This window comes from Callithrix jacchus, chromosome 2 (assembly GCF_049354715.1).
Source record: "Callithrix jacchus isolate 240 chromosome 2, calJac240_pri, whole genome shotgun sequence".
NCBI lineage: Eukaryota > Metazoa > Chordata > Mammalia > Primates > Cebidae > Callithrix > Callithrix jacchus.
In genome coordinates, this window is record NC_133503.1 from 88,348,677 (window position 1) to 88,492,855 (window position 144,179).

The 144,179-nt window shown below is 36.0% G+C and overlaps 1 pseudogene across 1 annotated transcript; it reads right to left on the reverse strand.

Moving 5' to 3' along the window:
* Nucleotides 1–23,965: 23,965 nt before the first annotated feature.
* On the reverse strand, nt 23,966–85,276 carry LOC128931428 (uncharacterized; annotated as a pseudogene). The gene is made up of 6 exons (XR_013532724.1): nt 85,223–85,276; nt 84,534–85,123; nt 78,550–78,679; nt 78,035–78,111; nt 49,778–49,818; nt 23,966–27,787 (listed from the first exon to the last, which is right to left on the reverse strand). The product of XR_013532724.1 is annotated as an uncharacterized LOC128931428 (transcript).
* Nucleotides 85,277–144,179: the final 58,903 nt, after the last annotated feature.

Here is a 144,179-nt window from a genome sequence, read left to right on the forward strand (position 1 = left end):
TTTGCTTGTCATTTCTTATATACGAATGAAATTCAAGGATATCTTCTTCAGTTAACATTTTTGAGAGTGTTTCGCTGTTGTTGTTGTTTTTGTACTTTAACTGAAGAATGACAACTACTTTCCTTGTTTTAGGTCCATTTGACTTTCCAAATGAAGTCAACACTATCTATCCTCAAACATGGAAGACTATAAAACCTTTCTTCTGTGCTATCATCAAAAGACTCTCTTCACATAATTCTTCCCATTACTGTTAACACCAACTGAGTTATTAGACCTTTTATTTTTTGCAATGTGACGTAATGATTTTATTTTAGAATCAGCAGGTATCTTCTAGGACTCAGGATGAACTACACAATCCATTTCTGAAGGTTTTGATGGAGAATCCAGAAAGTCCACTGCTTCAGGTCCATGTTTCATCTTGTCCATTTTTTCTTTGGAATGATTTATGGGTTTCCTTGCCAATATTTTAGCTTTTGTTTTAACCTGTTGCTCATTTCTTATTTATTGATCAATTGAGATGGGGTCTCACCCTGTCACCAGGCTAAAGTGCAGTGGTGTGACCTCAGTTTAGCTCACTGCAGCCTCTGCCTCACAGGTTCAGGAGATCCTCTCACCTTAGCCTCCCAAACAGCTGGGACTACCAGGGTGTGCCACAACACCTGGATATTTTTTGTATTTTTAGTAGAGATGGGGTTTTGCCATGTTGCCCAAACTGGTCTCAAACTCCTGAGCTGAAGTGATCTACCAGCCTCAGCCTCCTTAAGTGCTGGGATTACAGGAGTGAGCCACCAAACCCATCTTTTGCTCATCTCTGTGTAGATGATCTCAAATTTACATCTCTAGCATTCTCACAGCTCTAGTTCCTCTTTAAACTTCAGTTTAAGTGAGCAAGCACCACCACAATGTCAATATGAAAAACAAAACAAAATATATAAAGAAAGAAAACATGAGAGTTTTGTCCTTAGTAAGAAAAGACTGTTCAGGGAACTCTTGCAATAGGTAGGAACAGGATCTCTGACCAGAGATTTACAAGTGTCTTAAAGGTCAGACAGCAAGATCTTTCCTTTCCTAAGAAGGCGAAAGCGGCCGGGCGCGGTGGTTCATGCCTGTAATCCCAGCACTTTGGGAGGCCGAGGCGGGTGGATCACGAAGTCAACAGATAGAGACCATCCTGGTCAACATGGTGAAACCCATTCTCTACTAAAAATACAAAAAAATTAGCTGGTCATGGTGGCGTGTGCCTGTAATCCCAGCTACTCAGGAGGCTGAGGCAGGAAAATTGCCTGAACCCAGGAGGCGGAGGTTGCAGTGAGCCGAGATCGCGCCATTGCACTCCAGCCTGGGTAACAAGAGTGAAACTCTGTCTCAAAAAAAAAAAAAAAAAAAAAAGAAGAAGGCGAAGCAACACTAGAAGGAACTGGTGTTGGGGAATGGGATGAGTAGATGATACAGTCACACAGTTGAACAGGAAATGTTTTTCTTCACGGTTCTGATTCTCTGAAAGGTCAAAAGAAACAATTGTTTCACTTTGCAGTGCTTCTGCAATCGAAGAGCAAGTCAAAGTTCAGAGGAAAGGAGAAAAGCTTAACTAAATTTTGTTTAGTAATATCAGTGGGCAGTGTATTCAGATTGGTCAGAAAGAACAAAACAGTGTTGGCTATCATTTCTTAGTAAAAGAATGGGGATTTAGTATGTCTACGTCTGGTCTGGTCACAGAAAAAGGAGCCATCCATTAAAGCTTTTGAAGTCTGACGGAGAAGGGTGGTTCTTTACAATAAAGCGTTTGATAGTACACAGCCACATAGGAGATTTCTTATCACTGTTTTCCAGGAGCACAGGGACCAGGCAAAGTCTGGCATTCCCCAGATAAATACTAACTTCTATTTTACCTCATGAAACGTTATTTTACCTCAAGAAAATATTACATCTTTCTAACTTATTTCTTCTAATCTGTAATATGCCTAAGAATGTAGTAGCTCTGTGGCCAGCATCCACTGAAAGACTCTTTGAAGGGATAACCCACTCTCAACAGATGCAAGGAAAGTACCACACACATTTGAGGCAAATGGTTGGCCTTCCTCTCTCTTGGCACCTTTCTTGCCAATCATTGAAACATCTGAAATGACCCTCGACTTGGGAGGGCTATTATAAACTTTCCAGAAGACAATTCTAAACCATCTTTTTACAGTCTTTATCTCACTTTACCATGCATCATTTAGCATCCTCATACTGCACTCTACTTTCCCTTTTCTGGCCCCACTCTGCCTTCTGGAATGTTCCATTAGCACCAACACCTTCTGTGTCTTCAACTGTTTTTCAGTGTTTCATTTTCATCACTTTGATGTGAAAAGGGATGCTGCTTCCCCTGTGGTCTCGCAAGTGGAATTTGCTTTTTCTCTTCTACTCAGCATTTCTCCACATTGAAAGGTTAAGTCTATCCACTGCTGTGCAGATATGTCCAAATTATTACTACACCAATCTCTTGTGAAAACTCTCCTCCTTTTCATTGTTATCAATGATCACACTCTTGAATGTTTACCCTAAAAGTGTTCATCTTCTAATAGCATCCATGGTATCTTCACTGTCTACCCGGATATAACCTTAAACAGAGAGTATCTCGGATATATAAATGATTCATCCTCTACCACATTTATCCAATTGTTCACCAAGTCTTTATTTTTTTCTATAATGTTCTTATAATTAATGAATTTTTGAATAGGTACCCTATTTACATGGTGTAAATATCAAAATAATATTTAAAAGTATTCCCTGAAAAGTTTTGTTCTCATCGATGTCAAAGCTACTATATTCTTCCAACCTCCTTTGAAATAGCCATATTAATTAGTTTTGGATATTAATGTTTCTTATACAAAAGCAATAAGGGAAAATAGTTAAATACCATTCTAGTTGCCTTCTCTTTCCTTCACATGAATTAACATACTGTCGACACCATTTTTAACTTTCATTTTTAACTTAGCAATGATGCCGACAATCTCTCTAGAATAATATATAGAAATCTTTTTCCTTTTAAAAAAATTGTTGGTTATACATTATAGTTTATTTAACAAGTTCCCTATTGCTGGATCATTGTTTTGTTTCTTACTTTTGTATTACAAGCAATGGCTAATTGAATAAACTTAGATCTATGCTATTTCTTATACGTTTGGTTTTATCTGTAAAATGGATTCCCATAATGGGATTGCAGTTAAAGGGGTAAATATATCTATAACTTTGCAGTTAATGTCATATTCCCTTCCTAGGGTTATAACATACTGCACACATATCAGTAAGTTATGTAGTGCTGCTCCTCTTAGCTTTCTCTACAACATATTGATAAATTGTAATCTGATGGATGTGAAAATGACATTTCAATGTAGCTTTCATTTGCACATCTTCTAAATGAAGTTAAACGTCTTCCAATATATGTCTTCTTCTTTATTTTCCTTTCAAATGTCAAACTATATGCCTTTTGCCCTTTTTTGTACTGAATTATTTATCATTTTTCATATAAATTCCTAGAAGCTTCTAATATAAAAGAGGAGTTGTTATTTTTCTCTGATATGGTTATTCTTTTTCTTGGTTTGTCTTATGTGTTTTGAACTTGCTTATATAACTTTCTCTTTTTACTCTACAGATGTTCTTGTATACATGTGCTCAAATGTAACACTACTTTATTTTATGGCTGCCAGGTTTTGGATATTAGTAAGAATCAACTTCTACATTCTAAGGTTTCACAGACAATTTTCTTCTAGTACTTTGATATATAGACATTTTACATGTAAACCTTAGGTGCTATTGAATAAAATAAATTGCCACTCCGTTATTACAATATAGTCTTTTAAAATGTCCATCATGCTAATGACTGAAATTTCACATTTACATTAAATTGTCATGTGTTTATTTCAGAATTTTCTATTTTGTCTGTTTGTTTTTATGTCTTCACATGTGCCAGAGTTACAAGGTCTTAATAATTAAGGCTTGTTTGCCTCTTTTAATATGTAGAGAACCTAATATCTTCTCACTGCTCTTAAGTTTTAGGGTTTTTCTGACTAGTGTTTTTTTTATTCTATAAAAACCTTAAAATCAGCTTGAACAGACAGGACAAAAATGAAAGAATGCTATTTTATCATATTTACATAATGCTTAGAAATTTACTGACAGATAATTTATTTTTTTTGTATTAAATCTATATATCCAAAAACACTGAAAGCAGTTTCATTTTTCAAGTCTCCTTTTGGCTTCCCCAGAAGCATTTTAATTTTTCTCATATAGGTTTTACATGTTTCTTGTTAAGTTTAGTTGTAGATATTTTATTTTACTTTTTTTTAAATGAGATCTCTTTCAATGTATTTTTTTCAGCTAGATGCTTTTATATATGAAGATTGTTGGTTTATATAAGTTAATTTTATAGTTATCTTAACTCACACTTCTTATTCCTTTAATATATTTATCATGTCTAATTTCATTGGTTAATACCACAAGTAAAATGATAATAGTAATAGTGATAGTGGTTATAGAGGGAATGTCCCTAGTTCTTCTCTACTAAATAAACTGTTAGCTTTTAAGTAAAGACATACATTTTATCTTGTCATCAGTTTGAATTTTATGTAATTATTTTGAAATCAAGAATCAATGTTAAATCGTATCATTTGCTTCCTCAGTTTCAATTGAGAAAATCATATGAGGTTGATCTTTGGATTTAATATGGTGAATTATACTACCATTTAATATGGTGAATTATGGTTTTGTATTAACTTCTTAATATTGAATATTTAGTGTGTTTCTGAAATTAATCCAACTCAGTCATGTTGTATTACCTTTAAAATGGTAGATTTCCTTGACTTTCTTAGTTTATAGATCTGTTTTTAAGCTGCATTAATTCTGTACTTCTTATTTGTTATCAACTACATTATTTTTCATGACCAATATTTGCAGACAGTACATTTAATATCTTATATTTCTTAATTAGTGTTTACAGTATTTCTTCTGTCCTGTCCAAAAAATCTACTTGTACTGATAAATATTGTTCACTTTATTTTATTGTACTCTCTTTCTCGTCTAATAATTGTGCCAGAACATCTTTTCATGTTTCTCTCTGAGCCAACTTTTTCCCGAGGCATTGGCCCCATTAGCATAGCGGTGTAAATCTTTGTAGAGAAGTCAATGTCCAAATCCTAGTTTGCAAAGTTTAGAAGATAAAAATCAGGTGGCTTCTCAAGGCAGAAAGTCCTGGCACTTCATTTTTTATGTGATAATCACCACTTCCTGTTGTGTGATATTATTATGAGATATCTTGGATAATCACTGTTTCCTGTTGTGTTATATTGTTGTTCACTCCTGACCTCACCTGGGATATCCTGGAATAATCCTGATGTTACTCCACAACTCCTGGACACCTCAAAATATATGGTACATTTTCTGCTTTCAGGAAGTAAATACTGTGGCACTAATCTACAAAAAAGTCAGTGGTGAGAGACCAGGGAATACCTTAAAACTTCTTATTTACAAATATAAGGCTTTGCTCTGTTACGCTCTTAGATGCTGTTTTATCAAACACACTACTACCCAGCCACCTTTTATTTCTCACCCCTTGTATTTTCTGTTTCTGTAATAATTTAACAAAGCCATGAGCCTCGTTAGGGCTTCTGCATTATGTTCATGATGGAAGTTGTACAAGAAAAAAAACGTAGATCCACACTAATTTATCATATTTGGAGGGAACAAGTTTCAATGTCATTTTCTGTTAATAGTTCCTTCCTCTGTTAGACTGATACAATGTACAGGCTGAAAACTGAGGCAAATAGGTAATATCCTTAGCATATAAATTTAAGCACCAATGCAATGTTTGAAATAAAAGACTTTAATTTTAGTTTAATAATATTTAATACGTTTAATGAGGTTAAATAAAATACCAAGGCTAGAACTATCCCATCCTAGGAGGCCTGGCCACACACATAACAGTTGTAACTAAACTCAAGTGGCCCCTAAAGAGATGGCTGAATAACCGTCTTTTCTGTAAACCCAGAGGAAAAGTGAATGAAATGAGTTTATATTGCTACTGTTGCATCTGCTAAAACTGTCTGAAAGTGCTTTTCCTCCCCAAGAGGAAGGATCCTGTTTCCTTGTTGAGTCATAAGCTTTTAGAACACCAATTCTCACTTTCTCTCCTTTTCTAGTTGTTCTGTCTTCCATGATACGTTGAGAACCTGTAGCTCTAAAGGTGCCTACTTGACTATAAACTACCTACTTCTTCTCCCACCTTAGCAACAATAAAGCATTTAGACTTTATCCATAATTTACAAATCTATATAATATAGCTCCACTTATTTAAGAAGAAAAATATCCATTTCTAGTTTCATCTCTACAATGGGAAAGTTAGTTTATAATCAAACTAGTAGAAAATTTATTGGGAATTTGTGTTTTCCTATAAGCTGGAGTTTGATAGCTGGTGTTACCAACAGCTGTCAGTTGGGGCCTTTTGCTGGATGACACAGGTTTTACTCTTTCCACTGAGATTTTAAATCTTTTGCACCAGGGCTCTTCTTACACACTGGTGGTGGAGTATCAGATAATATAATCCCCCTCAAACTCAGGGTAGAGCTCTTAGGACAAAAACAAAACTTTTTCTGAAAAGGATCATCCCAATTATTCAAGTCCCACTCAATTTCCAGGTCATATAGAGAAAGGCAAAGAGTAAAAACTTTGATGAATTCCTATCATGTGTAATTCACAGATGAATTTGAGTACTTCACTTAGACCTCAATACGCCTGCCCCTTCTAATTTAAATGTCTGTGTTCCAATTCAGCTTTTTCTTCAGTGGTTGTTGTTCTTGGTTGCACACTACAATCACCTGAAAGCCTTTAAAAATACTGTGCCTCGTCCTGTCCCACCTCACTACCCTTGCCCGCACATCTATAAGGACTTATTGAATTGATCTAGAATGCGGCCTGAACGCTGTGAGTTTAAAAAGCTCCTCAGATGATTCTAATATATGTCATAGGGTGACTAATACTTCATTTAGAAATTTTCTTCCAACCTAGTGAGACCAGATGTCAGTTCCTTCCCAGAGATCAGGACTGGCTGCATAATGTATGGTACACAGTACAAAATAAACATACAGAGTAACTTGTTTCAGAATTGTTAAGCATTTCAAGACTGCAACAGCAGAATATTAAACCAAGAATGGAACCCTTCTAAACATGAAACACTATGCACAAGTGGCAGGCCAAATAAACTAGCCCTGCCTGACATGTACTGGTAATTGTTAAGGGTTTGTAGTCTTGTGGATTATTCTTTTCTGCCATAAGTTTCTGTCCTCCTATTCAGTCTCTTTAGCCCACTCACCAGTTTTTTTGTTTTTGTTTTTGTTTTGTTTTGTTTTGTTTTTGAGGCAGAGTCTCCCTCTTTCACAAGGCTGGAGTAAAGAGGCAAGATCTTGGCTCACTGCAATCTCCACTCACAGGTTCAAGCGATTCTCTTGCCTTGGGTTCCTGAGTAGCTGGGATTACAGGTGCATGCCACCGCACCCAGCTAATTTTTGATTTTTTTTTTTTTAGTAGAGACGGGGGTTTCACCATGTTGGCCAGGATGGTCTCAATCTTCTGACCTCATGATCTGCTCGCCTTGGCCTCCCAAAGTGCTGAGATTACAGGCGTGAGCCGTCACGCCCATCCTCAGAATTCTTAAGATTTCATTATATTGTCATCACTCACCACCTCTGCTATGATGGGTAAAGGTGGTGTTACCTGAGTCATAGCAGAATCTTCTCTTTCCTTGGCTTCCTTTTCCAAAAGTGTCATTGTCCTCTTTTTCTTACTTTATTGTTGCTGAAAAATATTTATAATTGATTTTGAAAAGTGTGTTTTAAACTTTATTTTAATAGGTGTTGGGGAAAAGAGATTCTTAGATCTGGCTTTACTACATTTTTACCCACTATACAGTTTACAATTTTGATTTTCTCTATTTTAATATAATTTGTTGTATTTAAGTAATGAAATAATTTTAAAATTAAAATTAGCCAAAACGAAGAGAATTAGAAAGATCCTAAAGCCCCCATTGTACAAGAAATGCGTGTTCTTAAAACAAATCTCCCATTTTGGGATAAAGAAAAATGAAGTCTAACGTAACTACCAGATAATTAATTCAGCAGGACTTTCTGAACTTATTTTCTTACAGTCATTTATTCCCATTTCCATTATAGTTTCTTCTCTCTATCAGCTCTTCCAGAAACTTTCATAAAGGACACCATAAGATTCACCTCTGGAAAGAGATTTAAGAATTATAGAAACATAGTCCCTAATAATCATCATGTCCTTCAAGATGAATTCAGTTTTGACTTTTGGGCCAGGATTGCAACCAAATATCTGAACCCTGCACTTCTTTCCCTTAGAAAAGATGGAGCTGTCAGCACCTCTGGCAGGCCTCTGTATCTAATACTCAGCTGACCTTGTGGCGTGCAGTGGATTTACTGCACACGGTGAGTGGGGAAGGAGCCAACATCACTGTGAAATAGTGCCGTGTCAAATAAAGTGGGAGAAATGCTGCTCAGTCAGGCTCTCAGGAAGACTTTAATCCTCACAAGACCAGGGCTGAAGTTTATATAAGAAGCAGATGTGAAATCTCCTCTGAGCATTTAGCTGACAGCAATTCAACAAGAACAAACTGGAAAAGAAAATTATGTTCACTAATGTGTGATGTCTAATAGTGAGCCTAACAGGTTAATATGGTTCTAGTTGGTCTAGGACAATCCCCAGTTAAAATCCCTAGTTAAAAAGAGACAAAAAGTACTTTGTTCCTCTCTTTTTAACACGTTCTTTCAATTCTTTGAAGATAAGTTCCAGTCCAAATGCTTAAGTGTTTTCCCTTCTGACATCAATGCTATATCCTTTTCCAAATGTTTTCTACAAATTATTGATCTACAATTTAAAATACATACCTACTGTATTCTGTTCTGTTGATAGGCAACTCATTTTATATGTTAGAATAATGATATAAAATGCACACAGATGCTTTAATATATGCATGTTTTGTCACACCAACTGAAATGTCTGCTGCTATGACCAGCACCACTGGGCGAGCTGTATACAGTCATTTTGGTCTTAATAATTTTGAATGCATTGCTAGGAACCAATTATTTAAGATTTAGTACAACTGGGTATTGTTGTATATATTATAAGGCAGAATTATTTTGTCAATTCTGAATGAAGCATTATTTTAAATAAATATAATCCTTGTAAACTTGGAATAAACTTAGTAGAACTATAATAACATGTTTTACCTAGATTTGAAGGTTTTTTTAATGATACAAAAAAGGTAAAAAGTAGAGGGATAGATGGAAATAGAAATGAGAAACACAGAAAAGTGTGATACTGTGTGAAGAAAATGGAAACATCCTCTTCAGCATGGGTTCCCAACCCCCGGGCCATGGGCCAGTACCAGTCTGTGGCCTGTTAGGAACCAGGTTGCACAGCAGGAGGTGAGCAGTGGGCAAGCAAGTGAAGCTTCATCTGTATCTACACCTGCTCCCCATCGCTTGCACTACCCCCTGAGCTCCATCTCCTGCCAGATCAGTGGCGGCATTAGACTCTCATAGGAGTATGAACCCTTTTGTGAACTGTGTGTCTAAGGGATCAAGGTTATGTGCTCCTTAAGAGAATCTAATGCCTGATGATCTGTCACTGTCTCACATCACCCACAGAGGGGACCATTTAGTTGCAGGAAAACAAGCTCAGGGTTCCCACTGATTCTACATTATGTTGAGTTGTCCAATTATTTCATGATTTATTACAATGAAATAATAATAGAAATAAAATGCACAATAAATGTAATGAGCTGGAATCATCCTAAAACCATCGCCCACCCCAGTCTGTGGAAAGTTGTCTTTCACAAAACTGATCCCTGTGACAAAAAGGCTGAAGAACGCTGTTCTTCAACTTCTGTACCAAGCATATATTGTCCAAACCTCAGAGGTTACTTTTTCCCCTAAGGGTGTAGACACATGTTTTAAATGTCTATTCAAAAACATTCCCATAGGAAAATGTTTCTTGTAAAAATCTGGCAGATCTTTGGGTGGAAATTTAACATGAACCAAAAAACTGCCCAATTAAAATACTTTTACCAAGCCACAAACTGATTTTGTGGTAAAATATGATTCCATGGGGTAAAAGTCAAAACCAGGAGATAATCCAATTTCATTCCTAGTTTTAGCAGGATAACAAATTTAGTGGCCTGAGTTCTAACTTCTAAAAAATAAAATATCTGGTGTTGCAATTCTCATCTCAGATAAAATAGACTTTGAACCAACAAAGATCAAAAGAGACAAAGAAGGACATTACATAATGGTAAAAGGATCAATGCAACAAGAAGAGCTAACGATCCTAAATATATATGCACCCAATACAGGAACACCCAGATACATAAAGCAAGTTCTTAATGACTTACAAAGAGACTTAGACTCCTAAACAATAATAGTGGGAGACTTTAACACCCCATTGTCAATATTAGACAGATCAATGAGACAGAAAATTAACAAGGATATCCAGGACTTGAACTCAGACCAGGACCAAGCAAACCTACAGAACTCTCCACCCCAAATCCACAGAATATACATTCTTCTCAGAACCACATCACACCTCCTCTAAAATTGACCACATAATTGGAAGTAAATCACTCCTCAGCAAATGCAAAAGAATGGAAATCTTAACAAACAGTCTCGCAGACCACAGTGCAATCAAGTTAGAACTCAGAATTGAGAAACTAACTCAGAACTACACAGCTTCATGGAAACTGAACAACTGGCTCTTGAACATTGACTGGATAAACAATGAAATGAAGGCAGAAATAAAGATGTTATTTGAAACCAACAAGAACAAAGACACAACATACCAGAATCTCTGGGACATATTTAAAGCAGTGTCTAGAGAAAAATATACACCAATAAATGCCCACATCAGAAGCAAGGAAAGATCTAAAATCAACACCCTATCATCAAAATTGAAAGAGCTGGAGGAGCAAGACCAAAAAAATTCAAACCTAGCAGAAGACAAGAAATAACTAAGATCAGTGCAGAACTGAAGGAGACAGAGACACAAAAAACTCTTCAAAAAAAAATCAATAAATCCAGGAGCTGGTTTTTTGAAAAGATAACAAAATGGACAGACCACTAGCCAGATTAATAAAAGAAAAGAGAGAATAATCAAATAGATGTAATAAAAAATGATAAAGGGGATATCACCATAGATTCCACAGAAATATAAACCATCATCAGAGACTATTACAAACATCTCTATGCACATAAACTAGTAAACCTGGAAGAAATGGATAAATTCCTGGACACTTGCATCCTCCCAAGCCTAAACCAGGAAGAAGCCAAAACTGTGAATACACCAATAACAAGGTCTGAAGGTGAGTCAGCAATTAAGAGCATATCACCCAAAAAAAGCCCAGGCACAGATGGGTTCACAGATGAATTCTACCAGACACACAAAGAGGAGCTGGTACCATTCCTTCTGAAACTATTCCAAACAATCCAAAAAGACAGAATCCTTCCTAAATCATTTTATGAGACCAACATCATCCTGACACCAAAACCAGGCAGAGACTCAACAAGGAAAGAAAACTTCAGGCCAATATCCATGATGAACATAGATGCAAAAATCTTCAATAAAGTACTGGCAAACCAATTGCAACAGCACATCAAAAAGCTTATCCACCATGATCGAGTAGGCTTCATCCTGGGGATGCAAGGCTGGTTCAACATAGGCAAGTCTATAAACATAATTCACCACATAAACAGAACCAAAGACAAAAACCACATGATTATCTCAATTGATGCAAAGAAGGCTTTGGACAAAATTCAACAGCCCTTTATGCTAAAAACCCTCAATAAACTAGGTATTGATGGAACGTATCTCAAAATAATAAAAGCTATTTACAACAAACCAACTGCCAAGATCATACTGAATGGGCAAAAACTGGAAGCATTCCCTTTGAAATCTGGCACTAGACAAGGATGCCCTCTCTCACCACTCCTATTCAATATAGTATTGGAAGTTCTAGCCAGAGCAATCAGGCAAGAAAAAGAAATAAAGGGTATTCAAATAGGAAAGGAAGAAGTAAAATTGTCTCTATTTGCAGATGACATGATTGTATATTTAGAAGACCCCATCGTCTCAGCCCAAAATCTCCTGAAGCTGATAAGCAACTTTAGCAAAGTCTCAGGATATAAAATCAATGTGCAAAAATCACAAGCATTCGTCTACACCAATAACAGACTTAAAGAAAGCCAAATCAACAATGAACTGCCATTCACAACAGCAACAAAGAGAATAAAATATGTGGGAATACAACTAACAAAGAATGTAAAGTACCTCTTCAAGGAGAACTACAAACCACTGCTCAATGAAATAAGAGAAGACACAGAGATGGAGAAACATTCCACATTCATGGTTAGGAAGAATCAATATCATGAAAATGGCCATACTGCCCAAAGTAATTTACAGATTCAATGCTATCCCCATCAAGCTACCAATGACCTTCTTCACAGAACTGGAAAAATCCACCTTAAACTTCATATGAAACCAAAAGAGCCCACAGAGCCAAGTCAATTCTAAGCAAAAAAAAAAAAAAAAAAAAAAAAACAAAGCAGGAGGCATCACACTACTGGACTTCAAACTATACTACAAGGCTACAGTAATAAAAACAACATGGTACTGGTAGCAAAACAGAGATATAGACCAATGGAACAGAACAGAGGCCTTGGAGGCAACACCACACATCTATAGCCATTCGATCTTTGACAAACCTAACAAAAACAAGCAATGGGGAAAGGATTCCCTGTTTAATAAATGGTGTTGGGAAAACTGGCTAGCTATGTGCAGAGAGCAGAAACTGGACCCCTTCCTGAAATATTACACTAAAATTAACTCCAGATGGATTAAAAACTTAAACATAAGACCTAACACCATAAAAACCCTAGAAGAAAACCTAGGCAAAACCATTCAGGACATAGGAGTAGGCAAGGACTTCATGACCAAAACACCAAAAGCATTGGCAACAAAAGCCAAAATAGAAAAATGGGCCCTAATCAAACTCCACAGCTTCTGCACAGCAAAAGAAACAATCATTAGAGTGAACTGGCAACCAACAGAATGGGAAAAAATTTTTGCAATCTACCCATCTGACAAAGATCTGATATCCAGAATCTACAAAGAACTAAAGCAGATTTACAAGAAAAAAAACAAACAAGCCCATTCAAAAGTGGGCAAAGGAAATGAACAGACACTTTACGAAAGAAGACATATGTGAGGCCAACAAACATATGAAAAAATGCTCATCATCACGGGTTATTAGAGAAATGCAAATCAAAACTGCATTTAGATACCACCTCACACCAGTTAGAATGGCGATCATTAAAAAATCTGGAGACAACAGATGCTGGAGAGGATGTGGAGAAATAGGAACACTTTTACGCTGTTGGTGAGAGTGTACATTCGTTCAACTATGTGGAAGACAGTGCAGCGATTCCTCAAGGACCTAGACATAGAAATTCCATTTGACCCAGCAATCCCATTACTGGGTATATATCCAAAGGAGTATAAATTATTCTACTATAAGGACACATGCAAATGAATCTTCATTGCAGCACTGTTTACAAGAGCAAAGATGTGAAACCAGCCCAAATTGATGATAGACTGGACAGGGAAAATGTGGCACATATACACCATGGAATACTATGCAGCTATCAAAAACGATGAGTTTGTGTCCTTTGTTGGCACATGGATGAACCTGGAAACCATCATTCTCAGCAAACTGACACAAGAACAGAAAATCAAACACCGTATGTTCTCACTCATAGGTGGGTGTTGAACAATGAGAACACATGGACACAGGGAGGGGTGGATCACACACTGGGGTCTGTAGGGGGGAAATAGGGGAGGGACAGTGGGGGATGGGGAGTTGGGAAGAGATAGCATGGGGAGAAATGCCAGACATGGGTGATGGGGAGGAAGGCAGCACATCACACTGCCATGTGTGTACCTATGCAACAATCTTGCATGTTCTTCACATGTACCCCAAAACCTAAAATGCAATTAAAAAAAGAAATAAAATAAAATATCCCAGTTTAGGACAAAGAACAGCAAATTCTAATATTTCCCCCTATATGATTTATAATTTTTGAATCACTTCTACCATGAATTTAAACATAATATTAACATTTCTAATTAGCTTCTCTTACTTTTATAAATGTATGCCCTTCCCTTTAGTTCATTCAAATGGCTTTGTCTTCCTATTATCCCCAGAAGCAAGCATATATTAGGTATCAATTATCAAATGAAATATATCACTTGGCTCCCTGTGTCATCATTCATCTCCTTTGCACCTCCATTCTCAACTAAATTCTCAGGCATAACCCATCAAATCTAGTTCTCTTCCTCTACCTTGTAAGAAAAAGCCTTACAATTTATTACTTGTTCATTTTTTTAATCAAAAAATTACTCTTCACTTATAATTCAAGTTTGCTTTGTATTCCAATCAATTCCTTCTTGCTTTTACTAACTTAACTGAAATTTCATGGCAGTATTCCATAGGGCAGTTCTGGAGTATTGAGAGCAAAGGATATCAGCACTATGCAAAGCACAGTAGAGTAACAAAAGACCACCGCCATTTGTAATTAAAAGAAAAAAATCAGACCTAGCTCATTGGCTTGCTCCTGTAGTCTAGTCCCAGGTACTTGAGAGGCTGAGGTGGGAGTATCCTTTGATCCAGGAATTCCAGTCCAGTCTGGGCAATATAGTGAGTCCCCATCTTAAAAAAATAAAACTAAAAATATTCTGAATCTAAGGCAGTGCTACTGAATTGCGATGGGTCAAAGATTCTGGAATAAATGCTAAATTAGCAGATACACAAACACATTCAAATGATATATTATGCAAACCACTTTAAGGAACAACAATTTTATTTGTGAAAAAAATGACTTCAATAACATATTCCAAAGAGAGTGCTTCATTACAACCATAAAAAGTAATTTTTAGAAAATGTTGGCTGCATTCGTTTTGATTTAAAATATTATTCAAGCATTTTACTTCATCTTCCCCACTGAGTTTTTCTTAAGGCTACCCATATCATAATGTGTTCACCCATACTGGTTTGCCAGAAGACAAAACATAAGAACTTATATTATGTTTTATGACCAAAAAGCTCCAGGACTCTGAAGCACTGCTCCTGGGAGGCATACAATTCTTGTTTCTGTGGTTAAAAGGAAGCATGTGCTGTTTTCCTGTATACAAAGCAGTGAAATCCAAGATCTAGTTAACTTTCTCTAGGACATTTCAACTGACTCCTCCAAAACCAGGTATCTGGAACACACAAAATAATCCTAAGTGTGGTGAGTGAAATCCATCACTTTATTCTTTTTTTGTGGAAATTAGTATTTGTTACTTAATTGACAATTTTTTAATCATAAAAAATGTGCAGCAGGAAGCAGATGAAGCACTGACAGAAAGCAGCAGAAACCTCTAGGAAAGGTGCATAAATAAATTTGGCGAAAAGGCAGAAGCAATCCAATCGTCCATGAACAGATAAATGGATAAACAAAATGTGCTATATGCACATACTGGAATATTATTCAACATTAAAAATCAGATTCTTACACATACTACAACATGAAGGAACATTAAGGAGAATATGTATGTGAAATAAGCCATAAGTGAAATAAGCCAGTCAGAAGACGAAAAATACTGCATCATTTCTTTTCTACTAGGAAACTTAAAGTAGTCAGATTCATAGAGACAAAGAAAAATTTTGGTTTCCAGGGGCTGAGGGGCAATCCAATGGGGAGTTATTGTTTAGTAGGTGTAGAGTTTCAGATTTACAAAATGTAAAGGGTACTGTGGACAAATGATGGTTATGGCAGCAAAGCAATAGGAACATGTCACTGAGCTGCACTTTTCAAAATGGTCAAGACGTTAAATTTTATGTTATGTGTATTTTATCACATTGTTTAAAAAATGAAGAGAGCCAAAATAAATATAAAAATAAATATGATAAGCCCCCTAAATTGCATCGTTGGACTTAAGATTGATCTTTGGCATCACAGAAAGCTGGGATTGAATTTGTTTTGCCACTAACTGATTCTATGTTCTTGGACTCTTGAGGACTAACCAGGAAGGGAATATGTATATGTTTACTATTGTTATTCTGACTTATAAATGGGAAAATATTAAGCCATTTATCTTGCCAGCTAAATTTCATAACATAAATTGATTATACTGTGATCTATTAGGTGATTGGGAGACAAGATTTTCTTTAGGCAGATTGTTCCTGCTCTGATTCAAATTGGATCAATCATTTCAAGCCAAAAACTAACTGTGGAGGCAACACGGCTGCTGTATTTGAGGTGTCTGCTTTTTAGTTATTCTAACAATGGGCAATAAACAAAGGGGTCAAGTAAGAAACCTATGATTGAGTTCTGATGGCAAAAATAATCACACTACTCTTGAATTAAAATTAGATTAAACCAATGATAGATTTTCTCAGAAATATTTAGGTTTTATAGATATATACACACACTTATACATCTATATATGTATAAATAACTATACAAATACCTTTGTTATTCAATTTTTTGCAAGAGATAGAAATAAAGTTTTTATTACTGTGAGCCATGACCTCTATGCCTCTTAAGGTTTATTTTCATGAGAAAAATAGATAACATGACATCTTAGAAATACGATGATGAGAAATATTATTAGATCTGTTACTTGAAGACAATATCTAGCACAGAGCTCAGCAAATAGAAGCCTCAATATCTGTTTCTCTCCTTCCACATTTCTCTCCAGTGTATACAGTATATTAATAGGAAAAAGAATAAAACTCAGAAAATAAGATATAAATTTTCTGAGGAGGCATTTGAAGGCAAATGGGAAATACAGAACAATAGTTTACCTAAACCTCTCTGATTAACTATGAAAGATCAGTTTTCTCATATGAGACATTTCTGAAAAGGCCTGGTTTATATGGTAATCTATGCCACATAACCACGAGAATTTTATCTGAACTATATATCAAATTTATATCTAGTTAATTATCAAATAAATTGAATATTTAAGTCCAAAATAGTCTGACTAAAATATAATTGATACTATATGAGATGACTGTAACCCATTTATTCTCAGAAGCTAAAATTGCCTTACAGAAATAAATTGCCACAGTCATTCTCTCAACATCCTGTCAGGGAAGAAATTAATTTTTTTTAAAAGTGAGTACCAGGACTACGGTAGGTGAGAGAGGCTACTGGGCCGTAAAAATCCAGGAGGCCCTTGTTGTTAGGGTCCTGCAAGTGAAAGTCTCTTTGGCTTCTGCATCTGAGGTACCACACCCTAGTCCTGGCCATGAAAGAGAGGTTTGGAGATAAAAGTTTATTCTATATGAGGTGAAGCCAAAAGGTAACCAAAAAGAATACAAAATTAAATTATCCACTTTAATTCAGCCTATTTACATTGATATGCTACTGGCCAAATACCTGTATGTCCATTCACATGTAAAAGATGATGGTTTCTAGGAAATACGATTGACTTGAGGTTTTGGTCCCAGAAATTTTAAGCTTTCTAGCTTAGTATCTTAAATACATTAGCACAAAGTAAGACAAGATATAAGTGGAAATGCAAACTTTTAAATTATAGTAAATTCGCTATTAAAAACAAACAAACACACAAAAAACACTGCAAGAACCCTAACAGGAAGCACGTGAATGCCGGCCCTGGGATCATAGTTTTTACACGCTCACATGGTTTCCACCACGTAAGACTCTGTAGATGTGCTTAAATGTGAATAAAAGTTCATTTCTAAGAGCCAAGTGCAGGGGCGGAACAGACCAGAGCACAAATGGCGAATCTGTCAATACACTTTGTGTAACCTTTTGCAAAATCTCATAAATTATCTGGGCATCACCTTCTTCAGTTCTAGTTAATCTAAACAAATAGTCCCTGAGGTTTATTCTGACTTGAAAACTCTTTGATCTCTTGACTATTCCTGTCACTTTGTGATTAATAAAACCACTTTTTCTTAGACTCTCAGTTGAGGAAAATATTGGGTTGAGCTTACCGAAGACGTACCCATGGGTTTAGCTATGGACCTCCAGAAGACATGGCAATGCCACTATCTAGCAATTTAGTTCAAATATACGATATTTTTACAATAGTCTTTAGAAAATGAAACTAAGTATTTTGAAAATAAAACTAGTATTTTGTTCTTGCTTTATTAATTCTTTCCTCATATGATAGAATTACTAGAGCATAGTTCACATTGATTTTAAAATCATTATATATTGTTTTCCCTCTTGTCATTTAGAATATCAAAGTGCCCATTAACTGGAATAAATAGCAAAGATATTGCTAAATGTATAGAGAAAAGTGCTCTTTCTCTATGAAAGAGAACAGCTTTTCCAAATGTAGAGTTCTAGTTTTAAAATACTGTAGTCTCAGCACCACTTAACCTTTGTTCATACGGCCACAGTAAATGCTGCTTAAATTAGGAAGGTGTTCTACTACAACTGAAAGCCACATATTCAGTTAGCCAATTCTGTACGTTAAGCCACCTCACTCTGGTGGTTTTAGTCAAGTCACTGACTATTAAGAAATGTTCATTACTGCCAATAAAACAATTTGCCCTGATTTAAAAATATCCTGAAGTTTTATGGTCTTCAATAAAGTATTAAATTACAGTATTTTGTAAGAGTTTATAAAAGGGAAAAATACTGGCAAAACAGAAATACCATGCCTTCATAATAGTAATATTTAAAATTAAATAATATTGCTGGATGTAGAATGATGAGAGATATGATCAAGTTACTGGTATAGCAACTGTTCCATAGCCACCAGTCATGAAGGTTCATTTGTGTCTAGACAATGGCTTGAACATTCAATTCAATAAGTGGCATGAATCCTTTATGGCTCACTATTGTGGACAACCCAGTTCAGAGTTTTTGATGAAGCATCCAAAATTAACTAACACAAGAGCAGACAAACTATGGCCTGTAAACCAGACTCAGCCCACTTCTTGTTTTTATAAATACAGTTTTACTGGAACACAGCTATGCCCATTTGTTTACTATTGCCTATGGTTTGTTTCTTACTGTAATAGTGAGATTAAGTTGTTGCAACAGAGACCTTATGGCCTGAAAACTTGAAAATATTAACTATCTAGCCCTTTGCAGAAAGTTTGCCAAAACCGATATAACACATTAATTCAGGCTACTTTAGTTGCGTTCTATGTACATTGCAAGAGTTATTTGAGCTCAGTTTTGTAAAGGATCCTTCCTAAGTCAATAGGAATATCCCATTTCTCTTCTGTTTCATAAATTAGTTTGCTTTTAAAATTAGGATTTTAATGTATTTTAACTACACATAGCATGATTATGAACTTAATAAAAAGAAAAAGGAATGTTTAAGTAAAGAACAGATACAGTATTTATTTGTTCTCAGGTACCTAACTTAACAGTGAGGGAGATATCCACCTAAACCTACACAAACTTGATTTTACAGTTACAGACCATGTTAATGTACATTCATTTTCTCTTCACAATGGCAAGAGATAGACAAATTAAATATTCTCTTTAGAACACTAAAGATGATGCTTAGATAGGTTTAAAAGACTTACAAATATAATATGACTAATTTGTGGAATTAGATATTACATATTTTTCTTTTAGTCAACTTTATTAATTAAACTTTCTCTATAAGCGATATGAAAATATCTGCAGTAAGTTATCCGTACACCATTACAAATGTTTCTTTTTATCAAACTTTCTTATTGAAAAAACTCCGGCCTTCAAGAGTGTTTTCAGTAACTTATGTAGGAAAAGAACAATAATATTGTCCCTAACTAGACCAGTGTTCATCTCCATTAAGTGCATACTAAGGAAAGCATTGCTTTAATAATACTTTCTAGACCTACTCCACTCAACTAGAAAGACTAAAAATGTATTCAAAATCAAGACGGAAGTGCCAAAAATCTTTTCTTCTGCAGAGTAGGAACTAGGGCAACATAAGTAGGCACACACCTTGGCTGTAAAATTTAAGGGAATGACAAAAATCTTGGTAATTAAGATACATCATATTTTAGGATAATATTTTTAGAAATCAAAACCAATGCAAAAATCCATAAGAAACAAAATATCAAAATTTAAATTAAAGATGGATCACTAACAGTGCCCTATAAAGCTGTATTAGACCATGAGCCACAAGAAAAAAAAAAGAAAAATCAGTAATATTTATCCTTTTTTGAATTAATTTTGATTTTTGGTGTCCCCTTACATTTTACACCTAGAGGCAAGGGTGTCTCTCACCTCATTCTAGTCTCACCCTGTTCTTCATCCAGTTATCTAAAAGTTTGTAAAATGGTAAGTTGAAAGGCTCCTTTGTGAGTAGTTGAGAACTTTTGGCAATTTTGCTAACCAATAGCTCTACAGCAGATACTGATAATATCAATCCAAGAAAAGACATTCCCTCCTCCTGTTTTTCCTTTCTGTCCCATTTTCATCCTCTTTCTTTGTATCCCTTGACATTACTTTCATCAACACACAGAAACACAAACTGGGTCTTGCCTCTTATATTCAGGGATAAATGAGGGCCTTATCTTGGCTCTTAGACCTAGATGTTGGGCCATAGGCTATCAGGTCACCAAAATTTAAAAATGGGTCATTGTCCTAAGAACTGGGAAAGCTCAAGGGACGCAAGTAATTTATTATTAAACACAGACCCAATTCATTTTCCCCTTGAATCAACAAGCAGCAGCAGAACTAGGGAGTATTAATTTAAATGTCACCACCTACTGCAAATGTTTCACTTCACAAGCTGTCCAGGCTTATTCGTCCTTAGCTAATTCGTAGAGTACTGAGTGAAAAGACAAAGAGGGTTTGCAGACATTTCTTTTTTGGAGCATGGTAAAGCAATGCTAACCCAAAGGTCAACCAAGAAAGTCTTACATTTCCCTCAGCTTAATTTTGGGCAGATTTCATCCTAACTATAGACCCTGATTCCCCCAACCTTTTTTGGGGGAGGAGGTATATTTACTTTAGAAAACTTTTCACTGTAAATTATTTTTCTGCTCCTTTGAGACGTAAATCTTCTCCAAGTCTCTTAGCACATTTATAACCCAGAAATGTTATTCTTCAGGACCTGGGAACCTTCCCTTTGACATGTAATCATAAGGAAGATAGTGTCTGCTTCCAGATGTGGTCCATAAAGAAGATATGGACTGAATCATGTCCCCCCAAAATTTATTCATTGAAGCCCTAACCCCCATGTGACTGTGTTGGAGGTAACACAGTTCACCTTAGGAGGCGCTAATGGCTAAAGAGGTCAGAAGGTGGAAGTCCTAATCGAGTAGAACTAGTGTCCTTATAAAAGAGAAAGAGAAACCACAGATCCCTTTCTCTCTTACCATGTGAGGACCCAGCAAGAAGGTAGCTATTTGCAAGCCAGGAAGAGAGTCCTTACCAGAAACTGCTGGCACCTTCATCTTGGACTTCTCACTCTTCAAAACTGTGAGAAAGAAACTCGTGTTGTTTAAGCCACCCAGCCGTAATTTGTTACGGCAGCCCATGCAGACTGCAAAGAGTGCTCTCTCTTAGTGTCTCTTGAAACACAGAAGCCTAATTTTGTAAATGACAACTAGCAAACAACGATAACCTAATCACATTGACAAACTTCCATTCTAATCTCCTTCACTACTTTTCCATTAGGTCACCCTAGTTCTTAAAAATGCTACTGCTTTTTGTGTGAGCCAAGTTAAACTCAATCTCTCTCTTTCTCATTGCAATGTTCTTGAATACAGTCTTCCTTGCCTGCTTAATTCAGTCCAGTGCAATTTTTCTTTGACAGGTTTAATTAATAATTAGTAATCTATTTATCATCTGCAATCACCTTGTTATATGCATTTTTACACAAAAGCATGACTGTTTTAAATACATATGGAATTTTGTTAATGTTAAGCATACTCTGAACAAAGAGACCACCTAAACAAGCTTTGTGTGAGCAACAAGGCCGTTTATTGACCTGGGTGCCAGTGGGCTGAGTCTGAAAAGAGAGTCAACAGAGGGCAGTGAGATAGGAGTTAATTTTATAGGTTTATATGTTTGAGATAGGCAGTGGAAAGTTATAGAAGTTACAGTTTAGGGTGGTTTTTGCAAGCCTGGCGGGGGGGTAGGTATCGTCTGGGAGAGGGAGGGTGTCACAAGGTCCAGTGTCACAAGGTTGGGTTATCAGTTAAGGCAGGAAGAGTTGAGGCAGGAACAGTGGCAAAATGTTGCAAGGTCGGTCAATTGGGCTTTGCAGGAGCTAGCCATTCTTCTTTTTGTGGTTTTCCTGTTACTTCAGACTTTCTGGCTCTGGGAAGCCATCCAGAGGTGTACGTGTGGGTCACAAGAGTTGCCACGGCTCTACTAAAGTATGGTCTATGGTGCAGCCTGTTCAAAAACCCTTGCATTACTGTCTTCATACGTTAATAATATAAAGGAAAAAAGTAAAAAGTAGAAAAAGTGGGAGGGGGCAGTATATATGTTGGGGGCAATACAGAGGGATGATGGGCCACATTTCTCAGAGCTTCTTTGAGTGGGGCTGGGGGTAGCGTGGAAGCCTGAAAATGGAAAATAATTTATACCACTGAGAAATTTTGTAAGAATTGTGAGTTCATAAGTACTGAGCCAATACAACATAACTTGACTGCAATTACTTGTAGTATTTCTGTAAAGATAATTTTTTTTCCTAAACCAAGCACTGATTTTTGACCATTTTATTGACTTTCTCTCATTCATTTTTAATATTCTAGTTGTTTTTGCTATGTGATGATTGTAGGTAAACATAATCACTTAATTCAGTAAAACAGAATGTTTTCTGTTTTCCAGAAAAATGTGGGTTCAGTAAGTCATTGTATCCCCAAATATATTTACAGTAGGGTAATCAAAGTTTCAGTTTGTCCTCAATGAACCCTGTTTTAGAAAGTCCAGAGTCCCAGGAAGCTCTTAGTTTCAACTTTAATATATTTCTCTTCTTCCTTTGGTTTTCTCTAAGACCTAGCAATCCACCAGGTCATAGGAACACAGCCAACTGCTGATGGTCAATGTATTCTCTACAGGGCTGATGGAACTGAAAAAGAGAAAGATATTAAAGGAGTTGGGAGGGGAGGGGGGTGGATCAAAAGAAAAAGGAAGAAAGGAAAATAAAGAAAATCACTTTCTTATGCCTACTACCACATGAAAGAAATTAATTCTTGACATTTATTAATAATTGTTAAGTACATTTACACAGCAAGTGTGTCTGTTTTTATGCATGTATAAGAGTGCTACATTTAAATATATTTTCAAATTTACTTATCCCCCGTTAAATTCGAAGTTGCACCAGTATTATGTGAGTGATGCCGATGTATTTTAGATAAAAGATAAATGCCTCAAAGAAAAAGTGGCTCAATATATTCACTCTGTACAAAAGAAAAATGAAAGACAAGTTTAATAGTGGAACCAAAAGCTGAGAAACTTGCAAAGGTGAAAAGTGTTTGAGTTATTGCTTCTGTGAATACCCCTAACATTTTTATTAACTTCCAAATGCATAATAATGACATTTCAGGCAATTTACCATACTTAGAAACAGATTTTAAGACAGAAGTTATTCCCTGAGCCGAGTTCTACAGCTATCAGGATAATAAAAATTCCCTGTCCATGGCAGCATTCACAGCTGGCCCTATGTTCTTACATCTTCAACTTGACAGACCCAAGGACACAGACACAGATATAGTGAAATTCAAAATTCTTCAAATGGTATTGCAGTTAAAGTGTGTTTCTAGTTTATGAGTTATTTTCTTCTGCACATAATATGAAAAAACTATAAAAGTGCATTTTTATTCATAATCATATAGTTTTCTATTTTATAATTGTATTTATTTTATTCTGTCCATCGAACAAAATCTTTTAGATGTATGAATTAAAAATTAGTTAATACCATTTATTTAGCTGTGTATTACTCTTAAGGGAAACAATATTGCTTGATACTATTTGATATGGAGCTCAGTTTTAGAATACACATATTTTTCTAAATTACATTTTTTAAATTATCAGTAGCCACTAAAAATAAATATCATTTTATATAATTTATTTCATCAGATAAATTTATAAAAGCAATATATTTGTCCAGAATTAACTATACAGAAGTGTTTTCTTCATGTCTTAACAGACTCAGAGAAAGTAGCTTTCATCTATCTAGTTTTTTGATCTAGTTTCCCAATAATTCCATTCTGTGTATATCAGAAATTCTTAGATGACTGCTAATATTGTTTGCCTGTGTCTGCCTGCATCCAAATTTCATCTTGAATTGTAGCTCCTACAATTCCCACGCGTTGTGGGAGGGGCTCAGTGGAAAATAATTGAATCATGATTGAGTCTTTCCCGTGCCATTAGCATGAACTCATGAGATCTGATGGTTTTAGAAGTGGGAGTTTCCCTGCACAAACTCTCTATTTACCTGCTGCCATCCACATAAGACTTACTCCTCCTTGCCTTCCACCATGATTGTGAGGTCTCCCCAGCCAGGTGGAACTGTAAATCCATTAAACCTTTTTCCTGTGTAAATTACCTAGTGTTCGGTATGGTTTTATTAGCAGTGCTAAAATGAACTAATACAACTGCTGAACAGGCAAATGTTCTAACCCAATCCCTGGAAATTCTGATTCAGTGATGCTCAAGTACGCTTGTTGACTTTCAGTAAAACCATCTTATTTAATTAAACAGTTCTTGATAGGTCTGAATGACTTTATAAATGATGTAAAATAATACTTTTCTCCTAATTGGGAGGTGTAAAACAAATCCTATGAAGAAAAGGCTCTTAGATATAAAAGGGCATTAAAGGACAATATATCACCTGCCCTTTCACTATAGACCTCTGCAACTCATGAGTCTGTTTTTTTCACTTGTAGCTTTTCATGGAGTCTCACATGTTTCTAACTTTAGAATAAGAAATTAACTCTGAAAAGAATGAGGTAGTGAGGGAGGGATGACTCCCTCCTTCCTGTGTAGTAACAGCTAGATGGTGTTAAATAGCATATGTAAATTATACCGAGCAAAAAACACTCCTGATTATTAATTAGGAGTCCAGCCTTGTGCTGGGCATGAAAGGGCAAAAACAATGAATCTTATCTACACCTACACAGAGCATGAAATCCAATGAAATTCATACCCCAAAGTCTGTATTTCTACACATCACTGGGATCATACCTCTTTATAAAGTGACTTTCTTTCTAGGCAAACTTTAATATTTTTAGGGACATAATTTTCCGCCTTTTACTTTATTAGATAGATATGTGGGAAACTGGTCTAAAGTAGTAAAACATTTTCTACAGTCTGGTCCCCTCCATCAGTCTAACTATAGACCTAAATTACCAGAAGGAAGACCTTGCCTTCATTGACAAAAAAATGATGATACACAAAGGGAGAGGTCTCCTGTTAGCCCATCAAAGTAATCTGTATTTTTATTTACTAACAATCCTTTTATTCTCTCCACTCTAGAAGCTTATTTTAGTATGTGTACTAAATCTGCATATGAAAAAAATTTTAAAACCCCAAAAGATAAGTAAATAAAAGTTACTGAACAGCATGTTTGAAATTTATTATATTGAGCAAGGATAAGTAATAGTAGACATCATCTTTTTTTTCTTCCCTATCACTCTTTAATCTTCTATTTCTGTTAAGGTATTTGAATAGATTCGTAAAGTTAGTGGAATATCATTTTGCTGCTTTGCAGTGATGATAGCTTAGAAAAAAAAATTGCTATAAAGTTGAATGTGACAAAATTACAAAAACAATCAGAAACAAAACTAGATAGGATTTACTCAAATCATGTCCCGAAAATCAGATCACAGAAGTAAACACTCAGGAATGTCCTATAAATTTTGTGTTGATAATAAGGTGTGAAACCTGAATCGTTTGGGATTAATTTCAAATTCCAAAATAAAAGAATTATTTTAGAATTATTAATATAGTTTGGATATTTTTCCCCACCCAAATCTCATGTCAAATTGTAATCTCCAATCCTAGAGGTGGGGCTTTTTGGGAGATGGTTGGAATCATGGAGGTGGATCTCTCATGGCTTGGTGCTGTCTTCATTATAGTTCTCATGAAATTTAGTTATTTAAAAATGTTTGGCAACTCCCCCATCCCCACATTTGCTCTCTAGCTCTTTCTCCCTCCCTCTTTCTCTCTCTCTCTTTCTCTCTCTCTCTCTTTATCTCTCTCTCTGTCTTTCTCTCTTCTGTCTTTTGCTCCTGCTCTCATTATGTGAGGTGCCAGGTGCTGCTTTGCCTTCTGCCATGATTGTAAGCTTCCTGAGGCCTCATCAGAAGTTGAGCAGGTACCCAGTGCCTGCAGAACCATAAGCCAATTAAATCTCTATTTTTTTAAATAAATTACCCAGCTTCAGGTATTTCTTTATAACAATGCTAGAATGGTCTAATGGAGTTAGTCATCTTTTCTCTTTTTTTTCCCATTTAACCGGGAATAAAAAAAAAATTTTTTTTTTTGAGACAGAGTCTCACTTTGTCACCAGGTGCCAGGCTGGAGTGCAGTGACTTAAAAAATTTTTTTTGATGATTTGAGTTATAAAGTTGGACCCTCAGCTGTGAACCTAGAAAGAAAAAGCAGAAAACGAGAATCCCCATTTTTATCTTTATTATTGAATGTGAAGTTTTTTCCTAACTTTGAAGAGTAAAATGCATCATGAAGAAAACTGATGTCATAATGAAAATGAAAATGTATAATGTAAAAATTTAAGAATTTTGATGTAAAAATGTTGTAAATGCCTAAGCCTGTTATTGAACATAGATTCAGTTTAGGCACGTTATGGACATCTGATGAATACGAATAGGTTAATTCTGCATATTAGTTTTTAATCTAACATTTTTAGTGCCACTCCTGACAGAATTTATGAAGTTACTTTTTATGCTTCAAAATATGCAAAAAGAAACCTCCCAGTTGAGTATTACTATCTACAGAGAAGAATATACTTTTAAATTTTGTCATAAAGTACATGTATTTCAATAAAATTGAGTCCCTCTCCTCCCAATCCACTGTATTTTATCATACTATTTGGAAATAACCTCTTCTTGAAGAAGGTTGCTTTTATTCTCTGAATGAAATAAGTATTGAAATGAAGAAATCATTTTATACTATATTCAATTGGCAAATTATAAAATTCTAATAGAATAAAAATTCTAAAATGTTATTACTCTACTGCAATTATAATTGTTGAACAGATTTAAAGAAACCAGGGTTTAATTGCTTTAGCTAGGACTTTTATTTCCTTTCACTATCTACCATACAGAATAACGATAAAGTTTTGTCCTTTTTGTAAGCTCCTTTTAATTACATTTTGGTAATGTCTTTTAACAAAATAAAGAGTGAGGCAGTGGATTAATGCATCAAATTAGTACTTAATAATGGAAAGGTAAAAGTGTCTGCAAGTAAGAGAAAACTATTTGTGAGAATCTAAGCCTAATTGCCAGTTTAAGAGTTGGCTCAAGGTGGACAATGTTAATCTCTACTTACAGGTAGTATATGAGGTAGTAAACAAAATAAAACGAGCAAGAGCACAGCAATAAAAACAAAATTATTACAACAACAATGACAATATCCTGGATGTGTAACGGTCTGAAACAATGAAGTTCAGGTCATGGGAGTACCTTTTAATTAAATCTCACTTTGATCTTGGGCAGTCCATATCATTATGTCAGTTTAAGTTTCCTTGCCTGTGAAAAAAGGAGGTTGGGTCAATGGTCTCTAGGTAATCGTTCAGCTCTAACAATCTTCATATTCATCTAACAAATAATAATTTCAATAAGGCCTGAGGTCAGAGTAAACGTTTGTTAATTGAGTCTGATTAAATGCTTTCCAGTATTGCTGGAGAGAACAAATTGTCAGGGCTCAGCCATAACATACATAATAAAACATGGAACCAGAAGTAATTTTGATGAAATGGCAGCATAATATAACCAGCTTATGTATTTAAGGTGTGATTCAATGGAATCTGTACTAAAACAAATGAATGGAATTCTATTTATATTAATAAAATATAAAATATTTATGCTAGAAATTTCTTTGAGACCAATTATTTAATTTAATGAGAAGTAAACATGTCCAGCAGGGCAAAGAACTGTCTCAAGACATGCAGAGCTGATGACACAGTCACACATTATATTCTGACCTTTTGATTCCTAAAATAACGCTGCTTTTTTCTGCTCTATTGTGATAAATTTAATTTCTTATAAATAAGGAATGTGGGAAATTAAATGGCCCCAATTTTGTGCTCTCAATGTCTGAACTCAAAAGTATTATGCATAAGGTATACAATAAATTGCTTATTAACTATGCAAAACTAGAACTCTTTACGTAGTTCTATTATTTAAAATAAAGTAATTGGAGCATGTACTTTTTCTTTGTTCCCTCCTGAAGTTACAAAGAAAAGATAAATTTAAGAAGGAATAAACCTCCTCAAGGCCTTAGAAATAGAAATTCCATTTTACCCAGCAATCCCATTACTGGGTATATATCCAAAGGACTATAAATCGTTCTACTATAAGGACACATGCACACGAATGTTCATTGCAGCACTGTTTACAATAGCAAAGACCTGGAATCAACCCAAATGCCCACTGATGATAGACTGGATTGGGAAAATGTGGCACATATACACTGTGGAATATTATGCAGCAATCAGAAATGATGAGTTCGTGTCCTTTGTAGGAACATGGATGAATCAGGAGAACATCATTCTCAGCAAACTGACACAAGAACAGAAAATGAAATACCGCATATTCTCACTTATAGGCGGGTGATGAAAAATGAGAACACATGGACACAGGGAAGGGAGTACTAAACACTGGGGTCTATTGGGGGGAAAAGGGGAGGGCCAGTGGGGGTGGGGGAGCTGGGGAGGGATAGCCTGGGGAGAAATGCCAAATGTGGGTGAAGGGGAGAAAGGAAGCAAAACACACTGCCATGTGTGTACCTATGCAACTATCTTGCATGTTCTGCACATATACCCCAAAACCTAAAATGCAATAAAAAATTTTAAAAAAGAAAGAATAAACCAACAAAGAATACAAAAGAATAGGAAAGATAATTATATAAATGAAATTTGGAAGCTAAAAATGTATATGTTTATGAGTATTAGATGACTTAGATGTAGAAAGCTAGACAATTGCCCATTGAAGAATTCTAGAAGTAAACTAATCAATACCAAAGAATAGCAGAAAAAATTAAGGAACTGGAGGGAACAGAACTTTCTGAAGTTGGGTTACTGACTCTTTTTCCAATTTTATATAGCCAAGAAGACAACTTTTCTCCAATCAGGAGTGAGCCAGAATTTTCCTCTCTACAAAGATTGAACTACATAGATGCAGTATTAAGATACATATGGCCCCTGCTGAGAATGTGGAATCCAGTCTCCCAATTAAAAAGGGGGAAAAAAAAGGAAATGCTTTCTATTAATCCATAAAATGCAACATTCTTCTTCTACTTGGTTTGATCACATTGGCAGTCACAGTTGGAAGTCTCAGGACTTACTACTGTAGTGGATAAATCCTTTCTGAAGGAGGCCCCAGAAAGAAACCAAAAGACGGCCAGCTGCAGTGGCTGAAACATGTAATCCCAGCACTTTGGAGGCTGAGTCAGGTGAATCACAAGATCAGGAGTTTGAGACCAGCCTGGTCAACATGGTGAAACCCCATCTCTACTAAAAAAATACAAAAATTTGCCAGGTGCGATAGCACATGCCTGTAATCCTAGCTATTCAGGAGTCTGAGGCAGGAGAATTGCTTCAATCCAGGAGGCAGAGGTTGCAATGAGCTGCGATTGTACCTCTACACTCTAGCCTTAGCAACAGAGCAAGACTCTGTCTCAGAAAAAAAAAAAGAAAAGCAAAATAAACCAAAAGACACCCAGAGTTGAGTATTTGTCAATAAAAATATGTCTAGCCTTAATAACCTACAATTAAGCCCACAACCTAAAAGCTACAAATATGCACAAAAACTTCCAGTCAGATATTTTAGTGCCTATGTATTTTTCTAATAGAAAAACAGAGACTAAACTAATGTGAGTTGGGGACTAGGAAAAGCAATAATTACAAGAAATATATTAGTTATTTAAAAGCTTCAGAATAATAAGGGGACATATTACATCAATGAAGTTAAGTTGTATAGAAAGCTACAAAAAATAACACCAGATTATGAAAAAGAACTTGTTAAAATTAAATATCAGATGGCAAAACTACAATGTAATGAAAATGTGAAAGCTAAAGTTGATAAAATATATAACTTTTTTTGACACTAATGAACTTCTCTGTGTCCGATGCTACAGGTAGAGTAGTAAGGTAGAGAGACAAAATTTTCTCACAAACAATTTTTTACTCCAGTGGGAAAGACAATCATGATAAATAATAAAATAGTATACTAGTAGTGTTATGGGCTGAAGAAAAATAAATAAAGAGGAAGAGAAATATAAAATTTGGGGAGAGAATTGAAGTTGTATATGAGGTAGCCAGGAAAAGCCTCAATGTGACTTTTGAGAAAAAGACCTGCAGGAAGTAAGGTAAGCAGCTATATTGATAACTGAGGGGAAAATGTCTCTCACAGAGATGCTTGGCCTGTTCCAAGAACACCAAGGGCCCAGAGTCTTGGAATTGAGAAAACCAAGGGAGATAAGAGGAGAAGAAAATTAAGTCAGGGAAGTTAGGATAGCAAGATTGTATAAGATCTTGTAAGTCAAGGCAGAGTGGACCTCGAGCAGAGAAGTGATTTGAGACTGTCAGAAGTTAGAAATGAAGAAAAACATCACATATAACTGTAGACAATATTGAAAGACACAATAAGGAAATAAACACTGTGCAAAATATAATTAGAATAGCAATAAAAATAAAACAGAAATAAACAGTAAAAGTATTACAGTAAATGTTAGAGGAAAGGGGTATAGAAGATCCAACATATATAAATTTAGAGCACCTTCCTTAAAAGAAAATCAAAACAATGTCGTGTCTAGCTATATACCTTTCTAGGAAAAAAAAGTTAACTTTCAAGAAATAAAAAAGGATAAAAAAGATTTGATCATAAATATGAAAAGTATACTATGTGTGAGATAAAACTGATTCAGAATATTTCACACCAAAACCTATTCTTGTAAAAAGTTATGAAAACTAGCAATAAAGAAGTTTTCGGGTCACCTGGCAAAAACTCGATTCTTGTAAAAGTGGAAACAGTAGACTGCCTCAGATTTCTGTAGAGTAACATTCAATACCAACAGAATACTCAAGGAAAAAAGATGTCAACGAGTTTATTTTCAGCTGTCTGTCCTTCAATTATAAAGAGTTTTGATTAAAGCAGTCATTTTCATGAGTCTTTCTCACAATAGCTGGTAAAGAATATGCCTTCATCAATCAAGAGTGACTGGAAAACCACTGCAAAATCATTGGCTCTGGTTTATTTACAAATAGAACGAAGTCTAAAACGAATGCAGATACTAGAATTATACAGCAGCATACAAATACTATATACATTAACAACATATATGGTTAGAAGCAACAATTTGAAAAGAAAATAATAAAAAATTATTTGATTTGAAGTATTTGTCACTAGGCATAGTGGCTCACACCTGCAGTTTCAGCACTTTGGGATGCAGAGGCAGGAAGATCGGTTCAGATCAGGAGTTCAAGGCTAGCTTGGACAATCTTAGTGAGACCTATTTCTACAAAAAATTCAAAAGTTAGCTTGGTGTGCTGGCACATGTCTTTATTCCCAGCTACTTAAGAGGCTGAGGTGGGAGGATCCCTTGAGCCCAGGAGGTTGAGGCCGCTGTGAACCATGATTACACTACTGCTCTCCAACCTGGGTGACAGAGAGAGACCCTGTCCATAATAAAAAGGGGTAAGTTTGTTGATTAACTCTTGTTAATGTACGATAAGCAACTATAGTATTCAAGAGTCAAAACATATCATTTATTACCAAAACAAGATAAAGATTTATCTACATACTCAACAATAGCAAGGAAACCATTATGAAATATATTACTATGTAGTATTTGATGGTAAAGAACAGGAGAGCTAAAGAGTGGAAGAAGATACTTTCTCATTTTAATATTTCTCATTGTAGAGCAATAATAGATCTTGATAAATATTGTTTAAAGAAACAGGACATTTCCATTGAAAGTGAAAATGAAATATTTAAGACTGCTACCCACACATAAATCATCCAGGATCATAAACTGAACGAGTAAAAAATGGCAATACTGGTTAATTAGCAAGTCTGAAGGAACAATTAGAGCAGCCTCACACCCAATGTGTCAGAGCACACTACTACTACATTAATATGCTAAAGTATCAATTCCACCTGGCCTGTGTATTCAGGGAGGGCTTGGAACAGCCAGACCCCTAAGAGAGTCATAGCCAACCAACAGTGATTGGCCTCCTCTGTCTACCACAGTATTTTTTGAAATATAATAATTTTCCATATATCATAATGTAAAAAGTGCACTTTCCAACACAGCTCTACATGTACACATAAAAGAATTATTATATAACATTCTTTGGTCACTCTCTCATATATAATTTTGTAATGATGACAAAATTTAAAATAGTAGGTAGGCAAATAAATGCAGTTTCTGAGATTCACTCAACTGGATACGAAGTATATTCAAACATTTAGTTTAAACGTTGCCTTCATTTTTTCCCTTGTGAAAGCTGTTATAAAATTCAACCATTTTAAAACAAAAGAATGACATTTGATATTCAAAAACCAAAGTCAGAATGTTTTCTTTTCAAGGATAATATATTGAGCATTCAACATGAGATGTTTTACTTTCTGGACAATTTGACTTCATAGCCTTCAAACTGTTTTTCAAATGGACCAAATGATGTCATTACTGTGGCCATATGTACTTTAACCCTAGGTAACCCTTTAACACCAACAGGCTTCTGCTTAATAGTTTCAGACTGTAGTAGGGAAGACTGACCCCCAAGGACCAAGGGAGTCTTTTGTTAAATCCAAGAGCCACAGAGTAGATTCGATGATATAAACTATATTTATGGGAATCTCCTTAAAATCAAGTTTGACATTTCTTAACTTATTTTCCAGAAGATAGTTAAATTTTCAGAATACATATCATAGTTGTATTCATTTTTAATGAATAAAATTTATATTTTTATTACCTTTCTAAAAACATGTAATCAAATTTTTAAATATATTCATGAATTCAGAGTGAGAGAAAGAAAGAGATCCTATTATACTTTTTATTATGGGGACATTATATTAAAGAAAAAATGCTAAGAAGAGGGCTTATTATTTTTATATCTAATAATTTCAACTAACTGTTAAATCCATTTTCTTCCCTAGAATGTATGCATTTTTAAAACTCTTCATTTATTTCACAGTCATAAAATTTTAGAATTTATCTCTCCTTAATATGTTAGAAACTACAAAAACAGTTTAACTACTAATCTATTTTAGTTTAAAGGCTCATATAGGGATATTATAGATCACATGATGGAACCATATTACCTATAGTGTAGTATACAGTAGTGCTTAACAAATAAAAATTAGGCAGTGAGAAAAAAGTTAGAATTTTATTTTGTTTCATGAAGTATAATTTCAATGTTAATTAACAGAAAAGGGGGAGTAATTAAACTATGTCATATGGAAAGGCACAATTAAAAGTATAGTTTACAATTAATGGTGCAAAACCATTAGGATTCTACTCAGTGATCTTTCTTCTCTAACAAAACATGGGAAGAGACTGCTGTTGTATGGAACTTTAATCAAAGGCCCAAAGCTGAGAAACAGTGGGCACGGTTTATAGCCAGACCTTAGATCCACCCCTTCAGGCTAACAAAGAAGATGGTGAAACAGTTCTCATGAGTCTCAGCTGTGTCACCCATTTTCACGATTGTAAAACAAGGCTAGAGTTTTGTATGAGATTGCCTGATTGGCCTAGCTTTGGCCACATTTCACAATAGCATGCTGATGTGTTGTTAGGAGGTAAGTGGAATATTTGTTAACAGAAGAAACTGGAAAAGTGTGCTGGACAGAAAGACAAACCAGTAACTTTAATAGAAACTTGTATAAAGTCAGAATAGTGTCCAACTGCCTTAGGAGAGGACAGTTACCCACAATTCTTTCAACTATGAAGAGGGTTGATACAAGTGTGCAGGGTGAGGCCAAATCTATATAAAGGGTACCAATAACTTCATCTTGGAAAATCAGAGTGATATAAGGTAATATTTGAAGTGGGTGTTACATTCATTTCTTTGAAGACATGTAGCAACTGATTTTTACCTTCCATCTTGATTCAATGCATTGAAGTTCTCAATGAAAAAAGCACTTCTTTGAACAAAAGTATCCAAAATGTGTAATATACATGAAAAACTCTTGGCACATTAAATGGTTTATTAAGAAATTAACTAAAATGATTGTCAACACAACATGTGATAATCTCTGAGTGTGTTTAACCTCATTATCCTTTGTCTTTTGGGAGAAGTATTAACATCGTTGGCAATTTAATTTTAGCTTTCCAAGTAAAATTTTGCTTCAGAAACATCATTTGCCTTGGAAAACATAGCAATAAATAGGAATATATGAAAATTATCATTTTTTTTAATTTCAAACTACCCCAAATCAGACAACACGACATGGTCTTGGATACAAGTAGTTTGTTTGAGAGGTGATAAAGAAGCTCAGATAAGGAAGTGGAGAAAGATAGGGAAGCCTGAAAAGCCATATGTTTGATTAATTGTAGATTACTATTGTGAACAACTAGACACAGAATTGCCTCAGAATTGACCATGGAGGGAAAAAGATGTTGATCTTGAGTGGCTAAGGTTGTTAAGGATTTCCCTAGTCTAAATACCAGATACTTTTGGGCTGCTGTTGTCACAGGCCAAGCAGGCTTCTGCAGCAGTGGCAAAAGCAGATTCAATATAGACACTAGATGCTTGATGTGAAATCAGTATGTAGGGTAATTGTCCACTGAAGTTTCAAAGGAATTGAGAAGTAAACTGAATAGATATAAAATGAGAAATCATTAGTGTTTGCCACTGTTCACACCTCAAATAACCCAAATATTTTCATGTCCTATATTGAGTATACCTGGCTACTGATATTTCAAGCTACTAGCCAGCTAAAATATCTAAAAACAACAACAACAACAAAAACTAGAGAGTTCATGAAGCAAGCTAGAATCTTACTGCCCCAAGAGGTTCCAAGGCATTAACTGATACTAATCTAATCTCTTCTATCACCTATACTAGGTCTTTTAAAAAAATTAAAATTTATGTATACGTCTACTGATCTAAGTTGTTTATCCAGGGCAATGATCTAGGTTTAATCTCTGAGAAATATAAGCTCCTATTTATATTGGATTGCTGCGATTGCGTATTTACTGTTTTCACTGATTATGGAAATACCAAGATTCCCCACAGTGCTTTCCAGCCTCCAAACATATTCTGCCCTTTCTATAACACTTATTAGCAACACTGGATCCTCAAGTATTCATGATTATCAGTATTAATAACATCCAACAGTACAATAACTTCTTTCTTTCTGTGTTGTTCTACTTATATTTTTATGCTATTGAGGGCACTGCACTGTTTAATGACCATTGATTCCACACACTGTACCTCATATCAAAAATACTTTTGGGCATCTGCCCACAACTATAATCTGTATGTTAGTTTATTGGCTGAGTTTTAAGAGACAATTTCAATGTTTAATCAGACAGCAGCTTCCGGATGATGCAGTAGGACCAGAGGATTGTTTGTACACATACCAACTGTCACACACCCACCTCTTTTATTATAAAATCGATCCTCTTTTATTATAAAATTGCTCTTTGGGTCCAAGTAATGTTATAGTGGATCACATTTGTGGTAGACATGCCACTTGTACCCCTGCATTTTTCTTATTAGGAACCAAGTATAGTATTAAAGTACTTTCTACTATGTACATAGTAAATCCTGGAAGATGACTTCCAAACTTATATCACCAGTAACTTGACATTGTATCACTCTTTGATAAGTTATTTCAACACTTTAGTAGATGGGAAACTCTGGTAGCGGTTATTTCAACAATCTAGTAGCTTGAAACAACTTATCAAAGATAGATTTTATCTACTAGACTGCTGAAATAACCTATCAAAGATTCATTTTATCTGTATCTTTGGTAGGTTATTTCAACACTCCAGTAGCTGAGCGGTTCTGTATGTGATAGGAAAAATGTATGACACAATCATGAGTGCCCTGTTACACTTCCTTTGAGGGACTTTGGGTCTTCTGAGCTGTTGTGATAGATGATATTGCATGCTGGTGGACCAAACAACTGTTTGGATAATAATGCTGGCTAAAGCCCTGTGCGGAAGAAAAGTAAACCCAGGCTTATAATGTGTCTTTTCCTATTGAACAGATCTATGAACTTTCCAGAATGGAAGGGTCCCAATGGCTCAGCTTGTCATCAGTAGACAACTGGAATTCCTGGGGAATAAAGCCATGTTGGGATGTCAGCACTGTTGTCTATTGCTAATAGGTTGAACATATAGTGACAGCAGTCAGTAAATGAGCCCAGGTAAAAGGAAACTCCTAATGTTGGGCCTATGCATAAGTGCTGCCATGGCTACTTCAGTGAGCTTTAGGTCAGAAAACTGGCTCAGGTCTGGAAACTGGACAAGAATTGTGACATTTTGGTGGAAAGCTAGCTCTCAGCCTCCAGGATGTCCACATTTCTTTCAGTGGTACATACTGAACATGCAAATGAATGGCCTTTGTTGGTTGCTCATTTAGTTTTGCATCTAGGGATGACATGTTCTATTAACCATCTCCCTAATGCTCTGTGACCAAATTCCTCTAGCTACCACTTCTACTCTACTACTCTGTGACATCTGCAGGTTAAGTGCTGTCACTTGGCTTCTGTTATTTCAGAGTTTGGTCAGCTGTATAAATATTAATGAGCCTACTATCTATTCTCCTGGCCTTTACATAAATATCATCATCAGTTTTTCAGGCTTGCATAGTATATTCATACCAGCTTGCTCATTTATCTGAACCTTTTAATTATTTCCCCCAACAACCAACCATTCCTATTCTGCCATTTATGTATTACTTAGTATGAGCCGTCAGCTTTTCCATATTCCTAGAAGCCATTGTAGTTCTCATCATCCCCTAAGGTTCATGACAAGGTACTTATTACTATGCCTCAGTAGAATTCTCCTAAATAAACTCAGAAGGCAATCTTACTTATACTGCCATGGCTCTTGACAGTTCATGATGGTTATGTTTTACAGTTTCTATTACTATAGTTACTTTTCTCCCTTATCAGAGCCAGCACATTTCTTGGTGGATTAGGCTATAATTTAACCGTAGTTTACAGACTAGTGACCAGAACAGAAGATGGGGACCATCCTGAAATTAAAACATGACCTGAAGGAGGGAAGAATCTGCATCACCTTAAGACAGTGGGAGAATGGTAGCTCTTAACAGAGAAAGGTGTACCATTTCTGCAGGCTCAGAGAGCCCAGAGGTATCTGCGAATGCATGTTTTGTAGTGATGTTTACCAAGTGTTACCACTCTATGTGCCTGGGTCCCATTCCTTTCTGAACAGCCTCATGACCTTAGAAAGCATACTCTTCTTCTATTGAGAGTTTAATCTCCTTTGAAGATAGACTACTCTGAGAATTAAGACCAAGATCTGATACTCAGCATGCTCAGCTGTCTTGCTGCAGTGGATATTAACACCTTTGAATGCTATCAAAAAGGTCTTCTGGCTTTCATATTTTATTTGCAATTGAAAATTAATTACTCTCATTTTTTTCTAGGGAAAGAAACAACTTTCCAGAACATGAGTATGAGTATTTCCACAGACTGCTTTTGCTCCTTTAGAAAGTTTATTTCTACTAAATATCTCTTCTCAGAACAATTGTTTCCTTATTAGCATCACCACTTTATTACAGGAGGCACTGGACATTATGAATCGCATCTTCTTTGTTGTCCCACTGTCTTTATAATAAAATCCTGAACCTGATATTTAGCATGATCTTTTGTCCTGCTTCAGAAAATAGAAATTTTCTTAACTGTTATCATGGATGTCTTCTGGCTTTCACAGCAAACCATGAGTAGAGATCTTGTTTTGCTGATGCTATTAATATCTCTTTGTCAAAGTTTTAGGGCAGTTGGCAAAAGCCAACCAAAAGCATACTCTTTGTAATCACCATTACCCCTAAATTTGGTAGAGCTATTGCAAAATGCTATGGTCTGAATAGTTGTGTCCCATCATTCCTCCAGACTAATACGTTAACATCCTAAGCCCAAGGTAATGGTATTAGAAGGTAGAACCCTGAGAAATAATTACATTACGAGGACAGAGCCCTTGTGAACAGGATTAGTGGCCTCATACAAGAGGCCCCAGAGAGCTTGCTTGACCCTTCCAACATGTGAAGACACAGCAAGAAGCTGCTATGTATGAATCACAAAATAGGACCTTACCAGAATCTGCTGGTGTCTTGATCTTTAACTTCCCAGTCTCCAGAATTGTAAGGAAAAAAAAAATCTGTTGTTTATAAGCAACCCTGCTTGTGGCATTTTGTTACAGCAGCCCAAATAGACTAAGACATATAGTTGCTTCCTCCTCCACCCAAATCATGTCGGAGTCACTCCACATTGGGTGCCACTGTAGAGGTCACCACCTGTGGGGGACTCTCCTACAGACCCTGACTCAGTGACCAATGAATAAAGAACACTGGCACACAGATACTATGCTTTGCCAGTTTGGCTGAGTGTCCATGGCCACTTACAGACTCCCAGGAGAGTGGTGTAAACAGTTGTAATCACCAGCCCTCCTCAGCCAGTGATACTCACATTTATTTAGTAAAGTTTAATTGACAAAGGTTTGAGTCAATACCACTAGAGTGAGAAGATTAAAGGACAGGTTCTGATGCCCAAAGCAAACCTAGCTAGTTTGTTTACTCATTAGAGGGTAATCTCCCTGGTTGACCTCCCCCCTGAGAGGGCCATCTGGCTCAAAGGTTAGTTTTACAGGACCACATGAGTAAACAAGCCAGCTAGGTAAACTACTCATGTTCCTTTGCACTTGTACCCTAATCTCTCTGGCTCCTGCAAAGAGACTCTGGCTGCCTTCAGCCAAGAACTATAGGAAAAAAAAAAAAAAAACCTTTAGGCCTTCCAAAAGGGTTTGAGACTATATTCTATAACTTTCTCTAATGTTTTTCCTTTAATACTTTGCCACCACCCTGAGTAAATCCCCACAAAATCACACCCCAGTTTATCATATGTGAGTCTCCTGGCAAGAAAGATTCTGTCACATTGCAGTGGTTATTGTCATTCACCCGACTTACTATCAACCGGGGAATCTTTTCTTGCCATCTGATACGGTTTGGGTCTGTTTACCATCAAAATACAGTGTTGAATTGTAATCCCCAAATATTGGAGGTGGTGCCTGGTGTGAGGTGATTGGATCATAGAGTTTACTTCTCCTGGTTTAGCACCATGCCCCTTGGTGCTTTCATTGTGATAGTAAGTTCTCCTGAGATCTGGTTGTTTAAAAGTGTGTGGCACCTCCCTGATCTCTCCCTTCCTCCTGCTCTGGCCATGTGAGTATGAACTAATACACCATCCAAATGATGAGTCACTCAATTCCAGAATCTTGTTCCAAGATTTCTGCACACATTGCCATCACTAACCTCCACAGTATGGTGGAATGCTCTGAGACCCAGAAGTAGAAAGATTCCTGAGATTGATGCTGTCAGCATGTACGTGAACTGTCCACAGTGGTTACTTAGAGGTAAGCCTAGGTTGTATATGGTGGTCATCAAAGTGTCTGCTATAATCATTTAGCCATTCCCCTTAAAAGAATAATTCCAGAGAATTGCTAAAAAATGTTTTTCTTCTGCCTACTTACTGATTTTCTAAAGAGAATATCTAAAGATAAAATATCAGCTTGAATATATAGTCAATTCATTATTTACGCATGTCCATATTATCAATCCTAGCACCAAGGCAAGTCAACTGTGTTATCTGAGCCAGCCCAGAAACATGCAAATAAAGTATAAAATCATATTTGTTGTAGCTTTTAATCTGATTTAATCTAATGGAATTTTTAGATATACTTTATCCTAAAATTAATTTGGAAAAAGGTCTTATACACTAAAATCCCATTTACATATTTCAAACTATAGTGTCAAAGATGACATGCAATATCAACCTGATTGATTTTTTACACTTCTATTGGAAAATTGATAAAATTAAATATAGGAATAAAGTCTGAATAATGATATACAGGTGAGAGATAGTCTCAGTTGAAAACTGAAGAAGAAAAAAGTAAGCTGGTCCCTCTATTCTCAGCCATTAAGATAAAATCCATTCTTTTCTCAAAAACTTCACTTCCTTTTTCAATATTATAGAAAGAGTAGGGGACTTCTGCCAAGATGGCCAAATACGAACAGCTCTGGAATGCAGTTCCCAGTGAGAGCAACACAGAAGGCAAATGATCTGTGCATTTCCAACCAAGGCACCAGGTTCATCTCAATGGGATAGGTTAGACGGTGGGTGTATCCTAAGGAGGGCAAACCGAGGCAGGGTGGGGCACTGTCTCACCCGGTAGGTGCAATACATCAGAGGGTACTCCCTCCTACCCAAAAGAGGCCATCTGGGACATCTGGCAACTCCAGAACTCAGGTTCTGATGCTGCATTTCTCCTGTGGTCTTTGCAGCCCATAGACCAGGAGATCCCCACACGCTGACAGGCACCACAGGTGTCCAGAGCAAATCTGGGTGGCCAATTCAGCTGGTGCCATAAGTTCCCAGCACAAATCCAAGCAGCCATTTTGACTGGCACCTGGAGTGCCTGTGAGACAGAGTCACCCATACACCTGAGAGAAAGAGGGCTGAAGGTAGGGAGCCAGGTGATCTGTCTCCAGGGGTCCCACCCCCACAGAGACCAGTAAACTGAATCCAACTGGCTTGGGATTTTCCCAGCCAGCACAGCGGTTTAAGCTCAACACCGGACAGTAAAGCTCTGTGGGGGAAGAGGTGTCAGTCATTACCAAGGCAGCTTGAACCGAATCTGTGTTTAAAAAAAAAAAAAAAAAAGTTTACACAGGAGCTGAACGGAGCCTGCAGCAGCTCAATAACACCTCTGTAGGCAGACTGTGATTAGAATCCCTCCTTGCTGGGCAGGGCATCTCTGAAAAAAAGGCAGCAGCCTGTCAGGGACTTGTAAATAAAGGCACATCTTCCTGAGACAGAGCACCTGGGAAAAGGAGCAGTTGTGATTTCCACTGAAGCAGACTTAAATGTATCTGCCCAGCAGCTCTGATTCTGAAGGGAGCAACAGAGCTCACAGCACAGCACTGGAGCTCTGACAAGGGACAGACTGCCTCATAGAATGGCTCCCTGACCCCTGTATATCCAAAGAGTCACATCATACAGGAGACCTCTGGTTGACATCTGGCGGGTACCCTTCTGGGACAAAGCTACCAGAGGAAGAAACAGGCAGCAATCTTTGCTGTTCTGCAGCCCCGCAGGTGATTCCCAGGCAAGCAGGGTCTGGACTGGACCTCCATCACTCCTGCAGCAGAGAGGCCTGCTATAAGAAAAACTTAAAAAACAGAAGAAATAGCCTCAACATCAACAATAAAAATACCCACTCGGAGACCTCGTCCAAAAGTCACCAACTTCAAACACCAAAATTAGATAGATCCACAAAGATGGAAAGAAACCAGTGCAAAAGGGAAGAAAACACCAAAAACCAGAATGCCTCTCCCACTCAAAGGGATCACAACTCCTCACAAGCAAGGGAACAAAACTGGGTGGAGAATGAGTTGGATGAATTAACAGATGCAGGCTTCAGAAAGTGGGTAATAACAAACTTCTCTGAGCTAAAGGAACATGTTCTAACTCAATGCAAAGAAACTAAGAACCTTGAAAAAAGGTTAAATGAAATGCTAACTAGAATAACCAGCTTGGAGAAGAACATAAATGACTTGATGGAGCTGAAAAACTCAGCATGAGAACTTTGAGAAGCATACACCAGTTCCAGTTGCTGAATGATCAAGCAGAAGAATGGATATCAGAGATTGAAGATCAACTCAATGAAATAAAATGAGAAAGCATGATTAGAGGAAAAAGAGTGAAAAGAAATGAACAAAGCCTCCAAGAAACATGGGATTATGTGAAAAGACTTAATCGACTTTTGATCAGTATACCTGAATGTGACAGGGGAATGAAACCAAGCTGGAAAACACTCTTCAGGATATTATCCAGGAGAACTTCCCCAACCTAGCAAGGCAGGCCAACATTCAAATCCAGGAAATATGGAGAACACCAAAAAAATATTCCTCAAGAAGAGCAACTCCAAGGCACATAATCATTAGATTCACCAGGGTTGAAATGAAGAAAAAAGTGGTAAGGGCAGCCAGAGAGAAAGATCGAGTTACCCACAAAGGGAAACTCATCAGACGCACAGCAGATCTCTCAGCAGAAACTCTACAAACCAGAAGAGAGTGCCGGAGGTCAGGGGGGCAATATTCAACATCCTTAAAGAAAACAACTTTCAACCCAGAATTTCATATCCATCTAAACTAAGCTTCATAAGTGAAGGAGAAATATAAGTCTTTATGGACAAGCCATTGCTGAGAGATTACATAACCACTAGGCCTGCCTTACAATAGCTCATGAAGGAAGCACTAAACATGGAAAGGAACAACCAGTACCAGCCACTGCAAAAACATAACAAATGGTAAAGACCATCAAAACAATGAAGAAACTGCATCAACTAACAGCCAACACATCCAGCTAGCATCAAAAATGGCAGGATCAAATTCACACATAACAATATTAACTTTAAAGGTAAATGGGCTAACTGTGCCAATCAAAAGCCATAGAATGGCAAATTGGATAAAAAGTCAAGACCCATTGGTGTACTATATTCAGGAGACTCATCTCACATGTAAAGACACACATAGACTCAAAATAAAAGGATCGAGGAAGATTTACCAAGCAAATGAAGAGCAAAAAAAAAAAAAGCAGGGGTTGCAATGCTATTCTCTGATAAAACAGACTTTAAACCAACAAAGATCAAAAAAGACAAAGAAAGGCATTACATAATGGTAAAGGAATCCATGCAACAAGAAGAGCTACCAATCCTAAATATACCAGCACAGGAGCACCCAGATACATAAAGCAAAGTCTTAACAACCTACAAAGAGACCTAGACTCCCAAACCATAATAGTGGGAGACGTTAACACTCCACTGTAAATATTAGATAGATCAACAAGACAGAAAATTAACAAGGATATCCATGACTTGAACTCAGCTCTGGACCAAGCGGACCTAATAGACATCTACAGAACTCTCCATCTCAAATCCACAGAATACACATTCCTTTTAGTACCACATCATACCTACTCTAAAATTGAACACACATTTGGAAGTAAATTACTCCTCAAAAAATGCAAAAGAACAGAAATTATAACAAACAGTCTCTCAGACCACAGTGCAATCAAATGAGAACTCAGGATGAAGAAAGACATGCAAAACTACATGGAAACTGAAAAACCTGCTCCTGAATGTCTACCGGATAAATAATGAATGAAGGCAGAAATAAAGATATTCTTCAAAACCAATAAGAATGAAGACACAATGTACCAGAATCTCTGGGACACATTTAAAGCAGTGTCTAGAGTGAAATTTATAGCAATAAATGCTCACATGAGAAGCAAGGAAAGTTCTAAAATTGATACCCTAACATCAAAGTTAAAAGTACTAGAGGAGCAAGATCAAACAAATTCTAAAGCTAGCAGAAGACAAGAAATAACTAAGATCAGAGCAGAACTGAAGGAGATAGAGACACAAAAATCAACTCTTCAAAAAATCAATAAATCCAGGAGCTGGTGTTTTGAAAAGATAGACAATAGATGGACCACTAGCCAGACTAATAACAAAGAAAAGAGAGAAGAATCGTACAGATGCAATAAAAAATGATAAAGGGGATATCACTGCCAATTTCAGAGGAATACAAACTACCAGCAAAGACTACTACAAACAACTCTATGCACATAAACCAATAAATATAGAAGAAATGAATAGACTAATAGCAAGGTCTGAAGATGAGGCAGCAATTAATAGCCTACAACCAAAAAAAGTCCAGGCCCAGACGGATTCACAGTCAAATTCTACCAGACATATAAAGAGGAGCTAATACCATTCCTTCTGAAACTGTTCCAAACAATACAAAAAGAGGGAATACTACCTAACTCATTTTATGAGACCAACATCATCCTGATACCAAAACCAAGCAGAGACACAACTAAAAGAGAAAATTTCAGGCCAATATCCATGATGAATATCGATGCAAAAATCTTCAATAAAATACTGGCAAACTGAATGCAACAGCACATCAAAAGGATTATCTATCACGATCAAGTAGGCTTCATTCCGGGGATCAAGGGTGGTTCAACATATGCAAATCTATATATGTAATCCATTACATAAACAGAAACAAAGACAAAAACCACATGATTATCTCAACAGATGCAGAGAAGGCCTTTGACAAAATTCAACAGCCCTTTATGCTAAAAACTCTCAATAAATAGGTATTGATAGAATGTACCTCAAAATAACAAAAGCTATCTACAACAAACCCACAGCCAATATCATACCGAATGGGCAAAAACTGAAAGCATTACCTTTGAAAACCGGCAATAGACAAGGTTCCCTCTCTCACCATTCCTATTCAACATAGTATTAAAAGTTCTAACCACAGCAATCAGGCAAGAAAGGAAATAAAGTGTATTCAATTAGGAAAAGAGAAGTCAAATTGTCTCAATTTGCAGATGACACATTCAGATATTTAAAAGACCCCATCATCTCAGCACAAAAGCTCCTTAAGATGATAAGCAACTTCAGCAAAATCTCAGCATACAAAATCAATATGCAAAAATCACAAGCAATCCTATACACCAATAATAGACAGAGAGCCAAATCATCAGCAAACTCCCATTCACAACTGCTACAGAGAGAATAAAATACCTAGGAATACATCTAATAAAGGATATGAAGGACATTTTCAAGGAGAGCTACAAATCACTGCTCAAGGAAATAAGAGAGAATACAAACAGATGGAAAAACATTCCATGCCCATGGTTAGGAAGAATCAGTATCGTGAAAATGGCCATGCTGCCTAAAGTAATTTATTGAGTCAATGCTATCCCCATCAAGCTACCAATGACCTCCAAAAAACTAGAAAAAAAAAACCATTTTAAACTTCAATTGGAACAAAAAAGAGCCCTCATAACCAAGACAATCCTAAGCAAAAAGAACAAAGCTGTAGGCATCACTCTACATGACTTCCAACTATACTTTAAGGCTACAGTAATCAGCATAGTACTGGTACCAAACAGAGATATAGACCAAGGGAACAGAACAGAGGCTGCAGAAACAGCATGGTACTGGTACCAAAACAGAGATATAGACCAATGGAACAGAACAGAGGCCTCGGAAGTAATGCCATACACCTACAACCATCTGATCTTTGACAAACCTGACAAAAACAAGAAATGGAGAAAGGGTTTCCTGTTTAATAAATGGTGTTGGGGAAATTGGCTAACCACATGCAGAAAGCTGAAACTGGACCCATTCCTTACATCTTATACAAAAATTAACTCCAGATGGGTTAAAGATTTAAACATAAGTCCTGACATCATAAAAACCCTAAAAGAAAACATAGGTAATACCATTCAGGACATGGGCATAGGCAAGGACTTCATGACTAAAACACCAAAAGCAATGGCAACAAAAGCCAAAATAGACAAATGGGATCTAACTAAACTTGAGAGCTTCTGCATAGCAAAACAAACAATCATTAGAGTGAACCGGCAACCAACAGAATGGGAAAAAATTTTGCAATCTACCTATCTGACAAAGGGCTAACATCCAGAATCTACAAAGAACTAAAACAAATTTACAAGAAGAAAACAAACAATGCCATCAAAAAGTGGGTGAAGGATACGAACAGGCACTTTTCAAAAGAAGACGTTTATGCGGCCAACAAACATGAAAAAATGCTCACCATCACTGGTCATTAGAGAAATGCAGAGCAAAACCACATTGAGATACCATCTCACGCCAGTTAGAATGGCAAACATTAAAAAATCTGGAGACAACAGATTCTGGAGTGGATGTGAAGAAATAGGAATGCTTTTACACTGTTGGTGGGAGTGTAAATTAGTGGAATCATTGTGGAAGACAGTGTGTCGATTCCTCAAGGACCTAGAAATAGAAATTCCATTTGACCCAGCAATCCCATTATGGGTATATACCCAAAGGATTATAAATCTATTAAAGAGGCACATGCACACATATGTTAATTGCAGCACCATTTACAATAACAAAGACTTGGAACCAACCGAAATGCCCATCCAGGATAGACTGGATAAGAAAAATGTGGCACATATACACCATGGAATACTATCCAGCCATAAAAAAGGATGAGTTCATATCCTTTGCAGGGACATGGACAAATCTGGAAACTGTCATTCTCAGCAAACTGACACAGGAACAGAAAACCAAACACCACATGTTCTCACTCATAAGTGGGTGTTGAACAATGTGAACACATGGACACAGGGAGGGAAACATCACTCACTTGAATCTGTTGGTGTCTGGGGGACTAGGGGAGCGGTAGCAGGGTGTGGGGATGTGGGGGAGGAATAACATTAGGATAAATACCTAACATAGGTAAAGAGGGGATGGAGTAGCAAACCACCAAGGCGTGTATATAACTATGTAACAATCCTACCAGATCTGCACATGTATCCCAGAACTTAAAGTATAATAAAACAAAAGTAAATAAAAGAATTCTAAGATAAGTGAGTAACTTTTGTAGGAGGTTAATCCTCTCAGTGAGATATAAATATCATCTTTTCAAAAAGCATCTAATCTCAAATATTTATGTAAATTCTGATAGTTATTATAAACATTTCATCAAGAACAGGCATTTAAAAGTACATATCAATATTACACAATCAGATAATCATCTGGTAATGACAAATATTGAAAGTAATTATCAATATTCTCTATTACTGCCATTTTAGCCATATATTCTTTTATGATAAAATTGAGACATCTATACTTTCCCAACTGATATTTTAAAGTAAAGTTCTGTATTATCAGTAATAAAAAGTACATGCTTATATAGGCAATTTTTAAATAAAATAAGATGATTAAATTTATAATTCAGATTTTTCCATTATTTTTTTCATTAAAGAGCTTAGGAACTTATGTGAAAGGGAATCATACATAGTTAAAATCTAAACCGAAAAGGAAATTCACAAGAGCTCAGCAAAAGTAAAAACTCTGCTTCCTAAAAATATTACTTTCTGTCAACATTAGCATCACAAATGTATTACATCTTTGTCTGTATATCTTTGCATATTGTGTTTTTCTGATTTTCACAGAAACAGCACAAATTATTTCATACTAAGCTAATTGTTGTCTCACATTTGCTTTGCTTGTTTGTTGATTTTCCCATCAATTTTCCATCTGTCTAAAACAGCATTTTTTAATAAAACTTTAAACAGAAGATAAAGGAAACTCTTTTTGCATTTCTCAATAATTCTTCCTTTCCTAAGATTCAGTGAGATTCCACTCAAAAGGAAAAGAAAAATGACATTTGGATTCAAAGGAAAAGAAACAATTAGTAAAAGTTGACTCATGAATATCTTTGAAAAAATATTTAAATTTAGTGACAATTTATTAAGAACTGTGAAATATCCAGAAATGTACACATATAAATATTTACAACACAGACAAATACTACAAATGTCTATCCTTCAGTTGTTCCTATCTATAAGTAGTGGACCAAATAATTTTGGACCACTCCTTTCAGTTGTGTCCTCTATATGCCCAGTAATAAAATAATAGAGATAATGTGAATAATAATTATTGTTTATAACTATCATATAATTATATAGATAATTTATATATATGATTTTATGAAGTCATCATAACAAATCTATTACTTTTATTTATAAAAGAAAGCACTGAAACTCAGAAACAAGTATTAAGTAACTTTCCCAAACTCTGGAGTGTCTAACGTAATACTGCCTTCAGTCTCATATTTCTTTCTGCATCTCACTGATTTAACAGTTTCAACTCTCATGAATTTCATGAATCCATACACCTTTACTCTTTTTCTTTTCTTCATTTGAGATCACCCCGTACACCCACAGTTATCTTTACACGTGTATGGCAGCACCTGTAAAGATAACTGTGGGTGTACGGGGTGATCTCAAGTGAAATCATACAGTATAGATTTGTGGTACAGATTTGTACTTTGTAGCACAGACTTCCCGTTGGCCTACGGGCAAAGTGTATAAAACGCTGCTTGATATACTAGCATAAATCATTTCTCTTATTGCATTGGTTTTTCCATTTATAAAGATTAAATAAATTCACCTTTAGGATTTAGTCCTAGTACCATAATAAATTGTTAAATTTAGAGCAAAGGCAGAATATTTTAAAATTTTCCTTGCTAAAGCATTTGATATATTAGTGAACTCTACCCAAAGCTTCTTTGCCACTAAAGAAAGCATATATGCCATAATCTTTGGATTCAAAATTACCAGGTAGTGTTGGCCCCCAGAGGGTGCTAAATCTTATCTTTAAAAAATACCGTACTTTATTTGCTATTAACCAAATGCCAGAAAAGCCTATCAAAATTAAACTTAAAACAGAAATCATTTTAAAATTGGCCCAAAATTTCACTAGAAAATATAAAAGACTGACAAAAATACATGAAAACAAGCAAAGATATTAGTGTCCCTAAATTGTTTTCCAATTTCAAGTTAACACCTGTAAATAACATAAAAATTATTTGTAAACTGTTTTCTGAAACCTCTATAAATAAAATTCTAAGAAATAATTATCATTTTTTTGCCTGTAGCACTGTGATAAACATCACATTACATTTATGCAAATTATGCTGTGTTCTAGGGTTGGTGAAAACCCCTATCAAAAAAAATTTAGGATCAGAAAGTATGACTTTTATTTAAATAGATTAGTTCAGCCTGAATATTCCGTTTTTCCTTCTGAAATTTCATGAAAATTACCAGCTTTTCTGAAAAGTGAGATTTTTAGAGTTCACCTCCTGAAGACAGTAGTTGGGATGGCGATGATGATAAATAGATATAACAGTCATAGAAATATCACACGAATTCAGAGAAATGAACAGCAAATGCAAAAGTTTCCAAAATTAATTTCAGTAGTTCTTAGTGTGTTACATTTTTAACTATTAGTGCCTTGGCTTTCCATAAAACATTACCTAACATAAATACCCAACATTAACCACGTTAGTCTGATCGATTTTCTGTAAATTTAACACTACTCTAAAATATAAACTCTATCAATTTTTAAAGTCGTGTACATGGAGTTATCAGAAAGCAGCAGACAGTTTTATGCTTTTGAGCCACAAATGACCCTGTGATGTTGAGGCAGTATAAATTCTTGCACCTCATGGAACAAAATTTCAGACTCTAACAAAAACATCTTTTAAAAAGAAATTCTGCTGGATAGACTGAAAAGGCTCTAAATGATGTGGTTGCCTACACCTAAGATTTAATGTCAGCAAGTCAAAGGAGAAAAAGCAATTTTGTGCCAAGAAATAATCTAAGTCACTTGTTTTTGTAAGCACTTACCTACTACTGTTGACACAACCTGCTTCCAAAAATTGGGTAAGCTATAATAATCAGAGACAAGAATATTAGAGTATTTCAGCAATGTTGCTTTATTTTATCATCAATAATATCAGTAACTGGCTCTGGAATATATTATCATAATTAAATATAACTTTTTAAAATTTTATTATAATTTTTGACAATACGGATAAGTAAAAAATATAATCATATAAATCATTCAAGAATTTAAAATATGATCTTTATAAGATTATAAATGAAACAATAAAAATATATAATATATAATTAACCATAAGTATGATCTTTAAACATCTTCAAAGAGAAACAGATTTTTAATAAAAGTATTTTGTATTTTTATTAATGCTTTTGTTTTTTCTTTAACAGGGACGCTATAGAGAATATTTGTTCATTTGCTTTTACGGAAAATGTTAGACCTCATAGAATAATGTTCTATTATCTGCATAAGTCATTTGAAGAAAATTTGGTTACACGAAACCCTGGAGTACATGTCAAGTGTATTTGAATAAACTGTTATAGGACAAAATACATTCCATTGGAACACCAATTTTATTAAAAGATTTACAGAGGAAAAGTTAGTTAATGTTTGTTTTGAACAGCTTTTGAGAGATCCTTTAAGGTAAATAAAAATCTAGTGCTCTTCAGAGAAAAATTTAAAAATTAATGTAAAATTTTAAGTAGAAATACAAAAGTTCAAGGAAACTTTATTTTTGAGGCAGAGCACATGAAGAACATGAACCCACGAAGATGGCTCCTCTATTTAATATCAGAACTTGCTATTCAAGACCCATTTCTGCTTGGAAACATGCAATGCACAAACTCAGCTGCAATTAGAGCCTGAACATATCTGTGTAAAGCAACCAGTAGATTATAAACTCAAACCCACTAGCTAATGGGTCTGGGTTTTTCTTGCTGCTACTCCCCATCCCATAGTTTATAAGCAGTGATATACAAGAAAATGGCTAGCAACCAACTCTCTGTAGTTACATAAATCTACTGATATGAACACATACACAGGTACAAGTTTATCATAAATTTTACTGATTTAAAGAATACATGACATAAAATTTACCAATAAAAATAAAATATATAATACTATTGTCAATTTCATATGGCCAATTGATTCTCACATAATGTTTTAGTTAATGTTCACCAACCTCTTATATTTGCTACCAACATATACTTTAAATTGATGGCACTGTAGTTGCAGCATCAATGTCCGTCATATTTTTGTTTGCTTTAATGAGTAGGAAAAAGTAAAACAATAAAATTAAGACATGTTTCGAACTATACTCATTTGTCAATGGTGTGAATTAATTTTTTAATGAGAATAATGGCTTTCAAATATTAAAGAATATTTTCTTTTTTTTTGTACCATTCACAACGTAACAGCGATAGACACCATATATTTTGAAGTTCAATCAGCATTATTAACATTATCCCCTGTCAGCCAGACAAACACAAAATCACTCACTTCCCTATGTCAAGCTAAAAGCATGATGTCACTAAATGCAGAGTTGAAAAGAAATGTGAAGTAGCTCACCATTATCTGGTCTTCCCACCTTACAGATTGTTACAGCAAGTGTAAGGAAGCTCAAGATCATAGACAAGAGAAGATAAAAGCCTAAAATTAATAGGCAGTGAGTTTTGAATATTTATTTGTATTTTAAGATAATTTAATTATACACATATATAATTTTTAATAATTGCATCACAATGGCTTGCCACGTTTCTGAAAATTTAACAGCTCTCATCAGTAGACATAAATGAACTCCAGCACAGCACTGCTTATGAGCTTATGGTAAGCCCCAAGCACCTTAATAATCTCCTCCTAAGTTTCCATGGACTTTTCTGGTTTTAGCACTGAGTTTTATGTTCCAGGAAACTCTTTAGTCTTAGGCAAGCTAGGCTATTTGGTTACACTAATTCATGGACTCTCCAAAATATCTGTGTCACTGCCTACTTAATAATAGATCAGGAATCTTTCTCTGAACCTACAGACCTTGCCAATTCCTTTCCCCACAGGATCTTTGTCCCTCTGCCTCCAGCTATTGTCTAGGGTGCTAGAGTCTGTAAGATATCCTATTGCCATTGCTTCCATAACTACCAGACATTGAATAGCACCCATGTGCTATTTTTCATTTTGAAGTTGTAATTCAGGTCTAACCTATACTCATCATTCTTTTAGCTCATTGGGACCAAGCTAATGGCTTCATTAGGACATTTTTTCTCCTCCAGTTAATGAAGGCTCCCAATAATTACTTTAAAAAGTTGCCCTGAAAATTAAATAAGATTATGTTCCTACAAAGCCTAGTATAGCTGTTCAATAAATACTATTACAATAGTACTCTTATTATTAGTTCTACTTCCTTCTGAGACCAGCTATTTTCTTCCCATGATGACCCTTGCTAAGAGACCGACAATCTTTCAGCTACGTATATGAAAAGTTATTACATAGCCTGTCACCATCAAATATAACTTAAGAAAGGAGTTCTATGGCTGGCACTTTATACTGGAGCAATTAGTGTCAGCTAGTATCTTGTACCAACAATTCAACTGGTTCTGTATTTATTTTCCAGTCTGCCCTAAACATAGCGATTCTTAAAGTTCATCTCTTTGGGTTCATTTTATTTAAAGTGCTTTATCATTCAGACATTATTCAAACATAACTCATGTCTATATCCAGGAGGAGAAAGGGATTACTTTTTGCCAGAGTGACAAATACTTCTCACTTTGGTATTATTATGTTCACTAGAAATAAAATCTATAAAAAGAAGTGTAAAATGTGTATAGTGCGGGTTTCTTCAGTTTTCTTAGCAAGTTGTTCAAGGAACTAACAAGATATAAACTGAAAAAGAGGTCAATTCTCCACAGTATAGGTCAGCAAACTACGGCCAGCCCACACTCTACTTTTGTCAATAAAATTTTATTGGAACACAGCCATGACTATTCATTTACATATTGCCAAATAGTTTGTTTTGCACTACAAGGTCAAAGTTGAGTAAGTGTGAGAGAGACCACGTGGCTTGCAAAGCCTCACATATTTATTATATAGCTCTTTAAATTAAAAGTTTGACAATTTCCATTCCAGTGTCTAAATGAAGAACTACTTCTATAGTTTCACCTGGTCAGGGCAAGATGACTTTGGAAAGGGGGGAAAATAGTCTCCAGCTGTTCCTAGAATTTCAAATAAGAAAAAGAACATGTTCATACATTTTCCTCAAATAAAAGCTACAAAGTCTCCCACTGAGAATGCATTTACCTAGAGTGATTGGAGACCAGGACTAAGCCTATTGTTTGCTTTGACAGAATCTCCTAAAAGTTAGAGAGAGTTCAAAGAGCCTGCCCTGTTAGGTATTGAACTGTTTCTTATAACAAAGGCAGGAATTGTTTCTTTTTGCCATGTAGCTTTCAGAACATTACCATCATTTTTTGGAATGATATCTAAGTTATCTAATAGTGAAGGATTAACAAGCCCTATTGCCCCAGGCCAAGATTAAATTAGCCTTTTCATGAGAAATAGTTTTATCTTTTGTATACAGGACTAATCATGAGTGTATGTTAAGAAATTTTTAGTACAGGCTGGGGTTTAATAACAAAGTATAATAATATGTCAGTCAAAGAAAGGTGTAAATTATAAGTATGTTTTATTGTGTTTCATTGGAAAGTTATTGAAACCAGAACCACTTCCTTTTCAGTTCTAACTTTGCATTTCTTTAAAGGTTTTCATAAAATAAAGCCAAATCACTAATAATATTGAGTTTTGTGACATCTGCTCCAAATGATACAGCTGAAAATTTGATTAGACTATCTGGATCCTTATCCTTCAACAGTCTTCTAAGTCTCTTTAAACAAGATGCAACATTGTTGCCTGAAGCATTAGCAATAAAAAGCACTACATAGAATTGTGACGTTCATTCAATATTAGCATATGATGACTAATACTTTTTAAAGAATGTTATAAGTCTCCCTAGCTGAGAAGCTGTGTTTTAAGGACCTTCTGGTTTTTCTCTTCTTCCTGTTTAATGCTCTAATTTTTGCTTTATGTTTTGAACCAACAAATGCTTTCTTATTTTAATAAAATCTGCATCTTTCAAATGAATACATTGTTCTCAAGACTACTATTTCTGTCTAAAAGCTTTTAAAATTCTATTGCAAAAGTCAAGTCTGAGCTATTAATGTTTTTGCTCTGAGCAGCACCTTCTTTATTCCTGAATCGTGGCTACTGCTGGCTCTATATGCTCAGAAATCACATTACAGCAAGAAAATTTAAAAGCTTATTTGTCCCTTCAGGCATACGATTTCACTAAACATTATGTGACTCAGTATGTCTGCTCCAGGTACCCCAACCCTGTCTGACTCTTGCTCAGTCAAATCATATGGATGACTCTTCATGCATCAGTCACACTGGAAAATAATGCTAAAGTGAAGGAAGCTATAACCAAAGTTTTAGAGAATTCTAGTAAAGAGAGTTTAATTAATTTTGCTCCTACAGATCAAGACATTCTTTTTCTTGGTCTTTAGGAGAAAATAGAGCATTATTTGCCCTAAATAATAGGTATGATTTTAACACAGTATGAGCTGGACACAGTAAAGCAGACACAATGGCAGTACCATCCCCAGCCTTACTCTCAAACACTTTCAGAGAGTCATGGAGAAATCTAAAATAATTCCCTAGGGCTTTCCTACTGCAAAAGGTGGCTGATTATTGAGACTCAATAGATCACTCATCAGAGGGATGTGAACTCCAAAACTTTGCTCAGTTCAGGGCAATGCTGGTTCTGGTGTAAAGAAAATAAATAAAATTTTATGTCTGCATAGCTTAGATTGCAGTTGTAAATGTAAATCTGCTTTAGATTAAAACAAACAAACAAAAAAAGTAACCAAAATAAAATAAACTGCAAATCAATGGGTGTTACATGACAAAGGAATAACATGGGAAACATAGGTAATAGTACTCATGGGAGAAGATAACAAATGGTAGGCACTTCAGGGGAAGGTAATAACGATACTCAGAATAAAACTAGGCCTCAAAGAATGGTAGAATTAGGCTGGGAGTGGTGGCTCACGCCTGTAATCCCAACACTGGGAGGCTCAAGGTGGGTGGATCACCTGAGGTCGGGAGAGACCAGCCTGACCAACACGGAGAATCCCCATCTCTACTAAAAATACAAAATTAGCTGGGCGTGGTGGCACATGCCTGTAATCCCAGCCACTCAGGAGGCTAAGACAGGAGAATCACTGTAACCTGGGCAGAAAGAGTTCTGACAGCATTCTAAGGAAAGGGCATAAAGTTAAGACAGGAAGAGTTTGGCAGTGACTTTTGTGTAGCTGAATATAGAAGTGAAATGAACCCAGATCACAGAGTTTTGATGCTCAAACTGAAGCAATTGTTATCGTAAGCATTATATATTCATATATATATAGACATATATAAAATGATCTAGAGTAAGGAACTGACATTGACCAAGGAAAGCTCTAAGAATTTAGGAATAAATACCAAGTAGCCACAATAGAGTCTGTCAGGAGTAGAAATAGGAAAAAAAATGAAAACTAAAGAGACAATGGCAATAATCTAGACATGAAACAGTAAGTGCCCAAATCAGAAGGAATAACAGTGGTGGTGGTGGTCAGAATAGAAAGGAAGAATCGGTTATACTCTGTACTTAATTGCTCTACTTGATACGCAGTTCAAGTATAGGAATATCTCAACAATGTCTGAATTCTGGGCATGACTTACTGGGTGATTATTGGTCCAAGCCAAGCAAAAAGAATGTCAAAAGAGATGTTTTGAGACAAAAGATAATAAGTTTAGGTTTTGCCTTATTCAATTTGAAGAAAAGGCAGAACATATTAGAGAAAATGTCAAGTTGTCAAATATAGATAACATTGTAACTTCAGAAAAAAAAGAGACCATGTCCTGATCAAAATAGGGCCATTTATCCTATATCACCTAAGTGACAGAGGTCAACGGTGACCAGTATGATGGCTGTGATGGTAAAATTAAAATATAAAACCTGAAAATAGTGTGTTGAATGAAAGTGTAAGCCTCTTCTCTCAGTTACAATCTGAATCCATCTGCCTCCCATAAGCCTCTTCGGAAGAGGCTTAATGAATCCCCTAAGCCTCTTCTCTCAGTTACAATCTGAATCCATCTGCCTCTTCTTTTTTATATTGTTAAAATAATTATTTTAATTAATTGTTCACATTGTTACTAGGAAGAACATTCCTTTGCCTAGGTCTTAAAAGTATGCAATTTTACTGCTTACAAAGAAAAATTCAAGCAAGGTTTGATGACTACATATTGTATAACAATGTTCTGAAAAATTCATATTTGCCTTTTTTTTAAATTGTACATTAAAAACAATTTTCCCCCTTCCATTCCTTCTCCTCAGATGAGCCACAATTTTTTGTCTTGGACATCTGGGCTTCCCTAGAGCCTGGGAGAATTTTTGGTGTTCTGGAATGTCTTACAATGGTTTCAAAAATTTAGTCAGAAATGGAATAATTTAATCACAAAGAAAGAATCTGGACTTCAAAAGTAAGGTGAATACGTTTTTAGAAAGGTATATGATTTCACAAACCCAGATAATGGAGGGTACCTGTAAGTTACATCTACCGATAGATACCAGCAATCTGAACACTCTGTTCCTCACCTTTGGAAGCTACAGCCAAAAGAGATTAGCCTCACCTGGCAATGATTAAGTAGACATTAAGATCTATGGGACTGCCTGTCTTGGAAGAGATTAACCAGGCTTGAGCAATGAACAGCTCATCAGTGACCACTACAGATTGAACAATAGAAGTTTTTCCAAATTTCCTGCATTACCTAAGTCCAAAGTTTTTGTTAGGGAAGGAGCTCTGAAAAAAACACTAATATTTAGTTTTCTGTCTTCTGTCAAATGTGATGAGACAGATGTGAGTTAGGTTAAACTTAAGCCAGAAAAGTATCAAAAGTGTTGACAAAAAAGAATCGCTTCATTTACAATTGCACACCTAGCTCATGGTCTCTTTAAATAAAGATGGAAAAGTATGGGAGAAACAGCAGTATGTTTAGCATCTTCCTTTTTACAAAGATTTCAAGGCTTGATATTTAACTTTATATTCTATAAGAGGCTTTTTTCCTTAACAGATAAACAGGTTTTTATGCAAGAAAGTGTACATAAGCGCAATATAAAGTATGTAACTATAACATAAGTGTCTATGATAATACAAGCTTCTGAAACACATTATTCTAATGCCAATTTGCAGCTCCTAGTCATATTACACAATTACCAAAGCTACATCATTCTCACATTTTTATAAACTAATTTTAATCATAATATGCAATTCTGAAAGATAAAAAAAATGCACAGGTATACTAAAGAAGCCATATACATAGGGTTTTCCATGTAAACAAACTTGCACTGAAGCTCTGTAGAACCTACACTATCAAATTATGCTGAAGGCCTGTGGAACCTTGTATTTTCCTTTGATTTGGGTTCTTTCACTTACAACCCTATTAGAAAACATAAAAGAATTAAAAGCATTATAGGCTTCATCTACAGTATAAGAGGATATTCTTGTTAGATAAGAGTTTTTTTAATTCATTATTTCATAGGAAAACATTTTAATATTCAACACTTATTTTAAATATTAAATTTTTATTTACTTTTTTTAGTACCTTAAGTATGATCATATTATACTTCAAAAAACTACACATATATTACAAAAAATTGGCCAAACAAGTCAACTTACTAAGGAACTTGTGTTTTAATCATAGGTGAATTCTATTAGAAAACACTAGAAAAAAAATTTAATGTTAACTACTCAAATCCAAGACAGAATATATTAACGTATTTGTCTACCTATGTTTTAATTCTCTTTTTGTTTATTTGCAGTAAAGCAGGAAAAGTTTGGGAGATAATTTTTCTATATAATGCCCTACATTTCTTGTTTTTATTTTTATTCATAACATTTTGCTAATATAACTAGAAATCTTTCTCTTTGTTCTGTAGTATTGTCTTTATGTTGCCTATGCTGCATTGTATATGTAATAATTATATAATAGCATATAGCTACAAAGAATCCCCAAAGTAATTTTTTCATTAAAATTTGAATTTTCATATAGTTATTTCTGCTGCAATCCACAAAGTATACATACAAGGTGTGATGGTTAATACTGAATGTCAACTTGATTAGTTGGAAGGATGTAAAGTATTGATGCTGGGTATGTTTGTGAGGGTGTTGCCAAAGGAGATTATCATGTGAGTCAGTGGGCTGCGGAAGGCAGACCCATCCTTAGTCTGGGTGGGAACAATCTAATCAACTGCCAGAGAACATGAAGTGGGCAGAAAAACATGAAAAGGCAACACTGGCCTAGCCTCCCAGACTACATCACTATCCCACGCTGGATGTTTCCTGCCCTCAAACATCAGACTTCAAGTTCTTTGCTTTTGAGACTCAGACTGACTCTCCTTGCTCCTCAAGCTTACAGACAGCCTATTGTGAGACCTTATGATCATGTAAGTTAATACTTAATAAACAGCCAGGCGCAGTGGCTCACGCCTGTAATCCCAGCACTTTGGGAGGCCGAGGTGGATGGATCACGAGGTCAAGAGATTGAGACCATACTGGTCAACATGGTGAAACCCCGACTCAACTAAAAATACAAAAAATTAGCTGGGCATGGTGGTGCATGCCTGTAGTCCCAGCTACTCAGGAGGCTGAGGCGGGAGAGTTGCCTGAACCTAGGAGGCAGATGTTGCGTTGAGCCGAGATCACGCCATTGCACTCCAGCCTGGGTAACAAGAGTGAAACTCCGTCTCAAAAAAAAAAAATACTTAATAAACTCCCCTTTATATAATATATAAATCCTATTAGTTCTGTCCCTAGGGAATCCTGACTAATATACAAGGGATACCACTTATTGGTGGATAGAGGCAGTTATATTTTCAAAGAAATGTGAATAAAAAAGATTAGCATAACTAAACTGTGAAAGATGTGGGTAACCCCCCATATAGGCACCGAGGAATGAGAGCTAAGCAGAACCCTGGCACAGTTAGGGCTTAAGGAATATCTCACTTTATAGTGTTACCACTCAGCTATTTCCTTTTATATAATCCTTTATATAATCATATATTAGTTTATAGAATTAGGGTTTGACAAATCCCTTTATATAATCCTCTATATATAATCATATAATAGTTAATAGTATGAGTGCCTCAAGAATATTTCCCTACATATATACGTATAATTATATCTTAGTTCATATCGGAGGAATGCCTAGAGTGGACACAGTGCAGAGCATGAATTAAGGAATAAGCAGCTTATAATCAGAGGAATGCCTAAGAGCAGACACCGTGAAGAGCATAGTTTAAGGGAAAAACAGTTATGCCAGGACAAGAATCCATGGCCCAGGCGGAAGCGTTCAGTATCATAAAGATACCCGCTGTATGGCAGGCTTGGGGAGAGAGCCACTCCTCCTGATAAAGAAGTTGTAGGACCTTGCTCCAGTTCTTGTGGAAGGCTGCCCTCAGAACGGCAATCTACCTTGGTGACTGTGAACTTAATCAGCTCTTGCTACTGTACTGCTTGAAAAGCATCTTCTCATAGAACCCATTGGAAGCTGCCAGAAGATGGCAGTAACTCTGACAGCTCTGTCACTGCTATGTGACCTAAAGCATCCTCCTATAAATCTTCTTAGAAGTAGTTTGACCATAGATAGAAGTATTGCACACTGCGCACGACCCACCTTCAAACCACAGTGACCTAATGGGGGTGGACCCCTTACTGTGCACACCCCTTGCCTTTGTGGGAATGGGCCCCTTGCTGTGCACTGTCCACCTCCTGGCCTAGGTGACCTAATGGGGATGGACCCCATGTTTTATTGTTCACGACCCCATCACTATCCTTAAAGATGAGTTCACTCACTGCCCTGCCCCCTAACCTACACACAATAAATACTCATGCTTCTGGACATTCAGGGCCTCGCCTGACTCCGCTTATAGGTGGTGTGGCCCCCCAAGCCCAGCTGCATTTTTCTTGTACTTCTGTGTCCTGTCTCTTTATTTCTCGGATCCTGTGCCTCGGCACAGCATAAGGCTCACCCCACGACCCTGTGGGGCCATCAGCCCTACCTCGGGCTCCCAATGTGCCCTACAAAAGACACATATTGCATATTACAAACTTGACAAATGTGTATGTGATAATGGGAGTAGCATCAAAGAACCTCGAAAGAAAGATTATTCTATTACTTTTGAAGATTATCTGTGTCTGTTGTATTTTGTTGTAGTCGAAAAAAATTTCTAGTAAGACTATAGATTATGAATATTAGAATGACTGTGAGTTGTAAGACAGAGTGTGGGTCTCCTATTGCATTTTGGGCCCCTACTGCGTACCAGACAGATATCAAATGTTTCTTTCTAATGGCCAAATACAAATTTTTTTCCAAAGCGACTTTGCTTACTGGCAAAAAATCAAAAATATTTTGTACACATGGATTACTCTTCAAGAACAATATAAAATATGATAGATAAGTTATTTTGATTGTTATGATTTCAGTAATTCATAGCGTTTTTAATGTTATAATAACTGTATTATTTATAATAACTAGCATATATTTCTATTGTTAACTTTAAACCATGTTATTTGCATGTCAAAGGGCATTGCTCATTTCTCTTTTATCAGGCCTTCCTTCATTTCTTTCTTTTTTCTTTCATTTTTGAAATAAAAAAATCTATAATTCACATTATAGATTTCATAGCAATGCCTTTCTTTCTTATCAATTTATTTCATGATTATTTATTTTTTAGCAAACCATACAAAGTACATACAGTCATGTACTACATAACATTTCAGTCAGTGACAGATGATGTATCCAATGGTGGTTTCATAAGACCCACCATATTCAATAATGGAGCTAAAATATTCCCATAGCCTAGTGATGTCTTAGCTGTCATAATATTGTAGCACAATGCATTACTCACATGTTTGTGGTGATACTGGTGTAAAAACAAACCTATTGCACTGCCAGTTTTATAAAAGTATAGCACATACAATTACATACGGTACCTAATACTTGATAATGATAATAAATGACTACATTACTGGTTTATGTATTTACTCTACTATACTTTTTATCATTATTCTAGACTGTACCCCTTCTACTTAAAAAAAAGTTAATTGTAAAATAGCTTTAGGCAGATGATTTAGGAAGTATTCCAAAAGAATGCACTGTTATAGGAGATGACTGCACTACATTTATTATTGCTCCTGAAGACTTTCCAGTGGGACATGGATGTGGAAGAAAATAACATTGACGACCCTGACTCTGTGTAGACCAAGGCTAATGTGTTTTTGTGTCCTACTTTTTAATCAAAAATAAATTTAAGTAAAGTAAAAATTAAATTTTAAATTTTAAAAATATAAAAAGTTTAAACAATATAAATAAAAATACAATATTTTGTATAGCTGTACCATGTGTTTGTGTTTTAAGTTGTGTTAAAATAGTCAAAAAGTTTTTAAAAATTTAACATTTGTAAAGTAAAACAGCTACAGAAAGAAAAATTTTAAAGGTATAAAGTAAAAAAGTTACAATAAGCTAAGGTTATTTTACCATTGCAGAAAGAGAAATTATTTTGTAAATTTAATGTAGCCCGTGTGTACAGTTTGTATAAAGTCTACAGTAGTATACAGTAATATCCTAGGCCTTGACATCGACTCACCACTCACGCACTTACTCACCAAGAGCAACTTTCAGTCCTGCAGGCTCCATTGATGGTGTAAGTTCCTGTGTTAGTCTGTTTGCACACTGCAGTAAAGACATACCCCCGAGACTAGGCAATTTACAAAAGAAAAAGGTGTGATTCACTTACCATTCCACATGGCTGGGGAAGCCTAGCAATCATGGTGGAATGCAAGGAGGAGCAAGTCACATATTATGTGCAAGGCAGAAGGCAAAGACAGAGCTTGTGCAGGAAAACTCTGCCTTATAAAACAATCAGGGAGGAGGACTCAAGATGGCGCAGTGAGAATAACCCAGGATTGAAGCTGTCGGTGAATCCGCGGAGAGGTGAGTCACAGCTGCATTTCCAGACTGATCTTTGTTGCCCACAGAACAGGGAAATTCCCAAGTATAAAGGAGACACGGGACGCCAGGCAGAGGTACTGCCCGGCGAAGCTGGCAGCTGGGGTGGCGGCGGCCGGCCCTACCCAGAGCTCCCCACAGGGCGCGCTTGTCCGGGTTCCCTGTTGAACTGGCAACTTGAGACTTGAGAGGGCTGGACTTGAGACTGAACAGGACTTGGACAGTGGGCCAGACCAGGGGATTGCAGGAACACAGCGTTTGGGGTAGCCCAGTGGGACGGACAAAACCGTGATTCCAAACACTCCCCATGCAGACGGTCCCTGAGACGCTCTGTGGGGTAGGGGCGTCCACCATTACCGAGGCAACCCGCCCCTACTGAGATACATGCCCACTGCTGATGCAGCCTGCTGTTGCCGAGGCAACCCGCTACAACAGAGAGACTCTGCCGCAGGGCATAGCCTGTGGCTGAGACCGCAGCAGAAGAGCAGAGTCTGCAGCAACAGGGTGAACCACACAACAGCAGGGCGGAGCCTCGGAAGGAAAATAGTGACTAGACTGCCTCCTAGCTGGGCAGGACACCTCAACAGACATCCAAAAATAAAGCCCAAACCCCCCAAGACAGAGCATTTGAGAAAAAAAGGGTTTTTTTAATGAGCTCTGTTGCAGCAGAACCAAACATAGCAGCCTAACAGCCCTGAATGAACAACAGAGCTCACAGCTCAGCAATTGAGCTCCTATAAAGTACAGACTGTCTCCTCAAACAGCTCCCTGACCCCTCTATATCCAAAAGACTGACATTTGGCAAGCATCATCCTGGGACAAAGATAGCAGAAAAAGAAACTGGTAGCATCCCTCACTGTTCCACAGCTGCTATAGGTGCACCCCAGACAAGCAGGGCCTGGAGTGGACCTCAGCGGTCATACAGTGAAGGGGCTAGACTGGTAGAAGGAAAACCAAGTAACAGAAATACTTCATCACCAACAATCTGGGTGTCCACTCAGAGACCCAATCGAAAAGTCAGCAACTACGCAGACGACAAGTGGATAAATCCAGGAAGATGGGAAAAACCAGTGCAAAAAGAAGGAAAACACCCGAAACCAGAACACGTAGCCTCCTAGAAAGGACCAAAACTCTTCACCAGCAAGGGAACAAAGCTGGATGGAGAATGACTGCGATGAAATGACGGAATTAGACTTCAGAAGGTGGATAATGAGAAACTTTTGTGAGCTAAAAGAACATGTATTAAATCAATGCAAAGAAACTAAGGAACTTGAAAAAAGATTTGAGGAAATGATAACAAGAATGGATAACTTAGAGAGGAATATGAATGAATTAAAGGAGATGAAAAACACAATACGAGAACTTCACGGAGCATGAAAAAGTTTCAATAGCCGAATTGACCAAGCAGAAGAAAGAATATCTGAAGTCAAAGATCAACTCAATGAAATAAAACAAGAAATGAAGATTAGAGAAAAAAGCACAAAAAGGAATGAACAAAGTCTCCAAGAAATGTGGGACTATGTGAAAAGACCTAACCTACGTTTGATAGGTGTACCAGAAGGGGACGAACAGAATGAATCCAAGCTGGAAAATACTCTTCAGGACATCATCCAGGAAAATTTCCCCCACCTAGCAAGACAGGCCAACACTCAAATGCAGGAAATACAGAGAACATCACAAAGATATTCCACAAGAAGAGCAACCCCAAGGCACACCATGGTCAGATTCAACAAGGTTGAAATAAAGGAGAAAATACTAAGGGCAGCCAGAGAGAAAGGTCAGGTCACCCACAAAGGGAAGCCCATCAGACTCACAGCAGATCTCTCGGCAGAAACACTACAAGCCAGAAGAGAGTGGGGGCCAATATTCAACATTCTTAAAGAAAAGAACTTTCAACCCAGAATTTCATATCCAGCCAAACTGAGCTTCATAAGTGAAGAAAAAATAAAATCCTTTGTGAACAAGCAAGTACTCAGAGATTTTGTCACCACCAGGCCCGCTTTACAAGAGCTCCTAAAAGAGGCACTACACATATAAAGGAACAACCAGTACCAGCCATTCCAAAATCACACTAAATGCTAAAGAGCATCAACATAATGAAGAATCTACAACAACTAACGGGCAAAACAGCCACTTAGCATCAAAATGGCAGGATCAAATTCACACATAACAATATTAACCCTAAACATAAATGGACTAAATGCACCAATCAAAAGACACAGACTGGCAAATTGGATAAAAATCCAAAACCCATCAGTGTGCTGTACCCAGGAAACCCATCTCACATGCAAGGATACACAAAGGCTCAAAATAAAGGGATGAAGGAAGATTTACCAAGCAAATGGAGAGCAAAAAAAAGCAGGAGTTGCAATTCTCATCTCTGATAAAATAGACTTGAAAGCAACAAAGATCAAAAGAGACAAAGAAGGCCATTACATACTGGTAAAAGGATCGATACAACAAGAAGAGCTAACGATCCTAAACATATATGGACCCAATACAAGAGCACTCAGATACATAAGGCAAGTTCTTAATGACTTAAAAAGAGACTTAGACTCCCACACAATAATAGTGGGAGACTTTAACACTCCATTGTCAATATTTGACAGATCAACAAGACAGAAAATCAACAAGCATATCCAGGGCTTGAACTCAGACCTGGAGCAAGCAAACCTGATAGACATTTACAGAACTCTCCACCCCAAATCCACAGAATATACATTCTTCTCAGCACCACATCACACCTACTCTAAAATTGACCACATAATTGGAAGTAAAGCACTGCTCAGCAAATGCAAAACAACTGAAATCATAACAAACAGCCTCTCAGACCATAGTGCAATCAAGTTAGAACTCAGAATTCAGAAACCCACCCAGAACCGCACAGCTTCATGGAAACTGAACAACTGGCTCTTGAATGTTGACTGGGTAAACAACGAAATGAAGGCAGAAATAAAGAAGTTCTTCAAAACCAATGGGAACAAAGACACAACATGCCAGAATCTCTGGGACACATTTAAAGCAGTCTCTAGAGGAAAGTATATAGCAATAAGTGCCCATATGAGGAGAATGGAGAGATCAAAAATTGACACCCTATCTTCAAAATTGAAAGAGCTAGAGGAGAAAGATCAAAAAAACTCAAAACCCAGCAGAAGACAAGAAATAACTAAGATCAGAGCTGAACTGAAGGAGATTGAGACACGAAAAACCCTTCAAAAAAATCAATAAATCCAAGAGCTGGTTTTCTGAAAAGATCAACAAAATTGACAGACCACTAGCCAGATTGATTAAAAAGAAAAGATAGAACAACCAAATAGATGCAATAAAAAATGATAAAGGTGAAATCACCACAGATTCCACAGAAATTCAAACCATCATCAGAGAATATTACAAAAAACTCTATGCACATAAACTAGTAAACCTGGAAGAAATGGATAAATTACTGGACTCCTGTATCCTCCCAAGCCTAAACCAGGAGGAAGCTGAAACTATGAATAGACTAATAACAAGGTCAGAAGTCGAGGCAGCAATTAAGAGCCTACCACATAAAAAAAGCCCAGGTCCAGACGGGTTCACAGCCAAATTCTACCAGACACACAAAGAGGAGCTGGTACAATTCCTTCTAAAACTATTCAAAATAATCCAAAAAGAGGGAATCCTTCCCAAATCATTTTATGAGAACAACATCATCCTGATACCAAAACCCGGCAGAGACCCAACAAGAAAAGAAAACTTCAGGCCAATATCCATGATGAACATAGATGCAAATATCGTCAATAAAATATTGGCAAGCCGATTGCAATAGCAAATCAAAAAACTTATTCATCATGATCAAGTAGGATTCATCCTGGGGATGCAAGGCTGGTTCCACAAACGCAAGTCTATAAACGTAATTCACCACATAAACAGAACCAAAAACAAAAACCACATGATTATCTCAATTGACACAGAGAAGGCATTCGACAAAATTCAACAGCCCTTTATGCTAAAAACCCTCAATAAACTCGGTATCGATGGAACTTATCTCAAAGTAATAAAAGCTATTTATGACAAACCAACAGCCAATATCATACTGAATGGGCAAAAACTGGAAGCATTCCCTTTGAAATCCGGCACTAGACAAGGATGCCCTCTTTCACCACTCCTATTCAATATAGTACCGGAAGTTCTAGCCACAGCAATCAGGCAAGAAAAAGAAATAAAGGGTATTCAAATAGGAAAGGTGGAAGCCAAACTGTCTCTATTTGCAGACTACATGATAGTATACCTAGAAGACCCCATCGCCTCAGCCCAAAAACTCCTGAAACTGATAAGCAACTTCAGCAAAGTCTCAGGATATAAAATCAATGTCCAAAAATCACAAGCATTCGTCTACACCAATAACAGACTTAAAGAAAGCCAAATCAAGAACGAACTGCCATTCACAATTGCTACAAAAAGAATAAGATACCTTGGAATACAACTCACAAGGAATGTAAGGGACCTCTTCAAGGAGAACTACAAACCACTGCTCAACAAAATCAGAGAGGACACAAACAGATGGAGAAACATTCCATGTTCATGGTTAGGAAGAATTAATATCGTGAAAATGGCTATACTGCCCAAAGTAATTTACAGAATCAACGCTATCCCCATCAAGCTACCATTGACTTTCTTCACAGAACTGGAAAAAACCACCATGAACTTCATATGGAACCAAAAGAGAGCCCGCATAGCCAAGTCAATTCTAAGCAAAAAGAACACAGCGGGGGGCATCACACTACCGGATTTCAAACTATACTACAAGGCTACAGTAATCAAAACAGCATGGTACTGGCACCAAAACTGAGATATAGACCAATGTAACAAAACAGAGGCACCGGAGGCAACACAACACATATCTACAACCAATCTTTGATAAACCTGACAAAAACAAGCAATGGGGAAAGGATTCCCTGTTTAACAAATGGTGTTGGGAAAACTGGCTAGCCATGTGCAGAAAGCAGAAACTGGACCCCTTCCTGACACCATACACTAAGATTAACTCCAGATGGATTACAGACTTAAACATAAGACCTGGCACGATAAAAACCATAGAAGGAATCTAGGCAAAACTATCCAGGATATAGGAGTAGGCAAGGACTTCATGAACAAAACACCAAAAGCATTGGCAACAAAAGCCAAAATAGACAAATGGGACCTAATCAAACTCCACAGCTTCTGCATGGCAAAAGAAACAGTCACTAGAGTGAATCGGCAACCAAAAGAATGGGAAAAAATTTTTGCAGTTTACCCATCTGACAAAAGGGCTGATATCCAGAATTTACAAAGAACTCAAACAGATTTACAGGAAAAAAACAAACAAGCCCATTCAAAAGTGGGCAAAGGATATGAACAGACACTTTACGAAAGAAGACATATATGAGGCCAACAATCATATGAAAAAATGCTCATCGTCACTGGTCATCAGAGAGATGCAAATCAAAACCACATTGAGATACCATCTCACGCCAGTTAGAATGGCGATCATTAAAAAATCTGGAGACAACAGATGCTAGATAGGATGTGGAGAAAAAGGAACACTTCTACACTGTTGGTGGGAGTGTAAATAAGTTCAACCATTGTGGAAGACAGTGTGGCGATTCCTCAAGGCCTTAGAAATAGAAATTCCATTTGACCCAGCAATCCCATTACTGGGTATATATCCAAAAGACTATAAATCGCTCTACTATAAGGACACATGTACACGAATGTTCATTGCAGCACTGTTTACAATAGCAGAGATCTGGAATCAACCCAAATGCCCGTTGATGATAGACTGGATTGGGAAAATGTGGCACATATACACCATGGAATATTATGCAGCAATCAGAAATGATGAGTTTGTGTCATTTGTAGGGACATGGATGAATCTGGAGAACATCATCCTCAGCAAACTGACACAAGAACAGAAAATGAAACACCGCATATTCTCACTCATAGGCGGGTGATGAAAAATGAGAACACATGGACAGAGGGAGGGGAGTACTAAACACTGGGGTCTATTGGGGGGAAAAGGGGAGGGCCAGTGGGAGGGGGAGGTGGGTAGGGATAACCTGGGGAGAAATGCCAAATGTGGGTGAAGGGGAGAAAGGAAGCAAAACATGTGTGTACCTACGCAACTGTCTTGCATGCTCTGCTCATGTACCCCAAAACCTAAAATACAATAAAAAATTAATAAAAAAAAAACAATCAGGATGCCCTCTCTCACCACTCCTATTCAATATAGTATTGGAAGTTCTAGCCAGAGCAATCAGGCAAGAGAAAGAAATGAAGGGTATTCAATTAGGAAAAGAGAAGCCAAATTGGCTCTATTTGCAGATGACATGATTGTATATTTAGAAGACCCCATCGTCTCAGCCCAAAATCTCCTTAAACTGATAAGGAAGTTCAGCAAAGTCTCAGGATACAAAATCAACGTGCAGACATCACAAGCATTCCTATACACCAGTAACAGACAAACAGAGAGCCAAATCATGAGTGAACTCGCATTCACAATTACTGCAAAGAGAATAAAATACCTAGGAATACAACTAACAAAGGATGTAAAGAACCTCTTCAAGGAGAACTACAAACCACTGCTCAAGGAAATAAGAGAGGACGCAAACAGATGGAAAAACATCCCATGCTCATGGTTGGGAAGAATCAACACTGTGAAAATGGCCATACTGCCCAAAGTAATTTATAGATTAAATGCTACCCCATCAAGCTACCAATGACCTTCTTCACAGAACTGGAAGAAACCACTTCAAACTTCATATGGAATCCAAAGAGAGCCCACCTAGCCAAAACAATCCTAAGCAAAAAGAACAAAGCTGAAGGCATCATGCAGCCTGACTTCAAATGATACGAGAAGGCCACAGTAATCAAAACAGCATGGTACTGATACCAAAACAGAGACACAGAACAATGGAACAGAACAGAGGCCACAGAAGCAACACCACACATCTACAATCATCTGATCTTTGACAAACCTGACAAAAACAAGCAATGGAGAAAGGATTCCCTGTTTAATAAATGGTGTTGGGAAAACTGGATAGCCATGTGCAGAAAGCAGAAACTGGACCCCTTCCTGACACCTTACATTAAAATTAACACCAGATGGATTAAAGATCTAAACAAAAGACCTAACATCATAAAAAGAAACCCTAGAAGAAAACCTAGGCAAAACCATTCAGGATATAGGGATAGGCAAGGTGAAACACCAAAAGCAATGGCAACAAAAGCCAAAATAGACAAATAGGATCTAATAAACTCCAGAGCTTCTGTACAGCAAAGGAAACAATCATTAGAGTGAACCAGCAACCAACAGAATGGGAAAAATTTTTTGCAATCTACCCATCTGACAAAGGGCTGATATCCAGAATCTACAAAGACCTAAAACAGATTTACAAGAAAAAAACAAACCCGTTCAAAAGTGGGCAAAGTATATGAACAGAAACTTTACAAAAGACATCACTGAGGCCAACAAACACATGAAAAAATGCTCATCATCACTGGTCAGTAGAGAAATAAAAATCAAAACCACATTGAGATACCATCTCACACCAGTTAGAATGGCGATCATTAAAAAATCTGGAGACAGCAGATGCTGGAGAGGATGTGGAGAAATAGGAACACCTTTACACTGTTGGTGGGAGTGTAAATTAGTTCAACAATTGTGGAAGACAGTGTGGCGATTCCTCAAGGACCTAGAAATAGAAATACCATTTGACTCAGCAATCCCATTACTGGATATATACACAAAGAATTATAAATTGTTCTATTATAAAGACACATGCACATGTATGTTCATTGCAGCACTGTTTACAACAGCAGAAATCTGGAACCAACTCAAATGTCTATCATCGATAAACTGGACAAAGAAAATGTGGCATATATATACCATGGAATACTATGCAGCCATAAAAACAATGAGTTCGTGTCTTTCATAAGGACATGGATGAATCTGGAAACTATCATTCTCAGCAAACTGACACAAGAACAGAAAACCAAACACTGTATGTTACCACTCATAGGTGGGTGTTGAACAATGAGAGCACATGGACACAGGGAGGGGAGCATCATACCCTGCAGTCAGTAGGTGGGGGCTAGGGGAGGGACAGCAGGGGTGGGGAGGGTGGGGAGGGATAATGAGGGGAGAAATACCAGATATAGGTGATGAGGGGGGATGAAGGCAGCAAACCACCTTGCCATGTATGTACCTATGTAACAGTCCTGCATGATCTGCACATGTACCCCAAACCTAAAGTACAATTAAAAAAAATCAGATCTAGTGGGACTTACTATCACAAGAACAGCATCTATCTAGTGAGACTTACTATCACAAGAAAGACCTGCCCCCATGATTCAATTATGTTCCACAACATATGGGATTTCAAGATGAGATTTGGGTGGAGACACAGCCAAACCAGATCGGTACCCTGTACAGATGTTCCATTTTTAATCTTCTATCCTGTAGTTTTAGTGTACCCTTTGTATGTGTAGATATGTTTAGATAAATAAATACTTAGCATAGTGTTACAATTGCCTGTGGTACTCAGTGCATTAACATGCTGTATGGTTTTGTAGTTTAGGAGCAAAACATAGGTGTGTAGTAGGATATATCATCTAAGTTTGTGTAAGTACACAGTAAGACCACACTATCATGAAATCACCTAAACAATTTCTTAGAACGTATATCTATTGTTAAACTATGCATGACTGTAGTTGCAGTCACTGGGATTTGACCAGGTACAAAGTCAAAGTATTAATAATAAATTTTGCCAGATTGTAAAAACAGCAACAACTACAATTTTAAAATAACATACTTTAAAACATAATGTTTATTCTATGAGAGAGTTTTACTCAATGGTGGAGAAATAATTTTTTAAAGTTCCACCAATATGAACTCTTGATAGGCTCTCTCTTTCCATAATAATAAATTTAGTTTTTATTTTTATTTCTTTCCTGATCTCTCCATCCTGCATTTCCACATCTACAATTTCTCATCTTTATTTCATGCCTTCCCAAACCAGCACCTCCCCAACACACTCACATATACAGACCTGTACACACACTTCTTCAGTTATTTGTGTATTAGATTAAGATCATTCACAAACTCAAGTGTGTGAAAAAATTCATACTTATGTGTATTTTTTGTAACTATGCTCCCCAATTCCAGGGGCAGCACCTAACTTCTGGTAACTTTTATAACCTATCTTTGTGCCAGTCTTCCCTATTTCAGAGTCTTTTAAAACGTCACTGAAAATTTCTCATATTACTCTTTGAAATCTATAATTCTTCAAGTAATTTTATAAGAATTGTATTATATTGATGCGAATATAGGATATATACAGCAAAAAGAACATTTTCAATGTTACTATGAATTTTTATGCAAAAATTCTAAATAATGCATCAGCAAATTATATCTAGGAATGTAGAAAAATAATTACAGGGGATAGGTACAGCATAGCAATATAATGGATTTTTTAACTTTAGGCAGTCCTTTGGTGTCATTCATCAAACTGAGCCAAAAACAACAAAAAGACAAATTATCATCTTCATAGATGCACAAAACAATTTTGGTAAAAATTTAATGATGCGTAATTTTTTTAAAAAAATGAAGTCTTAGTGAAAAAGGAAGCAGCTTAATTAATGTAACTCAGTAAAGAACGTCTATCAAAAAAGATAACATCACATATAATGGTGAAATGTTAGAAGACATCTTTTTTTTTTTGAGACGGAGTTTCGCTCTTGTTACCCAGGCTGGAGTGCAATGGCGTGATCTTGGCTCACCGCAACCTCCACCTCCTGGGTTCAGGCAATTCTCCTGCCTCAGCCTCCTGAGTGGCTGGGATTACAGGCACACGCCACCATGCCCAGCTAATTTTTTGTATTTTTAGTAGAGATGGGGTTTCACCATATTGACCAGGATGGTCTCGATCCCTTGACCTCGTGATCCACCCGCCTCGGCCTCCCAAAGTGCTGGGATTACAGGCTTGAGCCACCGTGCCCGGCCTAGACATCTTTTAACAGTTAGGAGCAAGATATGGACGTCTGCATTATAATAATCATTTATGTCGTACTAGAAAACATAGGTAATACAAAAACACAGAGAAAGAGAGAAAAAGAGAAAGACAAGGAGAGAAGAATATTGAGAAGGATATTGATTTGAGGATTAGAATGGCAGAAACATACATGTCCTTGTTCACTAAATGTGAGATGTATTCATATAAAATCCAAGTGAATCTACTGACTAATTATTACAACTAGTAAGTGACTTTTGCTGTATAAGCATATGAAAGTTTATAGTATAAAATCAATCATTTTTAATAACCCAGTCAGAAACATTCAGAAAATAGAAGTTTTTAAGTTGATTATAATAGAAATAAAAGCTGTAGAGTAATGGAATAAGACAAACAAAAATCATCAAAGAATTCATTGAAAAATGTATAAACTTTTATGGGAGGACATCAATGAAGATTTAAAATGTAGGAATATACTATCTTAATGGATGGGAAAACTATCCAATAAAAATGAAAATATTCATAAAATAAATTCAATCAAATTCTAAATTGAGTTTTCCATGAAAATTTTAAAGCTAATTATCAAACTCATGTAACTAAAGGAGAAGAAGAAAGGAAAATACAACCTACCAGGTATCAAAATTCTTTGAAGTTTTATTTAAAGTTATAAGAAGCTTCATTTAAAGCATATGGTGAGAAAATTATAAACAAAATATACCAATAGGCACAGTAGACAGCCTAGAAAGAGATCTATTGATATTTAGAAGCTATGCACGTGAAAACTAGCATTACAAATCAGAAATGCAAGGAAAACTGGAAATAACAGAATTGAATTATTATTTTACTCTAATTGTGCTACATCTATATAACAAAATATATAAAAGGTGTGGACAAAAGGGAACTGACTAGTAACTTAAGCAAACAATGTTTTAACTGGTGCTGTAAGGCTAGAAACAAAAAGAACTTTCATAAGCACTATAGTCTAGGTGGTAAACTTTCTTTTACAGGAATAAAGAATAGCATTTCTAGAATTAATTTACTTCTATACTAGGGTTGATAAAACAAAGTGTGGGTATTTGTAATCTTGTTTCTCCTTATGTGAGAAAGATGCTACAAATAAGTAAGGGAGTGGAATGGAAGCTGGAATGACTCTGAGGTGCTGAATTAGAGTCAAAGATGTCAGATTGAATTCATGTTTATCATGAACTCATGTGAAAACATCACAGAAAGCTAAAGTGAGAGACTACTAAAAAATAATCTACTCATTACTCCTCAAAAGTGTCAACATCATGATAAACAAGGGAAAACTCAGAAACTGCCATGGATCTGAGGAGAATAGGCAGTTTATGCAACTAAATGAAACATGGTGTCCTCAACTGAATCTTAGAACACAAAAGGGACAGTAGCAGAAAAATTTGAAACTGAAATTAAGTCTGTGGTTTAACTAGCAGCATTGTACCAATGTTAATTTCTTAATTTTAATGAATATAGCATAATCATATAAACCACTAATATTAAGGGAAACCCAGTGAAGGGTTATACCAGAACTCTCTGTATTATCATTGCAAATAGTGTCTAAATTTAAAAATGGTTTCAAAATAAACGGTTTAACAAAACCTGATTTCAACTTTACTCAGTCTTCTCTCATTTTCATTAAAGATAAGAAAACTTGATAATAAGTAATATAAAAACTAATATTCTGTTTCAAAAGGCATTTTGAGTTGAAATCAAGCTTGTTTACATAAACCTTATTTTATACAAGACATTGTTATAGAAGCCAATTATCAGCAAACATATCTTCATTTATGAAAAATTATGTGCAGTATAATTTCCCAGTACCATCTAAACTTCCATCAAGTTAGAATTGTGTAACTTGACTGAAAATTAGGTGCATTCTGTGTTTTTAAGAGTTTTTTTTTAAAGACCGATCTCAGTATTTTAATTTTTTTGACTTACTGGCTAAAATATTTCCAAGGCTAACTAAAATATCTCTTTGTATAAAAGATATAAAAAGAAAACTCAAGTTATACTTGTCAGACCTTTGACAACTGCCTCTTTCTCCTGTTCATTAACATATTTCAGATGTCTATAAAAGAATATTTGACATGTATTTTTTTAAATAATCAAAACAAGAATTGCACATCTAATTCAGAACAATGCAGTCAAAAGTAACCCCTATTTGAATTCTCTGTGCATTCACACTCATACACACACACACAGGTTGTACATCTGTGTCTGTATGTATGAGTGTGTTGGGATTGTATAATAATAATGTGCATTTCATGAACATCCAGTGAATGAATACAGAAAAAAAATAATATTGAGATATTAATTGGCTCTTATCTTCTGTAACACATATAAATAAGAGCTGAACTTCATATTAGTTATTAATTTTCTGTGATTCAATCAGTATCCTCTTTTATTTCTTTCACAATATTTTAAATATTTATCATGTAATCCTATTTTCACAGTTTTTATTTTAATACAATTCCTATCTTTAGAATAGTTGTTTGCAAACTGTAGCTAGCATGCATTAAAATCACCTGGAGGGCTAGATAGGGAATAATTTGTTAGTCCCCACCTTCAGAGTTCCTGATTCACTCTGACTGGAACCTGAGAATTTGCATATCTAACAAATCCCCAGCTGATACTGTTGATGCAGCATAAGAAGTACACATTCTTATTGTATGTGTCAGATGTTTCTGCTACCTGTATTACAAGCAGGGGTATCAAGCTTATTTCTCCTTCTTTGAACAACAAATGTGGGAAGAATAAATTACTTATAAGCTGATACTTCGAAATAATATCTTAAATATAAGCACATAAAATGAAAATAGATTAGCAAACAAAGAACTGAAGTGTTTACAAAGATCATTTATATTCCAAGAATCCTAAACCAAATTAAATACCATTTGACTGCACAACTTCTTAATCTCTGAAACAACTCTACATTTTGTAAATCAATATATACTGAGAACAGTATAAAGAAGAGAGCTGCTGAAACTAAATGGGGTTCTTGTAAATTGTCCTCCCACTCCCCTGGTAAACAATGTGAAACATCTGCTATCCAACAATTTCACAAAAGACTTATCTTTCTGAGTGGCATATAAGGCAGCTTTGGTCTCAAGTAGCTTAACACAGAAAGCGTGTCATATGAAGGTTTGCGTTTACATTTATAAGCTGTAGGTATAACTGTATATTAATTAGTATCACATTCTGCAGTTATTTTTTCTTCATTTTTACTACCATTAATATCTAGTAGCATGAAACAGGCCATTACATCTCCAGAACAGTTGGAATTACATTAAAAGTATTCTTATGACTTTAACCTTTCACCCCCGATATTTCATTATCCAAAAAGTCATAGGCTTTTATTATAGGTTTTCTGATAATTTCTGATGTCAATTACCAAGCTCTGTATAGAAGTGTCCTCGTCTGATTAAATGAATGTGTTTTTACTCACCAGTTCCCTTGAAAAGCATCTATAATATTTAAAATTATTTGCAAATGACCAAGAACTTATAAGAAGATTCAAAAATATGATACTATTTCAGTTATGCATTGAGTTTTTCAAATACGTTTCTCTTAAATGTATTATAAATTAATAGCTATCATTTTAATTAGTTTCTTTGGTCCATTGTGCTAGTTGAATATTGATTTTTCAGACAATTATTCTTTTTTAATGTATTTAAAATTAGTTTATCATCTTAAAGTTAAATAAGCTTTCTCAAGAATGAAGTTTACTAAGTATCTAGGTCCAAATTCTTTCCATAGGCTGTCTTAAATCATTTTTATATCCTTCTTAGGGAACTTAAGAGGAAAGTATTATCATTCTTATTTTGTATGTGAGGAAAAAGTCTCAAAGAGATGCCATCTTTTGCCTGAAGTCATACAACTAATAAAAGTCAACAATATATTGAAGTCCAGTATGCCTTGATTATACTCATTGTACAAATAAATAAAAATAGGTTTGGGTAAGTGTTTTATTTTCTACCAAGTAGCAAAAATATAGTGATTAACTTAGAGTTGGAAGATCAAATTTATTTTACACATTCCCCCTGCCTGGAAGAAGTGTTACTTATATTCTCCAACCTTGAGCCTATCAAGAGAAATTAACACTGGAAAATAAGAGAGAAGAGCTGTGTTTTTTTTAACTTACCATTTTTTAATTGACAGATAAAACTATATATTTATTTTGTGCAACATAATACTTTGAAGTATATACAGCTTGTGAAGTGACTAAATCTAACAAATTAACATATATGTTAACTCATATATTTATATTATTGTAAAAAAAATTTAACATATATTCTCAGCATTTTTCAAGAATATTGTATATTAACTATAGTCACCATCCTGTACAACAGCTCTCTAAATTTATTCTACCTGTCTAACAAAAATTCTGTATCTTTTGACCAACAACTCCACAGCACTCCTCTCAATTATCCTAGCCTCTGGTAAACACCATTCTACTCTCCACCTCTGTGAGATCAACTTTTTAAGACTCCACGTATGAGTGAGACCATGAGGTATTTGTCTGTCTATGCTTGGGTTACTTCAGTTCACATTAATATTCTCCAGATTTATCTGTGTTGATGCAAGTGACAGGATTTCCTTATTTTATGGAAAAATAATATTTTTGTATACAATGTGATATACGTGTGTGTTTTGCTTATCCATTCATTTGTTAATGGATACTTAAGTTGATTCCATACCTTGGCTATTATGAATAATGCTGAAATAAATACAGGATTACAGGAATCTTTGGACATATTGATTTCCCTTGGATATATGCCCAATAGTAGAATAGCTGAATTATGTGGTAGTCATATTTTTATTTTTGGAGGAATCTCCATGTAGTTTTTCATAATGACTGTACTAATTTACTTTCCCACAACAGTACACAAGGGTTCATTCCCTTTTCTTCACATTCTCACCAATATTTGTCATGTTTCCTCTTTTACATTACCATTCTAACAGGTATGAAGGGATATCTCTTTGCCTTTCCCTGATGATTAGCATTTTTAATGTATCTATTGGCCATTTATATGTCATCTTCTGAGAAGTGTCAAAATTGATTGAGACTATAAACTATGAAACAATTAGAAAAAAACAGAGAAGATCCTCCATGACAATGGTCTGGGCAACGATTTTTTGGATATGACTCCAAAAGCACAGGCAACAAAAGCAAAAATAGATAAATGAGATTACAACAAACTGAAATGCACAAAAAAAAAAAAAAAAGAAAATCAGCAAAGCAAAGAAATAACCTACAGAATAGGAGGAAATATTTTACATCTCATAAGGTGTTCATATCAAAAGTATATAAAGAACTCAAGCAACTCATAGCAGGAAAAAAAACCTGATTAAAATCAAGACAGCTGTGTTTTATCTCTGGCCTTCTCTTCTGTTTACCTTATAATCTAAACTATATTTACATGTCTTTGTCTTTGTATTTAATGGTGCCTTATGGCATCTTACATCTCAAGTTATGCCTAACATTCAACTTATGAATATTCTGAACTTTGCTCAGAGAAAATGAAACCCTTAAGATAATTTGATTCTATGACTATTCCTAGTATATCTCAGTGTAATCGTATGATGATGTCAATTCCATTTCAACTAGTTTTCACTTGAGAATACGTGTAAATTTATAAAATCTTAAACCAATGCTTGGTAAAAATAGATGGGAAATAGTGATATAATGTTAATTTTGGTAATAAAATGTATAATTATGTTGAGAGCCTAAATTAAATTTTGAAGGGCCTTACATAACTTAAGAAAGTGACCTTGAAAAAAAACTGGTTAAAGGTAGATTTAGTTTGAATTTTTTCCTTTACTCCTACTCAAAAATCTTATTCAGGCTTTTATATTCTCCTACCTAAATTTATTAAAATTTTCCACCCTCATCTTTCTAATAGAAAAATAGCTATTTATTCAGCTGATAGATGTAACCTGGGTTTGACCCTGCTAATCTATATTCTCATGCAAAACAAAGAATAAATGAGACTTAATTTTTTCACTCTTTCTAGAAATGCTTGATTTTCCTAAGGTTCAAAATATGTTTTAATTAATGCTCTCCCTCCACTTACTCACAAGCCACTGGTGATTAAGTCATTATGGTATGATTTGTTAATTTGCTCTTCTTACCCAATGGACTTGAAATGCTGTTTCTAGAACTTTTATTTGATGTTTCCTTGCCAATTTTTTTTCTGGTGCTTGATGTCCTAAAATAAAGCAGGTTACACTAGAATAGTATGCTTTTGCTCCCAAGGCCTCCAGCTATCTGAGACAAACCAAAAATGATTGGATCATTTAGTTTTAAAATGCCTACCCACCTCTTCTAACATGTTCAGTCTGCCATCCCAGAGTCTATATAAAAGAAACTCTAATGAGTTAATTTGAGTCAATATTTTAGTTTCTTTTGCTTTCTAACAGTATTTCAAAAGAGGAAATGATTAAAATACATCTAGTCCTCATGTAAAAATAAACATCAAATTGCAGACAGCCTGAAGACTCAAATTATTCCTAACAATCAATGATGTCAGCATTAAACAGCTGATATCATCATTGATCAAGAATGAAGAGTTTCTTGGTGAATAGGAGCCCTGGGGGATAAAAAAAACAAAGAAAGAATAAAAGTATTTAGGAAAAACAGCATTTACCTATTTGCTTCTTTCACCATTCATCCCCTCTTCAAATGAGGTCACTTCCCACCTTCCTCTTGTTCTCATTTTCTATGCTTCATGCTTACAATTCTAAGGTAAGTTTTCTCAAGCAGGAAAGTAGGTTGAGCTGTCAGGGAGGGAAGGAAAACTTGCTAAAATGATTTGAGTCAACTAATGAGTGACAGGATGAGAAATGTCTAAGGAACTAGCTTTCCTTCCAGGCGTCATATATGCCCAGTTCTAATCCTTCCCACTATTGAGTTTTCTCCACTGTGCTCTAGCCAGGGAACTCTGAACCCTGGGAAAACAAACCCCAAAGCACATTAATTGACTGAAGGCTAATTTGCTTTTCTTATATCTACATGAAAAAAATACATGGTTTATATATGAATAAAAGCAAATACAATGGGTTTTTGTAGTACAAAATATTCTCACTGGTAATTCTTACTGTATTATAGTTATCTATTATTATAAAACCATACCAGAGAATTCAACCAACCCTTGTAGAAGGCCTATAGGAACTGAAGGGTCTTAAGACTGTGGGGTCTTATGAAAGACCTTATGGATGACTGGAAATGACTTTCCATGGTTCACAAATTATTATAGTCATTTAGAAGTAGACATCAAATCTTTAGAGCCATAGGAATGACTATAAAACACCTAACATGTTTCTTACCCTCAGGCAAACCAGAAATCCTGGCTCTAAAGATTGCTGGAATTCTATAAAGACATAAAATATGCATAATATTTTAGAGATAAGTTACCGATATATGCCTAAACTTTCCTGGTTGATGCCTAAATGTCTCCAGAATAAATCTACTCTGATGATTTAATGTTCTATAAAATTATGGGTTGTTAAATTTTATTTATACTTTAGCATGAATAACAAGTTATGGATTCATTCATGATAGTAGAGTCAAAGGAGAAGGAGGAAAAGGAGGACACTGAATGCCTAAGAGAGATTGAGAGAGGAATTACACTAAGATGAGTAAAGAACAATGAGTTTTCAGAGTTGTTCTTCCTAAGTTGATTAAGAGGAAGACCTAGGGAATGATTCTTATACTCCAATATTGTTTTATTTTGCAAGAAGTGAATGGTTGAACTTTTTTAAATAACTGATTAAAACTTTTTTAAAATAACTGATACTTTGAACTATTATATTTAGGATGGTAAGTGAAAAGACACTGTATTACAGTAAGTTCTTTTTTCTTCTCCCTGTAGTCTAGGGACAATTTTTCAAAACTATAAAATATTTAACTGTAAGATATAAATCCTATTTTATACTGAATTATATAATACAGAAATTAAAGACAGTGAGCACTGAACAACCTTTTTTTATTATGCTTTAAATTCTTGAATACACGTGCAGAATATACAGTTTGCTACATAGGTATGTGCCATGATGGCTTGCTCCACCCATCAACTTGTCATCTAGGTTTTAAGCCCCACATGCATTAGGCATTTGTCCTAATCCTACCTCCTCTTGTCCCCCAGCCCCTGACAGGCCCCAGTGTGTGATATTCCCCTCCCTGGGTCCATGTGTTCTTGTTGTCAGCTCCCACTTATGAGTGAGAACATGAACTCATTATTTTTTATGACTGCATAGTATTGCATGGTGTATATGTGCCACACTTTCTTTATCCGGTGTATTATTGATGGGCAGTTGGGTTGGTTCCAAGTCTTTTCTATTGTAAATAGTGCGGCCATAAATAACATATGCATGTGTCTTTATAATAGAATGATTTATAATCCTTTGGGTATATACCCAGTAATGGGATTGCTAGGTCAAATATATTTATGGTTCTAGATCCTTGAGGAATCGCACACTGTCTTCCACAATGGTTGAACTAATTTACACTTCCACCAGCAGTGTAAAAGCATTCCTATTACTCCACATCATCTCCAGCATCTGTTGTTTCTGACTTTTTAAAGATTGGCATTATAACTGGCATGAGATGGTATCTCGTTGTGGTTTTGATTTGCATTTCTCTAATGACCAGTGATGATGAGCTTTTTTTTTAATGTTTGTTGGCCACATACACAGCAATCCTAAATTCACTTCTCAGTAGAAGAGGCTTGTTTATTAAACAAGTTAGTTTTATATAATTTATATTTATTATATTACCAGAATAGCCAGCTAGTAAAAACTTTAAAAGTATTATTTTGCACTCTAAAAGAATTGCAGTCTAGTTTATAGCCTACTTGAAATTTGTAATTTTGAATGACTTTCACAGAAGATATAAAACTGAGAATTTTAAAATACTACTCACTAAGAAAAGCATGGCGTTTACTTGAAATTCTGAACAATTCACTGGTTATTTTGAAGTGTTTATGTTAAAATAAGTGAACTTTCAAACCAAAACTCTTTGCAGCTGTGAGACCAAATTTTATCTTACAGATATGCAATACAAAAGCAGGACTTCAGGAACCAAAGCACTGCCCTTCTTGAAGACACTGCTAATTTTGTATTAAAAATCACAGAGGTTATGCTTTTTCTTATATTGTATTTTGAATTTAATCTCAAAAGAATCTTGAATACTGTCTATCCAGATCCCTCCATCTTCTTTTTCTTTCATGTGAACTTTTCATGCATAATACATTTTAATACTAGGGCTGCAGAGAGATTTAGCAACAAAACATATGGGCATTAAATATACATGCCTGAAGTCAAACCAAACTCATGCATTGTGAAAGCCATTAAAATTATGTTGAATTGCTTTCCTTTCTAATCACAGTAGATTGGAAGAGTAGGAGAGGTGATGTCCACATGGTGAGGGACAGACTTCTCTATATAAAGAAGTATGTGCCGGCCCAAATTTTACAAGCATCATCAGTTTAGGTCAAACACTATGTTTTCCTTTTTATTTTTTATTTTTGGCTATTAATTATATTATCCGTATTTCATGACTACTGGGTGCTATAGGGAGGTAGAATTTTACCTTTACTCTTTTAAGGTTTTTTTTCTTTTTCTGGACCTGGAATTAAATTGACATAAGACAGAATAACAGGAGAAAGGCATGAAAATTTAGTTAATACAAGTTTCATATGGCACAGGAGCCTTCATAAGGAAATAAAGGCCCAAGGATGCAATTAGAATTGAATACTTATATATTGAATTTGGCAAAGAGTAGGAAGTTGTGAAAAAGTAACTAAATTATGTGGAAAGGCTAAAAGAAGATACACATTATTCTAACAAGGTCTGTACAGAATTCTCTGGGTTTCAAGTTTCTGTCCTTGATCCTAAGAATATTGCATTCCTTCTGCTACAGGGAGGACATCTTTCAGGCAGAAATGCCATCTCCTGTTGTTAAGAAAGAGAAGGAAGGTGAAAGTGATTTTACACCAGAATGGTAGCATATTTTGGGGTGGCATCATTTTAACTCCTTCACTGCTCTGCTTTTATAAAAAATCTGAAGTCATTCCTTTGGAGTTTCATAATGTCATTCATCTCGTTTTCTTAATATATCACCTCTCCCTCAATCTTCTGGAAAAGTCTGGATATATTTTTATAGATAAGCATTATTCAAAATGGCATTGCATAGCTGTTCTGTACAGATCAGTTTCTGAGGTCTGTGTTACACTGCATTCTACACTCCCCAATCACATTCCTGTATTAAAGATTCTTAGAACATCTACAAAAGAGAAACAAAGTCTTTTAATGTAAGTTTTTTCAAGTTTAATTACAAAACATTTTTTCATAACACATAAAATATTAGGAAAGACATAATGACAGAAAATACTATCTAATTCTAATCTCTTCTTAAAAATTTCCCTCTTACATGCAAAGTATTTAAAAGATATATTATTAACAAGAAGGTAGTATTCAGCACTCCTAATTTCAAACTTTTACACTGCTGGTGGGAGTCTAAATTAGTTCAACCATTGTAGAAGAGAATGTGGCGATTCCTCAAGGCCTTAGAAATAGAAATTCCATTTGACCCAGCAATCCCATTACTGGGTATATATCCAAAGGACTACAAATCTTTCTACTATAAGGACTGTTACATGCACATGAATGTTCATTGCAGCACTGTTTACAATAGCAAAGACCTGGAACCAGCCCAAATGCCCATCAATGTTAGACTGGACTGGGAAAATGTGGCACATATACACCATGGAATATTATGCAGCAATCAAAGATGATGAGTTCGTGTCCTTTGCAGGGACATGGATGAATCTGGAGAATGTCATTCTCAGCAAACTGACACAAGAACAGAAAATGAAATCCCGCATATTCTCACTCATAGCCGGGTGATGAAAAATGAGAACACATGGACACAGGGAGGGGAGTACTAAACACTGGGGTCTATTGGGGGGAATAGGGGAGGGACAGTGGAGGGGCGGGGAGCTGGGGAGGGATAGCCTGGGGAGAAATGCCAAATGTGGGTGAAGGGGAGGAAGGCAGCAAAACACACTGCCATGTGTGTTCCTATGCAACTATCTTACATGTTCTGCACATGTATCCCAAAACCTAAAATGCAATAAAAAAATTTTTAAAAACTGTATTTTTAAAAATTTTTTTCAAAGGGATTTTTCGTTTTATCTCCTTATTCCTGTCATTTAAAAAGGAAAAGAAAGCCATATAATGCTCTTCACTACAGATACGGACAAAATTTCTGTATTCACTAAAACCAACAAGCAGGAAATGGCCTTCATAACTGTACTCCAATATTGCTGGAGGATCAGGGTGGTGGGAAAGTCAGTTTAAAAACCAGTTGCGGTCAGGCTCAGTGGCTCACATCCATAATCTCAGCACTTTGGGAGGCCAAGGCTGGCAGATCACGATGTCAGGAGTTTGAAACCAGCCTGACCAAGATAGTGAAACAGCACCCCTACTAAAAATACAAAAATTAGCTGGGCGTGGTGGCACATGCCTGTAATCCCAGCTACTAAGAAGGCTGACGCAGGAGAATCACTTGAACCCAGGGGCAGAGGTTGCAGTGAGCTGAGATCACACCATTGCATTCCAGCCTGGGCAACAGAGCAAGACTACGTCTCAAAACAAAACAAACAAACAAAACAAAACAAAAAAGTTGCAATATACTGTACTATCAGAGAATGGGTGAAGCAATCGAGTCCTTTTTACCTATCTGACTCTTAATCATGACAGCTAAAAGAATGTACCAGAAAGAAAAACAAACAAACAAACAAAATGCTACCCAAATCTCCATCCAGTATATCTACCCTTTATGGAGAAAAGTACCTTTATAATGTTTTACAAAGAATCGTGGTCTCAAGTTTCCACTTTCAGTTTTAGTAAAAAAAAACTTTCAAAGAAAACATTCTAAACAAGACCCTCCTGTATACAAAGCTCTATTTCAATAACTAACACAACAATGATACCCTTGTTGGAACAATCCAGCCGCTTTGAAACTTTAGTATTTACTTACTAGATGAACAAGTTTCTCTACGGAGGTGCCTTTGACTTCAAGAGATGTGTTAGACAGCTCCAAGTTACATTTTAGAGACCCTTGTATTTTTAGACATTCTTTTTCATCTGTCAGAAAAACAGGTTGACGAGTCTGCATGAAAGATTGTAACTCACAAACCATGCATCACAAAACTAGCAAGGCAAATTTAAAGAACCAATGAAAGAATGGAAGCTAGTCTCGGAATCTTCAATTGGCTATGGTAATCTCAATTTATTCCATTAATTATCTTTTAGACCTCAAGATACACATGACCTAGGAATACTTTACATCAATGGACAAGACTTAAAAATAAAAACCAAGTTCAGCAAGTATTTTAGCACCTACTAAAAACTACACAACTCCCACAACGACACATTTAGCGTTTCTAAAGTTATAAGAAGCATGTTCGGAAACTTCACAGAATTTCCCAAGTTGTTTGGGTCAAAAACACATGTCTTCTCAAAAAATAAAAAAAAAAAAAAGGTAATGGGGAAGAGAAAAGGGGGGACGTTTTGGGGCAAGAAACGAAACTGGTCTGTTGCATGTTAAGTCAATTTCACGTTCACCTACTGGTCACCACGAAGCCAAGATGTTTTAAAAGGAACACATTCTGAGGTCTCCAGGGATGAGCTCTCGAAGCCGCTCAGCACGGGCGCCTGAGCCGGGGCTAAGATCCCGCGTCTCTGATTCTGTCCTCACTGAAAGAATCCGGGGGGCCAACAGGGGTTCCCCAGGGCAGCCTTCAGGGAAGACGAGGGAGAAGGACTGCCCAGGTCTCACGGGTGCTTCCCCTGCTAGGGCTGGCAGCGAGCCGTCAGGGCCCAGGGGCGCGCAAGGCACAGAATGTAGAGACCCAGAAGCTCGCAGAGCCGCCCGCCCTGGAGCCTGAGGCTGGGAGGACTCACCTTGCTGCGGTCCTCCTCCTGCTGCTGTAGAAACTCAGAACTGCGGCCATGGCAACGTGGGAACCAAGCAGGGGGCCGCCTGGCTGTACCAGAAAAGAAGAGGCTGGGCCTGGCTGCAGCAGCCTGGGCGCCTCTCAGAGGCGGCCTGCTCTCCGCCTCCGCCAGCCTCCCTGCCCAAAGGCAGCAGAAGGGCTCCAGACTCCGCCACCATCCCAGCTGCCCCGGGAGCAGGCGAGCAGAGCGCCACGTGCTTCCCTAGAGCGGCCCCCAATCCCGGATGTCGTCCATCTTGGAGCCAGGCAAAGACGCCATGCTGAGCCGACCCTTGCTCACCTGCATGAGGAGGCCGCATACCGCAGGGCTGCGAAGGTAACGTGAAGCCCCGGACACTCTCCCAGCACAGCGCATCTAGAGAAAGCTTAAAGCTGTATTTTAAATCCATTCATATTCAACAAGCATAGACTGACGTGACTCAAAACAAACAATAATCAGACAGATTCTTCTACCAGTGCATAGAAGTTGATGAACTTTTAATTCTTTACGATGTCTAGCAAGGTAACGAGACGTTTTGTTACTCACCTGAAGATATTCTGTATAAAAATAGAAGAAATTCTGTAAATGATAAACTACAATAAAAACTAATCAGTCAACTTTATTGGAATCTTTTAACCTTAATAGAAAATTTTAACAAATAAGCTATGTAATAGAGTATTTTAAAAATTAAAACTACATCTAAAATAGAGAAACTCTGACCCAAATAGATAAGTCCCTTAAAACGGTTTCTTTAAACACAAAGCTAGTTAAAAGACTGATATGAAGTGGCAGTTCTTCACCAAGAGGACACAGCATATTAAAGTTAAGTGGCTTTCATGCTAGAATCTTTTTTGCTTATGGATAAAACATTGTAGACACACACACACACACACTGCAGATATGTGGCCTCAGAATAGTCCCAAAACATTTTCTTTTTACAGTAAGAATACTCTGTTTCTGTTTTACACTGTATTTAGGTCTAGTTATGGAGTTCTCTTTAGATTTTTTTAAAGGTCCCTTTAAGTATCTTTCCATTCCTTTAACGTAAAAAGTACCTTTTAATCTCAGGATAATCAGGCCTCTTATTCCTTCTCCCCTGGATTCTCCTACTCCGCCTTCAGGTTTAGCGTAAGCATCACTTTTTTAGGACAATGTTCTTCAATGTCTAAAGTTAATTTTTGTACCTGTTCTATGCTTTCATAGCACACTTTTGTAATACTTACTGAAATTATAATTAAAGAATTACTCATGTAACTATATATATTATGACAGTCTCTGTATGTGAACTGTCCATAGTACATTTATTATTATGACCACTGGTTTCTAGGACATGTAGCACATAGTAGGGTGACCGATAATGTATTTTTGAATAAATAATAGGATGGAGTAATTATGGCATATTTTCATTGTAACCTAGGTGAATTTATTTTGAAAGATATTGCACTGTCATTTTTATACTTGATCACTTTGTTATTTTAATTTTATCAAAGTGTTCAGTAACTCCCTTGTTCTCTTCTCAGATAGATCTTACAAGTTAGATAACCTAGGCCCTCAGACTATTAGCATTCTTCTGTTTCATTTCCTTTCAAATAATTGCATGACTCCCTGTGTTCTTCATGAGAGAGAGCTATACAACTTCATTACACTTCCCTGTTTCATACAGCCTCGCTGTCAACTCTGGCAGGAGCGTATCTCTCCTTTTCATGAAGGCAGGACTCTCTCAGCTTTCAGTTATTTCCTCTTCTGGTTGATCTCTAACATTATTGTTGAAGAACTAACAAGTTTAGTGCAGAAAAGCTGAAACTGATTATTCCTTCCAGCTTAAAGATACTTGCCCTGTAAAGGATAAGGCCCCATATCAACAATTATTTGTATAAATATTTGTATAAACATAGAAAATATAGATGCACAAAAATTATAAAAAATATATAGCATTACTTATGTCTTTTAAAGAGAGAGAAACTTAAACATAAGTCAAACATAAGAAAATAATAATCCTTACAGTTCCTCAGATAATACTACTGAGAGATCCAGGTTATGAGGACTATTCACTTATATAACTTAGAGAAAGGCCTCTTTAAATCATGTTCCAACTCTAGTATCTATCAGTAGTTGAATAATGAATCAAAATGTGGTACCTGATCACAGTGGAATGTTATTCAGCAATAAAGAGAAATACCTCTAATGCATGTCACAACAAGGATTAACCTTGAAAACATTATGCTAAGTGAAATAAGACAAAAGAGGACAATTATTATGACTCCACTTTTATGAAATATTGAATGGAAAAATGTATAAGTAAACTAAAGGTTGCTAGAAGCAAAGATGAAGGGTCATTGGGGAGTTATTGCTTAATGATTACTATATATCTGTTTGAGATGATGAAAACGTTTTGAGATAGATAGTGATGATTGTTGCACAATATTATGAATATAATTAATGTCACCAGTTTGTACACTACAGAATAAAGTGTCAACTATTTTACCAAAATAAAATTTTCTGTCATATAAATTTCATGTAATGTATATATTTTTACCAAAATAAAATTTGACTAATATAATCAGTGAATATTTAAATTTTGTATTAAAATCATACATAAATAAAAGAAATTCTGCTGGGGCCAAAAACAGCAAAAAAAGAAAAAAAGACATAAGTTCATTCATTGTTCTTTTTTCCGGGGAAATTAATTGAATTGCATATCTTGAAACCACAAACTCATGGTTATACCTATAGTCTGAACAATGTATTAATCTTTAGGATCCCCTTAAAAATGTAAGTGCAAAGGTGAATATTTTGAATAAAGAAGTGCATCACAACAAATCGCAACTTGAAACAACTGACATATCACAAAGTATCTCAAAAATCTACATGTATACAATTTTTATTAATTGACTTTCTGATATACCTCTATGCTTTTCCTATTTCTTTTGCTCTTTTTTTCTTTGAAATTTTCTTCATATAATTGTGATTTTTAAACTATTTTCCACAGGAAGTATAAAAAGATGATTCAGTATTTTCTCTAGTAGTAAATCTGTACCAAAAAGTTTAGTTTTGTGATGAGTTATTTTCATGCCCCAGGCACCTCAATATCCCTTCAGGGAATCTTTACCTGCAGCCATTATGGCTTACTTTCACTCACCCTACTGACCCCACCTGCCCTGCGGGAGCAAATGTTTGTCCTAAGGATCATGCTCATATTCTAAGGGATTTAATACACATCTCAGGTAAAGTTCTGAGCTTTATTAGGTGATCTCTAGATGGAGTTTTCTGACACCATTTCCATACACACTTCAGTCTCACAAGTTTCAGTGACTCCCAAAATAATGAGATTTCATAAAAGCATTTGATGTTACAGCTCAAAGTGACCATGAAAAGCATCTAGTCCATGGCTTTTTAAACTCTACTCAGCTAAATACCACTATCACAATTTTGCCATTTCCGTATACCACTTTTGCAGTTATTTGCTTAGGATTTATTTTCTAATTGTTTACTTAGTCATGCACGTTAATCTGTCTTGACACAGTATATTCACAAAATCTCATGCTAGGCTTGAAACTTATATATAGTTTTTTTGATGTACATTAAGATACATTTATAGGCACAAAAGAAAAAATGATTGATGATATAGAAATAAGAAACTTCAATGATGAAAACTACATAGAAATCTTGTATTTTTAAAAGTAAGTAATTCTCATTTTTATTTAAGTGAAGTAGTAAAAGTGATGTTTTCTGTTTTCCTCTAAAAATTGTTTTTAACAAGAATGATATTGTTCATTAGATTATAGTAATTCTTAGTGCACTCAAAAGTCATTTTAATCAAGTGAAAAAAAGGAATAACATCGAGTAATAAAGAAAGCAGGTGAGGGAGCCAGGCCCAGGGTTAACGTTAATGGGGGACTGAATAAATGCCTTGTTTTGGCCACTCCCTCTGTTAAGCTATAAAAAAATTCCCTGTCATTTCTGCATGTAGAAACCATCATTTCACACTTTATGCACCATATAGTCTTCTGCACTTTGTTGTTTACCTTTTTCTCCCACACCCTGTAAACTCCTGGGAATACTGAATAGGCCTTACTGCCACAGACATTTCTATTGCTTGGTATCATGTTAAGTGTCTGGAAGGTATTTATTATTATCAAATAAATGGCCAGAAAGGTATGTATAAAAACAGACACCTGGAAAAAAATAATGTTTACTGTTAATATGGATAAATAATAAATAAACAGAATAGCAATCCTAAGATCAGACCACCCATACGAAGAACTGAATGAATACAGACTTAAGATGATAAAAAGACTAGAAGATTTTTTGTAAACTTCTGTGCTCTGACATGTCAGTAATCTCCCAGTTTTAAAAAAAAAACTCACAAAATGCATATAATTGGCTTAAACCAAGACACGACAAGCCAAACATACTTCTGATTCTTGACCCTAGGAAAAGATCCTTGTTGAAGACATAGAAAACATGGTCTTACCCTCCCATCTGCTACATTTTCTTTGCAATGTTATATTTTATGTCCAAAGAGACTTCTGCCAACATGATGAGACTTCCAGCTGGACAGCTAGTGTATTTCCTAAACATTATTTTAAATACAACTCCTTTTGTTTTAACACTTTGCCAAACTTGAAATATTTTTTATCAGGAAAACAGGCATCATCTCTACTACCATGATGTTTTTTGCCTAATGAGAGAGAGACAATAAATTTTTTAAAGCCATGCATAAATATAAATTTTGATAAATGCCAAGAAGAAAACACCCAAGATGCATTGAGAAAATATATGGGGAACTTAACTTAAATAAGGATAAACAAGAAAAGACTTCCCAAGGAATAGAAGATCAATTTCAGATCTGATAGAACAAGCCTTATAAAGACAGCGAGACAGGGAATTCTAGGCAGAAAAGTGTTTGAAAAGTCCCTGAGTTGAGAAAGTACTTGGATGGGCCTAAAAATGTACAAAAGACTAGGGAGACTAGTGTGTTTCAAATGTAACTGAGAAGGGTCTGAGATGAATTGGGAGAAGGAATTCAGGTCCAGATTGTCCAATGTACTAATGGCAGTAAGAAGTTTTGCATGTGTAATGCAAAGCATACTAATGGTTGTAGATATGCACAGCTATACAGGATAAGTAAGGTCTGGAGACTACGGTTAATAGTACTGTATTGTACATTTGAAATTTGCTAACAGTAGACCTTAAATGTTCTCATCACAAAAAGCAATGTGAGACAATGGATACATTCAGTAGCTTGGTGTTGGTAATCATTTCACAATGTAAACCTATATTAAAATATTTAGGCTGTATATCTTAAAATTATGTAATTTTTATTTGTCAATTATACCTCAACCAAGCTAGAAAAAATAAAAATGAAAATGAAAAAAAGACAAGATGCAAGAATGATAATAAAAATTATTTCAGCTGCTTGGTGAATAATAGATTAGAAGAGGTAATAGAAAAATTGGGAAATCCGTGGGGAATCTATCAAATTGCTCAGGAGATAGTTAATGAAATTTTACCTTAGGATAATGATGGTGAGCATGGATAGAAATGGAAGATTTAGAGACATTATTTGGGAAGCCAATATTAATAGTGAAGGATAAAATTTAAGATGATACCAAGTTTCTGGCTTGATTAACTACATGTGTGCTATTTACTAGAAAGGGTAAAAATGAAAGAGCAAGGGTTTGCAGAGGAAAACAAGTCGTTTAGTTTTGAACACATGAAGATTACAATGTTTGTAAAGCATCTACATTTTCCATGGCTAGTGGGCAGTTGGGGATATAATTCTTTTTTTTTTTTTTTTTTTTCTTTTATGATCATAGAATGTCTTTTCATTTATTTAGATCTTCTTTAATTTCTTTTTTTTTTTTAATTTTTATTGGATTTTAGGTTTTGGGGTACATGAGCAGAGCATGCAAGACAGTTGCGTAGGTACACACATGGCAGTGTGCTTTGCTTTTCTTCTCCCCTTCACCCACATTTGGCATTTCTCCCCAGGCTATCCCTCCCCACCTCCCCCTCCCACTGGCCCTCCCCTTTTCCCCCCAATAGACCCCAGTGTTTAGTACTCCCCTTTCTGTGTCCATGTGTTCTCATTTTTCATCACCCACCTATGAGTGAAAATATGCGGTGTTTCATTTTCTGTTCTTGTGTCAGTTTGCTGAGGATGATGTTCTCCTGATTCATCCATGTCCCTACAAACGACACAAACTCATCATTTCTGATTGCTGCATAATATTCCATGGTGTATATAATTCTTTAAAAGTTGCATATATAAGTCTCATAAATAAACGTGGATGATATAAATACAAATTACAATTAAATGTAGAATACAAATGACATAAATTTTAAATGAAATTGATTTGATCCAGAAGAAGGAATAATTTAATCATACAGGAAGGGTCAGTGACAGAGACAGAGGGTGAGAAGTCTCTAACAAGGCAATAAGAGATTGTTTTCTAGATTGGCTTTTTATAGGTGAGGGGTCGTCTTGTTTTTTTTTTTTTTTTTTTTTTTTGAGAAGGAAAACAGCAGCAAATTTGTTCAGAGAAAGAAAAATATGCAGTTTTGCTTCGAAAAAGTGAGGAAAGTCTCTTCCAAAGGTTCCATTATTTTTTCAGGTTTGAGAGACAAGATAAAATGTAAAATAGTCACTAAACAAGATGAATAAAGAAACCAGAAACTCTTCTTCAAGTTTTACAATCAAAAATTTCCCAAACCTCACAAATGGTTTGTATCAATCTCAAGGTTGAATCATCTTACACATGCTGCCTATTAGAAGTGGGGCAGTGAAAAACGAATGGTTACCAGGGAAAGAGGGCTTAATTTAAATGTCCCTATTTCACAAAACCCACTAAAATAAGCATTGCTTTAATATTTAAATAATCAGAAGGCGTTTTTCTTGTTCTAGTTTTCTTCTCTGTTGAAGGGTTTCTGCCAGAAGAATAAAAGAAATCACACAGAAGGGCCTCCTGTTCTCGGGATTTCTAACAGTCACTAAAATGCAGAGCATAATGTTGCAGTGACTTTCAAATTGGAGTATGCAATTTCTGGATCCTGCCCTCAGAGAATCTGATTATATGTTTGGAGTCACCTGCAATTTTAATTAGTTCCTCAAATGATTTTGAGGCATGAACTATACCTTGAGTGAAACAAAATAGGGATGAACCAAAATGGTAGCTATAGGGAGGTCAACACTTTATTTATGTGCATTGTCTTTAAGTTCAGAGATTATTATAATAGGAATTAAGAGCATCAGAAATCAGAAAAATATGTATGTAGTTTCTATATAAATTGGGACACATGAGTTTTGCAATTTTATGAAGGCAAATTAAAGACAAACACTACCGTTTTATGATTCTCTGTTTTGACACATCTGTCAAAACCTAAACTTGAATAGAGGTGAATTGACATTAATTTTATTTAATCAATATACTTTTAGACATAGAAATAAAATTAAAATTGATTTTACTACAATTAAAGCTACACAAGTGGCATTAAATTGATGTTGAGTAAGACAAAGCATATAACAAGAACATATTTCTAAAGATGCATTATAAAACTGTCAAAATATTCTGAAAATAAATCTTCACTTTATAACCACTTTTTAACTATTTCTTTCTTAAGGTAATACTTCTCTCTATACATGTTAAAATATTCTAAGTCAGATAACCAGATAAGATAATGCAGAATACAATAAAACAAGTTTAAATGCAGATTTCGTCAAGATTAAAAAACAGCAGTAGCCCAGCAAGCATTTACATTTTCAAATATATTTTTGAAATTGTCTTAAAAAATAAATGAACCTATACAAACAATAAAGGAGTAGTAGAAGATAGTATAAAGAAGAAAAAAATTTTTACATGATTTTTACATTTCTGAACTTTTTCTAGAATTATTAATGCTGGGAGAAACCCATTTTTAGTATTCCAATTTTTGTAATTAAACATTTCATTTTGTTTTAAATGAAATGTTTAAACATTTAAACATTATGTTTTGCTTTAATTTTAATGTAGAAACCAGTGTTGTCTTAGAAACCCAGAGCCTGTAGCCAGGATGCCTGAGTGATAATAAGCAAATGTGTTTCAGTTTTCTCATCTGTAAAATCAGATAATAGTGGTACATACCATAAGTCTTCTGAAACTGTGAAATGAATTAATATACAAAAAGCATATACACCAGGGTCTAGCACATGTTACATACTCTGTATTCACTCTTAGAAGCATATACATTTTATTTTAATACTTAATTTAAAGTTTTTCTGTTATTTTATCCAAATTACTCTGAAATTATTCTGGAAGCAGTTTATATGGCCAATAGCAGCTGAGGTTACGATGTGGCAGAGTGCAGACCAAAAAGATGCGTTTGGAAGTTTGCTGGAGATTTAAAGTTTTGTTTTTATGCATGTAGGCATCTAGGACATCAATGATATTGTGGAGATGCTACACCCATATTGGACTTACTTTCTTGAGATTTCTTGTAAGTGAGGAAAATACATAGCTATTTGCTTTAGGCTATTGCTTTCAGGTTGCTACATGCAGCCACAGAGCCTAATTGATACATCCAGTAAACTGCATTTTCTGAAGAAACAAAGTATCACCTGCATTTTGATCATCTAAAAACTAAAACTAGAAAGTCATTATCCAAATGCATTCAATAGCTAGAAAGCAAAAGCACAACATTCAGGTCCCTTGATTCTCTATTCTGTGCAATCATTCTGACTTTGCTCTGCTCTGGCTCCCTACTTCTACCGGTGAATATCTCATCCATCTCATTTCCCTTCTTTGCATCACTGTAAGTTTCCTCAAGGAAACCACATGTTAGTGCTTCTGGTTCTTATCTCTTAATCATAAATTTCCCTTTCTATTTCTTTGAAGGAAGAAATAATATTTCCTATGCATTTAAGCACCTGAGAAATGGGCTGAAATGAATGGTTTGTTTTAGAAATAAAGAAGCAAAGCTTTAAGAGTAGTATAGAGTTAGTGTCACAGAAATTCAGTTTCATATTAACGGTGACACTGACAACTAGCATTATTGAATTCTTGCTATGTACTGATGATGGGTGGCATCTGTCGAATGTTTGCTATACTCCATGTCCTATACATGAATTAATTTATTTAATCCATATTTATGAATTTCACAGTTATAATTTCTCTATGACAGAAGCAGATATTGAGGTCCTGTGGTCCTCAAATATATGTTGGTAGCCACTAGAATTAACTTCTCTCTTATTTCCATTGTCAAAGCATAATATCTTCCCTTAGTTTGGAGAAAAATGGATTACATGTAACTTTAGCTGTCAACACTTAAATATCTCTTTGTCTGTACTACTCAGTCTGATCACATTCTTCCCATCTAAAACTTGCTTTTTCTTCTAGCTTCCCCTTTCCAGACAGATATCACTTTGCAAAAAAATACTTTTGTGCGTGTCTATATTTCTTTTCTTTTTTTTTTTTTTTTTAAGTTCTGGGGTACATGTGCAGATCTTACAGGATCGTTGCATAGGTACACATATGCCATGGTGGTTTGCTGCCTCCATCCCCCTGTCACCTACATCAAGCATTTCTCTACAAATAGTTTCCTCACTTGGGCTTCTATCCTCATTTGGCAGAATTATTTCAAATTTCTAACGTGGGCCCCAGACTCTCATTTCTCTGACTTTACAAGCATTGTAACTTGCAACTGAAGAATTAAACTTATCTTTCCCAGATACCATAAGGTTTATCCAGCCCAATAATTCTTAACAGCTTGAAGGCACCACTACTACCCAAGTGTTTGAGAAGGATGCACTTGAACATCACCCACCATTAAGAAAGCCCAAATTGTTACAGATTATTTTAACATAGCAATGACTCTTAAAATATTCCCGAGGTTAGAGTGCAAAATATTGATGTGTTGAAAAGATATATTAAAACATTCTGGGAAAAAATTACTAGTAAAAAAATTAATTAAAAATATTAAGCATTATACTACAGTAGATGAAGTTAAACTGCAAAACTCTTGAATATAAGGATGACTGACTTTTATATTTTACTAAGTAAATTTTTTCTCTCTCTTCCACTCTGTTTTAGAAAGTTAATTATGCACCTCAAATCATAGCAAATGACAACCATTAGTCTCTCAATTCAATTATTTAGTGTATTTTAACTATTCTTCATGCATTCCTTTTTCTTCCAAAAGGGTGAATTATTCTACTATGTTTGATATGTATACATTTATTTCTATGCAGTCTTATAAAAGTGAATTGTGTTTGTTCTCATATTTTAGCTTACTAAAATGATACTGAGCTGTAGAGTTAGTTTTAATTTTTTTTTTTTTTTTTTTTTTTTGCTACATGCATGTTCATCTGACCTGTTCTCTAGGGTTTCTGAGTAGCACTTCACAGTGTACATCCACTACATCTACCTACGATCCTGAAGTCACAGATGTTTGGAGAGAATCCAACTTGCCAATATCATAAGCAACGCTGCAAAAATAACCAGTGCATGTTCTCTTGTGAACTTTTGTAAGAATGTCTTTGAGCTATATGTCCAGGATAGAAATTGCTAGTTCATTAGGCATATGAATATTTAGTTTTACTAAGTACTGCTTGGCTGCTTTCTAAAAGAAACCTGCAGCAATGAGGGCTCCTATAGTCCACATCCTGCCATACACTTGGCATTATCCGGGTTCTTAATATATCTAAAATGATATATAGTTATATAATTATTTCTCTAGCTACCAATGAATACGATAATATCTTCATAAGCTTTTTGACTTTTTAGACTTCTTTAGTGAAAGAAATGAAAGAATGAAGGAAGGAAGAAAGGAAAAAAGAAAGGAGGAAGGAAGGAGGGAGGGAGGAAGGAGGGAGGAAAGGAAGGAAGGAAGGAAGGAAGGAAGGAAGGAAGGAAGGAAGGAAGGAAGGAAGGAAGGAAGGAAAAAGAAACGTGCTACAGATTACTTGGGAATCTTGACCAAACGATAAAATATACATTCCTGCTCACTAGGTCGGGAGTGGTTCCCAGGATTTGACCTTTTTCACAGGTTCCCACATGATGACAACATTGGTCTGTGAATAACCCTTTAAGTGCAAGGGTTGAGATAAGACTGATCCTAACAATTTGTGAATCTTTATTCTTCCATTTGTGTTTCAGAGCAAGCTTATCATATTTCTCAAAATACCCAATTGAAATTTGTTTGGGTTGATTGAATTAATTTATGTAAAAATTAATTTAGGGATAATGGTTTTTTTCTGTGAACTCTGAAGAGAAATACACTAATTAAAAATAATTAATATTTGTATATTGTCAATCAATCAAAAGCAGTGCTGTCCCTCAACTTATTCAGATCATCTTCTATGTTTATTATTAAGTGTGGAATTTTTTCATACAATACTTGGTTAAAAATTAATTCACTGCGCTCTTCGTTAAGGTAAGTCCCAAATACATTGTAGTTACATGGGTATTTTAAGTGTTTTATTATCATTTACATTTGGTTATAATTGGTATAGAGAGAAATGCTATTTATTTTACACTATTCATTATTTTATCCATTAATTTTATAATTTCATTAAATTATCTCATTAATCCAAATAATTTATTCGTTGTGACCATTTTTGGTTGACTTTAGGTAAATGATCACTTAATCTAACTAAAATCTTTTATTTATCTTTCAATTGTTACACTTCTCTTTCTTCTTTCTTCAGAGCATTAATACTGACATCCCATAGAACCATTCCTAACAGGAAGAAGCAACATGAAGCAGACTTTTTTCCAACACAGCCTAGATATTTATGGCTTAAGTCTTTATAGTTGACTGAATTCAGAATACGGAGATAATTTTGCATAATCCTAAAAGTTATTTTTAGCAGATTTTAGCAGAATCATTTACCACATTTTTAGTAGATATAATGCAGCCAACACTTCTGTCTTTGGCTAGCACATTTTTTAAATATTCTAAAGCTCTCCAAACCTCACTATAAAACTATGCCTAAATATATAATTAATAACTGTGTTTGGAAGAAATATATTGTGGATGGAAACAGAATTTACATTCAATGGTAAGAAAAATACTTGATATTTTCTAACATTTTATCTATGATAAAAATCATTATATTGCCATCTAAAATGTAAATAATGATAAAAGTTTACTTTATTTATACTGTTTACCACGATTTTTTGTTTGTTTGTTTTTACTTTTTGATTTTCAGGCTCTTAATCAGGACTCTGAAATCTTAGAGTTTTCCAGTGGCATCTGATGTTTCTGTTGCCATTCTCAGCATCTCATCCCTCATTTCTTTTGCTGATAGGGCCTCAATTATTCCTTGATAAACTTCCCACACTCACCCTCATTTACTCCAATTGTGGATCTGTAACTCATACCTAAAGAGCAGAACATCCAGTGCCCACTAGTGATAGTGACTGGTTCAAGGATTAGCATATGGGTTGAGCCAGGTCGATGAGTCTCTAATCTGGGATTTTACTGCAAAAAGAAACTCTCTTTCCAAGGAGGATATTAAAAGTGTTAGAATTGAAAATCTAGAACTACAGATGGTCCTCTTGCTACTCCTAACACAGGAGAGCAGAGGTGCAGATTCCTGATGACACTATTTGTACATCTGGTTTCAACTTTGTTGGAAATGAGCGTAACCTTGGAGTTTCTCAGTTTCTTATTAAAATCAGCTTGACACGATTTTATATTTTTTCAAGTGGGAAAGTCGTATCTAATCATTGAATTCCAATGATTGTTTTTGAGGTTTATAAAAACTCTAGTTACTTGAAAATGCTCTGTGTGTATGTGACTGTGCGTAACAGTATTTTTTTTTTTTGAGACGGAGTTTCGCTCTTGTTACCCAGGCTGGAGTGCAATGGCACAATCTTGGCTCACCGCAGCCTCCGCCTCCTGGGTTCAGGCAATTCTCCTGCCTCAGCCTCCTGAGTAGCTGGGATTATAGGCACGCGCCACCATGCCCAGCTAATTTTTTGTATTTTTAGTAGAGACGGGGTTTCACCATGTTGACCAGGATGGTCTCGATCTCTTGACCTCGTGATCCACCCGCCTCGGCCTCCCAAGGAGCTGTGATTACAGGCGTGAGCCACTGCTTCCGGCCTCTGTAACAGTATTTCTTACACAGTTAAGATCTGCTTTGATGAATGGCATATTAGACTGCTGATTTCTGTTAATAGGATATATTTGAAGTTTCAAAGAAGATAACTCACAAAGTAAATAAAAATCACTTAGTCATTAACATTTTCAACACTTCATTGTTGAAAACACTCATTGTTAATCCATGAGTGTTTGCAGGAAGACAAAGATCAGGAAAGCTGTTTCTTAGCAGTCAATATCCATGGCTAAATAAAATTATTTTTACCAGAATTTCATTCACAAAATAAAAACTCTATCACAACTATACAAATAAACATGCATTATATAAACTTAATTTATTATCTGTAAATATATATAATTTTGTTTAAAGCATAAAAACTAATGTATTAAAAATAAACAAACATACGCATTAGCTCATAAAAGACTGTCTAATGTGAATGAGATCATTTTTAAAATTTTTATCTGGAAATAAGAAAATAATAAAATTATCGAAGATAGTGAATTGTTCCAATCACTTAAGAAGAACTTGACCCACATGGGGCATCCAATAAAACTTTTAGGATTTTACTCCTTGAAATTTCAACTAATTATTATACACACAATAATTAGATACCTGAGGAAGCAATAAATTGTTATAACACAACTACTGGAAATTAAAAGTGCAGAAGATGTGCTTTATTCTTTGAAAAGCTTAGGAACTTTTTTTTAATTGCATTTTTTTTTTCTAACAGAGACTGGGTTTAGCTTTGTTGGTATGGCTGGTCTCAAACTCCTGGCCTCTAGCAATCTTCTCAAGGTGCTGAGATTCCATTTATGAGCCATGGCACTCAGACCAGGAAGCTATTTCTTTATGTAAATATAGATATGTCTTTACAGCGGGACTTAAACTAATATTCATATGTGCATCATGAGGATCAAGTTTGTTGTTTGTTTTCAAGATAGTTACTCAAACATAAAGCTCATAGTCATTAAAACTGACAGATACAGGAGGAAGGTAAGAGGGAAGGTTCAAGGAGAATTTCCCCCTGGACTGCACACTGGGAGAATGAAGTGGAGCTTTGGGAAGTTCCCACTGTTTGCAAGGGGGAGGAGCCCCGCCTCTCCTGTTCCTGGGTGGTAATTTGGGATACAATCTGTGAAGCTGAAAACCTGCTAGCAGAACTCTGTCTCTTTGGCTTTGCTGAGAGTTATTTTTTCTTTTCCTCTTTGCCCAATTAATTTCATTGCCCCTTACCCTTCTAAGTGTCTACATGCCTAACTTCCTGGTCAAGAACCCAGATTTTTCTACAGCAAAACAATGTATTTCATGGTCTTTATAATACACTAAAACTAAAGTAGTTATATCATTTGTTATCCAAACTGTGCTAATTTTGAGAGTGAGATGGTTCTAATAATAATTGTGCTGAGATGAAAATGAAGCTGTCACAAACAAAGTATCCTAGCTACAAAATCCTATTCTAAAATACGTGATTATCCGAGCTAGTTCAAATTTCTTTCTTGCTTTTTTTTTTTCTGGAAAAACCAATGAATCTTTGAAACATTCTTTCAGAATAGGCTCAGGATGGCAGATCTCCCACTGATTGCTGATTGGAACACTGAACTGATTGAAAGGTCATGTTAGAGCTCGGCAGGAAGGCTTGCCATGATCCATGTTCATTGGAGGAGGCAATGGTACAGGTGTGAAGTATTTTTTGGCTTTAATGGAGAATATGTTTTTTGTTCCAAGTTTAGCACTTTTTCCTTCCTCCTACCTTATTTGTTTGTTGAAGAAAATGATAATAACAAAAATGTGCCAGTCAGCTGTCTACATGATCTACGTTATCATTTAGTCTTCAAAACAATTCTATGTGGTAGATTATTTCTATTGTTTCCATGTTAGCATTAAGAAAGCTGATACACTGAGAGCTTTAAAAACTTCCCAAGGTTACGTAGCCAATAACTGGCAGAGCTGGAACAAGACCTAGGCATTCTGGTTCCAGATACTTTTACTTAACCAGCATACTAGAATTCCTTTGGGAAGTACTAGAGATTCTTGGAATTTTGAATTACTAATGCCTATAAGAAATAAAAAAATCTGTTTTATATTACATGATTATGGTATATACATTCACTCCTTTAAAATTATTAAATTTCTATAATCAGAAAAAAAAGGCATGGAAATGTTGAAAGTCGGAGTTCATATAAGAGGAGTTTTTAAAAATCATACAAAATGTTTTATTGATATGCTTCAAAGAATCACTTTGTTCACTGTTTTACCAACAGAAACTAGAATGGCATATTTGGTGCTTAATAAATAAATAATGAATCAATGGATATTTATATACACACCTGTGATCTTTTTCTCTTTCTCTATTTCAATCATTTTCCATGAAATTCAAAGGAATTAAGGTTAGAAAAGAGCAAGGCCTTTCAGCAAGCCCTGGGTATAGTAGAATAGCGGAGAAAAATGCCATAATGGCTTCTGGAAAGAGCTCTGGGTTGAGATAAGGAGGAGTCAGTTCTTAACTAGACTCACCTCCAACTAGCAACCTGTTCTTACAATCTGACCTGAAAGTATGTAAAATGTCTCAGCACGGCTTATCTTTAAAATAAGATAATTAAGCCTAACATTCTAATGTCCCTTAAAGTTTTATATTTTAAGTCATGGCTTCTGTTCTCATACAGGTGGTCTATGCTGCCGCATATTAACAGGGAGACTGTGAAAGTGAGTGGTTAAAGTCTTAAAGGTTTTCCAGTTATTCTATTTCATTTAAATTCTTTCTTCAATCTAATTTCAAAACATTTGATCAATTTTTCCCCAATGTTTATAATGTTTCTTAATTATTTTGGGTGGAAAATATCTGATAATACTTTCCCAATATTTTGTTAACATATATCTGTGAAAGATATGCATTTGGCAGAAAATCATAAGAGATTTACAACCTAAAAGGATTGGTGCCTGAGTAACATTAGTGGCTACATATGCATTTTGGTAATTTAGAGAGGTTGGTCTAACTGATTATTATTCTCATGTTGTTTTATCTCAATTAGCAAACCATGTTCCAAGTCTGACAAAATTATTAGAATGAACAGATTTTCTCAACATGTCTAATACCTACTGAGAATAAACTGAAGACCCCAGGAAATCATTTCCAATTCACACTAGAGTTCCAATCTAATTTTATTTCATGGGCTCCGTTATCAAAATTAGAATGTTGCTTACCTGGGATTAGAGTAGGAAATTTGTACATCTCTATACTGTTTGACGTATTATAAAAAATACATAGTACTTTCGCAATTTAAAGATGAAATAAAGTAGAAAATATCTGACTAGAGGCATCGCCTCTTCCAGGAAGAACAGAAATAGTCAGTAGGTAATAAAACAACAAATGTAGCATCTAAGATTAACATCGGAATTCAGCAGAGAAACGGAAAATAAAAAAACAGCTGAGAAATGGAAGGAGTGGAAAGTGAGGCAGCTGGTTCAGCTGGGATCATCTGGGAGTCTGGAAAAGCTTCCCTTTACAGAGGAAAAAGGCAAGTGAGAGACATTCAGCAATGTACAGTCCCATTGTGGATTCCTGGAGCCCTAGCTATAGAAGAGCCCCTCATTTCTGTGAGCCCTAAGACGAGTATAAGGAGCAAGGGCATTGTTCTAGGGAGAAACATCTCATGCTGGATCCCACACACCACAGAGACCCAAGCAGTTGAAGCATGGTGCCATTTTGAGAGGCCAGTTCCCCAGCCTGCATTCTGCCTGAGGGCCCAAGACCTCCTGCATCTCTACACCCCTGGAACCCTGATGACATTTCCCCATGTCTACTCAGAGGGCTGCTGTACAACACCAATTAGACTCCCAGCAGTACAGCAGGGTCCCCAGCATTCTAACCTACACAATGTACTTTACATCAAGAAATGGGAATTGAAGCACAGAGAGGAGGCTGCCTCCAGGACAAAAGGAACCAAAACACGCACCTCACGAAGGCCCAAAGCTGCCTGCCTGGAGCTGCTACCACTGACAGTAATTCAGCCTTCACCAGCAGCAGGACCTCTGTGCACTTGCATATACCTGAGATCAGGCCTCCCCCAACCCACTCAGTGGTTGCCATAGCTGCCACCACAAAAGCACACTTTCTGGAGACCAGAGTATTACCATTTCCTGACCAACACAACCTGTGTTCATAAACACCACTGAAAAGCCTGAGGATAGGTCCACCTGGCATGGCACTGCTCCTCCTGTGATAATCCCCTGTGATAATCCCCAGGGGCCTGGGGATTATCACACCCTATACGTCATCACTGGCCTCTGTGCACTGGTCCTGGGGACCTGAGCATGAGCTCACCCAGCCTGCTGCCACCACTACTTCTGGGTCCTTAACCAGACTCACCTCCAACTAGCAATCCGATCTTACAATCTGACCTGAAAATATGTAAAATGTCTCAGCATCTCTTATCTTTAAAATGAGATAATTAAGCCTAACATTCTAATGTCCCATAAAATTGTATAATTTTAAGTCATGGCTCTGTTCTCATACAAGTGGTCTATTCAAATGTACCACCTAGGGGCCCGAGGACTGGCCCACTCAGCTTGTTGCAGCCAGAGAAAATATCACCCTATACTGTCTGCAAGCCCAGGGTTTTTTCCCATCACTGCTACTGCCATTGCCCATGCCACACATGCTGCCCAGGGACCTGAAAAGAAGACATGCCCACCTACTCAGTGCCTTTCTTTCACTGTTGACACCCAAGCAAGCCACTTGGAGGATCAAGAATCATCCTACCTGGACCCATTAACCCTTATGACACGGTACACTGCATAAGGGCCCAAAGACAGGCAAACTCAGCCTGCTGTTTCCACCACTGAGAACTGAGGGCTGGCACACCTGGGGTCTGCAAAGCCTCATCACAGCCCTCTCTAACAGCTCAAGCCTAGGCAACTAAGGAAATCACAGATACTACTGATATTGTTTACAGACAAAGAAATTATACAGAGACTATGCTACTGCACTCACCCAGAATTAAAACTGAAGTGCTCTAACCAATACCATAGATACACTTTCAGGAAAAATCATCCCCTATGAAAGCCATTCCAAAAATTGGAAGAAATGACTGTTACTAGTTGTGCACATATAAACATAAGTACATAAGAAATATAAAAAAGCAAGAAAATATGGCACCTTGAAAAGAACATAGTTCTCCAGCAACAGAGCCCAATGGGCAAAGAAATATAAAATACCACAAAAAGAATTGAAAATAATGATATTAAAGTCGTTCTGTGAGATACAAATTAAAACTACAAAGATCAGAAAAGCAATTCAAGGAATGAATGAGACATTCAGGAAAAAAAATGGATATCTTTAAAACGAACCAAATACAAATCTTAAAACTAAAGAATTCAAGGAATAAAACAAAATAAAATACAACCAAGGGCTTCAACCATAGATTAGACCAGGGAGAAGAAAGAATTTCAGGACTTGAAGACATGTCTTTTGAAATTGCCACAGATAAAAAGGATAAAATAATTTAAAAAATTAATAAAGCTTATGTGACATGAGATGCCGTCAAATGACTAAATACATGGATTATATGAATTTTGGATGTTTGAAAGTGTGAAGAGAAGCACAATGTCAGAGAAGACATATTTAAGAAAATAATGCCTGATAAACTCCCAAGCCCAACAACAGACTTAAACATGATGCAAATACAGAAAGCTCAGAAAGTCCTAACGAAATAAAGCTCAAAAAATAATTTTCATGGCACAGGTAGTCAAACTGGCAAAAGTCAAGAGAGGATTGTAAGAATGGCAAGAAAAAAAGCTCTACAAGAAATGCTTAAGGGAGTCCATATTAGAGTTCTCTGGAGAGACAGAACTAATAGGATATATGCATATATGAAAGGGAGTTTATTAAGGGGAATTGGTGCTCATGATTACAAGGTGAAGTCCCACGATAAGTTGTTTCCAAGCAGAGGAAGAAAAAATGCAGTAGTGTCTCAGTCTACGTCCAAAGCCTCAAAAGGAAGGAAGCTGACAGCGCTTCCTCAGCAAAACACTAGCACAGAAGAAAGATAATATACACTGTGATCAAGTGGAATATGTGCCAGAGATAAGTAAACCAAAAATCAAGTTTTAAGCCCCCCAACTGACTGAATGGACCCTTCTTCCTGGCCAAGGGTGTTCCAAAGTAAACCTGAAGAAATAGTTGCAGCCATGATGAAAGGGAGGGTCAGACATGCCTCATTATGCCCTCCTCCCTTCAGAACTCAAGCACGATTGACCAGCGTTAATATTAAAACAGAGATCTTTAAAGTGCCAAGCACAGTTTTTGTAGCAATAAGAAGCAAAAGTCCAACCAGACTGTAGTATAGCATCTCATAACAGGTAGCAAGCTCTGAAAGAAATCACAGTATTTTACTGCTAAATAGATTTCTTTGACATATTTTGAAAAGGCCCTGCAAGCTATCTCTTGTGGGGAAAATCTACACTCTGTAGAGAATCCGCTTCCATTTCCAGGTCTTTTTCTGATCCAGGAGAGATTACTTAAGAGTCTGGCACCTTTGGTGGTCTAATAAGAGATATTTACTATCTATTCTTGCTGAAGCCTGCCACCTGGAAGCTTCAACTGCATGGCAAGATCCATGACTTCTACCACCCCCCTTATCTTAACTACAGACATTGATTTCTGATGACTTCAACTCTTTGGACAGTGCTTAGCTCTTTTAACCAATTGCCAGGAAATCTTTGAATCCACCTATCACTCAGAAAGCCTCACTTTGAGTTGTCTCCTCTTCCTAAACGGAATCAATGTATACCTTACGTGTATTGATTGATGTCTATAACTTCTGCCCCCTAAAATGTATAAAATCAGGCTATAACTCAGCCACCTTGGGCACATGTTTTCAGGACCTCTAGAGATTGTACTTTAGACCTTAATTACTCATATTTTGCTTAGAATAAATCCCTGCAAATATTTTACAGAGTTTGACCAATAGATGCAAGGATAGTTCTATATATGCAAATCAATAAATATTATGTGTGACATCAACAGAATGAAGGGTAGCAAACAATTTTCTAAATAGATATAGGAAAATAATTTGATAAAATTCAACATATTTTTATGATTAAAAACTCTGAACACATTAGGAATAAAAAGAAGATACCTCAAAATAATAAAGGTTGGATATGACAAAAAAAAATAGCTAGCATCGTACTGAATGGAAAAACGCTGAGAGTCTGTGTTCTAAGAAGTGAAATAGTATAAGAATGCCCACTTTCACCACTCCTATTCAACATAACACTGGAGGTCATAACTGGAGCAATCAGGCAAGAGAAAGAAATAAAAGGCATCCAAATTGGAAAAGATGAAGTCAAATTGTATCTCTTCGCAGATGATACTATCTTATATTTGGAAAAGCCAAAAGACTTCACAAAAACAAACCATATAGATCAGAAAAACACATGTTTTAATGTTGGAGGATACAAAGTCAACATACAAAAATCAGTAGCCTTTCTATATGCCAATATCAAACTAGCTGTAAAAGCTAGCTGAAATCAAGAAAACAATCTTGTTTACAATAGCAACAAAAACATATACCTAGTAATAAATTGAATGAAGCAGAGGAAAGATTTTGACAATGAAAAACATAAAACACTGATGAAAGAAACTGAAGAGTATTAGTCCACTTTCCTGCTGCCAATAAAGACATACCTGAGACTTGGAAGTAAAAGAGGTTTAATTGGATTCATAGTTCCACATGGTTGAGGAAGCCTCAGAATCATGGCAGGAGATGAAAGACATTTCTCACATGGTGGTGGCAAGACAGAAATGAGGAAGAAGCAAAAGTGGAAACACCTGATAAACCCATCAGATCTTGTGAGAGTTACTCACTGGGAAAAACTGGCCTTCACGTTTCAACTACCTTCCGCTGGGTCCTTTGCACAGTATGTGGGAATACTTAAAGATAAAATTCAAGTTGATATTTGGGTGGGGACACAGCCAAACTATTATTCCACCCCTAGCCCCTGCAAACCTTATGTCCTCACATTTTGAAACCAATCATGCTTTCCCAACAGTCCCCCAAAGTCTTAACTCATTTCAGCACTACCCAGAAGTCCACAGTCCAAAGTCTTACCTGAGACAAAGCAAGTCCCTTCTGCCTATAAACTTGAAAAATCAAAAGCAACCTACTCACTTCCTAGATACAATGGGCCTGCCCCCATGAAACCACTTTTTCCTCCTGGGCCTCTTGGCCGGTGATGGGAGGGCTACCATGAAAGTCTCTGATTGCAGCCCTGTGCATTCTTATTATCTGCCTGTAGTTCTCATTATGTACCTGTAGACTGTATTAGATTCTGAATACTACCAACTTCCTCCAATGTTTGGCTATAATTCTCTAACTAAAAACCAAAACTGTCCTGTTCCTGAAATCCTGTATGCTGAAGCTTGTTAAGTTTTAAGGAACAAGTCTCATATCTGATATGCGGACCACACAAATTGTTTACCAAGTCAACTGCGATAGTTGATGATTTCACTCTGTAAATAGCTTTTTCTAAGATGCCAGAACAAGAATGTAAAGCATAAGGAAATTCTAACCACTCTTAATGCGTACCTTTTTCATTTGGCAGGATAATAATGTAAGAGAAATTTCACTATGAGTATCTTCTACTAGTAGTTTGACAGAATCTAACCTAAGGAATCTTTTCATATCCATTGTTTAAATGAGAAAATGCCTATGCAATTCCTAATACTACAGACTGAACAATTTCACTGTCTGTAGTATTAGTAATTGAAACAAAAGAAATTCACAGAGGAATTTCTCCCAGTACAGTCTATAGTATTAGCAATTGAAACAAAAGAAAATGGGCCACATGGTTACAATGGGCATCATCTAACTCCCTGTGGTTGTTTGATTTATTTGACTGGCTGTTTTGAAGTTTAGAATCATAGTTCAAAATCATTATGCAAGCTGGGAATGTTATATTACAATTATGTATATACGAACATTCCAATCGCAACACCAAATTTCCAAATAAATGTATTTTTCTATATTAAAAAAACACATGAAGTAAGATAGATTAAATGAAATCACATGGTTGCTTTTTAAGGTTATGACAAATTTGAGACTGCTAGATGCAAATTAATTGCTTATACAACAATTAATTGCTATTATCAACTGCTAGATGCAGTTAATTACTTCATACAACAAGCAAGAAAGTTGATGCTATGCATAGCTCCAATATATAGGGGCTTGAGTAGAAAATTTTCCTTGAAGTAGAAAGAGTATGTCAAAGGTTTATACATTTTTAGTTTTGAAAATTATTGCTAAATTTTCCTCCAAAAATATTATTACCATTTACATATCTAATATCAAGGAGTTATTTATTTTTTTACTAATATGAATCATCAATTTTTAAAATCAAAGTTCAATTACATTTGTTTTATTGTTGGTGAATTCGAGCGCTCCTTCCAGTGTCTATTGGACCTTAATAATCTATTGTTGTGGACCAATTTCAAAGGAGGAAACATAAAGCAGTGAAAATATGGGCAGACCTTGTTTGTTATCATTTTGTCCAGTCCTGGTATCATGATTTCACCTGCAAAATTGCATTTTTGCTAAGTGAATATGTAAACTGTCATAATTGATGCCATGAACTGTATTATTAAAATTCAGCATCTAAATAGTTCAGTGATTACAATTGACTGGGTATAGTTGAGACTTGATGAGAAAATACCTTAATGCAATATGAGTATTCCATATCAAAAGTGTAAGTTGCACTTTTAAAAAGAAACCCACAAAAAGAAAATATATTGACTCTCCTTTTTCTTTTGCCCTAAATGTTCTAAATCTGGAGTTCAGGTTCTGGTCTCACCTCTGAGGAGCAATATCACTATGGAAAAATTACTTAAGTATATGAGGCTAGGTCTTCTTGTTTGCAAAGCAGAGCTAATAATGGTTCCTATTTCAGAGGACTGAAATATTAATGGGAGGTAATGCTTGTAAAATGTTTATCACATTAAATATTCCCAATAAAACAATTCTATGAGTAAGGCTGAAAAAGCCAATTGATATCCATAGAAGGATTATAATAAACCACTTATATCCAAGACAAAATATATAATGAAAACTAGAATATGCTGAAATTGAAACCATATAATTTGAATTTAAATGAAAATAAAAGTTTAATGCTTCTTCAAGTAGTCTTTACTCATTCCAAGTCTTTTACAGCATCTGATTAGAAGAACAGATAAAACCAAGAAATCCTGTAGATGTTGTATTCCATTACATAATGAAGCATTACAGAGCAAGGGTGAATTAATTAGATTCAAAACAGAAAAAAATGGAAAAAATGGTGTAATTTTGTTTATACAATATAGATTTTATTTTAAATTGATTTTTTGCCCAAAACTTGAAAAAAACATTATTTTACCAGTAACAAACTCTTGTTAAATATTGATGTTATCTATAATGTGAATATGTTTGTTACTTTTTAAATGACCACTTTAATACTAACATAATTGGTTATTACGAAGAAAATCTTAACATAAAAATTAGTCTAAAGAGTTGAAAATAGAAAAAAAAAGTATGAAAAACATTTTAAATGAATTCTAATCACAAAATGAATGTAAAAGTATCCATCCTGAAAATGAAAACAAAGTCAAAATATAACTATAGCTAATTTATGGAAATAAAATTAATTGGCCCTAGGACTAGACGTCATGTCAAGTTTTTTTGTCATATTTTTTGGAGGTTACCATATCAAATAAAATTATACATTTTAAGAGGATCAGTGACAACTTTTAGAAAGTAAGTCATATTGCTAGATGTTTCTTTGCAATGGAAATCACAATTGACTCATTACAATATAATATTGTGTATCCAGGGGAAGAAAAACTATCTAAAAAGTACCGTGTATTTACTGTGTTTTAAAAAAGTTCACATATGTCTGTAATATTTATTTGTAATAACTATAACAACAGTCTTAAAATTGCTTATGAAAAATAACCTGAAAGAAAGTTATCAAGGTAACACAGCACATGAGTAGCAGAAGAAGCATTTAAATTCGCCTCTAAGATTAGGAGGCACTAGAATGTTTATGTATTACCTATGTGGGCCTTTACATCAGACACATTATGTGTAAGTTTACATTAAAATTTATTTTGATCCTAATTCATTAACTATTACTTTAGTGCTCTAGTTCTCAATCTGAGTTTTTCAGACTTTGGTTTTTTGTTTTTTTTTTTGAGACAGAGTTTCACTTTTGTTACCCAGGCTGGAGTGCAATGGTGCAATCTCGGCTCATCTCTACCTCCGCCTCCTGGGTTCAGGCAATTCTCCTGCCTCAGCCTCCCGAGTAGCTGGGATTGATTACAGGCGTGCGCCACCACACCCAGCTAATTTTTTTGTATTTTTAGTAGAGACGGGTTTTCACCATGTTGACCAGGATGGTCTCGATCTCTTGACCTCGTGATCCACCCGCCTCAGCCTCACAAGTGCTGGGATTACAGGCTTGAGCCACTGCACCCGGCCGTTTTTCAGACTTTTATGCAATATCCAGCCCATACAGACTGGATGATCTTCAAGTTCCCTCCTGAGAAGGGTGGTTGTAAAAATACGTATCAATCTGCATGGCTTCAGTGCTACCAATCGGAATTTAGAACAGATGCAAACAACTGGTTCCTATGAACAGACTATTGATGGATGAATATTAGTATTGCTCCCAGGCATTTTGGACCTAGGCTTTCCTATTGATTCCATACATACTTCTCTCAGACCTTCTGTTCACTCACCAGGATGTACTTCAGGCAACATACACAAATTTGGGAGAGAAAATGTGTGGGCAAATCAAGTAGAATCGGCAAATTTAAAATAGCTCCTTTAAAGAAAGATAGGCTGTTTTCTTGATTTGTATCCTTTATTTAGAAAATTCTTAACAGAGTAGGCACTTAATTGAGAAACAGAAATAAATTATGAGTTAACTAAAAATATCTAAATTGGAATTAGTAATTTGCCTCGTAAACAGAAATATGTTTATTTTCAATACACTGAAAATGGTTTCAATGAATCATTGAATACTATTGAATCACTGAATCATTGAATAAGTTTCAATGAACAAAGCTGGTATATTCAAAAAAAGACCAAACATTAACCTATTTTAAAATAAACACTGAAATTAGAGGTGAAGCTTTCAAAAAAACAAAAACTAAGTCTTACTTGAGTTAATGAAATTATGATTGTTATATCCTGAATATAGGAATAAAAAATGTCTTTAGTCTGATTGTGTTCTGTGCATTATGCCAGGTGGTTTTTACTTGCTATTTTTCTCCTAACAACTCTATGACACTCTAAGAAGGAAATTACCAATTCCCATTTTAAAGTTGAAGAGCCTTAAACCCAGAGAGTTTAAATAATTTTGCTAGGAATTTAAGTGGCAGAGTAACGGTGCACTTTCACTTGCCCTTGCACAGTAGAGTTTACAGGAGAAATGTGCCTACAGGAATTGTTCACATTCCAATGCAATGGGAAGAAAAAAGCAATTACTGGTGGAAGAGAGAACTTGTAGATATAATAATATCTAAAAGTGGTATCATATGGCTAAAAAAATGAGTCCCAAATGTTGTAAATACAACATATTCTCACCTACAAGCAAAATTCATGTTAAAGATACACATTTAATTGAACTTTTCTCCTTTAAGTTCCAAAGCTTCCCATTCATTTCCATCCCCACATTCTACTGCAATTGCTTGCACTCAAATCATTCCATTCTAAGGGTTGTAGTTTAATGGCACTTTATAATAAAATGACATTTATATATTATATATATATTATATATTATAATAAAATGGCACTTTATAATAAAATGACAATTATCAGAAACACTGTGTTTAGCGGAGCTGCATGTGTGTTTCTGATAATTGTAGTATCTGTGGGAAATCCTGTATTTTTCAGTGTGTAGGCAACCAAATAGGCAATGCTTCCTTCCCAAGAGCAAAATGGTCAAATCTCATAGATAACATTTTTCAACGTTTATTCCATTCCTCTTTTCAGACTTATTTCAAAGTCATGGATCTCCATTAATTTAAAATATTAACAAATTCTCAGGCAAAGCCCTTAAGCAAGAGCCTCCTTTGAAGATGGTGCCTCCAAACTCTATATAACGTGAGTCTGGTAAAAGGCCTTAAGAGATATTATATCTCATGAAATGCTTCTGGCATCATTTAGAGAGTAATGTTTCCAAGCTGTATTAATAATAGCCTATGCATTATGAAGGTAGGCAGCCTACTATTACAGTACTGTAACTGCCATGCCTGGGGCGTGTGCTTCCTAAAGAATGCTTTAATGCCAAGCAAAATAATGAGCCTAATTCTCACACATATCTGTTGCATATCTAAACAGTTTTTCTCTTGACTTTCTTAAAAGAAGGTAAAAAAAGAAAGGTAATTTGCACATTTTGTAAACTGAAATATTAGGAGAGTGCTTTTCAGCCTCTAACTTCAATTGCTTTGAAGTATTTGATGTTACTTGTCCAGTTTCCTTCTACCCTTCTGAAGGCTGGGAGACTGAGCCACATGTTGGCTCATGAATGAGTGCTTGGGTTTTGGCAATAAAGAGTCAGGAATAAGCAGTTACCACCTGAGAAGAACCTATATGTCAAGATCACTATGATGAACAGAGACTGACATCTGTGATAAAATAACTGAGCTTCAACTTTGGGCTAATTCAAAAAACTAAATAGCATAAATCAAAATCACAGAGTGAAGAGTATAAATATAGAAAGAACAAATTAAAGTAAAATAAATCAAGAATTAGTTAAGATTGATTCTGAGCAATTTCCCTAAACTTGGACTGAAAACAGTGTCAGGATTCCCAGATGACATTAGTTGGCCTAAAGGACCCTGTATGATTGAACAGCCTGTTCTTTAGCACGTGTTCCCAAACTTTCCTGTATTTCCTAGAGAAAAACTGAGATATGTGTAGAACTCTTAGAGTGACTGCCTTCCAGACAGTTTATCTTTCCACATTTTGAGATTGATTTTGGTGAACATGAAGTCCAATATGTTCTCTACTGTGTATTCTTATCCCCACCATGGGCTACTGGGGATGGATGTGGTGCAGTAGTGTGAAAATAAGAAACCATTAGTATTCCAACAGAGATGCCAAGGAACAGTAAAAAAGTTATAAAGGCCTAAGAAAGGGTGCCAGCAATTTGGTATGGTGTCTACGAAACATTGGCTTCTCCTCAGAGTAGCTAGTGCTCTGGATGGATAGGAACAACAGGGCTTGGACCCTCTGAATTGAGTTTTTATGTTTCTCCAAAGCCTCCTGATACTTTCAAGTCTACCACTGTGTAAAACCCAAGAAGCACATGTTAATCACACAGAATTTCCAAATCACACATCTATCATTTTCTCTCTTTTATACACACTTGTTCTGAAGAGAAGGCTTTAATAAACGATGGACATTGCTAAGCTAAGCTTAGACTTGTATACTCACAAGTTGTCAAAAATGGGCCCCACTCCTGATGCAATTTGGAGTGTGAATAACCTCTTACAGGCAATGGCTTCACAATTACTAAAATTATCCCGAATTATAAGAATTGTGCATTAGGATGGTTTTCATTAATGGAATTGAAAACCTTAACCAAGAAAAAAGAGAAGAGGCTGTGAGGATTCATGGAAGATAATACACAGATATATACAACGTATTTGGCACAGAAAAGTGTTCGCTGCATCAAAGGTCTTTCTTCTTTACCTACTTTTCAAAAATTCACCTCCTAATATATCTTCATTCCGTTCTTGTGAAAAAATAGCACACACTACCCTACTTACAATTACTTTCTTTGCTTTTACTATTAAAATGACTTTTTAAAACTTTTAATCCATATTTCTTCACCATTATCCATGGAGCTGGGCGCTAGACTTTTTTTCTATATCTCAGATCTAATCATGCTACTACTTTCTATGCACTTTAGAAAAAAAACCTAAATTCCTTATTATAATTTATGTAAATCATTATGCATTTTATTTATATAAATTATTGCCCTTTGGTATTGTGGAAACAATATGGCTATGGTTAACAAATTATTGAGCTATGGCAATCAATCAGTAAGTATTTGATAACATTTTCAACTGGATTTATTCCCAGTTTTCACACATTTTATTTTGGGTAATCTCTCTTTTAAAATCCCCTTATCCCTTGTATATTAAAACTGCATTAATCAGGATTCTCCATATACATATATGTATATGCATGCTAGAAACAGAAAGACCCAGAAATAATGTAATAATGTTTTACAGATTATTTGCGCATCCCTTAGCTCAGTCAAGTTGACACATGAAATTAACCTTCAAAAATGCTCAATGAAGAATTATCATTGTGGTGAAAATAAAAGAAATAAAATATATGAAGCACCCAGGACATGAGTGCCAGATTCTACCTTTAGATGTACATATATTCCTCTCTTCAGCTCTACCTCCTGTCATCACTCATTCAACTCAAGTTGAGAATTACTGCAGGTTTTCCAATTCCTGAAATAAAGATATTGGTGAGGCTGTCCAAGCCTATCTAGTCAATATCTGCATGATAATTGTCTTAGGGTATTGATAATGCTGTCCCTTCTCTCTAAAATATCCTAAATTACTTCATTATTTAGAAAGTGCTTGTATTTTATCTAACATAACTCTTCAACTGCTCCATTTAATAGCAGTATTTCTTTCTTTAAATTCTACAAAACTACTACTTCACTTTGTTATAATACTGATTTCATTACGAAGTAATTGCCTGTGCGGCTGCCACCCATCATTAGACTGTGTACCTTGGAGAAAAATACCCACTTAATTATTTCTATATTCCCCTAAAGCTAAACAGATTTTGGCTCACATGCTCAGACTCAGTAAGTACACAAATATGCCTAAGTTAATGAAAAAGTCCAAATTTGGAAAAAACCTTCAGAGTCTAACTGAGATAATAAAGTTTTAAACATTTAGTGACAAAGGTCTTTTGAGCTAAAATCTATGAGAAAAACATCAGATATACTTTATAAAATAATACAAAAGGAAATTAATCCTATGGAAATGGAGATCATCATATCAAAAGATATGGTAAATATATTGTTTGCTTACATTATCTAGATACTAATGAAGATTTTTTCTAAAAACCTCATAAAAATTTAGTATTATATAGTGCTAAAAAATATGAGATATGAGGCTTAAAACACTATGTTTTAAAATATTTATGTTTGTCACTTTCTAACAAGAAAGAGTTACTCTCTCTCTCTCGCTATTTTGGTGCCTCATGTCTGTATATTCACATTATGGTTAACAGGTCTCCTGTGAGAAAAGATAAGAGTAGAAGCAGAAGTCTAAGATTGGGAGTTACTGTCTGTACCGAGTCCCAGTTTAGAAAGAATAAGGAGAAAAAAACAAAAGTATTAGAAGTAGAAAATATCTTCTGAAGTGATAGACAGTATTATCCCTTCAAGTTTTGCTTCCACTTGTTCATCAAGTCTTCTTGGCGTTTGATAGTCATAAAATAAACTCTTAAAACACACACACACACACACACACAAACACACACGCTCACACTTCATTTGGCAGTGAAATGAATTCAGTGTTTGATTATATGAGGCTATTAATACAAAGAAATAAATGGTAAAAAAAGCACTTTGGGAATTCAGTTAAATGCATTCTTATTAAAAATTATATGAAGGATCTGACACAGAGAAACACAAAGGCCTCTTAAATCAATATATGATGAAGGATCTTCCAGATGTAAAGAAAAATTTAGCTCAAAGTCAGAAAGCATATTGCAAGTGCCCTAAGCATTATGCATCTAACAAAATACACACAGAGAGACTTCCAGGTTTTTAGATCACTAACTCCAAGAAGCCTGGGTAGTTTGTATTATAGTGTATATTGGGCTTTGAACAGCACCTCAAAGACTTTATGCAATATTTTCAATTCTAAAAATTAAGAGTAGCATTATAAAAAATAAAATATCCTAAAAGTCACACTTACAGAAGCACAAGCGCATGTACACGCGGGCACGCACACACACACACACCAATAAAACAAAAAAATACGTAAATTATAAGTTTTCTAATCTGATCCTTTTCAATCCCAGGAGTAACTGGATCAGTTCCATGATTGAATCAGAAGGGCAAAGTGGATTAATACACCATCCTGTGCTTTGAAATCACAATGTGATTTTGATTTTAATTAGAGCTCTCTGAGCAAATTACACAGTCTGCATTTTGATATTATTACTTTAGGAAGTGTTGCCTACATTAAGCACATGCTGACCTCTATAATCCAAACAATCTCAGTCATTAGATCTTCCTTATATACACTGTTTTGGATTGTTTTATCAACTAAGAAGTAGGGAGGAGCCTTTTAAAAACCTCCACTGAACTGTCTATTAACAGCATGTGTAGAACTATCTCTCTCAGACAACAGATTCTTTTTTTTTCTTTCTTTTGTTCTAGGAGATCCTTTTCTAATTGACATTTAATGATCAATTTTTCCTATATATCCCCTGTTCAGTAAATAAATCCATTAGCCATAGACATTTGCATTCGCATTTCTTGTGTGAACTTATCTCAATCACTTTTTTCAACCTCTTAGCATTTTGGAAAAGGTACAATTTCTTTGCTTCTTAATAGGTAGAAAGGCATGGACACAGGGAGGGGAGCACTATACACTGGCGTCTGTTGAGGGGAATAGGGGAGGGACAACAGGGGGTGAGGAGTCAGGAAGAGATAGCATGGGGAGAAATGCCAGATATAGGTGAAGGGAGGAAGGCAGCAAATCACACTGCCACGTGTGTACCCATGCAAGTATCTTGCATGTTCTTCACATGTACCCCAAAACCTAAAATGCAATAAATAAAAAAAAGAAAGGCCCAGGTACATCTGCACCTTCACACACACACAAAATGATTTAGATCATCCTCTGAAATATGTTTGTAAAACTGATAAGCCTTGAGGCCTGCATTCTGAAAAGCATGTAAACCCAGCTCTGTAATGCATACTGTGTATCTGTCCTTTATAAATGTACAAATTAAATTACCTTGGCCTATTTGACCTATTTGTAGAAAAGCATTATCTGTAAAAGTAAAAATGATAGGCAGCTCTATTTAAAAGAGGCAAGACCTCCTACCTCAATTAGACAATCTTACGAATTTTGGGTCTTGTGAGGGAACTGCTGTTCTATATATTAGTTAAATAATGAAGGATAACATACTTGTATTGCTGCAATATTCACTATAAGTAGTTGCTCATTGACACTCACTAAACTGTGCTGGAAGTCCTAAGACATTCTTGACTCTCTTGAATATTTGTGGAGATAAAAAATACTGAGGCAAACCTAGTATGCCATAGATGTCTGCCCAAACCCTATTTAAACCATGATTCTGGATGGTGGAGAGAACTGGGCTCACACAAGGACAGTTAAATACTTGGGATCCTTCATCTCAATTTAGCCTATTCTGAGATAGGGATTCCTGAAAATCTTCTGTGTCTTCTAATCTCTAATAGTAGTGTTTAACTAGAAAAATTGGTCCATAGTAGTTCCATAAGGATATATACAGACTTTTGGTCCAGCTATAAATAACTTTAAAGAGATGTCCCGAAATTCGCAGACATAGAATTGCAGGACTTTGATAATTCAGTAGTCTCCTGACATATCTTTACTTCTCTGCCAGATTGAAGAACTCACTGATATTAAGGATCTCAATTTGAATCAAGCAATATATGTTCCTGTAGAGGACTTCATGTGTTGAAACATAAGTAGGATGAAAAAGAAACCCTAGTGTGGGATCTTCTGTCAGTTTCACTATTAAGGTAGTGGGCCATGGTCAGGAAAGTGTTGAGGGCATTATGATTTCCTCATTCTTTAAACTGATAGAACCATTCCTATTATAGTCATTAGGCATTTCCAAATCTGCTGTCATTAGAACTCTGCTGGACTGGTTTACTGAGGAGTCTCAACCCTTTGCATAAACATAAAATGAAGCATGTTTTCCTTCTCTTCTTTCAACCTTGCCTTTGGAACATGTTGAAATTCATCCCCTATTCACCTATGAAATCCTATTTGAGCCCAACTCTTTCTAGTTATTTTTGCTTAATAGAATGTAGTGCAATCTGTTTAAAACTTCTCAATTCACATGCAAACAAAAGCTCTGCAACATTCATGCTCCACTGTATAGATACTTGCTTTTCTTGATGGTTGAGAAAAGGAAGAATTAAAAAGGGCAAAAGTCTCTACTTAGTTGCGGACCACTGCTCTTTGAAAGCTGCTTCCTCTTAGGCCATATCTTCTCTGCAGCCAGAAATCAATCATTTACTCTCTTGCAGGATGCACTATTGGCTTCTCTGGAATGCCCCAGGAGGCCTCAGATCTGTACAATTTCCTGACATGGGTTATCTGGACTCAGCTCTTCCTCTTCCATTTGTAGCTGGCCATATATAGCCCCTCACTGCTGGAGGTTGTTTGCTCAGTGAGCAGCCTTCTTGGGTGGGATACTGGTAATGTAACTAATCTGACTTATTTGTTATGATATTGACTACTCAGAGAATATGCTGCTCATATCCTTAACTCAGATAGCAGCTACGAAGTCTAATCTGCAGCCACACCCTCTGCCATCTCTCTTCATTCCCTTTCTTCAGCTCTACTTGAAGATGGGTCAAATCTAAGCACATTTTTAAAGGGGAATTGCATTCGAATTTCCTTTTCTTATAGCCCCTCCCCAAATGTTTACAACTATTTTTTCTAATGTTTTCTTTTTTCACTTGGCTTCAAAGAAGGGAAATACCCAACTCCCGTCTTCTTGATTGGAGGAAAATGTACTTTAGGAATAATCCTTGAGTAAATCTACAAGACTCAAGAAGCTTTCCTCAAGTCCTTTTCTCTGCAATTAAAGTTTTTTCGGTAAACTGTTAGAAGTGGTGGAGTAGTAATGAATTCCAGGATGGCCTTTCAACTGTCTTTAAGGACCTGCACAGAAGCCTTTAACCTTACGTTTTGACTGCGATGACCTCTTTAGAGTGAAGGACTTGTTTTCACATGTGGGTCCTAATAGCCAATTGTAGGTACCTGGAAGACTCTCCAAAACGCAGTTACTTAGGTCTTAAGTAGAAGGATGTCTCCACCCTCCTCTGTAGCCACACCCCATAATTAACCTCACCAGAGAGGAGTTCTGTCTCCGTCTTCACAGTAGCCAGGCAGTACAGAACAATCCCCAGTCCGATTTAAAATTAACATTTGTATCAAAGTAATGCATACATTTTAATTAAATTTAATTAAAATCACATTAACAACGGTTTCCAGCTTATTAAAATTTTTTGTGCTTTATTCCCCTGAGAGCAATAGCCACAAGAGTCATAATGACACAGAACACCAATCTTAGGTCTAGAGATCATGCAGTGAATCTTGGCACAGAGCCTCTGCTCGTAAAGCTGGTCATTTCGCTCTATTTTATTTTTTATACCTGCACATTACAAAGATCTGCTTGTAATGGATTGGAGTGATGACCCCTTCTCTCTGTTATGAAGAAAGGAATCTGGTTTAAATATCACCATTTATCTCAGATGGCTCAAACAGAGCCATTCAGTGCTTATGTGGTGGCACTTTATAATAAAAGCAATCATAGGAATGAATAAAAATTGTTCTTAACACAATAATGAGTTTTTTCAATAAGCAGAATCAAAAATATAAAAATAGAATTTGTGTTTTTCAAGTAATACAATTGTATCTTGTAAAAAGTAGGGAAAAGAACCATAAAAACTGCAAAGAGGAGACATCTTGAGAGGAAAGTGGTTGCACATTATACTGATGGAAATAGGGGCCTGGAGATAGAGCCTCCAACATATATCACCAGGTAAACCCCTTAGTCCAGCTTCCTCAGTCTCACAAAAGAGCCCTAGGATATTGCTGTTTCCATTTTGCAATAGCATACTAGGTTTCCTCTGCTTTTGTGTTTGTGAGAGTTACTTTTTTTTTTCTAACTGTCACCAAGAGAAACTTAGGGACAGCCTTAGCAAAGTCTGTGCTAAAGGAAGCCTAAGTCTTCAGGTCACAAGAAATAAAAGGGTCTCAATACTTCAAGAAATGGGGGAGTGGGGGGTGGGGTAGAGTTTCCTGAGGAGGAAGTTTTTGTTTTTGTTTTAGCATTTTTATTCTTTTTTAAAAAATTATGTTTTAATTGACTAAAAATTGTAAATATTCATCACATACAACATGCTGTTTTGAAATATGTGTACACTGTGAGATGACTACATTGAGCTAATTGACTTATCACCTCACATACTTGTCATTTCCTCTGGTCAGAACACCTAAATCTACTTTCTTAGCAATTTGCAAGAATAAAACATTGTTATTAACTATAGTCTTCATGTTGAACAATACATATCTAAATTTATTTTTCCTGTCTAAATAAAATTTTGTATGCTTTGACAAACATTTCCCCAACCTGGACAGCACTGGCTCAGTTCCATATAACACCATTTTACCTCTGCCTCCAGGGGTTCAACTTTTTTAGATTCCACACCTAAGTGAGATCATGTGGTATTTGTCTTTCTGTGCTGGGGTTATTCCACACAATATCTTCCAAGCTCATCCATGTTGCTGCAAAGATAAAAAGATTTTTGATGCTTCAAAGATGAGCATGAGAAGGATTTCAGAGAAACTGAAAAAAACAGATGACAAGAGACTGAGGTCATAGTGTGTGTTTGTGAGGGACATAATTGGTCACACTTTCCAAAGGCATATAAACGCTTGGTGTTCCTGCCACACCTCTGATCTTTTCTAAAGCACTTGGAGATGAGCTAATTATTTAGGTCCCAACTTGTAATTCTTCTTTGTGTGGCTTTGGGATGCTAGCTCAACTGTTCACCTAAAAACATCAACGAGACATACATGCAGCATCTTTCTGAGTTAGAGTCTATTCTCTCAGCAGAAGCTGAGGAAGAGAGTGTACTTGTCTCTAGTCACCAGGCAGGGACCTATCCTCACAAAGCTGAGGAACAGTAGCTATACTCCTCATCTGCATTCCCAGGTGTCAAACACAACAACAAACACTCCCCAAGTATGGGACACCACAGACCACTTGTCATTGTCTTCTTCTCATATCCTACCTGAGGGCATCCTATTCTGGGAATGAAAGGATGGGTCCTAACACCAACTCTCTGCAGTATTAACAAATAAACCATAGAAAAGACTTGGAAAAGGTTATGTGTTTTCTTTAAGTTACTAAATATAAAAAATAAAGCAACTAGGACACACTATTCAGCATGTAACTCACCTGACAAGGAGCAGAATTCTCTCAGCTTCTTTCATCTTTCCCTTCCTACTAGTTCTTTCCCCAGCATGCACAATGTTCATGTCTCTCCCACGGGACTTCTGGCTATGTTTGCCTAACTTGATTTTGCTTATACTCTGTGCTGTTTCTTTTAGGTTTCTTGAAATGACCATCCATATGCCTCATTCATTTCCTTTAATTGCTCTTCATTTGGTTTAAAACCCACTACATACAATCTGGAACCTTCACCTTTCCCGAGTTGCTCTTCTAGTTAATCAGAGACCTCAATAGTATCAAATCTGACAAATATTTTCTGAATTTCACCTTTGTACTGGATTTTGTCTATTATCAAAATTCTCTATGTCCTGAGCTTCCCAGATTTTTCCTAGTTTTTCTGGATAAAGGATGCCACTGTCCTTTGTGTTTGCTGTGTTCACACTGGGACCTCAAAGTTAGGTCCCTGTCCTGTGTTCTTTGTTCCATGATTGCAGCCATCTCAGAGTTTTCACTCCACCACATTTATGCTGATGACTCTTCTAATTCCTAATATTTCCATTCCCCCGATTCTGGACTAACTCATCTGAAATATCCAAAGAGACCACACATCAACTGAAGTTCAAATTTTTTATTGTTCAGACAAAAATCTTCCTTTCTTCAGTATTCATGTATGCTCTGGTTTACTTCCTAATCTTCAACAATGCCATGAATATTTTTAATGAATGGATTCATAATGTTTAATAAAAATCAGAAATAGCTTTGTCTTAATCATATGAACTAAAGTAATTTACACTTTTACCCCAAATAATCAAGTTAATTGAGTATACAACTCCAACAGTTAAAAACCAAACATCATTTACCATATTTCTTCTTCTTTGAAGCTTTTCATGGGTCTTTGTTTCTCTGCCACACTCTGAACCATAATCCATAGACAGCTTGAAATAAAAGTTATTATCTATGTGTCCTACCATATTTACTATATAAAAAGTGAAAAGCTGATCACACTGAAATATGTTTAGTTACATATGTGTAATTTTTTACATAATTTGAGCTACTTAAAGAAAAACTATACCTATATAGTTTTATTTCATCTATTTCTGGCATAGCTGACACTTAATATTAAGTATTTTTGACAAATAATAAAAGCCATTAGGTGTTTTCAATGTAGGATTTTCTTCTTGCTTTAATTTTCACCTATGCCTTTATTAGATGATGTTATACACCCTTTAAATATCTATTTAATTTTAATTAAATGATCATCTATGCTCATTATAGGGACAGGTAAATAGTAACTGCAGCTGCTAAAAGAAAACATCATAATTACTGTATCTCAGCAGTTTGGGACGCTAAGTTGGCCGGATCAATTGAGACCAGGAGTTTGAGGCCAGCCTAGCCAACATGGTGAAACCCCATCTCTACTAAAAATACAGAAAGTAGCCATGTGTGGTGGTGCATGTCTGTAGTCCCAGCTACTTGGGGGATGAGGTAGGAGAATTGCTTGAACCTGAGTGACAGAGGTTGCAGTGAACCAAGATTGCACCAGTCTGGGTGACAGAGCGAGACTCCTTCTCAAAAAACACACAAGAATAAAAAGAAAGAAAAGAAAAGGAAAAAGAAACACCACAATTAATGAGTGACAGTCTATAAAATTGAAGTAAATTTAGTACTATTCAATTTGAGACATATGGATGCAAATCTGAACGACATGGAGAGTTTTTTCAATTATACACCAAAGACTCAGATTCTTCCAGGAACTAGTTTTCATAGCCCTCCAGAAATCATTGCCAGAAGGGGGCTATGTTTTTGCTAATGGAATCACCTTTCAGCTGAATTAGAGTCAAAAATTATCAGAGGAAAAGGAAGTCGAAATCATAATGAAACACTATTTTTTCCGTCTTTAAAAAATGGAATGAAGCATATTAGCTGTTTTAGAGGAATGTTTCAAAAATGAATGGTCACTGAAAATGTTATTAAACCTACAATAATTTTCAGAGCATTTTTATTTAATAATTCAGTTTTGTGAATTTTGACTAGAATAAGACAACTTATAAAGAAATGCATCAGAAGATCTTTATTCAATTGGTCTTCTGGACATTGATCTAGGCAAAGAATTTATGGCTAATGCTTCAAAAGCACAAGCAACAAAAACCAAAAATAGATGAATGAGAGTTAATTAACCTAAAAAGCTTCTGTATAGCAAAAGACATTACCAACAGAGTGACAGACAATCTACAGAATGGGAAAAACTGTTTGTACACTATGGTTCAACAGGGAACTGACATCTAGAGTTTACAAGGAGCTCAGACAACTCAACAATAACATTAAAAGCAAATAAGGTGGACAAATAGTATTAATAGACATTATTTAAAAAAAGACATACAAGTGGCCAATAAGCATATAAAAAAATGCTCGACGTCACTATTCATCAAAGAAATGCAAGTTAAAACCACAATTAGATATCATTTACACAAGTCAGAATGGCTATTAAAAAAAAGACAAAAAAATAATAGATGTTGGCAAGGGTGTGGAGTAAAGGAAAGGCTTATACATCATTGGTAGGAATGTAAAGTAATTCAGCCTCTGTGGAAAACAGTATGAAGATCTGTGAAAGAAAGAACTAAAAATAGAACTTCCATTCAATCTAGCAATCCCCCTACTGGGTATCTACCCATCTACCTAAAGGAAAAGAAATCACTACATAAAAAACAGCTGCACTCATGTTTATTGCAGCACTATTCACAATAGCAAAGATATGAAATCAACTTAAGTGTCTATCAAAGTATAATTGGATTTAAAATGTGTCATTAGATAGATACATGTGGGGTGTGTGTGTGTGTGTATACACACACCTCATACACAATGGTAAGTGAGATAATTCAGAAACAGAAAGTAAAATGTTGCATATTCTCACTTATAAGCAGGAGCTAAATAATGTGTACACCTGGCCTAGCATGTGGGATAATAGACATTAAGGACTGAAAAGGGTGGGTAGGATAGGGATGAGAAATTACTTACAGGGTACAATGTATGTTGAGAGATGGATACATTAATAGCCCAGACTTAACCACTGTGCAATATATCTATGTAACAAAACTGCACTTGTAACTCTTAAATTTATGCCAAAAATCTTCTGTAGTTATTTCAAATCAAATTTCAGACCTTAAGAAGATTGCTGCCTAAATGATTTCTACGTTTAAATCTTCTAAAGAAAATCAAGTTAATTACATAACAATCTGAAAAGCTGGTCATTAATTTATGATTTCTATAATGAATATATAAAGCTGAAAGATAATTTACTGAGTAATGTGGCTTCAATGGTTTTACAGTCTGAAAAATTTTATTTATATAAAAGTTATATTTGTATAAAAACATTCTTACTTAGAGAATAAAAAGCCTCACTTGTTGTAGTCAACAACTTGAAAATTATTTTCTAAATGACTGAGTAACTTCACAATCTTAACTATAACTTTTTTTAAAGGATAGAAAAAATAAACTCCAGGAGCATCTGGAGTCTCTTGGACCAGTGACACCTAAATTCTAGGAGACAGTTGAACAAATGACACATAAATTGTTACACATACAAAAAGAGAGAAGAAAATAAAGAAAGTAAAGTCAATACTGTGTTTGGTAAATAAAGCTACAAGTCTATTATTCCAAAACCATATGTTTCACATGATTAAAGATATTTATATCCTCATAATTCACCTGCCAAAATCATGATTCACTGATCGAATCTATTTTCCAAAATTTGTTTCTCTGAATACATATAAGTCTAATTCCTTTGCATTTAAAACGTAAAAGCAATTCCTCCATAGATTTGACAACTTAAAAGATAAGTTAATGGTATAAAAGACATGGCTTTATAAAAATGCCTTTATATCTAATAAGATTCATCTTGAATATTCATATATTTCTATGTCAAACAGCTGAGTCTCTGAATTTTAGGGTGATTCACTTTACAAAACAAAGACTTAAAAAGTATTTGCTACAACTCAAATAAAAAATGTGCCACATATAATCAGATTATTAATCTGTATTCCATTTCTAAAAATAAGAGAGAAAAAATCTGTCATGACAGAGAAATTTTACTTACGCTTTATGATAGTCAAACTTTCTAAACAAAGATATTCAATACTTATGAATATGGGCACATTACAGTTTTCTGAGTTTTAGATAGAGTCAGAAGCTGTTTGCTGCCTTTTGGTAATGTGAGTCACTGTGGCAAATGTGGTATAAGTTAAATCTATCTTAGCCTTCCATGTAGACACGAAGCAACTTATGACTGCACCATAACTCAATATGTATAACAGTCTATTGCATAGCTTTGCCTGCCAGATTTTCATTTCCTACTGTCTAGACAGCTGGTCTAAATACTATATTCTAAAACCTCCCTGGAGCATAATTCCCCCAAAGACTGCTTAAAGCTCCTAGTAGTGTGAACTACTCCAGACACTCCCATTTTATTGCTTTCCTATGGTACAGTTGATGTCCAGAAAAACAGAATACAGACTTCCTTACAAGGCGAAAAAAAAAAAAAAAACCCTCAGTCATTCTTTAACTTGTAAAATCATTAAGACCTTAACAACCAATCACCCACTCTTGGTCCACAATCCTCCTGGTGGCTTTTAAGCTGTGTTCAGAAGTCAGGCTGAGCAGTTTTTAGAAGAGAAAAACTATTTTCATGTAATAGACAATACATAAAATGTTTCCTGAGAGAAAAAGAAACCCCTGGAGTTCAAATGAATGCTCTCTATATATTATTGTAACATTCAATTTATTGACATTTCTAAACAGATGTTTTATAAAAAAGAGAATAAAGTAACTTTGTATCTAACATCATAGGGAACAGTGAATCATAATCAGTTTAAAACTCAAACAAGAAAAAAGGTGTTAAATCTGAGAATAACTATAAGACTTGAAGAAAGTCAGCCAAATTCAAACAGGATATGCATGGATGTGCTTAAAATAAGAATATAATTTAGCAGTAAGGTATGGAAATTAATCTGATATCAAAAGTTTGTAAAAGAAAATGAGGCAGAAAGATGGCAAGAAATACAGGCAATGGACACAGTCAGGAAACATTCAGAGAAGAGCAGAAAGGTACTAAAATATGTGAGCACTAGTTTGATACAAGAAAAGCTGTATTAAAGAACATATAGAAATTATTATTTTGTATTGGCCTCCTGATATGATTTGACTCTGTTTCCCCGTCCAAATCTTATCTTGAACTGTAATCCCTATGTATGGAGGGAGGGACCTGGTGGAGGGTGATTGGATAATGGGGCAGTTCCTCCATGCTATTCTTCTGATAGTGAGTGAGTTCTCAGGAGATTTAATGGGTTTAAAAGTGTAGCACTTCCTTCTTTGCTCTTTCTCTCTTCTGCCACGATGTGAAGAAGGTCCTGCTTCTCTTTCCCCTCCACCATGACTGTAAGTTTCCTGAGGCCTCCCAAACCATTAAGAACTGTGAGTCAAGTAAAAATATTTTTATCACAAGTTACCCAGTCTCAGGTATTTCTTTATAGCAGTATGAAAACAGGCTAATACACCTCCATACAAAATTGTGATATTCTTGTCTTGAACAAATTTAAATAAATTTTTATCATAAACTGCCATTTCTGGAGCATAGCAATATATTCAGGAAAAAAAGAAGTTTATAGAAGATAGGAAATGGGCCAGGAGCAGTGGCTCACACCTGTAATCCCAGCACTTTGGGAGGCCAATGTGGGTGAATTACCTGAAGTCAGGAGTTTGACACCAGCCTGACCAACATGGTGAAACCCCATCTCAACTAAATACAAAAAATTAGCCAGGCATGGTGACCTATGCCTGTAATCCCAGATATTTTGTAGGGTGAGGCAGGAGAACTGCTTGAACCCAAGAGGTGGGGCTGTAGTGAGCCTAGATTGTGCCATTGCACTCCAATCTGGACAACAAGAACCAAACTCCATCTCAAAAAAAAAAAAAAGAAGAAAAAGTATGGAATAAAAAGAGACAAGAATGGCAGATATATGCACCGAAGTAGTTCTTAAATGATATGTGACTCAGCTTATTTGATAATGTCTAGAGCTTACAAATGAACCGTAGCCTGCAGTTGAAAAGAGAAGTAGGTATGTAGAAGTTTCTAGCAAAGGAGAAACAGGATCATTAACAGCTGGCAGATTGTGATAAAAGTTTTTCCATAGAGGGAACTCAGGAAAACAATGACTGAATATCACAATCAAAGGAACTGAAAATCTAAATATTTAGTTATGAGTATCACATTCCTAAATGTGTTTTATTTACCTTAATCTATTCTATTTTTTCCTGCATTTTTCCTCATTTATGCTTTAAACATTGGATGGCTTTTTTTTTTTTTCTATAAAGAGCCAGGGAGTAAATATTCCGGGCTTTCAAATAGCATATACTTTATCTTACATATATATTTTTTCATGTGTATGTGTATGTATTTAGTAATGCTTAAAAATGTGAAAACAACTCTTACCTAGAGGGCTGAATAGAAATGCGACACAGGCCATAGTTTGCCAACCCTTGTTTCAAAATAAATTGCTTTTTGACATCATTGAGATCTCATCAACTGCTGCTGACCATAAGTATATCAAAGGCAAGCGTGCAATTACACAGTAATTGGGTATGTTAGTATTTGGTTTGCGTCCTTCTCTCATTTCACCCAAATACATATGATGTGAACATTTAAAATTTTATGCATCTATTAAGCTGGCAAAGAATAAGGACTGACGGGGCCGGGCGTGGTGGCTCAAGCCTGTAATCCCAGCACTTTGGGAGGCCGAGGCGGGTGGATCACGAGGTCAGGAGACCGAGACCATCCTGGTCAAAATGGTGAAACCCCGTCTCTACCAAAGATAGAAAAAATTAGCTGGGCATGGTGGCGCATGTCTGTAATCCCAGCTACTTGGGAGGCTGAGGCAGGAGAACTGCCTGAACCCAGGAGGCGGAGGTTGCAGCGAGCCGAGATTGTGCCATTGCACTCCAGCCTGGGTAACAAGAGCGAAACTCCGTCTCAAAAAAAAAAAAAAAAAAAAAAAAAAAAGAATAAGGACTGACATGATGACATTTCTTGGGTTCTGGGCTTGGATTGTAAATATTTGTAAGTTAATGGAAAGCAAAAATATTTAGCTAAGCTTGGAAATCCAACTATGTTGTATTTGCAGACATATTTTATGCTAAATAGAAATGTCTGATTTACATAAGTTTCTGATAAGTTAAAATTCAATATGACCCAAATAAATTTCAGTATAGATATTGTACAATAACACTCCTTTTTATCAGAAACCACATACATGTTCTTTAAAATTTTCATTGAAGGCATGTTTGGAAAGAATAATGGAAATATATACAATATTTATTTCCATAGAGCACAAATATTTAAAACTGTCTTATCTATCCTCATTTTACTGGGAGGAATGTGTTCAGATTATTATTCCAATATTCAGCAGATGTTTACTGAACATCTAACTTGTCTACTTAGAATATAATGAGGAACAAGATAGACATGGTCTTTACCATGATGGAGTCATTTCCTATGAGACTGAGAGGTGATTTTAAAAAAGAAGCAAAAGTAAGATAATTACAGTCTATGAAAAGTGAAGAAGTAAGCATAACAATTTGGATAAATGGTATAGCCTCTAGAAAGAAGTAATATTAAAGCTTAGAACTAAATATGGAAGAATAGGCAAAAATTTAAAGAAATGTGGGCAAAGCATTCCAAGCCTGAGGAGGGTCAGTTAAAAAAAGCATCACATGAAGAGAGTTTAGTGTGTCAAAGTAATAATTATGAGGTTGGTTGCCTGAGGTAGTGAAAAAGCAGCATGAAATAAAGCTGAGGAGGAAGCTAGGATTAAGACTCACACTGCTACTTGGAGAAAAGATTGGAGGAGGTAAGAACAGAAGCAGACAGACCAGTCAGTAGTGAAGAACCAATATGATCCCTTCCCTCGGTGAAGAATCTACATATTTTCCAGGTGAGCGATGGCAATGGTGGAGAGTAAGTTAGTGGCACAGGAATGGACAGGGATGAATGGACATGGAGATATGGGACAAGAGGAAGGCTCATGCCACAGTCTATCTTTGTATCTGCGGGAATCATGCAATAGGTAGAGAAAAATTAATTATATAAAAGCAAGCAGACATAACTAAAATTTCAAAGTTCTTTAGAATTAGAATTACACCTTATTTAACATATTTTCAAGTCATAAAAATAATAGGAAAACATTGTTTTAACCCATACAGAATTGTAAAATGGAAGGTAAAATGTAAACTATGAACTCTTCCCTATCTTAAAGTTTTAACTCATTAAAGATAAATATATTTGTCACATGCCAGTGTATCTGCTTATTACTGAGAATACAAATAAAGAAATTCATAAATCTTGACATTTATGAGCTTATATTTCAGGTGCTACTTATCTTTGGTAAAAGTATTTAAGATTATTTCATATTTTTTCTTTCTATTTTCTGCTGTTTCTTAAACAAGCAAAGAAATGGTATGCTTTATGACTCCACAAGGACTGTGACTCAGCCTCTTCCTTTTCTTCCTCTTCCTTTCTCTACCTAATTCATTTGTCAAACCATTAGGTGAAGCAGAGCAAAGTATACCTGCACTGGGGAAGGGAAATCTCTGGGTCTGGAGTGGGGTATTGAAGCCCAAGGTGGGTGATGAGAATTATTTACATAGAAGCATGAGCGTGGCTGGACAGCTTATATGGGAAGTCAGAGGTACAGCAAGCTGAGGTGGGTATGCATACATCAGGACAATCCAGGGAGTTGAATCTCAAGCAGGATGTGGAGGAAGTGCATCATCCTGCTGCAGGGTTTTGGCATCCAAGTAGGATGCAAAATGTGACCACACAGGGACCTTATGTATGGAGTAAAAGCAGAATCAAGGTAAGGATGGCATTTGTACAAGAGTCAGCCCAGCATGGGTTATCAGAGTCCCAGCAGGGTGAGGAAGGAATCTATGCATGGAAACAGACAGGTATAGAGATGTGAAGCCCAAATATGGCAAGGAGAATATCCATGTGGGCAGGCACTCTAACATGAGACTTGAGCTTGAGTGGAGTGGGGAAGGCATCAATGAGGAAGAATGCCCCAGTGCAATAGAAGCCAAAGCCATGAAGAGGATCTAGTTACAGTGGAGTTCAGAGGGCATCCACCTGGTGGAGGGGTGGTCATGGAGATGGGAGATTGGTTACTCTCAATTTCCCAAAAGAATCAATTGACTAAATGTATATAAAGTGTAATGAGAGCTAGGATTCTCACTATCAAAGAAGGAATGAAAAGGAAAAACCCAGAATGCACGCTGAGGTATTGAATTGTGATTAGAAGTGTCATTGTGAGTCAGGTGCAGTGGCTCATGCCCATAATCCAAGCTACTCTGGAGGCTGAGGCAGGAGAATTGCTTGAGCTCAGGATTTCAAGCTGACATGAGCTATGATTGAGCTGCTGTACTCCACAGCCTGGGCAACAAAGACATTATATTAAAAATATATATAAAATAAAGAAATACTGTGAATTTATGCTATCTAATATTTATAGATAGGAATATAATACAATGCGTATCTATATATAATACTATATATATAAAATATTTTTTGTAGTGGGGCCTGAGAGTATATATAAATATCTAATATTTATAGATAGGAATATAATACAATGTGTATCTATATATAATACTATATATAAAATATTTTTTGTAGTGGGGTCTGAGAGTATATATAAATATCTAATATTTATAGATAGGAATATAATACAATGTGTATCTATATATAATACTATATATTTAAAATATTTTTTGTAGTGGGGTCTGAGAGTATATATAAATATCTAATATTTATAGATAGGAATATAATACAATGTGTATCAATATATATAATACTATATATATAAAATATTTTTTGTAGTGGGGTCTGAGAGTAACAACACCCCAATGACAATAAGCACACGTAATATATAAATTGTGGCTTCCAAACACATTCTCCTCTAAGAGGAATGAGGATTCCTTGGAGATATGGTGAATTCCAATGCTGGGGAAGGAAAAGTAGAGAATAAACTTGGAACTCACTGCTTGGGTCAGAAACTAAGAAAAGCTTAAAGAAAGGTGGAGACATGCGAAAAGAATATAGAAACCAGCTTCGAGAGGCTCCCACTGATCAGGCCAGAAACCACATGAGTAGTATTAAAAGCAAACAAACAAAATGATGGCATCAGATTATAAAATGGCTAACAAAATAAGAAGCCAAATATATATAGATACAAACTAACAAACACACAAAAGTGTATCAATTTAAAGCTTTAAAATGGAGGAGGTATCTATATAGTTTTACAGTATCTTCCATAAAATTCATATTGCTTTGAAAGTAGAAAGAGACACTTTTAAATGGAGAAGTCAGGCACATACACGTTTAATTGAAAATCAAGTACATTCTTTGCAGTAGTGGGACCAATCAAAATTATGTATCACCTGATTGGTTGGATTGGTAAAAACACCTATTTTTTTTGTGGTATTTCTGTCGAAGGTACATAAAATGAATCTAATCATGAGAAAATGTCAGAAAGAACAAAATTGGAAGACATTCTAAGAAAGAACAAACAACAAATGAACAGCAAACTGGCCACAAAATGTGACCACACAGAGACCTTATGTATGGAGTAAAAGCATAATCAAGGTAAGGATGGCATCTGTACAAGAGTCAGCCCAGCATGGGTTATCAGAGTACAATGTCAAAAACATGAAAGTCAAAGAAATTCTGAAAAACTCTTCCAGACAAGAAACTAAAGACACATTACAATTAAATGCAATGCTTGACTCTAAGCTGGATCCTTTTTGCATTAAGAGATATTTCTTAAACTATAGGTGAAACTTGATTGTGGTCTGGGGGGTTGGATTGCAGCAATGAATCAATGTAAATTTCCCTGATTTGGGTTGTTATATTGTGACTGCGTAGGGGTATTCTAAGACATTGGGCATTAAATCAGTAGGTACTTTCTAGTGGTCTAGAAAGCAAACATTCTTGTACAACACTTAAAACGTTTCTGTAATCTGAAATTGTTTCAAGATTAAAAAAATAAAATACAGTTTCCTTTTTTGAATTAAAAATACAAGTCTACTTTGCTTTTAAAATGGTCTCCTGTTCATTTATTCAATTAATTCATGTATTTAGTTACTCATATTTAGTCACGCAGAAATTTTTTTTAATAGTATTCTGTGTCAGGTATAGTGTGAAAAGTTCAAACATTTAAATTCATGTTTCATTTAATCATAACAGTCTTGCAAGGTATGAATGATTATTTTAATTTGTACACAGAAATAATGTTCAGCTAGTTCTTGAAAAAAGCCACATAAAATATAGGAGAGCCTGAGTTCAATTCCAAGTCTTATAGATTCCAATCAGAACCCAACATTTAACTCAAAGAAAGACATTTTAAATAAGTCATTTATCCTTTTGATTAAGTGGTCAATTAAGAAATAATTGTGGTATAATTTAAGCATACCTTAAAACTACAGTATCATTATTCTACCTTACTCTTACTTTTTTACAACAACTTCTAACAAAGAAACAGAAATAACAGGTAAAAACATAAGTAGGAAAAGACATGAAGGAAACAAATGTATATTACACAGTGAAAAAAACCAACCCAGAAAAATTATATATTGTACTATTCCAACTGTATAACATTTGGAAAAAGGCAAAACTATGGAGATAGGTGATTACCAGGGGTTGAGGAGAGATAGAGATGAATAGGCAAGCACAGAGGATTTTAAGGCAATAAAACTATTCTGTATGACACCCTAACAGTGGGTACATGTCATGGCACCTTTGTACAAACCTATGTAGTGCACAATGCCAAGAATGAATAAATGTGATTGAAGAATATTTGAAATTTCTATCACATCTAGTTTGTGCAATGTAATTATTGAACACTGCTAAATAATATCAATATGCTCATATATATATACATTATACACATATATACTACCACAAATGTGTGTTTCATCATTTATTTTTACACATGTGCATGCATATCCAAATGTTGTAGGCATATACTGAGAAAGCATACATAGTAAAGTTTCGTTCCACAACGAAGAGTCAAAGTCTCTTGGAAACACTTTGGAAAATGCCTGATTTAAAATACACTCCTAGCCACTTTTATTAATCACAGAACAACAAGGTGTCCTCCATTAGAAATAGGTCATTATTTCTTTAATTGAGGACCATATAAAATTGATTGACATTTGTGTATCTTTAAACAGAATTACGTACGGTACCGTGGGTTTACACTGAGAGATGATTTTCAGAACCGAGACTAAGAAGCAGCAGATTCCTAACTCCCATGCCTCACTCATCCATTAAGAGAACTAGGAAAAGAGTAAACTGTAGAATTTAAGTTATAAGCATGTTTCTATTGTAACACAAGTGTATAAATGTAGATTCACATAAGTTTAATATATGACATAATATGACACTCTGTGAATGTGTGTCCGTAGGTATGGATTCTGTCATAAGTCAGAGAGTAGGTTCTGAAATTAATGAAGAAACTTGTAAAAATACACCAGGAGAAAAATTGGTTAAAATAAAGGATTTTACTCTGTCAGTCACTTCAATAAATAGTTATTTGTTGCCAGTCCAATATTGTATACTAAGTACTATGAGATGTCTCTGCCCCAAAGAAGTATTTTCAAGTATTTGTGAGAACAAATTGAGTGAGAAAAAGAGTAGAAAGAAAGAGGACAGTTAAAAAAAATTTTTATAATTTTAAAAAATATACCTTAACTTTATAATATTTATGCATTATACTAATCAGTTTTGAATCATAGAATGTTTCTTAATTTAATAATTTAGAAATTTGTAAGCCCATTACACATTGATAGAAATAAAAAATCTGGATAAATAACTACATTAGAAAATTGAAGCCATAAGCAATGGGTTCAATACAATTTGACTGACCATGTCTAACTACAGGATTGATGAACAAAAAAAGTTCATTGCTAAAAGTGTGTGTGTGTGTCTGTGTGTGTGTGTGTGAGAGACAGAGAGAGAGAGAGAGAATGAGAGAGACTGAGAGAGAAATATAATATTCTTACTATCCAAGCAGTCTTGTTTATTGGAAAAATATAACATTGGAATCAAACTATAGAAACAAAAACCTTATTTAATATCAGAAAGTAGACCAAAAATACAAAAAGAAAATGTGAGTGCTTTATGAAATCTAATCATTTTCTCTTTTCTTCTCCTGCAGGCCCACAGAGCAATTCCCCATACAACAGCTCGATTGCTGATGTCTGTGTGGCAGCAAGTGACATTACTGGCTCATATAAATTATCCTAAGGGTAGATTGATGGTTATTAAATCACTGCTGGGTCACATCTGTGTTCATCTTATAGAGATGCAGAGACAAGTACTACAGCCACTGTGTGTAAGTTGCTGGCTCTGGTTCGGTAATTCCACAAGAGTCAAATCCATCTTGTTTCTTGTAGAGAATATCACAGAATGAGGGAAAGCTCTGCTGCAGCAGGGACATGGGCATGCAAGTGCAGCCTAAATGTCTTCTGGGGCCTCTCTAGCCCTCAAGAGCAAAGTAAGATTACTATGAAACTGCACAGAAAAAAATCTCACTAACTTAAATTTCTGCTAATCCCTAAGAATTACCTCCTACCTCCAATTTTTGTGGTTTTACACATGCTACTCTTTCATATCATGACTTTTATTCTTCCAAACTATGGGTACCCAAATCATCTCAATAAGTATACCATAAACTTCAGTAAATTTGACTAGAAAAAAGAGTGGGCTTACTGCCACCTGACCTCTAAATTGCATATATACTCCTCATTTCTCTTTCTTATACCCTTCTCCCATTTTCAAAAAGAATATTCAAATAGTCAAAACATATTCAAATCAAAAAGTCTCATCATCTGGAATGCATATCAACCCCCTTCTCTATAAATGTCAGCAAAATGACATTCAGGTTCACAATGACTCAAATTCCATCTTAAATGAGCCTATCAAGAAATTACTCTTAAATATTGCGTGTACTATTGGAAGAATTCTAGTAAGTGCGACATTCTCAACCTTATCATATATGAAGTACAGCTCACATGTACTCAACACAAGTATAAAAATCTGTATACAGATGACAGTCACTAAACATTTTCTGGAAAACCAGCTGATTTCGCAAGAGGCTAAAGAAAGTCAAGAAAGATGTTTAATTCCTGATGTCTGCCTCTAATAAGATTACTCTCTTTTTAATGTGGAAGAACTGGGCCAAGTTTGGTCCTCTGCTTTTCTCAATATATTTATTCCCTTTTGAAGCTAAAGTTGTTCAGCCTTTCATTTTCAGAAATATTGCAGACTAAATAACCCAAGACCACTGGCTCTGACCAAAATCTATTTGTAAATATCACTAATACATGGCTGAGCTCACATGATAGTAAAGAAAAACCTGTAATAGCTTTGATGTTCAGATGTCTCCAGTGACATTCAAATATTCTAAAATATCGTATCAGTTTGTCTTCTGGCTCTAGGATTGCTTCTCTTGTAGCAATGCCAACCAGATAGAATGGGTATCATATTACAGGGTAATCACCATGATTTTGGGATTGTGCTTTGATGAGATTTCTTCTACAATGACATAATTGGCCTCTATCTGCCTGGCTCTCCAAACCTGTTTCTTCCCAGGGTTGGTGAATTTGGAAGAGGAAATTGAGTATATCCTGAATGAAGCTTAAAATCCTATGAGGTATTTCGATTAACCTTATACATAAAGAGGAGATAAGTTTATCTCTCTCTGTCTTCTGTCTTTATTGATGTGTTCAAAACTCCAGGCACAAGCATAGAGTGTCAACAAGGGTTGGTTTTGCTTTCTCCAAAATGCCAACAAGATGCAATTTATATTCATAAAAGGACTCAAGTTCCCATCACTATGACTTATCAGTAAACTGATGACTGATTTGCAGTACTCTGCAAGTTCCCAAGTCTATAGGCTGTGTAAAGTACATTTTATTTACATCATAATTCTAGTTTCATAGGATCTCCCACTGTAAACTTTCTCTGGTGAATACTTGTCATGTTTTAATCATCCATGGTATTTAGATAATCTATTTTCTGTTTTGAGAATTATTGAAATTCTAAGCTGTGGAGTTAGCTAGCTAGCTCTTTGATTAACCAACACCATTAACCTATAAGCTTGACTTGAACTATCCTGAAATCATGTAACTTTCTCAATAACCTTTAATTGATGCTTTTTCTACTTCAATGGCTGTAGACACTGTTAATTGTAGCTAAAAATCTGAATAAACCCTCTGAACTTCTTTTAGGCAAAGTTAGCCAGAACTGCCTACTCTCACTCCCCTACCCCTTCTGTTTACAATGGTCTTTGTTTATATTGCTTTGCTCCAATAATATCATTAAATTCAAGAGAGGAGGCTTTAACTAAAGTTCAGTGTACATTAGACGTAACTTTACTTTTTAAGTCATAGGAGAATGGTCCATCATGTTCAAAAACTTTCTCTAAATACATTAGCCCCTCATCTGTTTCCTTTCTGAACTCTAACAACACAAACTGCCTGTATAATGCAATTTCTCTCTGAGGACTTAGATTCCCTTTTTCAAGAAAGCAGAGAAGGCTAATTTCATTGAATTTGTACTAAGGGTAATGCACTGAGATAAATGCTTTATGTACACTTTGCCCTTTGACTTTCTCTTTCTGACTACAAATGCTACATGAGTTCTCTATATTTACTTTACAGATAAGGAAAGCAAGGCTCCCAAAAATTATACAACTTGCTAACAGTCACACAGTTAGGGCTCACATACAAGTGTGTAAGATTCCAGGTATTTCTTTTCACTATACTTTGCAACACAGATATCAGTTTTAAATCCAGCTTATAAAATATTGAAGGCCATGTCAGGCATAATATGTTGTATTTCAGGAAAAAAGCCTCAGATGGGTCCCATAGAAACATGGGACAGCAGAAAAGAAGAGAATTGAAACTAGATTGAGCTCACACTCTTGAATAGGACAATCCTGATTGGTAGGTCCTTAGGAGCAGGTTCCTAGGTGAATCTCTCAAAACATAGCAGCTTCATTTGCATTGCAGAAAATTATTTACATTATTTTAATGATGGCCAAAAGAGCAATTTCGATAGTGGTAACCACAGGAAACCAGAATTATAGCCATTTATAAGTTGTAACTGGGCTGTGAGTCACTTCTGCTCATTCATTACTGAGTGTCTGGTGTATATTAGTCATTAAGAAAATACAGAACATAAGTGACTTTTGCAAAAATTAGCAACACAAATCCAAAACATAAGACACATACTTCTCCTTGATATATACAAACTTCTAATTTTATGAGAGATTATATTACAAAAATGATAATAGTAGTGATAAACTAAAGAATATATATACAGAAATGATTGAGACCAAGAATCGGCAAACATTTCTTTTTTTTTTTTCTTTTTATTGCATTTTAGGTTTGGGGGTACATGTGCAGAGCATGCAATACAGTTGCATAGGTACACACAGGGCAGTGTGTTTTGTTTGCTTTCTCCCCTTCACCCACATTTGGTATTTCTCCCCTGGCAATCCCTCCCCACCTCCCCCTCCCACTGGCCCTCCCCTTTCCCCCTATAGACCCCAGTGTTTAGTACTCCCCTCTCTGTGTCCACGTCTTCTCATTTTTCATCACCCGCCTATGAGTGAGAATATGCGGTGTTTCAGTTTCTGTTCTTGTGTCAGTTTGCTGAGAATGATGTTCTCCAGATTCATCCATGTCCCTACAAACGACACGAACTCATCATTTCTGATTGCTGCATAATATTCCATGGTGTATATGTGCCACATTTTCCCAATCCAGTCTATCATCGATGGGCATTTGGGTTGATTCCAGGTCCTTGCTATTGTAAACAGCGCTGCAATGAACATTCGTTTGCATGTGTCCTTGTAGTAGAACGATTTATAGTCCTTTGGATATATACCCAGTAATGGGATTGCTGGGTCAAATGGGATTTCTATTTCTAAGGCCTTGAGGAATCGCCACACCGTCTTCCACAATGGTTGGACTAATTTACACTCCCACCAACAGTGTAAAAGTGTTCCTTTTTCTCCACATCCTCTCCAGCATCTGTTGTCTCCAGATTTTTTAATGATCGCCATTCTAACTGGCGTGAGATGGTATCTCAATGTGGTTTTGATTTGCATCTCTCTGATGACCAGTGACGATGAGCATTTTTTCATATGATTGTTGGCCTCATATATGTCTTCTTTCGTAAAGTGTCTGTTCATATCCTTTGCCCACTTTTGAATGGGCTTGTTTGTTTTCTTCCTGTAAATCTGTTTGAGTTCTTTGTAAATTCTGGATATCAGCCCTTTGTCAGATGGGTAAACTGCAAAAAGTTTTTCCCATTCTGTTGGTTGCCGATTCACACTAGAGACTATTTCTTTTGCTGTGCAGAAGCTGTGGAGTTTCATTAGGTCCCATTTGTCTATTTTGGCTTTTGTTGCCAATGCTTTTGGTGTTTTGTTCATGAAGTCCTTGCCTACTCCTATGTCCTGGATGGTTTTGCCTAGATTTCCTTCTAGGGTTTTTATGGTGCCGGGTCTTATGTTTAAGTCTTTAATCCATCTGGAGTTAATTTTAGTGTAAGGTGTCAGGAAGGGGTCCAATTTCTGCTTTCTACACATGGCTAGCCAGTTTTCCCAACACCATTTGTTGAACAGGGAGTCCTTTCCCCATTGCTTGTTTTTGTCAGGTTTATCAAAGATTGTATGGTTGTAGCTATGTTGTGTTGCCTCTGATGCCTCTGTTCTGTTCCATTGATCTATATCTCTGTTTTGGTACCAGTACCATGCTGTTTTGATTACTATAGCCTTATAGTATAGTTTGAAATCCGGAAGTGTGATGCCCACCGCTGTGTTCTTTTTGCTTAGAATTGACTTGGCTATGCGGGCTCTCTTTTGGTTCCATATGAAGTTCAAGGTGGTTTTTTCCAGTTCTGTGAAGAAAGTCAATGGTAGCTTGATGGGGATAGCATTGATTCTGTAAATTACTTTGGGCAGTATGGCCATTTTCACGATATTAATTCTTCCTAACCATGAACATGGAATGTTTCTCCATCTGCTTGTGTCCTCTCTGATTTTGTTGAGCAGTGGTTTGTAGTTTTCCCTGAAGAGGTCCCTTACGTTCCTTGTGAGTTGTATTCCAAGGTATTTTATTCTTTTTGTAGCAATTGTGAATGGCAGTTCATTCTTGATTTGGCTCTCTTTAAGTCTGTTATTGGTGTAGAGGAAGGCTTGTGATTTTTGCACATTGATTTTATATCCTGAGACTTTGCTGAAGTTGCTTATCAGTTTCAGGAGTTTTTGGGCTGAGGCGATGGGGTCTTCTAGGTATATTATCATGTCGTCTGCAAATAGAGACAATTTGGCTTCCACCTTTCCAATTTGAATACCCTTTATTTCTTTTTCTTGCCTGATTGCTGTGGCTAGAACTTCCAGTACTATATTGAACAGGAGTGGTGACAGAGGGCATCCTTGTCTAGTGCCGGATTTCAAAGGGAATGCTTCCAGTTTTTGCCCATTCAGTATGATATTGGCTGTTGGTTTGTCATAAATAGCTTTTATTACTTTGAGATAAGTTCCATCGATACCGAGTTTATTGAGGGTTTTTAGCATAAAGGGCTGTTGAATTTTTCAAATGCCTTCTCTGCATCAATTGAGATAATCATGTGGTTTTTGTTTTTGGTTCTGTTTATGTGGTGAATTACGTTGATAGACTTGCGTATGTTGAACCAGCCTTGCATCCCTGGGATGAATCCTACTTGATCATGATGAATAAGTTTTTTGATTTGCTGTTGCAATCGGCTTGCCAATATTTTATTGAAGATTTTTGCATCTATGTTCATCATGGATATTGGCCTGAAGTTTTCTTTTCTCGTTGGGTCTCTGCCGGGTTTTGGTATCAGGATGATATTGGTCTCGTAGAATGATTTGGGTAGGATTCCTTCTTTTTGGATTATTTGGAATAGTTTCAGAAGAAATGGTACCAGCTCCTTTTTGTGTGTCTGGTAGAATTCGGCTGTGAACCCGTCTGGACCTGGGCTTTTTTTGTGTGGTAGGCTCTTAATTGCTGCCTCAACTTCTGACCTTGTTATTGGTCTATTCATAGTTTCAGCTTCCTCCTGGTTTAGGCTTGGGAGGACACAGGAGTCCAGGAATTTATCCATTTCTTCCAGTTTTACTAGTTTATGTGCATAGAGTTGTTTGTAATATTCTCTGATGATGGTTTGAATTTCTGTGGAATCTGTGGTGATTTCCCCTTTATCATTTTTTATTGCATCTATTTGGTTGTTCTATCTTTTCTTTTTAATCAATCTGGCTAGTGGTCTGTCTATTTTGTTGATCTTTTCAAAAAACCAGCTCTTGGATTTATTGATTTTTTGGACGGTTTTTCGTGTCTCAATCTCCTTCAGTTCAGCTCTGATCTTAGTTATTTCTTGTCTTCTGCTGGGTTTTGAGTTTTTTTGATCTTGCTCCTCTAGCTCTTTCAATTTTGACGATAGGGTGTCAATTTTGGATCTCTCCATTCTTCTCATATGGGCCCTTATTGCTATATACTTTCCTCTAGAGACTGCTTTAAATGTGTCCCAGAGATTCTGGCATGTTTTGTCTTCGTTCTCATTGGTTTCGAAGAACTTCTTTATTTCTGCCTTCATTTCATTGTTTACCCAGTCAACATTCAAGAGCCAGTTGTTCAGTTTCCACGAAGCTGTGCGGTTCTGGGTGGGTTTCTGAATTCTGAGTTCTAACTTGATTGCACTATGGTCTGAGAGGCTGTTTGTTATGATTTCAGTTGTTTTGCATTTGCTGAGGAGTGCTTTACTTCTAATTATGTGGTCAATTTTAGAGTAGGTATGATGTGGTGCTGAGAAGAATGTGTATTCTGTGGATTTGGGGTGGAGAGTTCTGTAAATGTCTATCAGGTTTGCTTGCTCCAGGTCTGAGTTCAAGCCCTGGATATCCTTGTTGATTTTCTGTCTGGTTGATCTGTCTAGTATTGACAGTGGAGTGTTAAAGTCTCCCACTATTATTGTGTGGGAGTCTAAGTCTCTTTGTAAGTCGTTAAGAACTTGCCTTATGTATCTGGGTGCTCCTGTATTGGGTCCATATATGTTTAGGATCGTTAGCTCTTCTTGTTGTATCGATCCTTTTACCATTATGTAATGGCCTTCTTTGTCTCTTTTGATCTTTGTTGCTTTAAAGTCTATTTTATCAGAGATGAGAATTGCAACTCCTGCTTTTTTTTGCTCTCCATTTGCTTGGTAAATCTTCCTCCATCCCTTTATTTTGAGCCTTTGTGTATCCTTGCATGTGAGATGGGTTTCCTGGATACAGCACACTGATGGGTTTTGGATTTTTATCCAATTTGCCAGTCTGTGTCTTTTGATTGGTGCATTTAGTCCATTTACATTTAGGGTTAATATTGTTATGTGTGAATTTGACACTGCCATTTTGATGCTAGCTGGCTGTTTTGCCCGTTAGTTGTTGTAGATTCTTCATTATGTTGATCCTCTTTAGCATTTAGTGTGATTTTGGAATGGCTGGTACTGGTTCTTCCTTTCTATGTGTAGTGGCTCTTTCAGGAGCTCTTGTAAAGCAGGGCTGGTGGTGACAAAATCTCTGAGTGCTTGCTTGTTCGCAAAGGATTTTATTTTTCCTTCACTTCTGAAGCTCAGTTTGGCTGGATATGAAATTCTGGGTTGAAAGTTCTTTTCTTTAAGGATGTTGAATATTGGCCCCCACTCTCTTCTGGCTTGTAGAGTTTCTGCCGAGAGATCTGCTGTGAGTCTGATGGGCTTCCTTTTGTGGGTGACCTGACCTTTCTCTCTGGCTGCCCTTAGTATTTTCTCCTTTATTTCAACCTTGTTGAATCTGACAATTATGTGCCTTGGGGTTGCTCTTCTTGCGGAATATCTCTGTGGTGTTCTCTGTATTTCCTGCATTTGAGTGTTGGCCTGTCTTGCTAGGTGGGGGAAATTTTCCTGGATAATATCCTGCAGAGTATTTTCCAGCTTGGATTCATTCTCTTCATCACATTCTGGTACGCCTATCAAACGTAGGTTAGGTCTTTTCACATAGTCCCACATTTCTTGGAGACTTTGTTCATTCCTTTTTGTGCTTTTTTCTCTAATCTTGGTTTCTCGTTTTATTTCATTGAGTTGATCCTCGACTTCTGATATTCTTTCTTCTGCTTGGTCAATTTGGCTATTGAAACTTGTGCATGTTTCGCGAAGTTCTCGTATTGTGTTTTTCAGCTCCTTTAATTCATTCATATTCCTCTCTAAGGTATCCATTCTTATCATTTCCTCAAATCTTTTTTCAAGGTTCTTAGTTTCTTTACGTTGATTTAAAACATGTTCTTTTAGCTCACAAAAGTTTCTCATTATCCACCTTCTGAAGTCTAATTCCGTCATTTCGTCACAGTCATTCTCCGTCCAGCTTTGTTCCCTTGCTGGTGAGGAGTTTTGGTCCTTTCTAGGTGGCGAGGTGTTCTGGTTTTGGGTGTTTTCCTCCTTTTTGCGCTGGTTTCTTCCCATCTTTGTGGATTTATCCACCTGTCGTCTGTGTAGTTACTGACTTTTTGATTGGATCTCTGAGTGGACACCCAGATTGTTGATGATGGAGTATTTCTGTTACTTGGTTTTCCTTCTACCAGTCTAGCCCCTTCACTGTATGACCGCTGAGGTCCACTCCAGGCCCTGCTTGTCTGGGGTGCACCTGTAGCGGCTGCGGAACAGTGAGGGATGCTACCAGTTTCTTTTTCTGCTATCTTTGTCCCAGGATAATGTCTGCCGAATGTCAGTCTTATGGATATAGAGGGGTCAGGGAGTTGCTTGAGGAGACAGTCTGTAGGAGGTCAAGTGCTGAGCTGTGAGCTCTGTTGTTCATTCAGGGCTGCTAGGCTGCTATGTTTAGTTCTGCTGCAACCTAACTCGTAAGAAAACCCCTTTTTTTTCCTCAGATGCTCTGTCTGGGGGGGGGGGTTGGGGCTTTCCTTGTGAGTGTCTGCCTCACTGTCCTGCCCAGCTAGGAGGCAGTCTAGTCACTTTTTGCCTGCCGAGGCTCCGCCCTGCTGGTGTGAGGTTCGCCCTTTTCCTGCAGGCTCCGCCCTTCTGCTGTGGTCTCCGCCCTGTTGCCTCGGGCTACGCCCTGCAGCGGAGTCTCTCTGTTGTACCTGGTTGCCTCGGCAGCGCCAGGCTGCGTCAGCAATGGGCGTGTACCTCAGTAGGGGCTGATTGCCTCGGTGATGGCTGACGCCCCTCCCCTGCGGAGCTGCACTTTAAAAAAAAAAACCTATTCACCGGGAGCGTTTGGAATCACGTTTTGTTTGTCGCACTTCGCTCCCCCAAACGCTGAGTCCCTGGGATTTCCTGGGCTGGGTCACAGTTCAAGACCCGTTCAGTCTCAAGTTCAGCCCTCTCGGGTCTTAGTTTGCCGGTTCAATAGGGCACCCGTAACAGTGCGCTTTTGTATGGAGCGCTGTGGAGCGCCTCTGCGCTCCGGCGCGGGCCGGAGCCGCACCGGCTGCCGGCTACGCCAGCAGACACGTCTGCCTGGCGTCCCGCGTCTCTTTTATACCTGGGAATTTCCCCGTTCTGTGGACAACCAAGATCCGTCTGGAAATGCTTCCCCGACTCACCCTCTCCGTGCGTCCAGCGAGAGCTTCAATCTTGGGTTGTTCTCACAGCGCCATCTTGAGTCCTCCCCATCGGCAAACATTTCTATAGAGGTTTAGATAATAAACATATTAGGCTTGTGGAATATGCAGTAATTGTCACAAAAACTCAACTTTGTTGTTGTAGCATGAAAGCACCCAAAGACAGTAAACAAATGACTGTGACTATGTTTCTATAAAACTTTATCTATAAAAGCAGTTGGCAAGCAGATTTGGTCTATGGGACACAGTTTGTTGACCTCTGATGTATATACTTTCAAGAAGAATTCTGTAATTTATTTAACAGTAAAAATTAAAATTATAGAATATTTTTGACCAAAGCTCAAAGATTGAAGTTCAAAATGCAGTTATTCTCACATTTAAAAATTGCAAAAAAAAAAAAAAGTAACTGGAACAGACACAATCTCTGAGGGCTTAACAAGCGTCCATAAAATCTTACAACTGCCCACCCATACTACATATATTCCACATTCCACTTCTAGCTAACTTAAAGAGAGGAGAAAAAATGGGACAGGAGAGAAGATTTTTCAGCATAAATATATATGCTTTATATTTTACAGTAAATAAATGTTAGTAATGGCCTAAAGGAATAAGAATTTTTTCTGCCCCCAAGTCAAGTTTCATAGCAGAAAGCTTTAGCTCAACCACAAGCAAAGATTTGAGAAGGTGATCACTTCATTCCCTGTGTGGATAACTCATGAGCTATAGGATCCCGAGTTTCGTCCTTGTGCCACAATTAGAATGAAAATACGAGAGAGGAAGTTATTAAGTGCATTTGACATAGAACCTCTGCAATAGGAGGCAGTGTGTACAGATTAATATTGGTATCAATTTCTAGGCTATGGATTTCTAAGGACTTAAAACTTCTTGGAAAATCTTGTATCAAAAGAAAGAGCAATAAACCAGTTAAAATATTCTGGTTAAGAATTATAATCCTAGTTCTTGGACACTTTCCATTAAAAGCTGTAGATGAACTTGGTATTTTTCCATGAAGGGGCACAAACATTCAAATAGATGTCAGGTACTAGAAAACACCTTGATGTCAGGGACATCAAGTCTATTGAGTAGACAATTTACCAAGAATGACTTGGGGACATGAACCACTGATGAGATTAAAGGAGAACCAAAAGAAAAAGTAATAAAAACGCATTAGATGAAACTGGACACTCCTCCCAAGGAA